This window comes from Euprymna scolopes, chromosome 43 (genome assembly GCF_053919585.1).
Source record: "Euprymna scolopes isolate OS-2025 chromosome 43, ASM5391958v1, whole genome shotgun sequence".
Classification (NCBI taxonomy): domain Eukaryota; kingdom Metazoa; phylum Mollusca; class Cephalopoda; order Sepiida; family Sepiolidae; genus Euprymna; species Euprymna scolopes.
In genome coordinates, this window is record NC_136524.1 from 60239401 (window position 1) to 60374400 (window position 135000).

Genomic DNA, 135000 nt, shown 5'->3' on the forward strand with positions numbered 1-135000 from the left:
ACGATACTATCCCATTGATTACTGTACACGCAATAACCCTTATCCCCAAGTGGCTTCCGGGCCTTGATAAGTGGTGACTACCATATAAATAATTAAAAAAAATTTTTTAAACTAGACCAGGCCTTCATGCGCTTTAGACTTAATCTGCAACATAGTGTTAGCTATTTATATTTTCTCTACAGCTCTCCCTTGACCCAGGACTGTACCCTAATAAAGCAAGTTTCTGACAGCATAGATGCAGCACTTTCCCTTGATACTAGCATGCAAATACATGTATTTGGTGACTTTAATGTCCACAACAGTAATTGGCTTGGTTTCTTTACTTACACAGACACAACTGATAGCATATCACATAGCTTCTCTATATCTCATTCCCTATCACAGACGGTTACATTTCCGACCTATCTCCCAGATCGACAAGATCAATAAGCCTCATTTCTATATCTCTTTCTGATCACAGTTCCCGATGATCGTGTAACGAATGCCCATAGACCACTCGGGAATGCTTATTATGCTGTGATAATGGTAGAAATCACCCTAAACTCTCGACCCAAAGCTGAAGAGCCATTGCTCAAAACTACAAGGTACTATAAGAAGGCTGACTGGAAAGCCATCAGGGGGTCTCATCAAAGATGCCCCATGGGTAAATATTTTTTTCTCTTCCTGCAGAACAATGTGCAAATGAGACCACTGAATGGTTCAAAGCAGCAATTGAAGCACATGTTTCCACACGAAAGTTCTATAGCAAACCCCACTCTCCCCAATGGTCTACTTCTACTTGCACAGCTGCCATTGCTCAAAGGCAGCATGCATACCCCATTTATCCAACATAAGTCCAGTACAAATAGACAAAAGTTTATAGAAGATAGAAGTAATTGTAAGAAAGAAATAGAGACAGTTAAGAGAGAATACATCGAAACTACTGCTGAATTGAAGTGCAGAACTTAGGAACCCATGATTTCTGGAAAATCTACAACAGTGTAGTAAATAATAAGCAATCAACAATTCCCCCACTAACCAACAATCATGAGGCTTGGCTTAACATTCACAGGTAACATGAGTTGGAACAAATACATTGAAGGCATTGCCATGACTGCTACGAGGAAGGTAGGCTCTCTCTACCATGCTAGAAAGTGACTTACGCCTGAAAGTATCCTGTACCTCTACAAGGTCACTATTCGCCCATATATGGAGTATTGCTGTCATATTTGGGCTGATGCATCTGCTACTAGTCTCTCACTCCTGGACAGGATTAAAAAGAGAGTCGGCAACCTAATAATTTTTTTTTTTTTTTTGCATAAGCATCACCACTTACCAAGGCCAAGAGGCCACTCGAGGATAAGGGTTAAAGAGTGTACAGTAGAAATTGGATAATATAGTAATCGTTAGTAATGGAAATTCGGTAAATTTGTTAACAAGTGGGACAGCTCATCAAGAACTTGTTTACGTTAGACTTGAAGACAACCATATTATAGTCAGCTGGAAAGCAGGAAAACGGAAGACAATTCCATAGGCGTGCAGTTCTAAGAAAGCTTTGTTCATGGAATCTACGTTTAGGTTTAGGCACAGATAAAGAGTGGGGGGAATTATTGATAGTGTTTTCAGCTAGACGAGTGTTTCTTGTGAAAGTTTGGCGAGGGGGGACCATAGACTGAAGCTCAGTGGAACACTTTCCATGAAAATAACGATACATCAGAGACAAACTCGCAACATCTCTTCTGTGAGATAGAGGTTGCAGGGAAGAGAAAAAGATATCTCCTACGAGACTATGAAGTCTATTTTGAACTCTATCAAGGCAGGACAAGGTTCCGAACTGTCAGCTGGGCTTCAACCATCGACGAATTATTGCATCCCTCTGCCTGTTTTATAAGTATTTTAATGAAGAATTACAAGTTCTTGTACCCCCTCGATGATAATACCCTCGACAAACCTGACAGGCAGCAAAATCCCACCCCTACACAGTAGAGATCCTCAGATGCCAGAAAGTTATCTACTCTAATAGTTTCTTTCCCAGAACTGCTAGGTTTTGAAATTCCCTTCTGGGTTCCTGCTTCCCCGAATGAACTGACATGCAGAATTTCAATTGTAATGTAAACAAACATATTGGTGCTCAACTCCCTACATAGTATCCTTGCAATTATGTTCCAGATAGTAGCCCACTATTACATAAAAGTGGCACTGTGCTTTGTTTGGGTGAAAATTTAAAAAAATAAAAATAAAAAAAAAATACTGATGGTGGTGAAAAGAATAATAATCCTGATTTCCTTTGATAATGCTTCCTTGAAAAGGGATTAATTTTCAGAGGACTCTCCCTCAATTTCGGCTTCAAAGATCAAGCGTTTTCCTAACGATATTGGTGCTACCTACAATAGCAGAGGTCTGAAGGCTGCACCATACATCAGGGATTTGTAGGTTTTTCAAATGTTCTCTCACACGACTTGATACTACACTTAGCATACCAATTACTTGCATACATACCATGCATATGTCTTACCTCCAAGGCCAATAACTCTATCACATTCTTGTTCCAGAGCACTGAAAAGTCTACAATTTGCCACCTCTTTGAGACCTTGTCAATAACTATCAAGTCCATACGATTATGTTCCAATTGCTTGGCAGTCACGACACTTTTGTCGCACCATATCGCCATGTTGTCATCCTCACTTGTTCTTACATCATCGGGTACCTCCTCGAACAACTTACCAGCACACTTCATCCCGAACTTCCTGCAGTACTCTCTATGAGCCTACCTGCTACGTCCTCCCGCAAAATGTGCAATTGATTCAGAAAACTTTCCACAAAGCCGGCATTATGCAGCAACATCCTTTCCTTAAACTCCTTTCTTGAACAGTCACGTTCCTAATGCCTGCTCTTGTGCTGCACAAACGAAGACTTCAGTGCTCTTAGCCAGATACCCAGCTCTAAGCCATCATCATGATCTTTCTTCCGCCACATCTGCTAGATCCTAGAAGTACTTTCTGTTCACTTTCTTCCCAGTCAATTCCTCTGCCCTTAGTCTGTCTATACGTTTCGCATACTCAGTCTTGGACTCATCCACTTCAGCTTCTTTGGTCCCAACTTTGAACATCAATTCCTCACTTCTAACCACACACTCCTTTAACAACGTATTCTCAGTTCTAACAGGCTTTCACACTCATCAATTCTTTTACTACCGTCTTTCCTCTTTTGATACAACTTATCAAGAATAATAAGAATTATAAGAATAATAATAATAATCTAAATTATTTACCGGTGGCCATTTTTATTAGTAAATAATTTAGATTAGGGCATTAAAGTTATTAAAACTGCTGCCAATACTGTGTCAAAGCTATTTGGAATAGAAAAACAAAAAAAAAAGAAGTAAAAAAAAAAATCCCTGAAGGCGGATATGTTTAACTGGATAAATAAAACAACTTTGAAAGGATTTCAGTAAAGAACAAACTGCCGGAAATGGCAAACTCAAGAATCAGAGTGTTTGTGAAATATTAATTTGTAAATTTGACATCAAAAAAAAGTTTCAAATGTGTAACTGAAGAATTGAAACAATACATCATGGCTAAAACTGCCAAAAGTTAAGCGTTACAATTGACAGAATTTGAGCATTATTCGCAGAACAGACTGTTTAAGAATAACCAGAAACTTCTTTTTAATCAACTAGAAGCAATTGAAAGAGGGAAGAACGTTATACCTGATGTTGATTAATCTTATGTATCCTGTAAAGGTATTTGGGAATAGGATCAGGATGATGCCGAATGGATCAAAGATATTGGAAAGGGAGGTGTTCTCTAGATTAGAGCGACAAATGAATATAAGTCACCTTTGAGATACTGAAGACTAAGGTTGAAAAGTTTTCGAATTGGAAAGCACCTGGATCTGACGGAGTTCAGAGATACTGGTTTAAAAACCTTACAGCTGTTCATGCACTTCTTGCAGCAATGCTAAATGACTGTTTGACGACAGGTAACTTCCCAGAGTGGCTGACAAAAAGCACTACAGGCATGAAAGATAAAACAAAATATGGTGAAATGACAAACTTTAGACCAATCATTTGCCTCAGTTATGTGGAAATTTTTCACTAGCATATTGTCCGAAAGTATCTATGGTCATGTGGGCCAAAACAATTTTCTGATTCAGGAACAGAAAACATGCTGAAAAAAATTACGAGGGATCAAGGATTAGCTTCTGATCAAACTTCAAGGATCAGCTTTTGATGGTCCTAAAACAAGGATATACTAATATTGTCATGGGTTGGGTTGATTATAAGAAGGGATTTGAAAATGTCCCATTCATGTACTCAAATGCTTGGAAATTTTCGGAATAGTGCATAACATCCGAATATCTATACAGAATAGGATTAAGAATTGGGAAACCAATTTAACTTCAGAAAATGTTGCATTTGGTAAAGTAAAAATTAGTTTTTCCTCCTTTGCTCTTTGCTTGATCCCATTGATATTTATGGAATGTGAAAGCAGGATATGAGCTTAGAAAAGGACTTCTTACAATCAACCATCTACTCTTCATGGATGACCTTAAAGTTTTTAGAAGGAATCACCAAATATGCTATTCCAATAATAAAAAGAGTCAAGCTCATCCACTCAGATGACCTTGAACTTTCAACAATAGATCTGATAAAGAATGTTGTCAGTGAGAGAGGCTAAAAATATTTGTGGATACTGAAAGCCAAAAAGATAAGGAATATGAAAATGATAAAACCGGTCACAGCCAAGTATAACAGAAGATTAAGGGTTATTTTTAAATTGCACCTCGAATGTCGGAGTGTCAAAGCACCAGCTATCATTTGTATATCACTGGTATACTTGACTGGAATGCAGATTAATTAAAATTTATTTAATTGTGCATCAAACGGATACCGGAATACTTTATTCACTGCACCTTATAACAACAAAGGTCCATATAAAATTTCAGCCAGATGGATAGAGAAAAATGAAGTGGGCAGACTAAGAAATATAATATAATCTTATGAAACCAGGATTTTAAAATATCAACACTTCTAAAAGAAAAATAAATAAAGAAAATAAATAAAGAAAAATAAATAAAGAAAAAAATAAGTACCTCCCCGACGTGACTACCCCCGACAAACCCGACAAGCTACTAAGTCTCATCCCTTTACAGTAGAGATCCCTAGGTGCAAGAAAGCCTTTTACTCCAATAGTTTCTTCCCCAAAACTGTGGGTCTTTGGAACTCCCTTCCAGCATTCTGCTTTCCCAACTGCAATGATATGCAGAAGTTCAAGTGTAATGTTAACAAACATCTTTCTACTCATCTCCCTTCATAATGACCCCGCTAATTAAGTCCCTAATAGTAGCCCCCTGCTTCAAAGTGGCACTGTGCCTTGTTTGGGGTGAAAATTGCATAAAACAAAAAATAAAAAAAGTAAATAAAAATAAATAAATAGTAACTTCTTGAACAATGTGCAGCAGTCCTAAACACTAATATTTCTTTCTTCTTGCAATAAGCAGACTGAGGTGATTGGTTCACCCGATGACCAATCAGACTCCTTTGGATGTCACAGAGGCTACGTAGTTAATGACAAAGCATGCTAAGTTCGAATTCAGTTTGCATCACAGAAAGATTTTCACTTAGGAATATTGGCAACCTTCACATGGTCCCTCCCGTGTGTACCCGGCTGCATGTTCAAATCAAGTTGGGGTCACCACTTGTTGCGGGACTAACGGGTGTCAATGTTAATCCCGCAAATTCCAAAAAAAAATAATGATAAAAATCAAGTGTAAAAATGGAGTTGAAACAATCAAACAAAGATGACTGAGACGAATGAATAAATTAAATACAAAACTTACTTTTTTTTAAAATTGTAAATAAATGAACAGAAAAGACAGGATTGTTTTCTTTGTAAAAGGTGACTGGGGTAATTGAATGTTTTGAAGGAGACAGGTAAAAGTTCTTGGTTAGAAATAACCAGTCTTTTTTTTTTTTTTTTAGGAAGAAATAACAGTATAAAAGACCATCGCTTACTTTAGCCACAAGATAGAAAAGGGTAAAAAAAAATCCATTAAGATAAAAAGTCCATCTCAATGTCGAGAACGAATGATGGTGCAGTGCACACGAGGTTAACGTCGGCGGTGACGGAGTCAAACGGCCTGCTTACGTCATGGAGTGTGTGCTGATGTTGACTGACTCATTTGGGCGCAAAAATGCCCTTTTTATACATTTCCAACCAGCTCCACGGAGGCCTTCAGAAAAAACATTTTTTTTAATTTGTTTTCTTTGTAATCTGATTGGATGAAAAGAATAACATGCTTATGACGTGAGATGCTTCTTACGAAGTCCACGTAAATGGGTGAAATTTCGCTTATAGCCCACCGAATTTGTGTGGTTGGAGAAAGGAAAATGTATGCACAGATGAAACGATGTTTATACATCCACGCGTGCACAACTGGGTTTTACAGTTGAGGCAGTGCGCTAATATTCTGTTTTGAGTAAATTCGTCGGGGCTACGATAAGTTCTTAATAGAAAGACATCGGGAAAATGAATGCCAACAAAAATCATCATGAGTGATGCTCAACAACAAACAAATCAATCTCCTAGGAGTATCAATTTCGACTGAAAGGAATATTTACACACAGCAGTCAAGGAGAGCTTCCTGTCACTAACAAAGAAAAATGTTGATCTTGTCTCTCTTGCCCCAGTCAACTTGAAAACCAAACAAGCCTATCTTTCACTGGAAAATATTCACTGCTCGGATACTTTTGGTGGCCGACCTTTCTAAGTTTATTATTACTTCTTTTACTGCAGCACTGTTTTAACATTTGGCAACCTACACCCAACGGTGTAGATCACTTAAATAAATACATATTGTTTATAAAAGGAATTTATTCCCCTCTATTACAACGATAACCTCCTATAGATCCCTGATTTACTCATTCGTTATTTAATACGTGTAAGAGTAAACACAAACTGGTTCTAGACTATTAGAAAAAAAAGGGTGAGGGAGTTTCCAGAATTTTATCAAGATATTTTTTGTATAATGTAGACACACTGGTTCTTGTTAGATCACCAAAGTTGAGTTACAATGTGCCTAGCTAGTATCAGTTGAGTGACCATTTGGGAATATCAGATGTATATGAGAGGACAACAACACATCTCCACAAAAGCTTTGTTTTCTTTTATCTTATTTATTTATGGTCAGTTTGCTGCATTCGATTATTAAATGGTTTACTGTTTCGTCTCTTTGTCCACAGAGTCTGTACTTCCATTTTTCTTGTGTTTTGTTGATATTTGCTTTGATGTGGTTGGTTTTAATCACGTTATCTTGTCAAAATTGGATTTCAGCTGACCTGTGAAATTTGAATTTTTATTATGATATCTTTTGGTCCTTCAACGGAAGGAAATTGTTTAAAATGAAATCATTTAAAATGAAATTGTTTAAAATGGAATTTGTAGCAGAAGCAAATGGAACTTTTTTCTTCCTCGAATCAATGCCTTTCCCCTGTGCTATTTGGCCACATATTGACCAATCAGGGGTACGGCGCATTGATCCTTCCTATCCCCTAAGGAAATCGGCCAGCATCCAGTTGGAAGAAGAACAACTCGTCCTTACTGAGATATATATATATATATATATATATATATATATATATATATATATATATATATATATATATGTGTGTGTGTGTGCATCTATATTGTGTATGTGATACTATAGGCATCCCCACCCCAAGTGTTGGGGAGTAAAAGAAAATGAAAACATAACAAAAGAAAATGAAGTAGGTTTATCAGTGTTTCTGATTTTTTGTGATGATTGCTTATTTGTATCATTTGGATTCTTCGGACTACTGTTTGACCGAAAAATATAATTGTAAATTACTTAGGACCTCTATTCAGTCAAGACTGACAGAACAAGAGCCATGCTACCCCGTGAAGTAAATAAAGGGCTCTGTTTAAATTCTGTCCAAATTCCTGCGTTCAACAAGATACACCGGAAGAAAGTCAGAGGTTACATCAATCAAAACGTTGTGAAAATCACACTAAAGCTGAGAACAGTAGTCCAATGAATCCAAATAATACTAATAGGTTTATCGAGTAACAAAAGAAATAGGAAATAGGGTTTATCAGTAGGCAATGGATGTTCACCGGAGTAGACAAAAGAAACTTTGCATGGGATTGTTGATTAGAATGCAGCAATGATTGTAACAATGGATAGAGATATATTTAGTATTATGACGGTGAGAAAAGTTTGCAGAAGCTAGTGTTTTGTCACATTTTTATGATAGTGCATCTGGTTGATGATGATTAGGGGCGTTTTGGCACCGGTTGACAACAGTCAAAGTTGGGTAGTCGGTTGGATATTTAACAGTTGTGACTTTGAGATAGAAGAAAGCAGATCGTGGTTTGGATCAGATTAAGAGAGTGTGAACAAACAGCTGAATTGATCAATTGACTGACAAACCCAGCCAGTAGATCAGTGTTCGTACAGATTTACAATGTCCATTTTCAAGGACTTTTCAAAGTTTTACAATGCCTTCTACAGACAAAATTGAAGTTTTTAAAGCATAATTTGATACATAAACAATGATACAATAAACCAAAAAACTTGATTGCCAACAGGAAAAATCATTTTCATTTATCTCTTTATTTCATGAAGTAGTTTTAAAGGTCACAGTTATTTACGCGAATATAACATGCAACTATTTACAGCTTAAACTCACAATTTCATAATCTAGTAATTATGAATCATTTTCGGTTCTTGTTTAGTTTGAAGAATTTCTTTGAGCTTAGGCTGTTCATTTTCTTTTTTTTTTTTTTTCAGAGGCATTTGACTTTGTCAAAAAATCCAAATTTCTAGAACTCTCTGCTTTCAGGAAAAGGACATTTGCTGATGAAATTAATGATATAATGCCATTTTCTTATTCAGTTTTTTTTTTTTTGTTTTTCTAGGCACATGTCCTACCTTTGTCTAACCACGGAGCATGAAACAATGAAGAGATTTGTTACTGGGATGACATGCCTCTCCAGCTGCCTTGACCTGGTCACAGACGATCCTCTGTGCCACTACAGTCTCCATATTCTGCACCATCTATGTTTAAGGAAAATCTTCACTCGATATTGGCCTGACCATGAAAGAAAGCTCGCCAGAACAGTCTTTACAACTTGAAGCAGCTTGCTGTAACAAAGATTAGCCATGCAAGTTGTGAAGAGTTTATGAAGACTGTAATTTTCGCACAAATATGCCATTTTTTTTTTCGCCACATGCAAACTTATAAGCGATTGCACCGTCAGAGAACATCAACCAATAAAAAAAAAAAAAAACATTTTCAATATGTTCATTTGACCGATACAATGCGTGGTCACTTACAGTTTTCAATATTAACAAAATTTCTTCTAAAATTGTGTCATTCTTTGAAGCAAAATCCAAAACAGAGTTTGGTTTGTAGTTTATATCTAAGTTTCAGTTTGTGGCAAGCCTGATATTTTACACTTTGATTTAGGGTTGTCAGTTGGTTAATGGTTTCGGAATATAATTGTAACATCGGCACCAAAATAGACTCGGTGCTGATTTCCAACATTTGTGTTTGTTCGTTTTGTATTTAGAGCCAACCATGCGCAATTTCAAGGCACTTTCACCCATTTTGCTCAAAACAAATATCATTTTATTTACACAACAATATGCCTGTCAGCAATCATATTTACATAACTCGATCGACTTATATTTGGCCGACCAAGCGCGATTAAATGTTATTTTCTCTATTAAGGATTGACCGACGCTAAATTCGTTTAACTTTTACATTTTGGATTTTCGGTATTGTGGATACAAGCCCTTAATATGAAACTACCCAATCGAGTAGTTTTAAAATAAAGGGGCTTAACTCTTGTATCAACAATATCGAAAAATCAAAATTTAATTAGTGCTTAAAAAAATAATTTAATAGTATTTATTTTGATTTTATTTTTAATATTTAGAAACAAATTTTTACTGGACAAAGAATATGATTTTCAAGGCCTTTTAAAGAAATTTTCAAGGCATTTATCATGTTTTCATGGATTTTTCGAGGAAATAATAGAAATAAGGCGTTTTCAAGGCCAAAGTCAAAATTCAAAGACTGTTCAGGTTTGTGCGAACCCTATAATAGATGTACTGGTTAGGGTTAGGGTTAGATGTACAGGTGAAACTTAGCATTTAGAGGGTCAGGAGTGTCGCACACACCCAGTGTGCAATGTCGTTGCACTGCAACGAATGTTCACAGAAAGTGTTAGAGTCCGTGTTTTCTTTTGTTTTTCCAATGTTATTTTATTTTTATACTTGTGAACCCTTGCACCCCCCTCGACAACCGCCAGTGTGAGAAACTACAATGATACGACCATAAGAAGATAAGATGATGGAGAACAAATCTACAACCTTGGGGGTCGGAAAGCTGTCAAGCAGGGAAAGTATGGTGTTACACATGTGCATATATGCTTGATTGTAGGTGTATGTACGCATATATAACTGTAAGGATTCATCACTATGCATGCTTTCTTTTGTGTATATGTAGATGTGCATGTATAAAACTATCCAAGTCACCACCCATCCTTATAACCATTGGTTCATCCAAATCAACCGGTTTTTACCTTCACTGTGAAGCTCTTTGGTTCTCATAGTAAGAACAACAGGAGAGAGGGGAGGGGATCAATGCAGATCACCCATGATGCAAGTCTGGATATCAAAATATCAACTCTCTAATTTTTAATAATAATTCCTTGTACCGGGTCCATTGGTCCAGCAAAGCCAAATCTTATCTCACCAGTCATTCATGAGAACTTTAGCCAACCAGTATTATCTATCTATACTCCTATAAATTCGTAATGGGGGTAATTTTATTTTACTTATTTATTTATTTTTTTATTATTATTTCTGTTGTAAGCTTTGGTTATATATATATATATATATATATATATATATATTTTCCTTTATTTTATACAATATTGTATAATTTATTATTATTATTATTATTATTATTATTATTATTAATTTTATTGCTATTGTTATCGTTATTATTATTATTATGGTTGTTATTATTATGCGGACAAGGGGCTTCATTCTTTACAATAATAGTATCGCAGTGAAGATTCACGTGACCTGTTGTGTGAAGGGGGGAGAAGATAACAGTTTAAGACTTATTTTATCTCTTTTAGATGTATTATTATTATTGTTATTATTATTATTTATATATATATATGTGTGTGTGTGTGTGTGTGTTTTATATTAGTTTGTATTAAATATTAAATATATATATATATATATATATATATATATATATATATATATATATACATATTTGTTTCTCCCTTTTTTCCGATGCTTTTTTTTTGTGTTCTTTTGTTTATAGTTGTTTTTTTACGTTTTTGTTTTATCTTTTATGTATCTGTATTCGTGTGTTAAGGAGGTGATTCGGGCTTAATCTTTTGAGTATTTATGTTATTTATTTGTTTTATTTTGTAGCTATAATACTCTGTCTTTGTTTACGTATATAGGCACTTATTTATATATATATATATTTTTTTTTGAAATATGCAGTACCGGGTAAATAATAGTGTAAGGGAGATAATTCTGTTTGGCTTTAATACTTGTATCTTTTCTTTCTTTTTTTTATTTATTTATTTTTTTTTTATCTCGCTAAAGTTTGGTAAATATATACATACTATATATACTTACCACACATACATAAACGCCCGTACATAAATACACATACGCACATAACTGTACGTATACCACATGCACATACCATGTGTATATTATATTCAGTGGATTATAGTGTAAGGGAGATAACTCTATCGGACTTATTTTTTTTTTTTTACTTTCTTTTTATTTAATTTTTTTCTATCTTGCTGTTGTTATGAGTATCGTATTATTTATTAATTCTATATACTTCGATTTATATGTATGTTTTTTTTTTCTTTTTTAGTGTTCATATATATATATATTTTTATTTATTCTATTTTTATTTATTTTTTTTTTGTTAGAATTGATGTATTATCGTTGCTCTGGTTCGCTTGTAATGGGGGGTTAAAGGATAAAGGGAGAGCTCAGTTCTAGTCTGTTATTCAGGGAAGGTTTGTGTTTCGAGATAAGGAGTGCTTCTGCAATTCTAAGGTTTCCAACATTTCTGACTGAGGCAAGGATATAAACGCGAATATTATGTTTTCTGCTGTTGCATGAGATTATATGTTTGTGGAATGATGAGATTCTAGTGTTTATATGTTCTTTAATGCGTTGGTGTAGTGGTCTGGTGGTACTCCCTATGTATGATTTGTTGCATTTAGTGCATTGCAGGTCATAGACCACATGCGTGCGTAAACATATGCCTGTATCTTTGATGGGATAGTTAGATAGGGAGCAAGCGTCGGGTGTATGTGGTGGGTGTTTCTGGGTTAGGTGCTGTCTTAAGGTGGTGCCGGTGTGGATAAGTTGTATGTCTAGCTTCTCGTGGTGTATGGCTCTGCGGATAGCGGAGGAGATTCTATCATTAAAGAAGGGGAGCTTGAAGAAACAGGTATTTGAGAGAGCTTGGCGTTGGCGTTTTTTCCTTTTTTTGAGTGAGGATAAGGTAGAATTGGGATAGCCGTTTATGGAGAGTGTGTGTAGGAAGTTGTTAGTGTGTAGAATTTTGTCGGGTATGTTAGTGCACTTGTTGCGTATGCATGAAATCTCTGCGTGTGCATAGTTCATATATATTTTATTTCATGTCAAAATAGATATTGTTTGAAACCAGAGAAATATATTTTGCAGCTAAAGTTGATGACAGGAAATTTAAAGCATAACATTGTCTGGCCTTGGTGAATTCAAAGTCGGATGTCAGAACTGACATCTGACCTTAACGAGTCGTGAGAATTAGTATGTCTGTAGAATTCAGATCCCAGATTCAGGATTGCACACACGCAAAAACCTGAAACTTTTCGATTTTGTGGCGAAATCTTATTGGCTGGGGAAATTTCCACCCCATCCACATACCTCACTATATATACGACTGTCGCACGAAAATTAGTCAGAACAGAGAGGAGTTTTTTGAGAGATTGCTTTTTGATTTTGGGGAGAACAGATCGTATAGAGACTGCCGTCCCCTGAGGACCCGACCCTCCCTCTACTTCTTCATCCACCCATCTGACGCTGCCTGTGAAGAGATTTGAGACTTTGAAAAACTTACTAAGAACTAAATGATATTTGTAAAAACATTTGTACATAAGTTTGTGAAAATTAACTCTGTAGACTAGAGTACACGAGTTCTTTTTTCTTTCTGCCGGCGGCTTCGATATTCGCTTTCAACATACAGGATTCAATGTAACAACTCTCAGAGAAGAACTACACAACACGAGCCGAGATTTCCAGATAAACAGGGGTCCTAACCAGGTTCATCAGTGAGGGGTTACCTCTCATTTGTAAGATATTGTATATATGTTCTTATTTAAAATGTTTGGCCAGTTTCATGATGGATGATGTTCCGCTGGCTCTGGTTTTGTGATGTCGATGTACTATTTTGATGTTTAGATTTTGATGTTTAGATTTTGATGTTTAGATTTTAATGTTTAGATTTTGATGTTTAGATTTTGATGCTTAGATTTTAATGTTTAGATTTTGATGTTTAGATTTTGATGTTTAGATTTTAATGTTTAGATTTTGATGTTTAGATTTTGATGCTTAGATTTTAATGTTTAGATTTTGATGTTTAGATTTTAATGTTTAGATTTTGATGTTTAGATTTTGATGTTTAGATTTTAATGTTTAGATTTTGATGTTTAGATTTTGATGCTTAGATTTTAATGTTTAGATTTTGATGTTTAGATTTTGATGTTTAGATTTTAATGTTTAGATTTTGATGTTTAGATTTTGATGCTTAGATTTTAATGTTTAGATTTTGATGTTTAGATTTTAATGTTTAGATTTTGATGTTTAGATTTTGATGTTTAGATTTTGATGTTTAGATTTTGATGTTTAGATTTTGATGCTTAGATTTTAATGTTTAGATTTTGATGTTTAGATTTTGATGTTTAGATTTTAATGTTTAGATTTTGATGTTTAGATTTTGATGTTTAGATTTTGATGTTTAGATTTTGATGTTTAGATTTTGATATTTAGATTTTGGGAGTTCATCAGCTATTGCCCAATGCTCATAATAGCGGCATGATGCTGATGGACACTTTCTGACAGACCTCCTCTGAGTAGATATTGGTTTATGTATGTTATTCTGTACAGTGTCAGCATTTTTTGCATTTTAATGTCTAGTCTGTTTAAGTGCTTTTGTGGCCAGTCGACAATGCCAAAACTGTATGTTATAGGTATGACTGGTTGGTTAATGGCAGTGATGTGTTGGGTTATGCATGTATATATATATATGTATATACATATATATATATATATATATATATATAGATATATATTATATATATATATATGTTTACTATAATCTATCTATACTCCTATAAATTCGTTTTTCTTTTGTGTGTATTGATATTCATATTAAAACCCCTCTTTTCTATTTATTTAAAAAGAAAATACAATTTTCTTATATATGGGTCGTGGAAATGCATTTACTAGCAAAAGATCTACGTAACCTGCATATTCATTTAAACATTCATTTTAATTAATTCCCTATTAGTTTTTTCGGTTTTCTTATGGTATGATCATCTAGAGTTAACTATTACGTGTAATTATATTCATGCAGATATTCTACATGATTTATACTTGCATAATATTTGCGTAAATCTTTACAGTAAACACAAAATTGTTTCCATATATATTTATGTATACGTATATATTTTTGCTTAATCTATTAGTCTATCTATCTATATATCTATAAAAGTGAATGCATCTGTGTGTCTGTCTGTGTACATTTCCCTATGCAATAACTCTGTCAATTTTAAGTCTACAGACTCGAAATTTGATATACAGGGTACTGAGATTTGGGAAAGTCTTTATGATCAGTTTTCGGATGGAAATTGGTCTGTTAAGTGGGTCAAAGTTCAACGATTTGACCTTTGAGAACTCTACCAAACTCCTCCAACAATTTTGGCTCTAAACTTGATTTGAGCCCAAAACAATAAATGTTAAGGAGTCATAATAGGCGTCAAAGTTAAAAAAAAAAATTGACCCCTGTGGTTTCTACCAAATTACTCAGAAAATTTCTGGTCGAAACATTTGAAATTTTACATAAAGGGTATTCAGAGATAGGGCAAGCTTTTTCATCAGTTTGGGTCGAAAATTTTTAGTTACCAATATATAATTGTATGTATGTATGTTTGCATGTCTGCCCAACACTTTCGACAGAGGCGACGGATTTTCTCAAGATCAGTATTGTTTTGAAGTTCGACCTTTCAGACGACAAATATCGAAAAATTAGCTAAAAACATTAATATCTTCCCATTAAACTGGGCACTTTTCTACAGGGGGGGGAGGTCGCTTTTTTCGCCGATATTTTTTAAAGTCATCTTCTCCTTTCGATTGTCTAGTCTAAATTTTAAAAAATGTCACTTCCGGTTTCACAGTGGTCATAACAGCATAGACGTCAGGTTTTTTTCCGTTCTTTTCCTCCTTTGCGGTATGGGTTCGAGCCTGCCTTCCTACTACCACTTTTTTTTTTTTGCTCCACATACAAACACCCGGGCAACGACGGGCTGAAATGCTAATATATCTATAAAAGTGAAAGTGTCTGTCTGTCTGTCTCTCTGTCTGTCTGTGTACATTTCCCTACACAATAACTCTGTCAACTTTCAGTCTACAGACTCGAAATTTGATATATAGGGTACTGAGATTTGAGAAAATCTTTGTAATCCGTTTTTGGCCAGAAATTTAGCTGTTAAGGGGTCAATGTTCAACGATTTGACCTTTGAGAACTTTACAAAACTCCTCCAACAATTTTGGGTCTGAACACTTGAAATTTTAGATATAGGTTCCTTGGACATGGATCTAACTTAATAACTTGATTTGAGCCCAAAACAATAAATGTTAAAGGGTCATAATAGGGGTCAAAGTTAAAAAAAAAAATTGACCTCTGCGGTCTCTACCAAATTACTCAGAAAATTTCTGGTCTAAACCTTTGAAATTTTACATAAAGGGTATTCAGAGATAGGGCAAGCTTTTTAATCGGTTTGGATCGAAAATTTGAGCTAACAATATATAAATGTATGTATGTATGTATGTATGTATGTATGTATGTATGTTTGCATGTCTGCTTGAAACTTTCTACAGAGGCGACGAATTTTCACAAGATCACTATCGTTTTGAAGCTCGATCTTTCAGATGACAAATACCGAAAAATTGGCTTAAAACATTAATTACTTCACTCTCAACTGCTGGGCGCTTTTCTACAGAGAGGGGTTGCTTTTTTCGCCGATATTTTCGAAAGGCATCCCCCCTTTTCGATTGTCTAGCCTTAATTTAAACCTATGTCATTTCCGGTTTGGCGGTGGTGGTAATAGCAAAGACGTCACGTTTTTTTTTATGTTCTTTTCCTCCTTCGTGGTACGGATTTAAGCCTGCCTTCTTACTACCACTTTGTTTTTTTTTGCTCAACACACACCTCCAAACACCCGAGCAATGCCGAGCACCCATGCTAGTAATAAATAAATGTGTGTGTGTATATATATATATATATATATATATATATATATATATATCTTTACTATAATAAATAAATACCTACAAACACTATTATTATAGTAAAGATATATATATATATATATATATATTTACTATAATAAATATATATATATATATATATATATATGTATATATATATATATATATATATATATATATATATATATATATATCTTTACTATAATAAATAAATACCTACAAACACTAGTATTTTATCCTTTTGAGAATCATCAGTGCAGGGTGTCATGATTAACACCAGTCGATAGATTCGAACCCAGCAACAAAGCCATCTTAAACTCCATTAGCAAGGACCAAATCCATTTGGTCACCGTTAACTATGCGAAATGCAGTTGCAATTTAAACATTTATTTTTTAATGTTCTTTAATGAGCAGTGATCTAATCATTATACGATGATTTGCACATGCGAGCTAAATTGACCGACTTTATTTCAACCGTAAAGTGCTCAACGATAAGAAACGAGTTTCTTAAAGAGCTGACTGCAAAACTTATCAAAATAAGAAATGCTTAACACTATTAAGAGGAGCAAACAAATATATTAAATGAAAGATGAGGAATAAAAAACTATATATAACCTTATTATTATATCATCATTACAATAAGATAATGTAAAAGAGGAAAATAAGGAAATGAAGAGAAGCATTTAGCTTCGAAATGCCAAGGCCTAAAAAGTTGTTTCTTTAAATTTTTTGCCCTTCATTTTTCTTATCGTTCTGAGGATATAATAAAGTTATATAACTTTTCTTCCTAATCTTTCATTTTTTTACATTTTTACATGGTGAAACATATATAATACCAGGTTAATATTCTGCAGAAGTGAAGCAACCAATGAATTATATATAATTATATACTATAATAATGTTTCATCCTTTCGGAAATCATCAGTGCAGGGTGTTACGATTAAGATTATTTATTTTTTTTTATAATGTTCTTTAACGTCTGTCAGATTGATCTAATCATTATATGTCGATCTGCACATAAGAGCTAAATTGACCGACTTTATTTCAACTGAAAAGTGCTCAACGTTAAGAAACGAGTTTCTTAAAGGTGCTGACATAATTATTTACTATAATTAATAAATGTGTGTGTGCTTCTCTCTGTGCACTTTCATTTTGGTCAAGATCAAAGTGTAGTATCTGTTCCGGCAGATGCTGCACTTAAGATAATTTGTACCAGTCAATGGAGGGGAAACCCTCTATACTGGGACAATTATTATTTTTGGTAACCAGAGTGCCCCCTTTTGCCTACTTTTAGGGGAGCTGGTTTTTACCTCACATTAAAAACGGCCTTGTGCCTAATTTGCTCAGTGGGGGAGCAAATAAATACCATCTGTTCTTCAGATGCTGCACTTCTATTTCTTGTTCTCTTTGGGTGGAGGAGAAATCCTTCACGACTGAGACAATTTTTATTTTTGTACCTTTTCTCCGCGTTAAAAAACGACCCTGGTGTCTAACTCTGTCCCGTGGGGAGGCATAGTAAATAGGTACACCATTTTCATATGTAATCTATTTCTTTTTTCTTTTTAAGTCAGCTTTTCTATTTGATTCTATTTGTTTTGTGTCTGTTATGTTATAACTAGGGCTACGACAGCAGTATATTCTTCTCATTGTTTTGACTCCGACACAGTTAGACACAGTCAATTAACCAAGAACCACATAAGTCTATACAAAAGCATATAAGATATCAACGGATACACACCCGAGAGTCAAAACAATGAAAAGAATATGCTGTTGTCCAAGCCCTAATGATAACCGAACTAGCCGTGATCTTTTTTATCTATATCAAGTGTTGAGATGCCTTACCGAACAATCAGAATTCAACCAAGCAAAAAGTATTGTATGGAATTACCCCAGGTTACCATATATGTATGTTTACGTATATGCACCTGTTTATGTGATGAACATACTTGCATGTCTATGTGGGCACATTTACGTATACAACTATCTTTTGCATGTGTATATATGCACTTCTATATGTACGTGTCTGTACATATATGTATTTTTTTTTTTTTTTTTTTACACTGTGGTCACCACTTATCAAGGCCCAGAAGCCACTCAGGGATAAGGGTTATTGCAAGTACAGTACGTTAGTGTGGAGATTTGATGAAGTGTTTACTCAAGGGAGGGGCGGTTCATTAGGAATTTGTTTATGTCAGACTTGAAGACATCCAAGTTGTAGTTAGGTGAGAAGCAGGCAGACGGAACAGAGTTCCACAGGCGTGCAGTTCTAAGAAAGAAGCTTTGTTCATGGAATCTACGTTTTGATTTAGACACAGATAAAGAGTGGGGGAAATTTTTCACAGTGGATTCAGCTAGACGGGCGTTTTTCGTGTGAAAGATTGGCAAGGGGGGACCAGACATTGGAGTTCAGACGAGCACCTGCCATGGAAATAGCGATAAAACAAGGATAGGCTCGCAACGTCTCTTCTGTGGGAGAGAGGTTGCAGGGTAGAGAAAAGGGCATCCCCCACTAAGCCACGAAGTCTATTTTGTACTCTGTCAAGGCAGGATAGGCTGTTTTTAGCAGCTCCTGCCCAGATATGGCAGCAGTATTTCCATCCTTGGACGTACTTGGCTTTTGTAGGTACATTTTGTTCATGGGTATATACTGAAGTTTTCAACACATTTGTGTGCATGCATGTGTGTGTGTGTGTGTGTGTGTGTGTGTGTGTGTGTGTGTGCGCATGTGTGTGATATGTCTCAGAAAACACAAGTTCACAAATTCTTTCTAGCTGATCATAAACTGAAGTCGCATGAGGTAGAGGGAGCTGAAGATATCAGAAGATAGCATGTTCACCATCTTGCGTGACCGTTTGTCGACGGGTTGCCCGTTTACTCATATTTGATCGTAAACTATAACGTGGCAATAACTCAGTGTTGTTTACAACTGCTTCGACACAACATAATGCAATCTGTGCACCAATATGTGACAACGAATGAAACCTTAGCCACTTCATTCAAGTCAAATTGGTAGTCAGCTAAATAGACAACAACACAGGAAAGCCATCCACATTAACAAAATGTGCAAAAAAAAATCGGTAAACCATTTTGGCTTCTATATTTTTAGATGAGCAGGGTATTTTTCTTAACTGATAACCTTGAGAAAGAAAGAATGATCAATACTAAATATTATATAGCATTGTTATGTTTTAAGTGAGAAATCTGTGACAAAATGGGCACAAATAAAGAAAAAAAAATAAAATAAAGCACTCACTAAGGCAATGCACTATATCAAAATTAGATTATAACACTGGCAGAACTACATGATTACTTCTGCACCCACCCTATTCTCCAGATCTGGTCCCCAGTGACTACTGGTTGTTTGCTGATTTCCAAAGAAATCTACAGAGAGAGTTGGCTGCAACAAAGAAGCAACATCGGAAAAGGCATATTTTGAGATGAAAGACACAATTCTACAAAAAAGGTTTATAATTTTTCAAGAAGCATTGGAATAAGTGTATTGACCAAGAATGGGACTCTGTTGATGAATAAATTTGAATTTTGCCTAAAAATTGTATTATTAGTTGGGTTTTGGATTCATTGAATGACGTGTTACACTTATATGCAAAAGGAGGTAAATCTTAATTTAAATATTAAAGAATTCTACTGAAATATATTATCAAATAGTTCTTACAAGTGAATTTATAACCTTTGGGCTGCATCCGTCGGATCCTGGTTCACAGGACCATATTTGTGATATACCACTGGCCGTGTTTTTTGTCGATCCTGGCTCACAGGACCATAGATGTAACGCAGTAGGGCTACACTCTTAACTGTCTAGTGGTGGACCCCTCATGGGTGACTAAACTCTCACTGGTCACTGAAAAATACCACTCTGCTGCTCAGGGTATGTGAAATGTGCATGACCCTAAGTCAGTGTGGCAATACTGTCTAATTCGGTTGTCGCTTTGACTTTTTGCTGGATCTGGTCTGTGTCTTCCATCGTCTGACATCAGGGCATATCTGAAATGAACTGCATCCTCATTTAGGTTGGCAATCGAGAAGTAAGGAAAAACTCTGGGTCATTTTCTTATAAACAAACAAAATAATTATTCATAGTCTTAAGATATGCAGGGTACACTTGTATAAAGTTGAGTTCTTTGGGTTCCTAATGGCTTCGTGATGCAGGTTGTACAACTTCAGTTTGTTTAGATAATTTCCCAGCTAGGAACAAGAGCTTTTCAACTTAGCTTTACTGGCGGTTTGTGCTCCCCACCCCACATGATGAGCACTCCTCGATGCTAGGCTGCATTCGTCACAATTCTGATTCACGGGACCATATTTATGATATAGCCATGGCTGTGCTCATCGATCCCAGGACCATAGACACAATCCAGCAGGGCCACACTTTTAACCATCTAGTGGTGGGCCCTTCAAGCGTGACCAGACTTTCACTGGTCACTGGAAAATATTGTTATGATACTTTGGCCATGCAAAATGTGCACAACCCTAAGTCTATGTGACAACTCTTATCTTCAGCTGGCCATTTATCGTCAGATGCTACGGTTGGGTTCATCCTTCCTAGATACGCTGATGAATGGCTTGTATGCAGCTGCAATTTGGCATTGGTGCTGTAATAAACCGTGTTTCATGTCAACAGTTCAAAAATAACTCTGAGACCATTTCTTATAAACAAAAATAATTATTTCAAAGATCTTCACAGTAAACTTTGTGCATGGAAAGCTAAGTTCTTTGGGTTCTCATCGACTTTCTGATGCAGGTTGTTACAACTAGGTTCGTTTAGACAATTTCTCAGCTAGGAACAAGAGCTTTTCTGGGGGTATCTGGCGGTTAGGGCCAGGGCCCACACCAGTGCGTTTTCTCCAATGCCAGTCAGCCAAAAATCTCCTATTTCTAAAAACACAATCGTTTTTCTTAAATCAGCTTCTTCCTCCTCTGTCATTTGAAGATTACTCTTTCCTTTCTCCCATTATTTCATATTCTTTCTTTTCTTGTGAATCTCTTCTTTCTCTTTTGTAACCATATCTCTCTTTTTCTTTCTCTTCAACTCAAATTACTTTTCCCTCAAAGAAAAACTGTATTATTTTCCAAGGTTCAATTCCCATCACTTACTTGGTGGTCTAGCACTTAAATATAACAGCTGGACCAAATGACAACATTTCCCAGATACCAAAGCAGACTTTTTGAATCTAAGTTATTGTACTTGTCTCCCTCAATTAGTTATTTAAACCAACTAGAAAAACAATCGCTCTCCCCAGCTCCCTTGTTCCAAAGAATCTGATTATCAGATTTATATTTTCCTTTTATTGAAACAGATATTATTTTTCTAATGGACAGAATTTCATGGTCATCTGTCTTTCCTTGACCAAGTGTCAGCATAACCTTCCTAACCATACCTCATCCATCTAAACGGGGTTCCTGGCAGCGCCTGGGATCCCGTTACAAATTTACTAACAAACTTGAAACATGATAGAGGGTTTGGACCTGTGAAACGAATTTGATTTGATCTTTAACCAGTAAAAATAGTTACTAAAGAGTAAAAATTAGAACTTGGCAAGCCCAAGTCGACTTAAAGTACTCTTCCACACATACACAAATATACATTTATAGGTTAAACAATATTTTTTTTTTTTTCAGTTTTTTTATGCATATGGATTTAGGCTAGATAGTGACAAATAAGGCTAGTTTTGGTTTCGATTCTAGTTGATGGCACCTAAGTCACATTTTTCTATCTTTTACTTTTAAATCACTACTTCTAAAATGCACTTGCGATGTTAGGCTTTATAACATGTTAACTTCTTTAATTGGATTTTTTGATTGTTGATACTTATCAGAGGCACTCCGATAATAAAAAAAAAGCCCCAGCCATTTTGAAATCCATGAACTTGCACACAAAGGTGTGTTTTATATATAAGTGCACATACACAATATACATATATGTACACGTAAAAGATACAAAAACGGTAAATAGATAAATTTAAAAATAGAAAAAGAGTAGAGGTTTTCTGATAAAATTGTATCTGCTCTATTCCTTGTTTTCATGTAGTACAGCCCAGTGTGGTGTTAGAAAGGTGTACTTTTCACGCTACAAAGAAGTTTAGTAGTTTATAAATTCAAGTGTCCATGTGAAACTGACTATATTGGTCGTACTCTTCAACACTTGGAAGTTGGAATGGCATAGCAAATCCCTGCATGTTTTCGCAAGTTATAGTCTGACAATATCATGTGTACCAAGCAAAAGTGAATAATCCTGCTGGCAAATTCTTTTGAGGCATTTATCATTGTTAAGAGAAATTCTTAGGTACTGAGCTGTAAAACACCAGAACGTTACAGAGACAAAGTTAGGATAAAGATTAAAAAAGGAATTGATGAAATATTGTTTTGTTTTTTTCAATAAAGATCTTTGAGGTACTTTGGTAATAAAAAGAAAATGGAATCTGATATGGAAAAGAGGGCATTGTTAATTTCATTTTTTCCAAGCTATTTCGAAATAGGAATAATGTATGTCATAAGAGTACTGACATTCATCAGGATTGTGGGAAACATTTTTCACTGGGAATGATCGTATTAGGACCATCTATTGTGGCTTATCTTAGGCATCTGTTTTTTTTTTTTTTATCATAAACAGAAAAAGAAACTGACAGATATCGGAAAAAAGATAATAACAGGTTGTTATTAGACAGTGATTGTAGGCAAAACAATATGACCGATGGACCAGCACTGCTAATACAGAAACTGACTTTCTGAAATGTGTCAAGTGGTAAAATTGCTTATCAAAATTTAAAAAATACCACACGTAGCTCTGGAGAGACGGGAAGGTTAATGATTGATTAACTGCGGTGGTTAAAATTTTGATAACCATTATACAAAGAAAAATTGTGAAATCTATAATTTCAAATAGAGCTACAGACTTATACTAAGTAATTATTAATAAGTCCCTTTAACCCCCCCCCCAACGGAGAGTAGATAATGCATTGCAGATGCGTCATCGATAGCTCGTTACTCTCGCTTCTCCTTATCTGTCCCTCAGTCCTCATTTTTCAAATAAGTGGTTTTTCTGACAAAGGGAGGAGAAAAAGTTGTACTCTAGGTTGGCAGTAATTTGTGTGAACAGTCATCAGAGAAGTTGGAAATTCTGTTTCTATTTCTATACTTGTGGCCATGTCACTAGTAAGGGTGCTGGAGGTAAACGTTTTAACTGGGCTGACATTACCCGCTTGATAGTTAGGGACCCAAATCTTGGATTAACCACTAAGGAGGCTGTCCTATTAGCAGGTGCAAAGTACTGGGGCTGCTATATTGCCATTTAGTGAATGGATTCTGGATCATACAGTAGCTCCTGGTGGGGCCTCTCGATGCCATATTAGTGGGTAATTGTTATGGCTTTACCTTATGTGCTACAAAAAAAAAAAAAAAAAAAAAAAATTCTTTCCTTTCTCTCTCTTACTTTCCCTCTCTGGCCTGCTCTAAGCAAGTCTGTCAACCTATTCCACAAACCCCAATCATGAAAAGTTTCCAGAAAAAATACTTGATTAAACTCAGACATCCAACGTAGACCCCCACTACCTTGTCTCCTTCTCCAACATCAGGGGTCTATGTTCCAATCTTCCAGAGGTTCAAACTCTGTTACAGGAGACTAAACTAGACCTATTATTCCTAAGCGAAACTGGCAGTGGGCCAACTATTTCCCTAGATGAGTTCGTAATTAAAGGATACTCTAACTTAACAAATCCGAACCCCGAGATTGCCATAGGCATGGAGAATGTGCCTACATTAAAGATGGCTTTCCATGTGGTAGGGATATCTCCAGAGAAGATCGTAATTTACCTTGTATGTGCTTCCAGGTTGCACTTGTTCACACGACTGTTTATATTTGCACTCTATCACCCCCATAAAAGTGGAGTTACTATCTTTAATAGCATATCTGAGAAGATTGACAATGTCCTGTCTGCGTATCCTTCAACAAACATTCATGTCTGTGGAGACTTCAATGTTCACAACGTGGAATGGTTGACCCACTCAAACAAGACCGATGACAAGGGGAGGTTCTATCATGATTTCTCCATTGCTTATAACCTCACTCAGATTGTTCACAAACCCACCCATGTGCCCGACTGACGGCCAGTACGCAAGTCTCCTAGACCTTTTCCTCACAACTTGCCCTGAGCTATGTTTGTTCTGTTTTCACCGAGATCTTCCGGCCACTCAGTTGTATCAGTTAAGATAAAAACAAAATGTAATAGGTCCTCAGACGTACCTCTCAATTTACAGTATACCGATACTCTATGGCTAACTGGGATAGTTTCCGTACGTTTATATCTGATCTACCTTTGCGTTCCATGTTTAAAAAGGATGTGTTCTCTATATTATCAGACCTGACTGAATGGTTAATTGTAGGTATAGACTGATTCATACCCTCAAAAAAATTCCAGCAAAAACCTAACAGCCAGCCATGGTTCTCTCCAGAATGTGCTGCTGCCATAACACACAGAAATCACTTTACATAGCTACCAACGTAATGGATGTACTGAGACTAAAGCCGTTTTCAGGACTGGCAGCAACCACTGTAAAAGAGTAATAAAAAATGCAAGAGAGTTATATGCTCAATCCGTTAAATCCGAAGTAGCTGAGCAGCGGCTTGGTTCCCACCTGTTTTGACAATAGCAAACAGGATCCTGAACAGAAACGTGTGTTCTATCCCAAACATCATCAATGCACCTGAGGTCATCTCGTCAGCATCAGACAAAGCCAAACTGTTTGCCAAGAACTTTGCAGCTAATTCTACCCTATGCGACCAAGGCCATCAACACCCATATTTCCTCCTTTAACAGACAACACGCTACGCAACATACAAATATCTGTGCATGATGTCACCAAGCTAATCAAGAACCTTCATTCCAGTAAAGCAACTGACAGCATTCCAATTATAGTGTTGAAAAAGCTGCAACCTGAACTTGCTCCAATACTCACAAAACTGTTTAAGCATTGTTTTAAGGAGAATTGCTTCCCAACACCCTGGAAAACCTCATTAGTATGTTCTGTATTTAAGAATTCAGGTGATAAGTCATCTCCCTTTAAGTACAGACCAATAAGTCTCCTGTGCATTATGAGTAAGTTGCTGGAATCCATCTATATATATATATATAAAAGCAAAAATGTATGTATGTATGTACGCACGCTTTTCCTCGATGTCCACAAAAGGCTTCCTTCAGAGAAGCGCTCGCTCGCTTCACAACTTCTTAAAACTTTTTATATCATCTATAAATTGTAATATCTCACACTTAACCACGGAGCTCGCCTGTCTATTTAATTTTATTGCCTTTCAAACGTTAATTATTCCACATTTCCCCGCATCGGCATGCGTTACATTGGGTTTTCAGTATAAACAAAAAGCGAAACTCGACTCTAATCACTGGCCGAAAGCCAGTGGTCTCTAGAGAGCTAAGTAACGTTTGGTCAATGTCGACTTCGTCATATCAGATGGTAGCTTTCATTTCGAGACGAGACGCTCTCCCTAATAAACAGGGAGCGGGTTTTTAAAAACAAACAAACCGATTTATTCACCTCATTAAAAACTGTCCCGCACAAAATGCTAACTGCTGAATACCTATCGCCGTCACGTCAATCAAAAACGCGCACCTGTTTTTTTTTTTTTTCACACTTTACTATTTTCCAACTGCGCGTCAAGGCTTCGGTTTTTTTTTCACGGGCACCTGTTTTTTTTTTCACATTTCGGGTTTTTTTTCACACACACCTACAAACACCCGGGCAACGCCAGGTCCCCTCGCTAGTCTATATATATATATATAAAAGCGAAAATGTATGTATGTTTGTGTGTCTGCTAAAAACTTTCGACAGACATGATGAAAATTCACAAACTCGGTATCATATCGAAGCCCCATCCTTTGCTCGAAAAATATTGAAAAAAAAATGGCCAAAAACATTCATTTTTTCACCCTGAAATCGACAATTTTCGACGGGGTGGGGTAGGGGTCAACAAAAACGGTCTTCTTGTGACGACAAGCGGTTCTTCGCATGCGCCAGATGATCTCATGACCTTATTTACTTTAAATAGTCGAAAAACTGAACAAATTTCATTTTGTCGCGTTAGGTCAGTTGATTAGTGCGTTGATTCATTATCTAAATGTTTCGGGTTCGAACAGTGGTGTGAGATGTCTTTTTTTTTTTTTTTTTTATTTTGATATTTTAAATTTAAATATTGAACCAGTGTTACGTAAGCCATTTTTCACGTAACGTTCGTTTTTTTTTTTACTTCGCTAATTCACCACCGACCACACACCCAAAAACACCCAGGTACCCACCGTTTTAAATTTTAATATCGAAACAGGCTTATTTAAGCCATTTTTCACGTGTTCGTTTTTCATCATTCATTTGCCTTACGTTAGTTTTTTTTTGTTTGTTTTGAGACCTCATTAATCGTGTAGTTGGAAAGTAATAAGAGTATGCAACGTGTATAAAATCAGTTGCCAGTTAATAACGACATAGACACAAGAAAGTATAAATTCACGCGGTGAAGAATGGGGTCATAAGAGGAATCACAGAATAGGGGGAAAAATTAGAACTACTTCCTTTAAAGGTAATGGCGGTAGTGATGATGTCACTCCTTGTATGTAATGTACAATTTTTTTTATGAGGCATAAATGTCTGTCATAAAGTTGTAACATTACAGAATGTAGAGGCTAATAGTCTCGACCTAAATTTGTATGTGGCATCTGTTGCAAACCTACAGTATTTTGATGCAGAGGGGGAAAAACTGCACCGCTTTTATTATAAATAAAGATTATGAATTAAATTCTATTGGGGCGATGGGGGGGGGGGGATTAGCCCCTGGTTCTCAATATATAAGATGAAGCTTTGGAGCCTCCACCTAAATCCATCAAGTGATTGCCTCTTGACTTAGGGTGAGACCGCTAAAATTTGAAAATCATTCAGACTTTACAAAAGATTGCTGTCCAGACATAAATATTAAGAGCCGAATGATCAGAATTATGCAATCTTTAAATGAATAACTATTTTTCTTTGTACGAACTATGCATAGACAGACATATTCTTTTTATATTTTAGCTTGAAATGACCTTTGCTCCTCAGCAACAGAGTCTGGTGACTAGTGCCAGTTGGTCTGATCTTTTTATTTGACATGGGGAGAGTGGTAGTTTATCAGACCAGGACCTTCGCCAGGAAACTGCTAAGTACCCAAACCATGACCGAGAACGGCTGAATTTGTTGAGGTCACTCACTAGACATTGTCGGAAGAGCTCCATTTTAACAGCCTTAAGTAGAAAACATAGAAACAGCTAAGAAAAATGAGTAAGGCTTTATCATCATAGGAAGTATTATTCTGATGGACTTTATCATGTGCCATTATAGCATCATGAAAAATCTAAGATGGCAACTGGGAAATCCAAAATGGTCACCATGACACGCTTCAAAGAAATTAGCAAAATATGGCTTGTTGCATATCAAATGAAAGGAAATTTCGTACAGATTACAATTGTTTTCATGTACGTTATACTAATTAGGATAATTAAAATTTATTTTAACGGCTTCAAGTTATTGTGACAATTAACAGGTGAGTTAATTTTCTATAAGTTTTTTTATTTTTAAGTCATTGTTGAGACTTCAAGAGACATCGCAGCCATTTTTTCTTGTTCACATGTAATGCTCAACACTACTTGTTTTTTTAACAGAATAAACATTTACAACACCCAAAATTTATCGAGGTAGGTAGAAGAGTAACTTGCTTTGGTAACATTTGTTTTTTGGCCACTTTTTCATACCTCTGGATTGTAAGACAAACCCAATAAAAATTATTCTTTTACTTAACTGGATAAGTTGTTAAGTAAAATAATTTTTATTGGGTTAAGTTGTTTGTGTGTTAACTCATTCTTTTTCAAAGAATTTTTTTTATTTTTTTTTTTTTTAAATATTCTTTTTCTTTCTATAATTAAAACTTATATTTTCTAAATAATAAAAATAAAATGAATACTTCATGTTCGGACAAAGTTCTGATTCTCTATCCCCTGATCTTGAGCACTTGGTACAATAGCGAAAGAAGTGGCATGTTACTTTTTAATGCATCTAAAACCAAGCCTCTATCTTTACATCAACACTGATTCCCATCTGGCATCAATTGAAATGAATAGCTTTGATCTTGGGGAGGCTCCATGCTTTGACAAGCTTCTGGACTTGACCTTTACTTCTGATCTGAAATGAAAAACGTACATCAAATCTGATAGATATCTTACCACTGATTCAATTCTCTACATAAAAACTAGGTACGTCCAAGGATGGAGTACTGTTTCCACATCTGGGTAGGAACTGCTAGAAGCAGCTTATCCTGGCATGACAGAGTTCAAAATAGACTTCGTAGCTTAGTGGGGAATGCGTTTTGATCTTCCCTGCAACCTCTTTCCCCGCAGAAGAGATGTTGCGAGTTTGTCTCTGGTTTATCATTATTTTCATGACAGGTGCTCGTCTGAGCTTCAATCTATGGTCCTTCGCCAAACTTTCACAAAAAACACTCATCTATTTGAAACCACTGTCAATTTCCCAACTATCTGTGCCTAAACCAAAACGTAAATTCCGTAAACAAAGCTTCTTTGGAACTCTTCCGTTTGTTTTCCATCTGACTACAATTTGGTAGTCTTCAAGTCCAACGTAAACAAATTCTTGATTGAACCGTCCTCTTAAGTAATCAAATTTACCACTATTAACGATTACATTATCCCAACTACTGTACACTTAGTAACCCTTATCCTTGAGTGGCCTCTGGGTCTTGATAAGTGGGGACCCCTATGTAAAAAAAAAAAAAAAAAAAAGAAAAAAAAAGTTAGTTGAACGTTTTTAGATTTTTTTTTTTTTTTGGTGCGCATCTCACGTTTATATACAGTTGTCACTATTGATTTGTACATTAGAAAGTTTTTATCTAATTCTTTTCAAATTTTAGGATAAAAGAAATTAATATATTCACTATTAATAGCATTTGAACAGTTTCTATCTTTACTTATATTTGTACTACAAAGCGTCAACTTCAAGATATTCTAACTTTTGATTGGAAAGACATACATATGTTCATATTCCGTAGCAAAGAATTCTTTCCTCTAATTATATAAAAAAGAAAAACAAAGTAGAAGCGTTATCGACAGATACAACTTCTCCGAGTACTTATGCAAACACACCCCAACAGCTTATTTGGAAAAGTGATCTACCACAAGCGGGCATGTTATGCTGGCATGTTTCATCGTTAATAGTCGGATTTAAATGTTATATTTCATATTAGATACAAATCAATATTAAAATACCATTTTTAAATAAATTTATTGTAGATCTAGTTATAAGTTTTATTTTGAGAGGTAGGAGAAATGTATTTACCGATTTAAAAAACTATGAGTGTCAAATTAAGTAGCAGTGTGTGCCTTGTCCAGCGCTGAACGTTATGTCCAATATTGCTAATATAAACACAATCAATTAATTTACTCTGCTGAAGTATCAGACTAGCATTATTATAAATTATATACATGTAAATATAGGCCTGTATGGTTTTAGAGTTAGAAACTTTCCCTTCAATGATGTCCAATGAGTGACGTCATTAAATTTAGCCATTCTGGGTCTCAGTTGGTCTCTTGGTGTTCAGTGGTCACTTTAACAAAGTGACCAAATGATGAAAGGTCCTGCCCAGCAAATTAATGCCTCTTTCGTAAAAAGATTGAAAAGGCAAATCATCCAGTACTTGTTGCCTAAATTTATATCACTAGGGAGCAATGGTCATTTAAGCAAAAAGATATAACAAAATGAAAACATCAGAAGGCGTTCTCGGTATAAGAGAACAACTTCAGGCGTATCCTAGTCACGGAACACCTGTTCCTGGTGTGACCCCACCATTTAAAAATTCAGTTATTCTGGTAACCCAGAATAACTAGCATTATTTGTTTATCAAAAGCTAATTTATATCTCACAAATCCTGGAAAAATAACTTTATCATCACATCAATATTTCAATTTTATGGGGAAAAATAAAAACTGAAGTAGTAATAGGAGGTTTTACAATCCATCTTGGTTTTAATAACTTCTACAAGACTTTAACCTGTTTCCTTCCTTTTCCAATGTCTGAATTTCAATGTTTCAACACCTTTTAATCTGTCAACAGAAGTTGTTAAATGTGTATTGTAATTTTTATTCTTATATGTAGTTTCTTGTGCTCCACCACAGAGTTTTAAGCCTTTGGAAAATGTGTCTTTAACGAGATCTATCTACAAATGGAAGAGAGAAAATGACCTGCTCACAATTGCCATTACGTACATGCTAGATTTTAATTTTTTTGGATTCTTGACTTTAACAATATCCAAATTTCACGTCTTATGTCAAAATAATGCTCTAGCTTTCTCATAAATATACGAGAACGGCTTTTGTTTTTACTCGTCATAATTTTACCTGCGACCAACAATTTCAAATGTTATACTAAATTTTTTTTTTTTTTTTTTTTTTTGCTAATCCTGATTTTTAAAAAGAAATTCCACTTTTGTGTTGCAATATTTTGTTTAAAAAAAAAAAAAAAAAAAAAAAAAACTTCCTAGGTTTAGTTTAGTGTATTTTCTGATGTTTCCAATTTTTGGGGCATAAATAAAATTGCAAATGAGCATTGAAAATTAAATTACTTTGCATTAGCTGACTGAACTGTACAAAAAAAATCCCATAGATCTGTAAAAATGATTTTCTATATGAAACTTTTTATCAGTTTGCGATTTTTGGAATAGAGTTAATGTAAATTAATTTGAACAGAGTTAATTCTACAGAAGCTCCAAATTTGTTTTTTGTAAACAATATATATATATATATATATATATATGAAAATTCAAAGTGTACAGAATAAGGGGTGTTAGATTAGCAATGTTGAAACGCATCAAAATATATTTCAACCCTTGAACCATATGCTAATATGATAAAGAAAAAGAAAAAAAGAACGAAGACAACTATAATGTTCATCAAATATAAGTTTTAATAAAAATTTCAAAAATGGGTCTCGGTGACCTAATAAAAACATGACTACCAAAACATGCATATATTTAATGATTTTGCATATCACAACTTTTTAAAAGCCTTTCTCACAAAATATACAAAGTTGTATATGTATAAAAAAATAAAATTACATTAAAATCCATAATACAATATTTTATAACTTATGTAAATTAGACATCACATTTACTAGTGTTAATTTCTGAGAATACAACATGCAAATGAGCGTATTTCAATGAATTCTATTAAAATGTACATGAATTTAGGAAATTTTTGAAGTGTCGGTGCTTGTTGGTGATGTTTTAAACTAACCAATTTCAGGTGAAAACATACCGACATGTGATGACAAAATTAGTATTAATTCAGAAAATCTATAAAATGATCAAGTAGAAGATGCATCAACAAAAATAATCACTCACAATTATGTTGACATTTAGTGTTTAAAAATGGCTAATTCTTAAGTTTGTGATACTGAATTGGTTGCAAAACTCTTTCACATTAAAATATAAGTAACACAAATTTATTTTACTTTTTACAGGTTTTGTAAATTATACTGATTTTGATATGATACATATGTAATGTTTTCACCTGAAATGTGTTGGTTTAAAACATTACATTCTACACAAGTACCTTAGTATTTTTAAATATTTACTTTGTCATTTAATGAAAAGAAAATAGATTTTCCAAGTGTTCCTAATATAATCTTAAATTGTTATTTGAAAAAGGTTGTAAATAAATACTAAGGGTAAATAAACAAAAAAGTAAATAAATGAAATCTGAGTTACGGTAAAAACTAACTGTTTAATTTTCTTACTAAAAACAAATTCTATGACATGACTAAATCCACCATAATGAATTTGGTAAAGTCAGCCATTTTAATATTTTGTTTGTAGAATAAATAAACTAACATTACTTTGACCGCTCAAAATCTTGCAGGAATTTGTAAGTATTTAAATGGTGCCTGGAAAAATAGGCAATTATGGAATAAATAGATTGAAAATAAATTTTAGAAGAGTTCTTGAGGATATAGTTTTTAAAGAGTTCAGTCATCCCAACCTCCATAATATATAATCTTTAAATAGTAACTTTTTTTCTTTTTTTTTTTTAAATTATTGTAAGAAAAATTTTCAGGTATTTCATTAAAAAAAAAAAAAAAAAAAAAGTTTTTAAAAGGTAATTAAATAAGATTTAATACATCATAATGCGGCTGTTTCTTCATAAGTAAACAAAATGAAGTGATTGATATGATTTGAGAGAGAAAAAAAAAAAAATTTAAGCAACATGTCCACCAGCCATTCAAACACTGAATTCATATTTTCAAGCATATTTTTTTTTTTAAATTTCATGACAAGAAATAAAATTTAATACCAATCAATTTCATCCAAAACTAGCTGAATCTGTTGTCCAAGATTCTTTTAACTTTGTTAACTACACTGTTTGAAAGTTAATTGAATTATTATATGGTTTAGTCAAAATTATTAATTGAATTGAACTGTTTATAAGACTATATAATTTCCTTAAGATAATATTTTAATCTCAACTTATTAAATTATTAAATCTTTGATAGTTTAAGTACTTTTAAATTCCTAACAATTATAAAGTATAATTTATTTCTTCTTTTTAACTATATTTACAAAAGATATGCATTATGATAGAATTTTAATGTATCGTTCTTTTTGAATCAAGGAGTTCAAAGAGGGCAAACATAATGCGCCAAATAATTGTATATAGATAGTAAAAATGTTTAAATTAAACTTCAACTTAGTACAATACATGTAATTTCAAGAAAAACATGCCCTTCCTGTTATAAATCATGCAATACGTGCCATTTTAACAAAATGGAGTTCCACGGGGTGCCACCATTTTTTTTACCCAAGATAAGTATTAAACCCCCACCCCACCCCACTCACTCCATTATTATGTTATTAATGTTAACTCTAAATATCGTTATACTTTTAATTGTATATAATTGCTTATGAAGGAACTGATCTAATCATTTGCTTTATAAAATTGGAAAAAAGTGTAGGAAAGTTGCCACAGCTTTTTTAAATGTTTTCATTTAATGAAAATATTGTTGGTTCGTTGGATTTTAGTGTAGCAAGGTATGATATGAAAACAAACGATTCTTAGTCATGTAAACTACATTTTGTATTAATGTTATCAATTGCTACATCAAAAAAATTAGCAGACTTAATAAAAAGTATCATTGGTTTGAGCATACTAAATTAGGAGATGAAGAAATGAACGAATCTCTTAGTGAAAGAGTTGTCACCATGACAAATTGTAAAAAAAATGCTTTTAAGTCTATAGAATGGTTGTGAAGTCAATTTTCAGTCAATACTGTATTCCATAATAGCTAAATTTTCCTAAATTCATTTCAATTATTAAATAGGTCATTTAAACCGGTTTTAAAATTTTATGCATTAAAATATTGAAAGATTTTGAAGCTTTATATAATTTCATAAAGACATCTAAAAATGAGTCAAATTTATAACAATTTCATTCAATAATTTCATGACCAAACAATATTCTAATTTTGATTAAAAAAAAAAACCACAAGGAAAAAACTTTGCTAATGCGAGAGATACAAGTTTGGGATCAAATTGATTTATTCTTAATTATACATTTGTCATGAAATAAATCTAATTTACTTTTGGAAAATTTAATTCAGGTTTTGACTAAAGTAGTTTTAGTTAAAAAAATAAAATCTAATTCGCTTTTTTAAAAAATTCTAGAACGAACACTTAGAAAAATTTATTTTATTTGCTTGAAAACAAAATAAATATTTACTTGTGTATGTTTGTAATGTTTAACGATTATTTAAAACTATAGGAGAGAGAGTGTAAACCAAAATCTCCTGCTCAACGTTCCTAAAATCTATTTTCAATCATATTTACTGAATTTTCAAAGCACCAATGTACAGCTCTATCTAATATCAAAATTTCCAATTTAAAATGCCTTAAATTGATAAATTTTGGTTAAACAGCAAATCTATTAAAAAGTTTTTTTCTGAACATTTCTTAGAGTTTAGTTACATTAATGAATAAGAGTCAATAAAACAAACATCAAAATTCAAAAACAAAATGTTTAAATACCTTTATTCCACTTTCATACCAATAGACGTAAAACAGAAAATCAATTTTTGAATTCAATGAATTCTCCAAAAATAGTATAAGGATATTGGTGTTCACCAATGTTAAATTCTTTTGGTTAGTATCAGCTTCATATCAGGAAGAGGAAGGAAAGAAAACGAATTAAAAAAATAAAATTATCACCAATATTTGTTTACAAAAGTAATGAGGACCCATAATTCCAATTAAAAGAAAAGTGAATTAAAAATTCAAGATATGAGAGAGAGGGATTATCAATAAATAAAAATCAAAGTTTTCATGCTTAAAAGCTTTAGATAAAAAAAAAAAAACAATAAAAAAATAATTACATTGAGCAACTTTGTTCAAAATAAAACTTAAACTATAAAATATTTAAAAACAAAACAACTAAGTTATAAAAATTTGCAACTATGACCAAAGATCTCTGTAAATAGAAAAAATATTTGATCATATTTAAATGGACATACATCTTCGGCGGCCTGAAGGTTTTCTTTTGCATTAAATGGCCAGTAAAGGACAATTCAATATATTCAAAGAATTATATTAAAGTACATAACATAAAATATGGAAACATTTCAGTTTCTTTTATACATTTTTGTATATAAGTCTGCAAAACATGGAGAAAAAAGAAAATTAAAAACATGGCAATCTTCAAATATAATAATGCTGGCAAAACAAGTAGGCACAAGCAAGCTGTTGCGAGAGGGGGGGCACACAGCAGTGCAAACTGGTATTCTTCTGATAAAAACCTTTGGTAAAAATTTAACACTGTGAAAAGCCTTTGTATAATCACTTACAATATGATGAACTGGTATATCATTGCAATATTTCAATACAAAAAGTGAACAAAAACTAGAGAATGGCAGAATATAAAAGCATATGCCACCATATGTCTTCCACACCAAAACTGGTCAACAGAACAAAGCGACCTCAAGTCTGGCAAAAAGGTGAAAAAATAGGAACTATAAAAACTGAAAAAAAAAAAAAAAAAAAAAAATTTTTTTTTTTTTTTTGCATTTTTGCATGTATACATATGTTCTTTTTAAAATTTATTTTTTAATAAATAATTTTTATGTAATATATCTCTCTCTATATATATATATATCTATATAAATGATATATGGATCAAATCTGTTCAAACCAGCAAAATATATTACAGAATTATAAATGCCAGGCCTAAGATGGTGGTGTTGCTGTTCATAATTTTTTTTTTTCTTGCCAGGAATCAAAATATTTTATGGATTATTAGAAAAAATAACATTGCAAAATATTAAATATATAGTTGTATATGAAAAGTGTGGTCAAATAGTAAAGTATTTCAAAAATAATAAACAGATACAAAAAACAAAAACACATATGAGCTTAAAAATGTATAACATTACATAAGGCATGAAACAAAATTGGGCAAATGACTTTACTTGAGGCACATTCATATGTAAAACAAATCTATTTACTTTTGGGAGAAAAATCAAATGTCAGTACAGGATAACATTTACAGATCTGTGTGGTGAAAGATATTTTTGATGAAATGAAATACATTGAAAGAAAAAAAAAAAAAACTATCATAGCAACTATATATATATATATATATATATATATATATATATATAAGTCTCAAAATATTCAAGGAGATTAAAAAAATAATTTGTTAAAATTTGAAATTTCCTGTTAAAGCTTTAAATATATTTTTGTATGTATTTTTTTAATATTTGCATTTTAGAGATTGAAAATATTTTATGCACACAAGTCATTTTGAGCCCAAATTTGTTAAAAGCAAACTTTTATGCAACGAAACACATTGATAAGACCATTGTTCACAGTAAGTCTTCATCACTGTCCAGGACAACATAGTATGGACTGGGAAATCATGTTCTATATCTTTGATAAAAATCAAAAATAAAATGGAGATAGGTTAATAAAAAATGAATACAGGTAGTAACAGAATAAAAAATATAAAATGTATTAAAAAAAAAAAAGGGGGGGGGGAACAATGTAGAATAAACTTTAAAAAGTCTTTGGGAGAATTTTTAACCAAAGATTCAAGATTGAAAATAAAATTTAAAAATTATTCAAAAGAAAAAAAAATCCTTTTGATTGGTGTAAAAATGAATAAAAAAATAAAATGCTGAGGAATCTCTACAAATTTCACACAATAAAAAAAGCAGCAATTAAAAATAGAATTCAAAAAAGACAAAACCTACAACTCGTGTTACAAATATTTAAATACCCTTCTCAAATATTCTCACATAAAGTATTTAAATTACAGTAGTTACATTTTTGTAGTGTGTTCTTTTTGACAAACCCACATACATTCAAATACAGACAATACAGATATTTAAGCACCAACTGGATAAAAAAAATCCCTGGGGAAGTGAAGGGGAGCTGAATTATTATTTTTACAGCCACCAGAGATTTGAAGATATTTTTCTCCACAAAAGATACAATATGAAAGTGGCTTAAAAACAAAACAACCTTGTTATACTGTTTCCACCCCCTATGGTGCATCTTTGGAAACGGATATATTTTTTTATTGCCCAAATATAAAATAAAAATCCACTGAATTCCACTAATTTTCCTCAACGCCAAGGATTCACCTCTGAGGATAAAACTTTTCCAATGTACTTTTGATAAGATTTAAATATAATCATACGGTTCTATACAAGTAAACCAGTTTCTTGCCAAGAGGAAATAATTCTTAGAACCATAAATGACATAAAAACGATTTACAAATTAAAGGGAAATATCAACAGATGTTGCATCGGTACATTGAGTTTTCTTTTGTAAAAATAAAATGTGCATGTGACACAAGAATTTAATTAAAAGATAACCAATATCAATAATAGAGGTATTATTTAGCCCCATCCCTGTTTTGAGATTTTGGACCTGAATACTTGAGTGTGATGGAATTAATTCAGAAGGAGGCAGTTTCTGAACATTACATAGAATTAATGAAATTAAAAAAATATATCATTAAACCACATAAATGCAAAATCTTAACTCACGGCATTAAGATGTCTAAAATATGAAGAAGGAATTTGTTTACTGCCCTCTAATACTTCAATAAAAATTACACCATTTCTTGAGGAAAAACATGTTCTCGGATTGATTTAACATGCCACTATTTCTCAAAGATTTTTTGTTTTATTTATACAGCATGTTTTTTTTTTGTTTTTTTTTTTTATATATTAAAGCAGATTAATAGAAACTATAATTCCTTTTTTATCTAAGGACAATCCCATTTAATACCGTTTTTTTTTTTTTGTCAAGCGTTTTTTTTGTTTTTTTTCACCAAAAAGGTTGGGACTATGCCAAAACACAATTATCTTTTACTTTATGTAGAAACACTGGGCAATAAACATTTTAAAGAGGAAAAGTAATGGTGAGAAGAAAAAAAATATGTATAAACTAAAAATCCTCGTTGTTTCCTTATACAACTGAAACCAGATTGTCCTGAAGAACTGGGATATTTTTTTTTTGTAATTTTTTTTTTTTTTGTAATTTTTTTAATATATATTTTTAATAGTATTTTGTTATACAGTATGCTCAAAAGGGAGCATCTCCCAACTCATTAAACTGGATACAAAAAATTTGCAGATAAAATATACATCCTGTATGACAAAAAAAATAGCAAATAAAAATAAACTAAATGTAGATTTTGTGCCAGATTTGTGCTTTTTTGTTTCAACATGCTGGCCTTGTAAATATGTGAATGGTATAATCAATATGAAAAAAATAACAGAACAAGTATTCAATAAATTTGAGAAATTAAAAAGTTAAAATTTATCAAAGAAAAAATATTGGTGTGGGATTATCCTACCCCACTTTATTACAGTAAAAAATAAATGGGAATAAAATAAGTTTTCAACAAGATTGTTTTTTGGGGGTTGAGGAGGAGGAGGAGGAGAGATTTTGATTATTGATTTGGTGGGAAATGATGAACATGACAATATATAAATTTTAAGTGAGCAAACCTTGCTTCTATGCTATAACCCCCCCCTACACACACACGATTTTACTAATTTCACAAATCTACCAATGAAATTATTTAGCCTTTTTAAATACGATTTGCCTAGATAAGATTGCAAAAAATAATTTGAGAAAATAGAGGTACATTTAGTTACATATTTCTCAACTACTTTAAAATCAACTTGTAATAAAAATTACATTTCGAGTTTCTCCCCTCAGATTATCAAGGGTCCAAGTTAATGGAATAGATTAAAAATGGTATAGGAAAAGTGGCAGAACTTGCACAATAAGAGCTTATGCAGCATCCTAAAAATCAAAAATATATTTAAGAAAAAAATCTAATTTAGTGAAATTTGAAGGATCAAATTAGAATTTATTTTAAGGCAGTGTTTGAGTAATGAGTAAAAAAATTTTTTAAATAAACATCTGCCGTAGAGCATATTTTGGTAAGAAAATAGATAAAAGCAATGGAATAAATCTAAAATTTACCAAAACTGGTTTTATTTTATATTGAAGAATATATAGTGGAAACTATCTTAACATTCTGAAATATTTAGTTATTTTAAGTCACGTTTTCCCAATTTTTTTCATTTGTGTCGTAACTTAAAACCACATTTAAAATTATTTTTTTTAATTCTTGTGCAAGCTGAAGATGAAACAGTTAATCACATGGTCGCAGATAATGGGAGTTAACATTAAAATAAAATTTATTTCAATGCAAATTTAAATGGCTACAATAAAGAAAAATGATCCCTTAAGGCACAGCAAAATTTTGTCATGTAAATTTGAGGTGACTAGAATTAAGCAATTTGTGAGATTTTATTTATATATATATATATATTAGTTTTGTTTTTTACTTGGGCATAATACAAGAGGTATATATTTTTAATTAAATTTTTTTTTATAGAAAACCTCCTCTGATTTAAAAATAAAGTGTAAAAAGGGAAAACTTTGGTCTTGCAATGGAACAAGAGTTTAGGCATATAATACCATATTTCCAATGTAAGTAAAAGTTTGGATTAAAAAAAAAAAAAAACAGGAAATAACAAAAACTACCTGAAGTAAAAAAAAAAAAAAAAAAAAAAGTCTTTTTGGGAAATTAGATACTTCTCAGTCAGACCATTTACCAAATAAAATATATATTTTGGAAATACTAAGTTTTCTTTATTAAATTTTTTTTTAATAAGCATGAGATGTTTAATGATTGTGACATGCTAAAATCTGAATATCACTAAAACTTTGACACGATGCAAGTAGATAGTTGAGAAATTAAACGATCTGACTAGAATAGTTATTCACAACAGGTAGTCCTTAAAAAAGAAAAAAAAAAATGGAATTTTCCTACCAATCAGTTCAGTTTAAAAATATCCCTTTCACAAACCGGTAATAAAATTGGTTTTATTCTTGAATTCAAATAATTCTAAAAAAATTCTAGACTCAAAAATTAGCATAAGGATACAAATTGTTTCCAATAGCCCTACAGGAGGAAATTTAAGATTTGCAAAAATGTCATAATTCAACTAGAAACTAAGAATAGTCATACTAGAAATTAATTTTTTTTTTAAAAAAAGAAGTCCGACATGCAATTCCAGGATTTTTGAAAGGGAGAGATAGAAAATAAAAAATACATCCAATTAGTCCTCAGCTTCTAAGCTCAGACAATAGTTCTATTAGCACAACCGTACATTTATATATGGAAGAACAGAATCTACAAATGAAACTGCATTTTAATTACAGGTAGGACAGGTCTTTATAACTAATATACGATTTTAGATATATGTATAAACACTTTAAAAAAAAAAAAAGTATCTAATGTCAAGATCTATATTTCTAGGGAGCCATTGTTTAAGCCTGAAAAGGAAATACTAATGGGAAACAAAATTTGGTCCCATCATAAAAGTTTACAAAGTTATTAAACAGAAATCTTGACACCTACGGGTTATAAAATTTGGAATTAATATATTATCCAATTATAAAATTAAAAACGAATGACACCATGCATACTTTTTGTATTCCATTAGCTTTATAAAGGGTAATATATCACTCTAAATACAATTCCAGTGATAGGGGAATGGTAGGGAGGGGGGTGGGGCAAATACTTAAATATATATTTTACTCCTATCCCTGGGTATATTAAAATAAATCTAGGAGATATACAAATATTCTGGAAGTAATTTACCTAGGGACGGAGATTATCTTCAATGGCAACAACAAAGTAGTTTGACATTACATTCTGGCAGAATAAATCTACTTGTCAAAGGAATTTTGCACTTCCTGTAGGGTATTAAACAATTGATAAACTTCCTGTAGGGTATTAAACAATTGATAAACTTCCTGTAGGGTATTAAACAATTGATAAACTTCCTGTAGGGTATTAAACAATTGATAAACTTCCTGTAGGGTATTAAACAATTGATAAACTTCCTGTAGGGTATTAAACAATTGATAAACTTCCTGTAGGGTATTAAACAATTGATAAACTTCCTGTAGGGTATTAAACAATTGATAAACTTCCTGTAGGGTATTAAACAATTGATAAACTTCCTGTAGGGTATTAAACAATTGATAAACTTCCTGTAGGGTATTAAACAATTGATAAACTTCCTGTAGGGTATTAAACAATTGATAAACTTCCTGTAGGGTATTAAACAATTGATAAACTTCCTGTAGGGTATTAAACAATTGATAAACTTCCTGTAGGGTATTAAACAATTGATAAACTCGTGTTTGAAGTCTGATGAACAATGAACATTTTCTATGATTTAAATTTTCCTAAATTGCTTTAAATAAAAAACTGATGGCAGCAGAGTAGATATTTGTAAAAAGCTGATATATTAAGACGAGGCAAAAATCTAAAGGAACAAACAGTGAGAAATGGTCACTAATGGCCATTTTTTTTTTTTTTTTTTTTTTTTTTTTTTAAATTTATTTGATTTTAATATCCAACAGAATATAATAAGCATGCAAATACCATAGGATTTAAAAAAAAAGGTTGTGGGGAATTGTCAAATGGAAATATATCAAAGTTAGGAATTGCACTTACTAAATTCCTAATTCAAAATTAATACAAGCTTGTTTAGACAATGACAGCAAAAAATTTTTTTATAAAGAAAATGATAGACAAAAATCTGAAAGTCTTGAGAAAAGAACTTTCTCTTACTAGTCTGTATAATCAACATCTGAAAATATTAAAAAATAACTATGTATATGTAAAGCTTTATTTAGACCATTTTATAAATATAAATAAACTACAAGTTTAAATAAACGAAGGAAATATGCCCTACCCCAAAACAGATTTATATAAATTATGTACAACTATAGCAAAACATGAAAGATTTTTTTCTCTTGCACTTGAAGAGTAAAACCTGTCCTCCTGTTATTTCTATTGTTATGCATGCAGACTCTTGTCAAGCAATACACACACGTAATATCTCTTAACTTCCAAAACTTAAATATGATGGAGGGAAGCAGTTAAGCAGTCCATATTAACTCTGGTAAAAGATTGTGCCTTGCAGCACTTGTGTCAGCAGTAAATTGGTAAGGATTGGAGAATGAATCTTACAAAAACAAAAAAACTCTTTAACAAATGTAAGCACTTAGTGATGCTTAGGACAAAACTATACCAGAATTAATTTGGCAGTAAATAAATACAAAAAATACACATAGTTCTAAGTAATATAGAGAGTGTTTAAAACCAAGACATGGTGATTATTCTTAGCAAGCGTAACAATATAACCTTCCGATGTTATCTTCAAGCCACAACAACGGCTGACTTTCACGTAGGGACATTCAAATTCTCCAATTAAGGATCCATCTGACTGGAAAACAGCCACATGAAATCGATTTCCATGGCTGTCTCCAACAAGCACATCACCTGCATCACTAATATCAATTCCATTTGGGTAATTTGTGATACTTTCGCACCCAATGCGTCGTATAAATTGTCCATCTTCATTAAAAACAACAACACAATGACCCTGGTGAAAAAAAAAACAAAAACAAACAATCAAATAACTACAAATAAGCACAATACTTATTTCAAGTTACTTTAATTTTACAATCACATATCAGTTGTAAGGTTAGTGATTGATTTTGTTAGTGTGATATTGATTATGAATAAGGACATTTCTAATTTAATTACTTTGATTTTAAGATTAGTTCTGTTTTGCAACATTGTTTTATTTCCCAGATTTAGAATTTGTATTCAAATTCTGAGATTGACTTGATTTTCAAAAATTGCCAGATGTTTTTTTTAAATTGCAATTGAAAATTAAATGGATTTCTTTTACATTTAAAAAGATAAATACTTATCAAAATTTGTAGCAAAATGTTAATTTTTATTTATATGAATAAGCGAGATTTTGTTGTTTTGCAAAGCTATAAATAAAAGGCTTCAAATTTATATTTCATGTAGAGAAATTTCCTAAGCAATAGGAAGCTGATAAAGCCATCTAGTAAAATAAAGATAAAATAGTTATAAAAATGAATTTATAGGAATATTTTTAATTACTGTTATAAGATTGTTTCCTCAAATTTTATTAAAAGTTGAAATAAACATTTAAAGGTAAAATAATCTAATTTAGAAGTTTGCATTTCATAAAAAAATAAATAAATAAATATTTACAAAATTTATGCCCTTAATTTAGATAAATTTCTGATGAAAAATCTTACCTTAAAATCACAGACAAAATACTCTTTGCCACTTATAGCAATGTCAGATGGTTCTCTCATATAATCACTGCAGTCAAACCATTTAATAAGATCGCCCGTTTCTGCTATGCAGAATAAGGTTGGAGAAACACTGTCAACAGCAACAATGTGACCTGCAATATATAAGGAATAAAAATTTAGACAGCTAACCATAAAATTGTAATTCAAATGTAATCATAGTTTACTTATGTACAAATGCATAGGACAGGAAATGTAACAATGGACAATTAGTCATTAAATTACTAAACTATAACTTATGATTTGTAAATCTTTCTATTCATTTAAACTTCCTTCCCAATTTTAAATTTGAATTATCACTACCGCATAATTATCTTTCTGCCTAGGTCACAATAACCTCACCTGACCTATATTTACCTGTTCTTTAAATAGATTGATTAAGTTTGTTTTGTCTGCCTCTTCCCACCCCCTTTTTCTCTCCTCTTCTGTTCAATTTTTTTTCTCCTCGGCTTCTTATTCTTCTTTTATTATTTTTCATTTCTTTTTCATTCCCCTCCTCTCAACGTCAATCTTTATTGCTATTCTTCCAGTTTTCATTTCCTTGCCTGAAATTGTTTTGCTATGACTTACCTCCATTTTTTTTTTCTTTTATATTTTAAAAACTATAATTTTTTATTTCTCCGTAATCCGATGTATTTTTTGGAAGCAGGAACGTACCCTGGACATTTGTAATTCTGTATCCTGTTTTTATGGATTCTCAATGGACTTTATTGGGTTTAAAAAGTGTCCTTCCTGGATTTTACCTTTTTATTCAATGGATTTCCACCATATGCGTTTATACTTTAACTTTTTTTCCTTGTTTCTGCTTTTGTAATTATTATGAACTTTTAAAAAACAGTTTTATGCAAATATAATTCAATTCATCTTTGTAGTTTTTTTTTTTAATGCACAAATCTGCAAAATTTATTTTATATTTTGCAAACCTTTCCTTTGATAATTGCATTTTTTGAAAGTCTGCAGAATAAGGTCTTTGTATTTTATCTGGACTCCTTGTAGGATCATTAAAAATTATGTATACCTTCTTTACATTTTTTTTGTTGAGAATTTGAATTAGTTTTCAATAAAATTTTTCTATTATATAAGAGATGGAAACGAATGAAACTAATTTATATTATCCAGCATTGCTTTGGGAATTTTTATTCCACTTAAAGAGTTTTTTAATGGGATTGACAGTTAAAATTTAATTACAGTATTGTTTGTTCATCAAATTAGCAATTGAATCAAATTGTTATAAAACTAGAATTGTTAATGTTAACGTCTATAAAAATCATTGCATGTAGAATAATAGTGCTAAAACGCTCAATGTTTTAAGACAATTTCTTAATTGTAAAGTTTTTTATAACTTCCTATTCAACAGTTTACGAGCTTTCAAGGGGTGAAAAAGGAAATCATTTTTTTTTGTGTGTGTGTGTGCAACTATCACAAAACTGTATTTTGGTGGGTTTAATTTTGTAAGTTTTTGTACGATGATTTTTAAGATGCATTTTTTTATTTTATGCTATCAGATTTTTGCTTTCTATAACTATTTGAAGTAAAACATTAAGTGATGTTGACAAATTGATAAGTTGCACATTAAAAAAAAAAAAAAAAATAGTTCAAAACTCTTAAAAGTGGAAGAACCTATTTTTAGCAAATAAATGTTACAATATAACGATTTGAAGGAGACTAAAGAATCGTTTTATGGTTATTTAAAATCGTAAAACTAAGTAGCTACAAATTTATTTCCATCTAAGACTAATCTACAATTGTCTGCAATATCAATCTAGTTCTGGGTTCTGCTCAGTGACCCAAGTGGTCAAATCTTATAGCATGTGAGAAAGAAAGCAACTAATACATGATCAATACATTTGGAGTTGAAAGTCATGCTAAAATATTGTGAGGTTTTTACTTAGCTACAAATCTTTTGACATTCAGAAGAGACGAGAATTTTTTTTTTTTTTTTTTTTACCTTGTTGAGTAATGGCTAACCCAGCAACTATATCGATGTATCGTATGGCAATTTTCTTTATAAAGTGTCCATTTTTTGTAAAAATCTGCATTCTGGAACGTTCATTTCCTCGGTCACAAACAACATATTTTCCAGTATTTCTCATTACAGCAACTTTTCGTGGATACCATAATTGACCCTCTTCTCTTCCTGGAGGAAAAAAAAAAAAAAATTTTTTTTTAAATTACAAAACATACAAAATCAAAATTAACTTCATAAAAATAAAGACAAAACCAGTTTAACATCCACCAAATGCATACTACTATACGTGAATGTCAAAATTCCTTTAAGTATGGTGTTTAAGAATATTTATCCAAGACAATTCTATTCAAAACTTAAAAAAATTACCAGGAATACCAAATTGGTATTTGAAGTCTCCATTCTTTTCAAAAACCTGAATACGGTGATTGTTAGTATCTGCCACAATGATATCTTCTTCTAATCCAAGACAAAATCCATGAGGAGAGTTGAATTGTCCTTTTCCAGGGCCCAACTGACCAAACTTACACCTAAAAGAATAAATGGGTGTACATGAGCAAAATTAGACGGATCCTATGGCAAGTAGATATGTAATAAATGGAGAGATAATTGGTATCATCAAAGCACTACAGGATTTCTTCATATATAATACGTTCTCATGCAGAGTAAAAAATCTTGATGTAAGCACATCCTGCCATATGTATTCAGGGAACTTTACAAATGTACAGAGAACATAAAAGTGATTAGAGTGAAATTCAAGGAGCAGGCATACACACAAATCTCCAGACTATGAGCAGTTTGGTATTATTAATTCGAAAAGAAAAAAAAAAATTTGAGTTCAGAACTATAGAGATGAATTATTTTTTTTCTTTGCTAACACAAGGAATATGAATTTAGATAAAGTAATTTACAGCTATTATTAGCAGATTTATTAAAGATAAAAAGGGATAAAAAATAAAAAATTGACCATAGCTTACCTGATCTGCATAGGACTCATCTTATTACACCTGCGTACAGGATATGGTGGAGGAGCATTTGGTGAAAAAGAGCTATTTGAAACACTTGATGTATTTGAGAGATTACCTGAAAATGTTAAGATATAATTATTAATTTCTTATCAAGAGATTCAAAATAGAAACAAGTATAGTATAAGAATATACATACCTCCTGCTACTAAATCAAGTTCAGAATCTAAAAAAATAAAATAAAACAAATGAATTTTGGTGCATTTTTAGAATAATGAAAATAGAAAATCTAGAAATTCCATTAAAAACAATGTTATCTACTTAATTGTCACAATAACATTACTGCATTACAAACATTTTCACGATTCATTGATCCATCATTATGGCTTGTAACTTAAACAATTTTGGAATCTTTAAATAAAACCTTAAATTTTTCTTTGAAAGCAATTTTTATTAATTTATCATTTTCCATAATTTTTGGATACGTTACTAATTTTAACATGACAATTAGATAACATTGTTTTAGTTGAAATTCAATGTTCTGATTTTTGTTTTTATTTTGAACGAGCGCATTGTCAATTTACAAAATTTCTAGTTAATTTATGCTGATTTTAGTTTGATTTTTACTACGATGTATTTATTAATAAGCAAGACTGATAACGTGTTTAAAAAAATAATCTTTGAATAAAAAGTAATTAGGTGGATTTTAAAAGAGAAATATATTTCAAAAGATTGAAATGTAAATGTTTTCATTCTTACCTGATGTGGTTATGGAATTGACATGGCTGAGAGTATTTATAACATTAAGGCCTCCAAGACCACTCAGATTTCCAAGGTTGGTCATCACATTATTGTGTGGTATTTGTCCAAAGAGTCCTACCAACGTGTCAAAATTTGTTGATTGAACGGGTGAGGTTGCAGCAGTTGGACTAAGGAGACTAGCCAAGTGAGTGTCAGTTTGAGACACGGGGGTTTCAGTCCTGCTATTTTGTGTAACATGTCCGTTAATGCCACTCATACCTAGCGCAGGAACCATGTGCTCATTTAAAGTCAACGAAGCTAGATTAAAAGATAAAATTAATTTTAGTCTAGGTTAAATTCAAGTTACATAATGAAATTAAAAACTTAAATTTCAGTCTAAAATCAAAGTTGTATAAATAACATACCTAGATTAAAATATAAAATAAAATTTTAATCTAGGTTAAATGAAAATGCTAAAAATACTGAAATTGTTAATAAAACCTCCAAAATATAGAGATAACTTACCATGACCATTGAAAGTAGCATTTCCAAGCTTTGCCAGATTTGTTAAATTAAAAAGAGGAGCACTTGGTGCACTATTTGTACTGGCTGCATCGACAGAAATTCCGCTGTCAGACATAGCAGGACTGTGTGAACTGCGTGACAAACTATTTTCTGGAATATTATTGGCTCCAGTGATAGCAATACCAATCGGAGAGGAATCAGAAATGCGCAAGGGATTAACAAGAGAGCCACAACCGGTTATTGGTACAGGATTTACAGTGTGAAGACCAGTGGTAGATACTTGTGGTAAATCAGGACTGAGAACACCAGATGGTAAACTAAATGCCTCATTCTCAAAAGAAGAATGGAGTGAAGACATACAAGGATCAACCTGGAGTAAAGAAAAATTTTAAATGAATATTAGCAACACTTTATGCACAAATTAAAACATTAAATATTCATAGGAAAAGACCAAGTTTATTAATGTTAATTGATGGCTAAATCGATCTTAGAAGAATGGGTTTTAATGAGAAAAGATTATTTTTGGAGTTGAGGTTATGCAGGGATTTTAACAGACATGGTTAAACTGAATGATTTCAGACAGGTGTGCCCCACCCTTTATATAGACTTCATGTTAATTTCTGGACACTTTCATCTTTCAGCTAGATTTGTTAGGATTGCAATACTAATTATACTATTATATTGTGTATATATTAGTATATTGATACATGTAAAAAAGAAAAAGAAAAAAGTCACATTGCTAATTGCATCATGTCAAACTCAAATGCTAAATTCTATAATCAAAATTAATATCCATACAAAAGTAAGGAGTACTAATTAAATAAAAATCCAACTAGCTTCTTAAAAAAAATTTTTTTCTTCACATTACTAACAATTAAGAGCCAACTTTTTATACAATAGTAAATGTTCTGAGATTTAATTTTTTTTTTACATAAACAAGTCACCATTTATGAAAGCCAATTTATTTGACTAAATAAATTGGCTTTCATAAATGGTGACTCATTAATGCTGTGTCAAACATTTTACTATCTTTTTCTCATCTTTTAAATTTCTAAAAACAATCATGTTAAACTTAATTCCAATAATATACATAATCTTTTCAGTCAATTCAAAGAAATCTTTCTGCACTTTTACTTTCGTTTGAATTGTATATTTTTTCTTACAATAAACTAGATTTCTATATTTAACAGACACTCAACACGGCTTTTCCTAGTCAATCCTAAAAAGAAATTTTTTTACCCAAATCTAACACGTGAAATTGAACTTCCAGTACATTTTTCATTAGATATCTCCTGAAAACAGTAGTGACCATCAATGAGTTCATGAAAGATTGTTATAACTCTTCAATTTCTTTTTTTTTTTTTTTAGGGGACGACAAAATAATCAGAAATTTTAATATCTTTTAATGATAAAAAAGTACATATTTGTTTTTACACTCACCAGCAGCCTTAGATATAAATAAATATGCAAATTAGGAATAAGTTAAAATAATATACACTTGTAATTTGCACTGTTAGATGTGCAAGTTGTGCCGATGATAAAACATCTGGTGTCGCTGGGATGATAAAAAACATATGCTGATCTAAGTAAAAAGGCCAAGAAACCATTTGTTAAACATTTGGAAAAAACCCAAATGGAGAGAAGAAAAAAAAGAAAAGAAAAAAAGTCTTGTATTATCTTTCAATGAGAGTGAATAGTATAGAGTTATGTTGTCATAAGACCATCCTCCCAGGAATTATCTACTCTTGGAGGGGGGGGGGGATCTACCCAGATATTACATTCTTTTGAAGGTGTAATGTGTTCTGTTGCCATACAGCCATTCTACTTTTCTCATTTATATTTGAGGTTGAGAGTCTAGTATCTGTTGGTGCTCTGATACCATACTACCAGGCATTACCTTATCCTTCTATAAGGAGATCTCACCAGGCATTATCTCCCCCTTCAGGGCTAGTATGTATTTTAGTCATTTCTTGTGTGGGTATCAATATAGTATCTGTTCGTTCCTCATGATACCATTTTCCCAAGATTATCACCCATTTTGTTGGTGGGGTGGGGGGAAGAAGAGGGAGGGAAAAAAGAATGTAGTATCTGTTGTGCTATCATAACACCCTCACAGGCATTAGCTCTTTTTTTTTTTTGGGGGGGGGGGGGGGGTAGTATAGATTTGTTTACCATGAACAAGTACATTATCATTTTCAGCTCCAAATGACTTAGGCCTTAATAGAACATCATGGGAAAAAGATAAAATATCAGGACCTAAAAATGATCTAAAAACAACACGGTCTCTGAAAAAACATCGGTTGTGATAAGAACTGGCTTAATAAAAAAAGTATCAGAAATACTTAGAAGCAATCCCTGGAAGACCAAGCTGTAATCAAATACAGATAGCAACCACAAAGGGAACATCTATTCTTAAAAAGAGCTTTTAAATACAAATCAAAATGTTAGCCCCATGATCTCTTAAAACTAACTGAAGTCTATATAATAATAAAAAAAAGCTAGAAAACTTTTGTCACTGAAAAGAGCATATATTTGTCAATTAACGATTCCACAACTTTATATGAAGACAAAAATGATGTAAAATTGTTTTGCTCAGGGAAAGGGGGTGTCCTGGTACGAGTATTGTAATAACATGTAAATGAAAGCCTTTTCCATCTATCCTAATTATATCAAAATGGTTATTTGATTCTAATGATGAAAGACTTTAAATTATATATACTAGACTACCTGTGACCTGTTGGGTCAGTATGTTATATTAGCTATGGAATTAATGTATAAGCCTAACACTTGTGATGTAAAAGTTTTTTGTGACAAAAACATTTCTATGAAAGTATATTAAAATGAAAAAAAAGCATATAGATTTCTAGGAGTCGTTCTGTTTATTATAATTTTTTTTTTTTTTTTTTTTTCAAAAATAAACAAACTTACAGCCATTGAATTATAAGTGGTTTGCGATACTTGTAGGTAAATGTGCACTGAGCAGATACCATAATTAAAGTTAAATTCAAATTTTGATATATCAATTTAAATGCGAAAAACAAAAAACAATTGGGACGCTGAAAATGTACACAGTAAAACAATGTTTTATTGTTGTGTTGATTATTTGTAACGCAAATTAAAAAACATTTTCGGGTTATTTATTTATGTTGGTAGTGTTTTTTTAAGGGGTATTAAAAAAAATGAATAAATTTTTTTTTTTAATGAAGGCGGTGGGTAAATCACCGTTGTAAAATGCTCTTATGGGTTAAAGTAGATTTATTTTAAGAAAATTGAACCAAAATAACTTAAACGTAATACGGAAATGAACTATAAAAAAAAAAAAATTTTTTTTAATGCAGAAAGTATTAACAATTGTTTATCTGGATAATTAAAAAAAAAAATCGGGACAGTGAAAACAATACGTTTTGTCATGTTGATTGTTTATGTATGCATGTGCAACCGGAAGTGGTAAACCGGATGTTGGGTTACAACACCTGTTACAAAGTCATTTGAGTTTTATAATTATACTAGTGAGGGGTACCCGGCGTTACCCGGGTGTTTTTCAGGGTATGAGAAAAAAAACCCCGAAAATGTGAAAAAAAAAAAAAAAAAAAAAAAAAAAAAAAAAAACGAAGCCTTCACGACGCGCAGTTGGGAAATAGTAAAGTATTAAAATAAAAACAGGTGCGCGTTTTGATTGACGTGACGGCGATAGGTATTCAGCAGTAAGCATTTTGTGCGGGACAGTTTTGAATGAGGTGAATAAATCGGTTTGTTTTTAAAAACCCACTCCCTGTTTATTAGGAGCGAAATGAAAGCTACAGTCTGATATGATGAAGTCGACATTGAACAAACGTTACTTAGCTCTCTTGAGACAACTGGCTTTCGGCGTGTGATTAGAGTCGTTTCGCTTTTTTTTTATACCGAAAACCTATGTAACGCGAGCCGATGCGGGAAATGTTGAATAATTAACGTTTGAAAGTCAATAAAATTAAATAGACAGGCAAGCTCCGTGGGTAACTCTGAGATATTACAATTTATAGATGATATAAAAAGTTTTAAGTTGTGAACCGAGCAAGCGCTTCTCTGAAAGAAGCCTTTTGTGGACATCGAGGAAAAGCATACATACATTTTCGCTTTTATATATATATATATATATATATATATATATATATATATATATATATATATATATATATATATATATATATATATAGTAATTTCTAAACTGCCTCAATTTGCATATTTATAAATTTCTAATAAATTAATATTCTGTAATATACATTTCTAAATGATGTATTACCAACTTTTCTATATGCACAATAGTTTTACCAATATTAAAATTACAAATTTCATAATTTCATATACAATTTTAGAATTTCATTTTCAGGAGAGATAATTCACATAAAACTTTCAGTATTAGTAAAACAGCAATGTTGAGATGTGAAGATAGTACAATTTAATCTTAGGTTAAATGTTTTTGGAAGTATAAAAAAAAAAAAAAAAAAGATAGGGGGTAGAGGTTGGGATCAGTATTTACTGAAGACCTTCCTCTTAATCTTTTTTTTTTTTTTTTTTTTTTTTTTTTTTTACATCTTGTGTTTTTAAGTGTATCCCAGATTTATATATATATATATTTTTTTTTTTTTTTTTTTTTTAATTATGCACAGTATATTTTTTATTAGTCATGATACATTCCTCCCAAGCATTAAGGGGCGGGGGGACAATATAGCATACATTTGTCCCTTGTGCCAATATTACCCTTCACTCATAATTGTGGCAGGAGATGGGTACTATTTTTTTTGTTTTCATATCTTCTCATAGTACATCACTTTGATGTGTGGGAGTAGATAGGGAGGTCATATCCACTTGGCATAGCAAATAAAATATATACTTCCAGCCACATTTTTGCTAATACACACACACACACAAAATACAATAATTAGAATTTAATTTTTGAAGAAAATATGCAAATTAAGAATCTTAATTCTAAACTACTCTTTGTTTCTCGTACACCAAAAGAATCTTGCTTCAGTAAACTAATTATTTATTATAAGACATTAAAATCTGAAATTGACCAAAAAATGCAAGGAAATTTACCATTTTGAATGGACAAGCTCCATTATAACATTTAAATAATCTAAAGAGAGCTGAGATTAAAAACAGACTTATCAATAAATAGTAATATCTGCTAATTAATGCAAAACAAAGCTTTCATTTTAAATACAAAATTTCACCCAGTTTTTATTATATTAATATGTACTTGTACTTGAAACGACATTCACCCTGGAGGAGTTGAGTCGGCTTCATGAAGATGCACATCTCGTACCGCTGCGGCCCAAGCCCGGCGATCGGAGGCAAGATCCCGAGTGAGCAATAGCCAGTCACGTCTCCAACGAGACAGGCCATAGATGAGCGGGCCCGAAATAAGCTCAGCGGTCGGCTTTGATAGTCCCGAGCCACGTTCTTAGCCGGCCACCGACACGTTTTTTCCAGCCGGGTAGAGAACGTGGGGAGATAGCCTCGTGGATAAAGACCCCTGCATCACAGCGAGAGGCATGGCCGAACCATCGAAGGCGTCGGGCCCGCAGTAGGTCAGTAATATTAATATGTGTGGGTTTTTCTAGTTTTAACTAGGCTTTAATTTGATACCAAGATAGTCATAACTTTATAGAAGCGTTGTCTTATGACAGCAAAAATATTCTTTATAGTAGGACCAAAACTGAGACTTCATGAATATCTTTATATTTTCAATAAAAATATTTTGTAATAAAAACAAGAAAATCCTATGAAGATTAAGGCACTTTTACAGATTTTAGAAGTTTACTACCATTTTTCATTTTAAATAAAAATTGCATGGAGAGAAATTAATGCAAAATTTACATCATTTTAACTTAATCTTGCTTTAAAATTCAAGAAAAGTTGAGAAACCTGGTAGAGACAAGTACTTCACCTAATACATTAAATAGTATTGATAAGTCTTGGAACATTGTATCTTTAGCTCCTGCTAAAAGTGAAAGTAATTAGCTATTTCAAAAGGTAACCACACTTTTAAACAGAATGAGGTTTTGTGCAAAATATTCCGCGAGTATTTCTAGAAGTGATTAGAACAAAAATACTGTCATCGATGGGACAGATATACCAATTTTCTAAATATTCAGTGATGTAAGTAGCCAATGGGGAGAAGGGGGTGGGGGGGTGGAAAGAGAAAGAAACAAGGATCTTTTAGAAATAGAAAAGTTTTATATGCTTACTTTGATATCATCTTTCTTCAATATGGTTGTTCCAAAAGTTCTTTTAATAGCATCTGCAAAGACGACATCGTCTGTTTTAAATTCTATAGTAGTATTCACTTCTGGCTTAAGAGTGCCATTAAGAGAAATCAGCTGATTGGTGATCAACTTCTTTAACATTAATATTTGGATACTATTTCCATTTTTAAGAATTCTTTCCGTAAATTTGCAGCCATCTTCTATCTTTTCAATAGTTTTCTCCACATTATGGCACATTTCAATGATAGAAAGTTGCTGTGCGTTATGTATTTCTTCGAGCTCTTTCAGTAATTCATCCTGAGGATAAAAAGAAAAATTCTTCTGAATTTTCATTTAAAATTAATTTTCATTTCTGACATGTCTTAGTGAGGATCCCAAAATAAATACTTGATAAAACAATGGTAGTTTTTACAAAATGATTAGTTGATGTAGAAATTAATAGCATATTTAGTAATATGTAGGACACCCATAAAGTCTGTACAATTTTTAATTTATTACAAAGAAAATTGATGAGCAGATTGGAGGGGGGGGGGGTAGTAGTGTTTTCTGAGGTTTTTTTTTTTGTATTTCAGATATTTTATTAATGGAAGGAAAACTCTTTAACCCCTATAAAATGGTTACCCCTTAAGGAAAACTTCAAAAATAGTTTTTTATAATTGTAAAGAGACAATATGGACACCATGTATTACAAATATTTCCATGCTTTCAAATGACGCAAAGTAAATACTGGAAGAAAATTGAGGACTTTATAAGAATAGATTTCTTTTAAATAAGTGTGTGTGCGCATAAGAGAGTGACAAAGATGAAAACTTAAATGCCGGCGAGACAATCTAAAAAGGTGTGTGTGTGTGTGGAGGGTGGGGGGATGCTTCTCAATTGTATATGTTTATAGTTGGGACTGATTTGCACATGTGATTAATCTGGAGGTGTTGAAACCAAATGTCTTATATGAAAGGAGGTATTAAATGCAGGCATGGTTTTTTCAGAGTAAAAAAAAAATAAAAAAAAAAAATGGTGCTGTAAATTTGAAGTTACATTAACTTTTTTTGACCATATCTTCCTACAGTTAGACAGAAAGTGAGAGAAAAAGTAAAGGAAACCTAGTTTGGAAATTTTACATATAAAAGATTCATTAGAACCCAGACGTATAAAAGAAAATCCCTAAAGAAAACCAATGCTTTAGTTCCCAATTTGGGATGCTAGCACACTCTTGGGAGTGCTAAGCCATATTCCAGGAGGAATAAAAAAAGCTTAGATTAAAAAAATAAGATATTGTCTATATGTTACTTTTAAGTAATGTACTAACGTCTTGCTTTCATTTGAGTTAAGTATTACTATTAAATGACCATTAAATACCTGGCTGAATAGATTTAATCTAATCACAGCTTTAACAGCAACTTTAAAGCATCCTAAAGTCTAGGACCTAAGTTTTAGATTGTTAGAGGGAGATTTCTCGAAAGGAGCAGACCAAAAGATAGGTTGGGTACTGGAAAATATCATTCCCTTATATGATGCGAACAAGAAATAGAAGGGAAGGTGAGTCAGGAAATAAGATTTATAACTAAGGGAGGAGGTGGAGGGTCTCCAACTTAATTTGGAATATTTACAGCGCCATTTAATAGTTGATTAAATGGTTCAAGTCAACATAAAATAAAAATATAAGAAAAGCAGCTTTAAACAATTTAACAGTGGAGATGGGTGTTTAAAAGAGTCTCTAGTTGATCAGCCCAAGAGCACAAAAAAAAAAAAAAAAAACACTTGAGATTTTTATGCTTATTCACCTTTCTGTTTTCCAACATTGCTTTATAACTTTGGAATGTCTCTTGAATCAACCCTTTGGCATTATCTCTCTGCAACTGAGCCTCCGATAAGGCATTTGCCAGGCTACTTGATGCTTCTTCACAAAAAACAATCTTATTTTTACTTTCAGACACAAGGTTTGTCAACTCTTCATTTAGTTTTGTATCAATATCCGCAATCTTTTCACATGTGTGTTCCGGTTGTTTGTGGTCGGTTGAAATACATTCATTGCAAATGGGAATCTGAAAAAAAAAAAAAAAAAAAAAAAAAAAAACACGGGAGGTATAACAGGTTTGAGGAGAAAATGATAGGAAAAATACAGAGAAAAAAAAAAGTACAAAAACAAACTTGTTTTACCACAACTAATACTTAAAATTTGACGATATCTTCTGAGATAAATTGTTATTCAATTATAGTAGTTTAAAAGAATAAAAGATCACAGTAAATGGAATTAAAACTGGATTTATGAAAACATCCCTCGTGATGGTTCCAAAACTATAATTTAAATCAAACCAATTCACACAAGAAATTCATTTTCTCCATTGTTTCTACAGTTTAGGAGCAATTTGGATATAGTTTTGTATTCTTATGTAAAACTGCATACATTTCAATGCTATAATACTTTAATGCTTTTTTGCTTAAGTCAGAGATGGATAGCATGTGATATATACTTTGCAAAAATCAAGAAATATAAACTGGGTCAGTCCAGCCAATTTCAGTGAGGGCTTGGAATTGATGTTCTCCAAATCTCCTGAAACTTTCAGATTCTTTTAGTACCATTGAAAGGAGTAAATCCTGAAAATTTCAGCTCAAGTCCTTTTTCCATTCAAATTTTATGGCCTTTTGAAAATTTTCATATTGCTGAAATTTTTTCGACACTGAGGATTTTCTCAATTTTGGAAGCCAATTTTCAGAAATTATTATATTTAAAAAGGTCTGGATGAACTGCTTTCAATTATGTCCATAGAATACTATAAGAATCAGTTTCATTCATGGTTTCTAACCAAATTGGAAAAAATTTACGGAGCTAACAAAAATGACAAAATTTGAAAAAATCACCCCAAAAAGTCAAATTTTGAATTTTTTGGAATTTTTAAAGAGTAAGTTCTTGCTAACAATCAACCCAAAATCCTTTTAATGCTTTAAACCTCATAGTATGCTTTGAATACTTCCTCAAAAAATAAAATTTAGGTTTTGAAAACAAATAAATTTGAAATTATGGGGTACTAAATATGGCAAAAAGTCCGCAAAACTTAAATTTTACGGACTTTTTTCCATTTTAGAATGGTAATAACTCAGTAACGGTTGCTCAGAACCATATAAAACTATATATTTTCTTGAAGAACACCTAGAGCTCTATTCAAAAATGTAAAATAAACCAGTTCATAAACATCCTACTAAAATCTATGGGACATCAAAAATCACAAAATTTTAAAACTTTTAACTTTCGACAAAGTTCAGAGGCCTGGAACTAGTGGCCAAGAAAAAAAATGGATTCGATTTTTTGATTTTTTCAAAGAATAGACTTTCAGGTTTTAGAAAACTATCATGAGGATGGCAAACAGGGCTTTTACTCTTTAAAATGGTGCTTTCTATCATGGCACTTTTCAATATCCAAATCTCGCCTTTTCTACCATCTGCTTATAGTTTCGCAATAAAAAAACAAGTTTTAATCAAAATTTTCAACACATTTTAAAGAAATGCTATATATAGTGTAGATAGAATATCTTTCATGTGACAGAGAGATATTAATATAATAAACTTTGATAAAAATAAGAGTCCTAATCAAAATAACTTTCAGCCTTTCCCATAGTTATTTTATCGAAACAGTAAAACCTTCCTGTGCTTCCAGTAGATGGTGTATCAACTTCTCAGTACACATCTTCAATTGGAACTCAACAAACGTCATCACGCTGTGGCCAATAAAACTTTTCAGAAGGTCCTTTAGGATGGAGGAATTTTACATTAACATCATCATGTTCATTTGATACATCATTCGCAACACAGAAGTACCAATCTTTATCGTACTGACATACATAAAATCTACCTGGTTTGATGTCTTCAATTCTCAATTTACAATTCAATTCTCCCTTCAATTCTCCCTGATCAATTACACTTATCTGCTTCGAATGATCTGCAAAGGATGTCTTCTTCATAGTTAGACTCATGGTTGTGTTGTCAGGAATAAATTGGTGATGACTACGTGTACCTGTGAATGTACTTGATGTTGCAAATCGAGATTCAAGAAATTGAGTGTTACTAGCAACCTCCTCAGTGCCATTTATTGGCAATTTCATGAGTTGTTTCAACTGAAATTTCGTTCTCCTCTGTCATCATTTCAATATCAGCAGGAACATCAGTATCAGGAGTTATGATATCTTTTGCTTTCTGGCAACATTTTCTACAAACACGGTGCCCAGGGAGAACATCACGACTGGAAAACATATTACTGTGGAATTCAGGTAGTGTTACTTCATGTAAATTAGTTTTCACCAACTTTGTATGCATTTTGAAAGGATCAACACATCTATACATATTTGCATTTGAAAAATTGTCAATAAATTGCAATTTGTGCTTTTTGCATACGTCAACAACATCAGAAAAAGACTCGATTCTTGATCTTATCCGTAGCAACTCAGCTTAATTGGCAAGTCATCAATGTCAATTTTACTGAAGACTTTATCTTTTGCAGATCCACATTTCAAATTGAGGATTGAACCAATTGAACAAATATCCATTTTCCTACAAATATAAACCATTCACATTTGACAACTATACACAATTCATTTGCAAAAAGAAGGAAAAATAGAAGAAAAAGCTCCATGCATCAGCATTCATTCACTCACTCCATTGATTCAATTATTACATTGGGTATATTTTCAACACTTTAGTAATAGAAATAGATCATGACTTAAAAAATGTTATTCAAATGTGCCTTTTTAGTAGACAAGCTCTAACTATATTGGCATTGGTAGGCTAGATTTGGACATTTAAAGGTGCCATGATAGAAAGCACCATTTTAAAGAGTAAAAGCCCTGTTTGCCATCCTCATGATAATTTTCTAAAACCTGAAAGTCTATTCTTTGAAAAAAATAAAATCGAATCCATTTTTTTCTTGGCCACAAATTCCAAGCCTTTGAACTTCGTCGAAAGTTAAAAGTTTTAGAATTTTGTGATTTTTGATGTCCCATAGATTTTAGTAGGATGTTTATGAACTGGTTTATTTTACATTTTTGAATAGAGCTCAAGGTGTTCTTCAAGAAAATATATAGTTTTATATGGTTCTGAGCAACCGTTACTGAGTTATTACCATTCTAAAATGGAAAAAAGTCCGTAAAATTTAAGTTTTGTGGACTTTTTGCCATATTTAGTACCCCATAATTTCAAATTTATTTGTTTTCAAAACCTAAATTTTATTTTTTGAGGAAGTATTCAAAGCATACTATGAGGTTTAAAGCATTAAAAGGATTTTGGGTTGATTGTTAGCAAGAACTTACTCTTTAAAAATTCCAAAAAATTCAAAATTTGACTTTTTGGGGTGATTTTTTCAAATTTTGTCATTTTTGTTAGCTCCGTAAATTTTTTTCAATTTGGTTAGAAACCATGAATTAAACTGATTCTTATAGTATTCTATGGACATAATTGAAAGCAGTTCATCCAGACCTTTTTAAATATAATAATTTCTGAAAATTGGCTTCCAAAATTGAGAAAATTCTCAGTGTCGAAAAAATTTCAGCAATATGAAAATTTTCAAAAGGCCATAAAATTTGAATGGAAAAAGGACTTGAGCTGAAATTTTCAGGATTTACTCCTTTCAATGGTACTAAAAGAATCTGAAAGTTTCAGGAGATTTGGAGAACATCAATTCCAAGCCCTCACTGAGATTGGCTGGACTGACCCAACTGAGAACATTGTATTTTCTTATGCATTACAATTGTTTCATAACCATTTGGATAGTTTTAAATATTATTTAAGCTTCCAAAATAGCTATTCTTCAGACGACAACTGTAAAATACCTAACGAATGTTCATTGGAGGGCAATTGCTTAATTTCTGAAATTGTATACAAATGTGAAGTTAAGGTGGATAATAGTAAAAACATACCTAGAGGGAACTGAATGTTTAAGGACAAATACAGAAACCATGTTGCATCATTTAAAATTGGAGCAGAGAATGAACCAAATCGGAATGAGGATAATGATACAAATAAGGATAGAACAAAAAATTAAAAACAGGAACACAACTGCATTAGGTGATTGGGTTAAGGAACTGCATAATAAAGAATTTAAATGAAAATTTAGATGAATTAGAGGAAATTTTAAAAAATTAGATGTTATACAAAGCTGTTTTCATAGAAATAAATTCCAGTCATCACGTCTACAAACTGATTAAAATAAATTAAGAAAAAAATGTACAGAATATATTGAGGATGAAATGTACATGTGAAAAGAATTAAATTTAATACTAAGATTTTAAAATGATGCAATAAATAATCAGATCATCAACTTAACATAGAAACTAAAATAATTATAATTTAAATACGAGAAATAGAAGTGATTTTAATTTTAATAATCGTTATGAGTAATAAAATGCCAGAGTAATTTAAATAACACAAGAAGGAAAAAAATATAACAAAGTAACTTCAAGATATGGAGACAAACAGATTAGAATGAATTAAAATAGATTTAATCAAAATATAAAGTTTAAAGGCAGTCATCACTTATCAAGGCCCGGAAGACACTCAGGGATAAGGCTTATTGTAAGTACAGTACGTTAGTGTGGAGATTTAATAAAGTGTCTACTTAAGGGGGCGGTTCATCAGGAATTTGTTTATGTTGGACTTGAAGACATCCAGGTTGTAGTCAGGTGGGAAGCAGGCAGAGGGAACAAAGTTCTACAGGCGTAAAGTTCTAAGAAGCTTTGTTCATGGAATCTACTCTTTGATTTAGGCATAGATAAAGAATGGGGAAAGTTTTTGACAGTGGATTCAGCTTGACAAGTTTTTCTTGTAAAAGATTGGCGAGGGGGGACCAGAGATTGGAGTTCAGACGAGCACCTGCCATGAAAATAACGATAAAAAGATAGGCTTGCAATGTCTCTCCTGTGGGAGAGGTTGCAGGGAAGAGAAAAGGGCATCCCCCACTAAGCCATGAAGTCTATTTTGTACTCTCTCAAGGCAGGATAGGCTGTTTTTAGCAGCTCCTGCCCAGATATGACAGCAGTATTCCATCCTTGGCTTTTATATAAATAGAGAATTGCATCAGTAGTGAGATATCTTCTGGAGCGGTAGAAGGATCCCACCATCTTTCCAGTGACCTATCAGAGAGAAATGATTTAATGATTGAGAAAACATTTCCAGTTATACAATAGCTGGAGATCTTGTGAAGTAGGGCTTTATGCCATACCTTGTTGAAGGCCTTTGATATGTCAAGAGCAATTGTCCTAGAAAGGAAGCCTTTGTCAAGGGATTCACTAATCCTATGCAATATAACCGTTAGCACATCTGCAGTAGATCTTGCAGAGAGGAAACCATATTGCATATCACTAAGGTTATTTCCGCTGAGGTGGTTGACTATTTCACTATTTAATATGGATTCCAGCAACTTGCTCATGACACACAGGAGACTTATTGGTCTGTACTGAGAGGGAGATGACTTATTACCTGAGTTAAATACAGGGCATAATGATGAGGTTTTCCAGGGTGTTGGAAAGCACTTCTCCTTAAGGCAACGCTTAAACAGTTTCGTAAGTATGGGAGCAAGTTCTGGTTGAAGCTTTTTTAACACTATAATTGGGATGCCGTCAGGGCCAGTTGCTTTACTGGAATCAAGATTCTTGATTAGCTTGGTGACCTTATGCACAGAAATTTGTATGTTACCTAGCCTGTTCTGTGTTATAGGAGGAAATATAGGGAGTTGATGGCCTTCGTCGCATAGGGTAGAATTAGCTGCAAAGTTCTTTGCAAATAGTTTGGCCTTGTCTGAAGCTGACGAGATGACCTCTGGTCCATTGATAATGGTTGGGATAGAACGCACACTTCTGTTCAGGATCTTATTTGTTATTTGCCAAAATTGGTGGAAACCAAGCCACTGATCAGCTACTTTGGACTTAACAGACTGGGCATATAGCTCTCTTGTATTTTTTATTACTCTTTTACAGTGGTTGCTGGTGTTCCTGAAAGCAGCTTTAGTCTCAGTGCATCTATTACATTGGTAACTGTGGAAAAAGTGATTTCTGTGCACGATGGCAACATTTAAAAGTTGAAAAGTAAATGCAAAAACTGAACTGAGATTGTTATAAAAATAATGTTAGAACTATAAGTTTAAAATTAAACAAAGGTGATTTATAAAGTCAAAATATTAAAACATGGAGGCATAGAATTTTGATAAATTGAGAAAAATTGCTAAAATAGAGTTATCTCCCTTAGAACAAAGATATTACAAATGATAATGGAGAGGAAGATAAAAATTAAAATAAAATACTTAGTAATAATTGAAGATAAATTTAAATTGATATAACCAGTATGGGATGAAGATAAATTTATATATTAAATGATAGTGTGTGTTATTTTCTGTGTCACACTTACATCCGGGTCATTTGTTATGACTCATTTCTTATAATAAATAATTTTACCAAGAATTATTCATGTTTTGATTATAGCTGATGGCATCTCTTATTTTTAGAAATAATTTTATCAAGAATTCTTTATAAGTTTTTATTTGGGTTTGGATTCATGCTAATTCACCCAAGTCATATGGATATATTTTTTTATTTTTGAAATCATAACTTTATATAATAATAAAAAAAAAAAAATATCGATAGAACTTAACTATAACATATACAAAATCTGCAAGAATTAAAATATTTAAGTGTACTTTATGATCAGGCTTTGCTGGCCGTTCGTGCTAGCTAAGAGAAATACTTTTGCAGTTTTAAAACAGCTACCATAATATTACTTGGACTTCTGGCCAAGATCAAAGTGTAGTATCTGTTCTTCAGATGCTGCACTTCCATTTCTTGTTCTTTCGGTGGAGGAGCAGTCCTTCACGACCGAGACAATTTTTATTTTTGTACCCTTTGTCCACGTTAAAAAACGACCCGGTGTCTGTCCCGTGGGGAGGCATTGTAAATAGGTACAATAATATCAGAGCATCTCCATTTAGACTGAACATCCTCAGAGTGCCAACATCAATATATTACGTATGAACGAGTCCTCTGTAGAATTTTCACAAATCCCACTAGTTTTAGTTAATATTACTTAAATTAACAATTTAGGAAGAAATAGTGGAGCATCTAAATTTAAAAGGTATAAATTAGTATTTGGGAAATAAATTATTGGGGAAAACAAGCAATTATTAAAATAAAAACATACAAAAGATTAAATTAATATTTAAATAGGTAATTGGTTGAAATATTAAAAGTAGAAATATGAAAATAGGGTGACTACTAAATTCAAAGGCTATCGAAAAAAATAGTGGTGTAGAGGTAGGTTCAACTGATGGATCTCAAAGAGATTAGGAGTATTCGTATATGTATAAACTAGTGTATTTTGCCGTCTGAAGAGTAACTATTTTGCAGTTTTACTAAATATGTAAAAGTAAAAATTATGTACGATCAATGTACAACTAACTGCCACTACTGCTGATTAAAGCAACTTCAACATAGGGTTCATTAGTGTAAAATATGGTAAATAATCTTGTAATAAACAATAAAACGAATTTACTCAGGTTGGAGTAAATAAGTAAAATTGAGTAAATTTGGCAAATATCTTAAGTCCATACTTAAAAAGATATTTAAAAAAAAAAAAAAACTCCGGATTTTTATTAAATATTCCTTCTCACACAGGCCTAAGTTTAACGCAAAAAGTTATTGAAATAAATAAAACGACTTTAGTCACAGTTGTGTTTTTTTTGTTTTTTTTTTTTTTTTTGCAAATTCTTAGATTGGGACTTTTTCAACCCAGTGTACCCCTTTTTTTTATTTTTTAATCTTTGTAAGAAAAAGTAAAAAAAAGTTTATTTCAGCAGTTTTTTTTTTTTTTTTTTTTTTTTTTTTGCAAATTAAATTTTACAAGTGACCCTTTTCTTTAAAATTTGAATTTTGTAACACAATAACAATGTAACACTAGAAAATCTTTGTAAAAAGTAGAAGAAATCATTATCCATTCTTATCGACTATTGCTTGTTTTTTTTGTTTTGTTTTTGTAAATTAAACTTGAAACTGTTGAAGTTGCGTTGACTAATTAAACCCTTAACAACTGAGAATCATTTTTACCAATACAATGTGCCAAATAATTGTCTGTCTTTTAGGATTTAATTAGATGTACATAAAATCTTTTTTTTTTTTTTTTTTTAGTCATACATAATATTAAGGCACAACTAATCTTTAAAAAAAAATAAATAAAAGTAAACTTGTTTATATTTATACAAACATTTTTAACAAAAAGGAAATGAAAAAGTGGCACACAGAATTTGAAAATTGCTTCAGTTTTTAAGGAATCTATAATGGAAATACTTATCTATTTTATTTTTTGTAAATATTTTTTATATGAATCTAAAAATATATTTACAAAAAATTAACCTTTCACCTGAAAGGTGTGACTAAATTCATTTTAATACCAGATTTTTACAGTGACTTTTTACAGTGAATTGCACTGATAAATCCAGTAATTCGTTTGTGTCAAAGTTACTTTAATAGAAAAACAGCAGAAGCAAATAATCTTAAATTATTTAGTTGTACAATTTTAGTAAACCCCCTTATGTCCGACCAAACTCTGGAACAACTAAATTGTCAGCTTCTGCTGATTCAAGCAACTTTATACGTTGTTTCTATATGACAAACAGCAGGAGTAGTCAGTAATACATTGATTGGGCATAATTTTTGGAATATTTTTAAATGATTCTATATTTAAAATTGTCCAAATGGATGAAACAATTGTAACGCATTAGAAAATACACAATATGTTCTGACTTTATATTTTGTGGTTTTGATTTTTACAAAAAAATATATGCATGCTCGATTATGAATATACGAAAATTTGGGGAGGGGGGGGGGCACAGAATTTAATAATGGCTAAATACAAACCAATCAACACGATTTAATAAAAAATGAAAATAAAGGTTAGCTAACCAGGTTTCGTTCCTTGCTCAACAGAGCTAAATCAAGGAAAATATGATAAGTCATGAATATGGCGGGGGGAGGAAAAAAAAAAAAAGCAAAAAATATTCATGACTTTTTTTAATCATATTTTCCTCAATTTAGCTGTTAAGCAAAGAACAAAAAACCTGGTTAGTTAACCTTTATTTTCATCTTTTTTAAATCATTATGTTGATTGGTCTGTATTTAGCCATTTATACATACATACATACACACACACACACATATATATATATATATATATATTATATATATAAAAAGCTTAAATAATTGAGTCAATTAATTTTGACTGATCTTATATATGAACATTACTGGACACACACACACACACACACACAATTACTAACACTTTGGACATTGTCGATATACTTATCTGCACAACTGAGGATGTTATAGGCAAGAAAAAGAAAAAACGACATAATCCAATAAATTAGGTAAATTAGAAAACTTAAACTGAATAAATCTTCCATCTGAAGTTTCTATATTTCTCATCTCCATAGGATTTAGACAAAGGAGGACTCTTAACAGCCATCGAGTTGATATACACACCAGAAATGTGCATGCAAATTAGATGACAATAAAAACTAGCAAAACCTGTGTAAATTTCACAGACTGAGAATTATATTTAATCCACAAATGTTTTGAAAGGTGACATTTTCCTGGATAATGCAAAAAATGGACTGGCCAAATGGAAGAATTTCAAGTATTTAAAGGAAGGGAAAGAGCAAATTGCAAATTGAAATGAATTTTGAAATAAATCCTTCACCATTTCCATAAAACATGTTTTTTCTTATTTCCATATTGATATATTGCACCAATTTTTCTTCAATGATTTATTGGTTTCATATGAATATTAGTGCAAACGTTGGTAAAGAATATTTTTTCTTCATTTATAAGAGGTAAGACTAATTTTTAGTCATCCAACAAGGCTTTATGCAATCTAGAGATAAAACTATTTTTTATGGCTTTCATTTATAAAATTTTCTGAGCAGTTTTATATCTTTACTTATATATGTAAAAAGCACTGTGTGCCTGTGAGTTTGTTCCCTATAGACTCACAAAACGGATAAGCCATTTATTTTTTTAGCATTGCTTCTTTCACAAATTGCACTCCTAACAATTATCAACCATTTTTTCTGAGAAAATCATATATATATATATATATATATATATATATATATATATATATATATATATATATATATAGTGTGTGTGTGTGAGTGAGTGAGTGTGTTAGTGTTATATTTTAAATCCATCCAAGTAGATATTAAAAAAAAATTTTTTATTACATGTTCACCCCAAACAAGGCACATTGCCACTTTGATGTAGGGGGGCTACTATTAAGGACACAGGCTACAAGGGGACTAGGTGGAGAGTTGGGCAGCAAGATGTCGGTTCACGTTACACTTGAACTTCTGCATGTCAGTACAGTTGGGGAAGCAGGAATCTGACAGGGAGTTCCAGAGTCTAGCGGTTCTGGGGAAGAAACTACTGGAGTAGAAGGCTCTCTTACATCTAGGGATCTCTGTAAAGGGGTGGGATTGTACAGCTTGTCGGGTTTGTCGGGGGTATTTACATAGTCGGAACATACACCGTTAAAGTACTTGTGGAACAGGCAGAGGGATGCTACATTGCGTCGATGAAACAGAGGCTGAAGCTTGGATGATAGTTCAGGACCTATTAGGTTGGTGATTCTTTTGAACCTTGTCTAGGAGTGAGAGACTAGTAGCAGATGCACCGGCTCAAATATAACAATACTCCATACATGGGCGAATCGTGACCTTATAGAGGTACAGAATACTTTCAGGGGTCAGTAGATTTCTAGCATGGTAGAGAGAACCTACCTTCTTCGCAGCGGTCCTGGCAATGTTCTCAATGTAATTGTTCCAACTCATGTTTCCTGTGAACGTTAGGCCGAGGAGTTTAAAAGATGTGTTTTCAGATAAAGAGTCTTTGGCCATTGCTTTTGGTGGTAGAGAAGGTTTCTTGTAGTTATTGAAGGAAACAAGTTTAGTCTTGACAGCATTGAATGTGACCATCCATTTTTGTCCCCATTACACTACAGATTGGAGGTCATCCTCTAGTGTTTCTGCCATTTCTTTACATATGTGTCCATTTGTTTTCCTGTCGTGTCAGTTATAGAGCATATGCCCATCTCTCAGACAATTTTGTCAGGGAGGTCATTTATGAATATTAGTAATAATAGAGGTCCAAGGATAGACCCCTGAGGTACTCCCGCATTTATATCATTATTTAGATGTACGGCCATCGAGGACAACCTGAATTTTTCTCTTATCTAAGAAGGTTTTAATTATGTTAAGTATTCTTTCAGTGATACCGTATGATCTGATTTTCCTGAGAAGACCTTCGTGCAATACCTTGTTAAAAGCCTTAGATATATATAGAGATACCACTCTACCCTCCCCTGCTTTGTCAAGTGAATGGTATATACGCTCAGATTAGTTAGAATGTCTGCTGTGGAACGGGCTTGCCTAAATCCATATTGTTGGTCGGTCAGAAGTTTAGCATCTGTAAGGTGATGGACTAGAGCTTGGTTAATTATGGTCTCAAATATTTTGGCAAAAAGTGGGAGTAGGCTAATGGGGCAGTAATTTGCTGGGTCAGTTCTTTTGCCAGAATTCTTGAAAACTGGTACCACAGAAGCAGTTTTCCAGCAGGCAGGAAAGCAAGATTCATTAAGGCATTTGTTGTAAAGTTTGGAGAGGATTGGAGCTACTTCGGCGGAGCACTTTTTTAGTAGTACAGCCAGGATGAGATCAGGTCCACATGCTTTTGCAGTGTCAAGATTTTTTTATAATGGCATGCTCCAGAGAAGGTGATTTTCAGATCGTCAAGTGTGGCGTCTGTCCGCAAAGGAAAGTCTGGGAGAGGGTGGTTAGCAGGGTCTAGTGTGGAGTTTGAGGCAAACTGACTGGCAAGCATGTTAGCCTTCTTGGTTGCTGAGCAAACACCTTCATGATTGTTGGATAGTGGGGGAATTGTTGATTGCTCATTATTTACTACACTGTTGTAGATTTTCCAGAAGTCACGAGTTCCTAATTTCTGAGCTTCGATGCGTTTTTGGGTGGTTTCAGTAAATTCTTTTAGCTGTTGCTATTTCTTTCTTACAGTTACTTCTGTCTGAACTGGATTTATGTCGGTTAAATATGTGGTACGCGTGCTGCCTTTGCGTGATGGCAGCTGCACATGTGGAAGTAAACCATTAGGGAGAGTGGGGCTTGCTATAAAATTTCCGCGTGGGGACATGTGCTTCAATTGCTGTTTTGAACCATTCAGTGGTCTCATATAGATAAGCTGAACTTATACATTCAATTTTTGAGAACAATTTTGTCATTTTGAAATTTTTCACTTGAATTATTTAAAACAGTATTGCAAATCAGAAAATTTGCCTCTAATTAGTGAAATATGTTAGTTTATTTGAGAGTTTATGAAAGGAAAGCTTTGTGTTACAAAGGCATGATTTCAAAAAATTTGCTCAACAAAAATCAGTAGAGAGAAATTACCTGACATAGAAGACAAAAATACTTGATATTTTCACTTGGATGATTCTGGCAAAATATCGGTTTTAGAAATTTTGGTCCATCCCCATTTTGCATATCTTCAAATGAGACAACCTGAAAATACAATTACAAATGAAGAATGTAAATTCTTGCGTTAAAATACTGAATTAACAAAATTTGAAGCAACAATTATTGGTAAAGATTAACTTTAAGGGTATCCTAAAATGTGTCACTTGGCACTTTTTTAAAATTTATAGTATTTACCCTTACCCCTTTTTAAGAGGGGGGGGGGTACTATATTCATATATAATATATTGTTTTTACTATAATGCAAAGGTAACATTTCTATCACTACCCTTATCCATTTTACCTTCTCACCCACCCCCATTTCTACTGTCGAGCCCATTCCTTTCCACTAGGCATACAGATAACTCTTTTATATAATAGATCCCTCATAGAATGAATACTCATTTTCTTTCCAAATTAGTGTATATGAACATTGAAAAGCAGACATCCACTGACTTGAAAAAAAATTCAGCTTAGTTGACCCTCAGAATTAATTTTTTTTCCTAATTTTAGAGGGTCTTTGTTTTGTAGCTTTTGACTTTCTGCTGGGCATACAAACATACAGATAGCTGCCCTTTATATCATAGATGATAATTTAGATTAATATTTTAGAAGTTTATTAAACCACTTATATTTAAAAAAACTGATTTGCTCAATTATATTTGTCATCTACATTTTACAAAAAAAAAACAAAAAAAAAAAACGTTATTTCACGTACTCCACCTTCCCTTACATTATTCCCCCCTAGACAGGGTATAGATTGTGCCCTCACAAGTACAGGTAAATCTGCCTATGCTGTTAATCATGATCAACAAGATAAAATCAAAGAAAAAGGAGTAGAGGTAAACATTTAAATTAGTTTAGAATTAGAAATGGTCTTCAGATAATGTTAAAGAAAATAAAGGGAAAACTCCCATCTTACATGAAATATTGGACTAAAGAGATGTCCTGAAGAAAAACGATTTTCAAGTATAGATTTTTCTTGAAATATTTCATTGTTAACAAGCAAATTCAAATCAACCAGACTATCTAAATATTACTAGAATCATCCATTCACTGGGACTTTAACCTGATAGACTGACTGAAGGTTGTGTAGAGTCAGCCCCCTAATCCAGTATTTACACATATCTGTCCAATATCAATCAAACTTGTTTTTAAATATTAACGTATGCAGAAAAAATGCACTCTTGAACTTGAAACTATTGAATGCGATTTAAATCCTGATCATGCGAGGATTCACAGGACACATTTCATTATCGAGCTTTAAAAAAAAAATTTTTTTAAAAATCTTTAAATATATTTATAAGTTTTCTTTTTAGTGCTTTATCATTTTCATCTTTTGTGTCAATTTTAGTTGACTAAGTCTTTTTCTTCAGCTTTTTTCTTTCAATTTGAAGCATTCGATTATGGCTTTCATGTTTGCATACAAAACAGTTTTTATAACTGGATCAGGGTGGATGTGATCTGTGGTAATGCAACGTAACGGTTATATTTGATTGATGGCAGAATAAGTTTTTAAATCCAGTCGATTAAACTTATTACCAATCATTCATGACATTGAAGCGCCATTAGATTCGTAGTCTAGTGCATGTAGGATACATTTTGGCATAGCTTCCTCCTAGTCAAAATGCTTCTTTTAATCAGTGACTTGTGGATGTCACATATTTGGAAGGGTCGGACCGATCTGAACCCTGGATATTTCTTTCAAGTATCCATCCATTTCAAAGTTGCAACTGATTGTTGGAAAATACTTGACCAGCTTAAATTTAGATCTGCAAAGTTATCTTTAATTTCCGGGTCAATTGCTGTTTTTTTTCTACAAATACTTGATTGCCCTAATATAAGCACTCTTCTTCAGGAAATCCTGTCATAAGATGCTCAGATTTAATGTTTTCTCCAGAATTACAAAAAGATCTTTTATGAAAAGGATGTAGATTTAGGTATGTTACATCAACTTTATTCAGCAGAAATTTTTAGGTTTTTCCGCTTTAAAAAGCATGCAAAAGTGAATAGGTCAGTGTGCATCATTGGTTCTTTTAGTTCAAACTAAAGGATAATTTGAAAATGGATAGACTGGATGTATACATGTTTATCATGAACTGTAGTTTTCTCCATGATTCTTAATTTACAACCCTTTCCTGCTGGTATGATATTCTTGTATGAAGCAGATATGTTGGATTTTCCTCACTGATTCCTTTGATAGTTATTGCAACAGATGTATGCGTCTACAACTAAAGCAGCCTTGAATTCAAACAGTATCCATGCAGCATAAATCAAGGAAAGAGGACTTATCACAAACAATATAGATGCACAGCCAGCAATGAGCCACTTTCTCTAATAAGACTTTACACAGCTCCTCGTGATAGATTTTGATATATTTGAAAAATTATTTTACAAAATTATGGGTATGACGTGCATACTTCACTATATGATGTAGACAATATATAAAAATTTTTTTTACTTTCTGTGAATTTTATTTGTAAAAATGATTAAAAACCTAAAATTTAAAGTAGAATGCTATTTTTTAAATATAGAACCCCAACTTCATCATTGAAGCTAAAAAAGAAAAAGTTGAATGATTTTATTTTTTACAATAAAGAAAAATATGAAACATTTTCATAAAAGAAATTTACAGAAAAAAAAGAAAACTTTAGTGAGAGTGAATAACATATTACAAACTTGAAATAACTATTCTCTGAAGTTCTATGGAACAATTTAACATTTATACCAAAGAAATTTTTTTTTTTTCATAAATATACACAATACATGCATACACACATATATATAGTGGATGAAACGACGAATATTCAGTGTAGCTTAATCGCCATATATATTTTATAAATTACTAGTATTAGTTTTGAAGACATTTTTATTCCAATGAAAGCAATTTCAAAAGACTAGGCACAATGACAGCTTTAAAAAACTCAAACTAGTGCAGATAGTACGCAAAAATTTGAGTTAACATGTTTTCGGGGGACTAGTCAAAATGTTATCAGGTTCACAAATTCAAAGCTAAGTAAAACTTTGAATGTACAAATAAAAACAGAAACTACATTTTTATGGTTCTTAACTACAAATATAAAATACTTTTGTAAACCACTACTCATTTACTACTTTTTAATGACAAAAATTCTTTAATGATAAAGTTTACCTCCTTTATTTTTGAAAAGAAAAACCTAATACTGTTTATTTTTTTTAAAATAGATCTATATGAACTATAGATGATTTTAAAAGATCTTAAAAGTATTTCATTTATTAGATTGACAAGTAGGTTCTTGCAGAATTTTAAATTTTGATTTCAAATGATGTATTTTCAAATAAGTTTTCATTATAATACCTTTACTTTATATATTTCAAAATTATTTCAATTATTTTAAAACAAATACATTGAATACAAGACAGGAAAAAAAAGCAAATTTGCACAATTTTCTTATTTCAATTCAAGCTAGGCCAAAAAGCTGCTGAAACAACTTATGATTTCAACGAAGCATTTGGCCCAGGAACCACTATTGAACGCACAGCACAATGGTGGTTTAAGAATTGAACGCACAGCACAATGGTGGTTTAAGAATTGAACGCACAGCACAATGGTGGTTTAAGAAATCTCTTGGTGGCGATAAGAATCTTGAAGATTCTGAGAATAGTGGTTGGCCATTGGATGTTGACAACGATCAATTAAGAGCTTTAGTCAAAGCCAATCCACACACAACTATTTGAGAACTTTCTCCTGAAAGTATGTTTTCAACAATTTCCAATCACTTGAGATTGTAAAGACAAAAACACTTGATAAATGGGTGCCTCACAAATTGAACAACCAAAAGAAACACCATTATGAAGTGTCATCTCTTATGCAACAAGAAGGGTCCCTTTCTTGACCAGGTTGTGACTTGCAATGCAAAGCGAGTTCTTTATGACAACTAAGAACAGTTAGATACCGACGAAACTCCACATTAAATTCTCCATGACAACACCTGACCTCACATTGCTAAACTGACCCTGGAGAAGTTGAAAGAATTGGGCTATGAAACTCATCTGCCATCTACCTTCCAGAACTCAATTTTTTAGCATCGACAGCTTTTTGCAGGCGAAATGCTTCAAAGAAAACTGAAGCAAAAACACCTTCAACAACTTCATCAGCACCAGAACGCAAAATTTTACATTGGCATAAATACACTTGTTTTGCGTTGGCAAAAGTGTTGATTCTGATGGTGCTTATTTTGATCGACAAATTTTTTTTTTTTTTTGAGCCGAGATATGTTCATTTGAGTTTGAAAGTTAAAAACCACAAGAACTTTCTTGTCAAATATATTGGAGGCCTAAATGTACAGGTTTAGATTTGAATTCTGACTAATTTTAAAAAGAATACAGGTCCCTAGTACTTGCTGGAGGAGTTGGTAAGGTGTTCTGGTTTTCTTAAGCGTCTACAGCATTGTGAAAAATAAGACCCATACAGGATTTGAACACAGGTGGAGAGTTAAAAAAAAAAAAATGAGAATGTTTGAGAAATTTATAATGAATTTGACAGGTCAGGGATAGAGTTTTCTGTAAATTTTGATACTGACAACTTTAAAATCATACCGCATTATTGGTTCCAACCAAAATGCTAAGGAGTATTTTTTTTTTTTTAGAAAGGAAGTTAGAAAAAATATAAAAAGTATACATATATAGGTTAATCATTTACTTGAAAACGTACTGTTTATATATACCAATAGTAATGGGTAAAAAAACCTAGTTTTTTTCATAATGAAAAGATCTATATACACTTCGTAAATTTAGAAAACGTGTCCAAAACTGATGTTTTTATCAATTTTTTTAAAATAAAACACCTGAAGAATACATGACTACATATGCAGCAATAACAATTTTGTGGACTTGTTAGTTGTGATACGGAACATTATAATGAATACCTTTTGAAAAGTAATAAATGACTAATTGAGACAACTTGATATTTGAAACTGATATCACACACACACAATATTTGATGCATGAATTTTGAAATGTGCTAACTTCAAACCGTTTGCATAATTCAAATTACAACAGAAGACAATTGAATAGAAAAGTTTACAAAACCTACCTTATGATTTTCGAAACATCTCATATATCGATGCGCAGAAACACAGTGAGGACAAAGAAAATTGGCGCAGTCAGAACATCTGGCAATGGCCTTTTTCTTTGCTTTACAACTCGTACATACGATTAGACTATCATCGACAGAGTTCACTTCAAGCAAATCTGACATAACATGATCAGTTGGCAAGTCAGCTATTCCTTTTAGAGGAACTCTGGTCTCTTGACTGCAAACACTGCATTCAATCCTGTTAGGAATTGCACCAGTTCTTTGGCAAATATTGTCTAAAGTATCTTGGAGACATTCCTGACAGAAGATATGCAAACAATTTAACACTTTTGGCTGTTTTAACTGTTTTTCGCAGCATTTACATAGATTTTCTTCATTGGGTACCGGGGAGGAAGAAATAGGTGATGAAACTGGAGAATTTGATTCATTAGCCATGATTATTCAGCTAATTGGCACAACCTGTCAAAGAGAAAATTTTTAAATGCATAAAATATTTTTTTAAAATCAAATAGCACTGTCTAGAATATGAGACAAATTTTTAAACTATATGCCATTTGTACATTTAGATCAAATAGTATGTTTCTCCTATTAAAGATTTTTAAACATGATACAGAGGTAAGAGACAAAAGATAACGAAATACCAAGGTATTATGTACGACATGAAAAGAAACTGGAATCTTGGGAAGATCTCCATTTCAGTTATAGGAACTGAACTCATGAAAAGGCATTTTAAAAAACTATCTGGCAAATATACCTGGTGAACCAAGTGATAGAGATACAAACAATTGCACTTAAAGGGACGGTCAGAATCTTAAAAACATATCTTGATTGGAATATGAGAGCAGGTGAATGTCTGCCATCTGGCAGGATGCTCCATCCCCAGCTAGAACAGAAGTCTTTCTTGCTTGTAAAGGTATACACTGTATATGAAGGGAGGAAGGGCAAATAACAAAAAGTGTAATCCTTTATCACAAGAGTTTTATACAGATTTGTGTTTAGTATATCTCTTGCAGAGGTCTAATACAAACAAGTGCGTAGACATGCTTGTTTGAAAACAGCAGTCACTTGAAATTTATAAAATATGGAAACATTTAGGCATTTCGAAATATTTATGCAAATACTGACCCAAAATGTGGTCTAGTTTACAATGAAATTGTGAAAAACATACATATACATCTAATCGTTAAACTGGAAAGCATGGAATGTTAGGATGTTATTCACATATGGACATGAGGCACTATAGTAACAATCCATTCTAAGGGAGTCTTTAGAAGGTATAAATAAAAATTAATACTACTACCATCATAACCGACAATATGCCTGTGGAATAGTTCACTTTGAAATCTTGTGAGTTGAAGAAAATGCACCTCTATGAGGCTGAAAGTTACATCCAAAGAATAGACTAAATAAGCCAACTTTTGTCACCAATACAAATTTCATTTCGTTGATTTTGAGGAAATTTAAGTTTGGATTTGAGGAACAGAAAATTAAAGTGTTATAAAACTAGTGGGCAGGGTGCCTGGCTTTGCCTAGTCATACAATATGACTAAATATATTTTAATTTGTCCAGATCTCATCATTAAAGTTATGATTTCAAATAAAACAGTATTGGGTTCCATCAACTAGAATCAAAACCTAAAGCAAAACTATAGCATTCAAAGCTGGTGAGGTTACCACTGTACCACCGTGACACGCATATGAACGGATTAAAAATAAACTAAGATGAATGTACAAAATGTAAAGATTTTTTCAATTTTGACCCCTTGTTAGCCCCTAAAAACTATTTTAACCAGCTAAAGACCCATAAAAGAACGGTTCATAAAAAATCCAATCATTTGAGGCCTCTAGTGCTGTTCTGCGATTTAATTTCAGAAGAGAGAGACTTCTAAAATATGGAGACAGATAAACAGTGAGTTTTATAAATTATACTAAAAAATTAAAAAAAAAATTGTGAACATAACCTTATTAGAAACATTATTTTCTGCAATATTTAGAATATATTTTTAGTTCCAGTGGCAAACATTAAAAAATTGGAGGGGGGGGGGTTGTAAAAGACTAGACAATTTTAAATTAAGTCATATGGAGGGGCTTTCTAAAAGCATATTTGAAAGATTGACAAAAAGACTAACAAAAGAATAGAGTAGTGTACTAGGGTTAGGCACATTATGAAAGCAGGCAAGAAAAACTCAAGTATTTGGATTAAATAAGTTCAGTTCAAATTTGCTAATAGCATTCTTAAATATGGAAGAAAAAAGGCACCTGAAGGTCAAATTACGTTGACCTTAGTCCCAATGATCCAAATAAGATTTCATTTTCTTATATTTTATTTACTTCAATAAATATTTGATTAATTTAATAAGTTAGGATTGTAGACATTACATCTGACAAACTTTATGCTTGCATGTTCGGGTTCTTTCTGAAAATACTTAGGTTATGAATATACTGTTAAAATATTATCATTCTCATATTGATTTAAATGGATGTGGAACTAAAAATAAATATTTCTGTATGTTGGCTAGGATACCATGGGATGAAGTGGGCTGTGAATGATTATCCCTAGTTTCCTACAATTTGATACTTATATTATGAATTGGCCCAGGCACTGTGTTTATGATATAGTCATTGTAATTATCATTCTGCTGTATACTGATTAAGAGAGTGTGAATACCAAGGTATGTACTTTTTCTCTAATAAAACTTTGTTGATTTCTATTTAGACTACTTAACAATTCTAGTCTGATATTCTTGAAGCGAGAAGATCATATTGCAAAGTCCTTTTTAAATTTTTTTATGGGAAGCAAGATTTTTCTTAGCATTAAGTGACTGATATGAAATGGGCCGCCCGCTATTTTTACACATTGAATGTAGCAAGAGTGATATACAACTTCAATATTGAATAATGATTTCCAACCAAAAACTACAGCAGAGTTCTGGTTTGAGAATATTCTGGTTGTGACTGTCTAAACATTGTATTAGTTTGTATTTGAATTCTTCAAACTAGTGTTCTTAAGTGTCATTTTTACAACATTTCAGTCGATGTAACCGTCAACTTTCTACAGGTGTGAACCTTACAAAATACAATTGAAAACTACTTAGGACATCTATCCAGTCATGGTTGACGGAAGGAAAGCATATTACCCCCATGAAGTAAATAAAGGGTTCCATTTGAAATCCTGTCCAAATTTCCGAGTTTGATAAGATAGACCTGAAGAAGATCAGAAGTTACATCGACTGAAACGTGAAAATGACACTCAAGATGAGAACAGTAGTCTGAAAAATCCAAATATGAATAACAAATTCTCATCTAAAAAAAAAATTCAGAATCATTGTATCAGTTCATTTTATATCAGTTTTACATTTGTGACCTTATGAGTTTGTTGATATGCAGCATTAGGAGGGTCAGAAACTGAAAAATATTGAATAATTCGACCCCGTCTTTCCAAGCTTATAACTACTCGAAAAATGTAATTCAAACCCTAATTTTTTTTTTTCAATTAAAAGGAGCAAGGTTTCATTAAAAAAAAAAAAAAAAAAGTTTTAAACTTCGGACTTTACAGGTAAATTTCTTAAAAAAACATTTTTTTGTTTTAAATTTGAATATATTATTGATCTTTTATCTTCAATTTGTGATATATAAAACTTTGGTGAGTAAATTAATTTACTTTTTAATACACATTTCAAAATTGGGGGGGGGGGTGAATTAAAAAAAAAAAAAAAAAAAAAAAAAAAAAAAAAACGTTTGTCTAAAATATTATATTTGGTTTATTGGAAAAGCATAAAATTTCACATTGACCCTGAAAATATAATAGAAAAATACTGAACTCATTACTGTTTTTAAAAAAAAAAAAAAATATTTCTATTACTTTTTATACAACTTTAATAGTTTATTTCTGAAGTATAATCCATAAAGAAAATAAACCCACTTTTGAAAGAAATTACAAGTTTTTTATATTTTATTTGCAGTTTCGTGTTAGGGGTGTCAAAAATTCCTACAAAAATTCTGATACACCTAATGTAGTATCTGTTACAAATGTGTCTTGTGTTACCAAGTGACATTGATCTTTAACAGGAATTTTTACTAGAAAATACAAATGCATGCAAGAATAAAATAACTATGTAATAAACATTTACTGATAAAAATGATGGCGATTTTTAAACTCTTAATATAGGTGGCCTTATTCACCCTATGACCCCCCCCCCTGCACCACAAAAAACAAAAAAAAAAACTTGATACATTTTAGAATTATAGGGAACAATATTTTATCTGACTGAATGTTGAATACAAAGTTGTTACCCTGAACATACTTCCCTCTCATGCAATTCTAGAGTAGTTATAAGATGGTAAAGAAGAAACATTACACTATTCTTTAAAAATAATTTTATATCATAATGCTAGGTACAAATACTTCACCAATACTAGTTCAGCTCCCCCCCCCCTTTTTTTTCTCTCTCATGAATATTTTCCCTATTTAGTTTTATTTTTCTCTTCCGGTATTTTCTAGTGGCTGACTACAATTTCACAATACAAATATACTTCAGTCTCCGTTCTGGACAGACCAAAAATACATTTGCATGTTTTCCTATTAATTTCTTTTATCAGCTATCACCATAATTATGCTGAGCTTCCTGAGCAAATACAACACAGAGTTTGAGCACCTGATATGGTCAGACATTATCCTTACATTAACATAATGACAGAAATTTTACAGAATAATTAATATCACATTTGGTTCTAAACTAACATAAATACATTCACATGTGCTACACCAACACGATTTTTCCCAAGAAATTAATATTTCCAGTGTAACAAATTACCCGTTCATGATTAATTTGAAACTGTTACAAATTTTATTTTACTTCAATAATTAAAAGGTGATATTTTACTCAGATATGACGATATGGATGGAAAAAAAAAAAAAAAAAAAAAAAAAAAAAGCTGATTAATTTAGAACAGATTTGAAAGCTCGACATTCTAAGATTTGTTCTAAAGGTTGCTGTTTTCTTTAATCTGTAGTAGTGCAAGTGAACTGAAGGTGTTCAATATGTTTATATAAGAGCAATATTTCCCGTTTCTACTTATTTGTATCATGATGTCAGTTAAAATTCAACAGAAGAGAATTGTATCACTAACCCTAAGTCAAATTACACCAAAAAGTGCAGAATTCATTTTCCACAAAAATTTAAAGTCAATTTGCATTCAAACTTGGGGTTATTTTACATTAAATTTATATGCAAAACTGATTCCCAAATTTTAATTTGAAAAATATTTTTTAAGCAATAACGTGTGAACATTAGATGTCCAAATTTTTGTGTTAAAATCACCAACACTACGCACTCTCAGCCACATCATTTTGAACGGAAGCCACTAGTCACTTTAATTGAATTAAAGCCGCATTTTTATTTTGCTATAGTTTGTTAATTTTATTACTTAGAGACCTCCATACAATTTTTGAAAATGGGCGCTAAAATCTAGTTGCCTGTAAAATGTTTTTGACTTGTGATGAGGGGTATGAGACGAATGGATTCGCCAATCATTTTTATAACCAATGGCTGTGCTCAACAACCAATCAAAACGTCACAAAATTATAAAAATCATCGAATTTTGGATTCAATCAGTTCGCCATTTGCTACGACACGGACCACATTTAATTCTTCGCCGCCATCTTGGTTACTGATCTGAACTATGCCGCCATCTTTGTTCAACATATCTCAGAACTTAAGAGGTTACCTACGCAACGGACCGCATTTGATTCTTGGTCGCCATCTTGGTTACTGATCTGAACTAGGCCGCCATCTGTGTTCAACACAATATCTCAAAACTTAACAGGTTATGCACCAAGCCACCGTCTTTTCTTTGACGGATTGGAATCTAAATTCGAATTGTGGCAGGTAAAATTTCTGGGATATCTAAGGATTCGAAAACTACAAAGTCATACAATCTACAACAGAGAATCCAAACCCCGAATTTCTCGGACAAAAAAAAAAAAAAAAAAAAAAGCGACTGTTTTTGAAGAACTGATTCAATGTTTAGACGATAGAAGTCTGTCTCTGATTATAAGAGACGCACTGGATGATGGGAGGAAAGCATTGAACATATTACAACATTATTTATCAAAAGGGCAATAAACATCTTTAAACAATTAAAATACTTTCAAATTGTAATTGAATTTGCTTGTTTATAATTGGCAATAGTCATTTTTTATATTATATGAAATTTTTTTTTAAATTTTCAAATCTTACTCAAAAATCTGTTTAAAACATCACGGAATATTAGAATTGTATTCTATTTAAATCTTAAAAATGACTTATTCTTTTAGAACTGTTCTTTGTTGTAATTTAACAAAAACGTTGATTTATTTTTTTAACATAAGATTTTATGTCCATTTTTCATTTACAACTTCAAGTAAAATAGGTTTTTATATAAAAATAATTATTCTTTAATAACTGATTAACTCCTCGGCTTTATAGATTGGTGCAATTTTTATTAACCTAAATTCATTTTTTAAATGGGGGGGGGGGTAGAACACTTCCCCTCACTGATTTAACAAAAACTGCTTTTAAAATAAGTTAATTTAAAAGTGAATACGTATATCGAAAATTTCATGAAAATTTGACCATTAGTTGATTTTTGCTAGATTTTTTTAAACACTGGTATGTTCACGGCTTCAAAATGATCACTACATAAGGACGTAGTTTTAAGGCGTCGATAATGTCAGCACGATTTTGGTCTCGTTTTCATTGTTTTCGTATTAAAATATTACTAGTTTATTTATAGCTTCTTTTAAATTGTATAACAGTTAAATTAAATTAGTTATAGCATGTATATATAGAGGGGGATTTTCATGTCTCGCGTTGGAGGCACCAATCGACTAAAAATAAAAAAATCAGTGGGTGGATGGGGAATTGGCCCAGGCCGTCAATCTACGGGGAAAAAAAAAAAAAAAAAAAAATGATTAAAAATAGCAAGGTAGTAGGAAGGACCTAGATATGAAACATATGGTCAATAAAATTACATGTGACAATGAATAAACTATTGCAAATATCTTGCAATTCAACTACAAAATCTACAACGTATTTGTTGTAAACAAATGATCGATTTCGCATTTGCAACAACTACTTAGTGTTTAAAATGATTTTCTAGCTGCAACAGCAACACTTCGTAGTAGCTTGGTTTATGGATATATACACGTTAACAAAACTGACCATTTCTCGTGTTTCTATCCTCTACGTTACAATTTTTTTTTTTTTTAATATTAATCACTTAGTGAAAATAAAAGTACATTTTAGCATAAAGTACAAAAAAATGCAAATCCTATCTAAAAATACTTAAATTTAACTGAAATGAATGCGGATTTCATCGAATAAACAAATCAGCAATTTAAATATTGATAATAGAAAAAAAATTTTTTTTAATATTTTCGAAATTTATAATATGGAGCCTTTAAATGTCGAATAAAATTTTTTGCAAATTCTCATCTGAAAGAACATTTTAGAAACTATATTCCATAACTGCATTGATATTAAAGCGATTAAAGCAATGTGATTCAATGTAATTTAGATAACCAAATGATCTTTTTTTAGTTAACCATTAGAAAGTATCAGTAATAAAATAGTGACGCGGTCCAAAGTTAACTTGGGTGTAAAAAATTTTGGATACAAGTTGGAATTTAAAGGTTACAAAAATCACGGAAAGGCCAAGAAGATTAAATCATAGTAGCAACGTTTTTAATCTTTGAATGAGAGTTAGCGACGTGTTTTTTTTTTTTAAGCCTTTCAGTTAATTCAAAGCCAAATTACGATAAAATTTGCGATTATAGAAATAAAGTTTCTCATCGAACAAAAATCTCAAACTAAACCGAAACAATTTAAAAAATGTTAACGTAATTTTTTACCAGCACAAGTGTTTGTTTTCTGATTGAATGAATAGAAAAGAAAATAGATTAACATCGATATGCTTTTTTTTCTTTTTTCTTTTTTTTTTTAATTGTCTTTAATGACAATATTTTCGTTTTAGGGGATTTGTTAATCGCGAGCTAATTTTTCTTTTCGTGTGATATGTTTAAATCATTATATTAGAGGTATTTTTAAATTCATATAAATCGGAATAACGGATAGACATTTGTTTAAAGAAAATCTTATTACTTGATTACGTCCAAATTGTAATCTGCTATTTTTTGTAAGTTTAGGCCTCGCGTACTTAAAGAAAATATTCATAAAAACGCCATCAGTATGGAAAAAACGGCTAAGAAAATAAACCAAGATAAAACATTCTTTGTGTCACGATTGATTTTTTTTTTTTTCAATACATGAATTTGGGAACTGTCCTTTGATAAAAGTTTAAAGAAAAAAAAATGAAACGATATTTTAGCATTTTTAATTTACGTTTTATTTTTCGCCGATTATTGGGCATACCTAGTTTATAGGAAAACTTAGGTCTAAGTCGAGCATATAGTTTATATAAATTTATCTAATTTCAGTATCAATTCTAAAATTACTGTTTGTTTTTTTAATCAACTTTTTCATGGTGTTAATCGTCTGAAAAGAGGATTGTGGGGACGGGATAATTTTGTTGAGGGCGTTTACGCAATAAATTTTTTTTTTTTTTTTTTTCATGAATCAGATTTTGTTTTGCTTTTCGACTGCTAAAATTCGTTACCGGATTTTATTTTATAAGTAGGTACGAGATCCGATCTGTATATAGCACAAAAACAAAAGCAAATACATTTGAGACGTCAAATAGATCGTATAAACATTTAAATGTTCTCATTAAACATCGTAATAGCTGAAAATTAAGTTTCACGGCCGGGTACACATTTTAAAACCACTGAGTTTATAATATACAGCAACGAGTGCAAAATGTATAACAGCTAATATTTAAATTTAGAATTATGATTTCAATGTAAATTAATTTTATATAAACGTCAATGTTTGTTGCGTTATAGAAATGTTAAGATTCTGAGGGTTAAATTTCTCACAATTTACAAACAGTAACACCATTGAAATTTTTCTTCGTTAATATCTAGGATCACTAGGGACATTTATCGATTAGGGTCATAAAATAGATTAAAATGAAGAAATGGAATTCACTTTAAAAAGTGAAAAGAGTTTCTTAGTTTCATAAAACAAAGAATACTTCAGTAAAAAGGGATTAGAGTTAGGGCTTTCCGACCAGACAAAACAGACTTAATTTATAACGTAAAAATAAAATTACAAATGTTTAAGGATTCAGGGCTCGGAGCAAGAGTGCACATATTCCCATGCAACGTCAAATCTTGCCCAAGAGTTAAACACTACAAGTTTACTGGAAGCTTTTTGAGGCTTAGAAAGTGTTGTTACCTAGTAATATAATTTGAAGCACATGGAGGAACAGGTGCTAATGTGACCGCAAGAATTAGGAATGGATATTTACTTCCTTCCCACCGCAGGAACATGTAATACAAGGCCAGGAACGTGGGGAAAGTCAAGCCAACATCCCTAAAGCTCTCTGGCCGTTCAAAAATTGCCTGGACAGACCCGTCGGCATTCCCAGGTAGGGGCGCACCAGGAAATGAACCTGAATCTTACTCTCCCGGAAAGACGGGAGGCAGCGGCCTGGAAGGTGGAATAAGTTCGGGGAATTTATGTCCTTCGCAAGAAAGAGATGACGTGTTGCACGGAATTGCTGAAAAACGCTCAGACTATAATTTTACTCAGTCAACACTTGCAAAACCAGACAAAACTAATCGATACAATTTGGCAAATATTTTTCGATAATGTAATAAGCTAAAATGTTTAAAATCTTATTAAAAAAAATATATGTACGTGTTTATTAATTACTTTAAGAATTCCACCTGATCAGCAAACAAGAGTTGATCAGGTGGAATTCTTAAAGTAATATTACATACGTGTACAATTTTTTAAATAGAATTTTTAAATATTCGTTATAGTTTATTCATTTTTTTAAATGTAAAATCTAAAATAAACGAAATGGATTTAACGAACGTGAAAAGCACGTATTATCCGGTAATTTTTCTTAATACAGAGATAATTTTTTGAAGTTAACATAGCGTCAGGTGTTGAGTACAAAATACGATTCTTCATTGAATGAAGTTCACTCAGTTCTAAACAGCGCCGAGTAAAAAGAAAAGTGCAGTTTGGCTTCGTGTGTGTGTGTGTGTGTGTGTGTATATCATACACACGATTCTTAAGCTAAGCTTCTTCATTGAGAAAAGTTTTTAAAATGAAAGTGAATAGTATGCAGAATTAAGAAATATCCTACCTAAAATTATAACTGGGTAGGACGTGATCGGAAGTACCAGTAATTGGCATTGATTTCCTAAGCAATCAATATTTTTAATTAATATCTTATGATTTTGAACTATTCAGAACTTACTCACTTTCGAGTACTTATTCAGTTTACGAACCAATCTCCGGCAACTTCACGCCTTCAGGCTACGTAAGCAACCGAAAAATGCCGAAGATATTAGCTAATCAGAGGACAAGTTTCAATGAAACAGTGAAATTCAGTAAAACAAGAAAATAACCAAAATGATTTTAACACGTTATCTCAATATGAAACCCCCATGTTAAGAATGGATTTCTATTTAGAAAGAAATTCTTAACATGAGGAAGGCTGAAACGCCACGTTTTCAATTAATCGTCTGTTCGGCATCTTTCCGTTGCTTACGTTAGCTAACGAAAGATCGGTGCGAAGTTGCCGGAGATTTGGCCCACAAACTGGATAATATCTACTTTCAGTCAGTAACTCGATTCCCTGCAGGCCGAAAGCAAAACGTGTCAGTCAGGATTGTCGAGTATATGCAAATATTTTCTGGATTGAGTTCAAAATATTTTTCATGTGTAGACGTGTATATTACTACATGTACATAGATACGCATAAGTAAATCATTTAATAAACGCAGGCAATACAACTATTCAGATATGCATATTACTAATATACTTATAATGCAGTATTTTTTGGTTTCGCGAGACAAAAATTAATAATCAATCCGGGAATTTTTTATATTAGGTCCACCTCCACAATTTTCTTTAAAATGACGACCGTTTTCGACTATGGCGAATAAAAAAAATCATTTAAATTTTGCAGAGAGAAGAAGTTTTCGATATATATTAAGACCTGTACTATATACTAATCCACTGGACGTCATTTGCGACTGACACTATCCTCCCCCATTCTTATATATATATATATATATATATATATATATTAGTATTTGCGCGTGGACATGCTGACAACGACTATCAGTTAAATTTGGGGCAAATACCCCCCTCCCCACAAAATGGGGTGTTTATACCGAAAAGCCGTTCTTAACATGAAATTACTCAACTCGTAATTGTTTTGTTTTACACACATGCGCATTAATTTCTCGGTTGTGAAAAAAAGTGGATTTGTTTCCGTTGGGTGGAAGTGTCTTTATCACACCCGCGCACAAACATGGTGACCAGTGAATTACAGAGTATAATACAGGTCTTTATATCCCGACAACTACTTGTCTGCAAAATTTCAATGTGATTTTCTTATTCAGCATAGTCGAAAACCTTCAAAAGGGTGCCATTTTAACTAAAATTGGAGGTGGAATTAATGTAGAAAAAAAAAAAAGTATTTTTTAATACAAAAACCGAGAGTTGTAATAAATTCGAAACCCTTTTACGATTTAAATATTTGCTGATTTTGTAATTTCAGTTTATTTTTATTTTCCAAACAGAAAAAGTTTCAGTTTCGTAATCAATCACTGAAAGAGAAATCTTAAATGGAGACAATTTTATTTTGTTCTAATTCAGAATGCCCCTTGTAGTAGGAGGGGGGGGACATTAAAAACCTACCTTGTGTCTTGACCCTCCCATCACTATGATTAATTTGTATCACCGTAGAGAAATAGTTAATTATGATTGGTGGCAGACCTAAAAGGTGCGCCTGTGCATCTATGGTACTACGTTATTTAAAAAAATTAAACAGTGCAAAGAATTAAAATTTAGAATATTTTTTTTAAATTCAACAGGTCAAAGAATTTAGAATTAAAAAAAAAAGTTAAAATAGAACATTTTTTTTTCTTAAACAGCTTTTTATCCAACGGTTTACACTTTTACAATAATTAAACAGTTATCACCCCTATGCGTAATTTCTATTACTGATAGGTTTTTAAATTTTTTCACTGGATTATTACTGATTGGACACTAACCAGATTATGAAAAAAAAAATCATTTTGACATTTAAAAGGGGTGCTCACTTTTTAGTCACAACATTTTGGTAAATTGGTTACCCATTTTTTTTTTCTAAATACGGAAGTGTCTTCAGGAGATATGAAATAGTCCCATGTTGATGAAGCAATGTATCGGGAGGCGTACGATATGAAAATTGACAACGGGATGAAAAATTATGAAACATTACTCCAGCATGTTAGTGAAATTTATAATACTTAAAAAATTAAAAAGGGGTTTGTATTAGTACACAGATTCGAAAAAGTTGTCAAAAAACAAATATATAATAAATAAATGTTATCAAAAGCAAGATAAGTTACTTTTCTACCTAACTGGATATGTTTTAGTGTTTTTATTTAACGTAACACGTTTATTCAGCTCGAAAAACCGATGTATTGAAAAATTTTAAATGGCGCCCGACTCGGTAAGTTTGGGAAAATGACTTAAAAATAACAAACTAGACAAAATACTGTTAGAAACTTGCTCAATGTGTTGCCATGACATAGACTGACATATATTCAGTGGACTTTTAACAGTATTTTATATATTTTTTATTAAATCCTTTCCCCTAACTTATCGTGTCAAAGAGTCGGGCGCCATTTTAAATTTTCTAATACATTGGTAAACAGTAAACATTGTTTTTCGGGCTGAATAAACATGCTACATTAAATAAAAAACACTAAAAACATCAAGTTAGGTAGAAAACTAACTTATATTGCCTTTGATAACTTGGCAATTTTTTCAAATCAGTGTACAGTAATACAACCCCCCCAAAACTAAGTTTAAAAAAAAAAAAAAAAAAAAAAAAACCCTCAGAACTTTATTTTCATCAAAAACAAAGTCATGTTCATTCTATCTTTCTGAATTTCAAATGCGGTAGGATCATGTCATTTTTACTTTCTATGGTTTTAATATACCCGCATTTTTATTAGTTACAAAATGGGTAACTGAACGTTGTAACTAAAATATGAACCCCCCTTCCCCTTTCAAATGTCCGAATAAATTTTTTTCATAATCAATCATCCAGTGAAAAAAAAAAAAAAAAAAAAAAAAACTATCAGTATACAAGTTACGGGGGGAGGGGAGGATGGTTGTACAACTCCGCCTTAGATTTTTTTAAAAATTAAACAGATCAAAGAATTAGGGTTTTTTTTTTGGTTTTTTTAAGCAGTTCCACGAGGTTAAATGTTGAAAGGGTTCATTTTTGCATCTACATCGGTCACAGAGTAAGACCCATCTGGCATCAATTAAAATGAATGGCTCTCGTCTTGGGGAGGCCGCCTCAAGTTTTGACAGGCTTCTGGGCTTGACCTTTACTTCTGATCTTAAATGGAATATGTACATCAAATCTGTTGCCAAGGCCGCTGGAAAAATGCTCGGATCCATGTATCGATCCAGTAGATCGATCACTGCTGATGCAATACTCTATATAAGAGCCAGATACGTCCAAGGATGGAATACTGTTGCCACATATGGGCAGGAGCTGCTAGAAAAGACTTGTCCTGCCTTGATAGGGTTCAAAATAGACTTCGTGGCCTGGTGGGAGATGTCCTTTTCTCTTCGCTGCAACCCTCTATCTCACACAGATGTTGTGAGTTTGCTTTATCGTTATTTTCATTGTGTTCGACTGAGCTTCAATCTATGGTCAATTGCCAAACTTTCACAAGAAACACTCGTCTAGCTGAAAACACTATCAATAATTCCCCCCATTCTTTATCTGTGCCTAAACCTAAACAGATTCCATGATTAAAGCTTCTTTCTTAGAACTGCACGCCTGTGGAATTGTCTTCCGTTTTCCTGCTTTCCAGCCGTCTATAATATGGTTGTCTTCAAGTCCAACGTGAATAGGTTTCTGATGAGCCGTTCCATTTAAGTTAACAAATTTACCGAACTTTCATTACTATCAATTACTATATCGTCCTTTTGACTACTGTACACTCTTTAACCCTTATCCTTGAGTGGCCTATCAGCCTTGATGTGGTGACGTCTATGTAAAAAAAAAAAAAAAAAAAAAAAAAGGAAAAAAAGTAGCCCACCTTTTCCCCCCGAACTCAGAACGAGGCCGAATCTTGGGATCCCATCCGTTCACATTAACGGCTTTTTTTTGCTATGGATATAAAACAATAAGATTTTTTGTAAAACAAATAGATTTTTATTAACGAACTACGAAGACGAGAAAAATAAAAATTCATTTTAACGTCTTCTGTTGACATAAGATAATGTTGCTTACAGGCCTCCGTACTTTAAAAAAAAAAAGTGTAAAAAGTGATCATCCTCTCTTTTTAAATAATCAAATTCAAACATTTTTTTAGGTCGATTTCGAATTTGCAATTTTTATCCCAAGAATCATATTCTATTATATGAATATTTATTATTGGAAACCTGTTATAAAAAATCTTTGTTCAAACTTCATATCGCATGATATTTGAATCTAATACTTTGAACTGTTTCTAATTCTAATTCTTAAATGTTGTCTAGTAGTAAATGCTCGAAAATTCTTTTGTGTCTCCTGGCCGCTAAAATTGAATTTAAAAAATACTTTGTCAATTTTCGTGATTTTTGGAATATACCATCTTACTTTCATGATAAAGGGTTTATGTTACTATATACAGATTTGAAAAAGTGGTCAAAAAACAAAAATAAATGTTAAAGGCAAGATAAGTTACTCTACCTATTTGGGAAAGTCTTTAGTGGTTTTACTCACTTTAAAACGTTAGGGACTGCCAAAAGTCACCACAGAATTACCCCCTACAAAACGATGCCACTTTATTATAAATTAATATTATCAATATAACTTTTGGACAATTTAAAAGAAGGGCAAAATAAACTAGTAATTCTTTAATAATTTTTCCATCGTACGAAAATGAAATTGCGAGACGAAAATCATGTTTAACATAATTGTCGCTTTAAAATAACGTTCCCATGTAGTCCGAACGTGAAAACATATCCGTGTTTAATAAATCTAGCAAAAATCAACTAATGGTCAGATTTTCGTGAAATTTGATACTTATACATTTTTGAATGAAATTACGATAAATATGAAAATTACTCCACCCTCGAAAATTCCTTTAAAATTATCACTTAGTTTTCGGGGTCGCTGAAAACAAAAATAACGTTTAAAGTTACGGCAAACGAGTAGTTTCCAAGATATAAAGAAATGTTAGTTCTTGGAAAGTGGGGATCACTTTTCTATAATATAACGTAAAATGATCACCCACTTTGTGGCCACGATTATTTGGGGAGGGGACTTTCTTTCCACCCTCGGAAAATCCTTTAAAATTGCCACTAACGTTTAAAATTCCAAGGAACAAGTAGTTTCCAAGATATAAAGAAATGCACTCATTTTATGGTCACGTCTGCCGGTTTGTTTATCGTTCGTTTTTTGGAGGGGGGGATATTCAATTATAGAACGTGTATAGTTTTTTTATAGGTGCTTATGCAGTTTAACCGTTTTAACGTAAGTAACGTGCCGATATTAACCGAGCAGAAGAACTTTAATATTTAACAAAAATTGTTTACATTTGGTGGGAGGGGGCCGCCAAAACCCCCCCCCCGCCCCTCCCACCAAATGTAAACAGGTAATTTCAAAGGATTTTCCGAGGAGGGAAAAAAAGCCCCCCACAAAAAAAAATCATGGCAACAAAGTGAGTCATCACTTTACGTTAAGTAACTATAAAAAAGTAATCCCCCCCCCACTTTTTTAGAACTATCATTTCATATCTTGGAAACTACTCGTTTGCCGTAATTTTAAACGTTATTTTCGTTTTCAGCGACCCCGAAAACCTATAAGAGTGGTAATTTTAAAGGAATTTGAGGGTGGAGTAATTCTTCATATTTACCGAAATTACATATAAAACGCATTTTCCGTAAAATATACAAGGGAAAATATTTTTTTTTTCGTGTGTGTCCCCACCCCCTACTTATTTTTTCGTAATTTGAACAAAATATATTTAAATCTATCGAAATTTCTATTTATTATGAAACATAAGAGTTCAAATAAGTAAAACATCTTTTTTAAATCTAAATACACATATTGAACAAAAAATTACTTTGAAGTTGCAAAAAAAAAAAAAAAAATTGCATAAATTTAATGTTTTTTTTAATAGCGTTTTTTCAAATATATACTATATATAATCAGTTGAGTTGACAAGAAAAAGAAACTTAAAAATTAATGAATTTTTAAAAGATTAAAACTCCATTATTTCAAAATGTTTCGTTAGATTTTTAATTGTTTAAAAAATTTTTTAATATTAAGTTTTAATATAAACATGACTTGCCAGCTATTTTATCGCCAGATTAAAACCAATTTAAAAATATTGCACAATTATGCATTTTGTAGCCCCCCCCCCCATATTTTGTATGTCTCTTTAACCGAACAAAATACGGAAACCAGTAGGTAACCAAATGAAAATCCAGTAAAACCATATTTGATATTTAACATACAAATATGTATAATGTTAATCGTTAAACTGTAAATCTTAAAACCTAACAAAATTATAACAATTATTAACTGCAGTTTGAAGATAAGGTTTTTAAAAAAAATCATCAAGTCGCTTATGCTTTTCCATAGTTCGTACAGTTATCTGACGTCACGGAAACATGCGGTCCATTTTTCACAATCGTTTGGGAGTCCCTATAAAACGTAATCGGTTCCAAAATCAGTGTTTATCGGTATATTTGAAAAAGAAAAATGGCATGCTCGCTGTTGAACACGGTAAGATTGGGAAAATTAGTTCAAGCAAACAAATTATGCAAAATACTGTTAAAAAAAAACACAGAATATATGTCCGCCTATGTCACGGTAACATATTGACTTGCTAACAGTACTTTGTATAACTTGCTTAAACTCGTTTTCCCAAACTTACCGTGTTCAACAACGAGCATGCCGCCATTAGCATTTTTCAAATATTCGAGCCAAATAAACAAGTTACATTAAAAAAAAAAAATAACACTAAAAAATTATGCAGTTAAGTAGAAAAGTAACTTATCTTGCCTTTGATAACATTTGTTATATTTGTTTTTGACAACTTTTTCGAATCTTTGTAAACCCGAAAAGTACCTTATTTTGCCTTTGATAACATTTTTGACAACTTTTTCGAATCTCTATATTGTAAACCAAATCTTAAGATTTTAAAATGCAGGTACAGTTAGTTATCTTTTAATTCGAATGTTTTAAGTTTTATTTAAAAAAAAAAGGGGGGGGTACTCATGCAGTGCACTTATTGATCCGTGCTGACATAACGTTATTTAAGCCATTCTTAACATGGGGAGAGGAGGGTGTTTTGAACCTATTCTGTACTTTTAACCTTACAATTGAACAAAAAAAACTTTAATCAAACTTGGAAATACGATTTAAAAAATAGCGCGGATCAGTAAGTGCATTAGCACCGAAAAGAAAATTAATGGTCCGCTCTTGTCGGTTGTCTGCCCTTGTCAAGCCTCGATTTCATTCTGCTATGGCCGCTAATTTCTCCCCCCTATAGAAAAAAAAACTAAAATTTGATTTTCTGGAATAAAAAATATATTTGATCAAATTAGGTGATTAAAATAATATATGGTGAAAGTGCATTGGAGGACCACCCGAAGACGGTCAATGGCACTGGTTGTCCAACATGCAAAGGGCCACCTTGGTAGCCACGGTTTATTCCGAAAGCCGTTCTTAACATCGGAGGTTGGGGGTGTTTACTTCGAAAGGCATTTTCTTATTCTCAATTTCCTTGTAATCAATTTGTAAAGTCTTCGGATGGTCTCCCAGTGCATTTTCAAATATATATTGCATCTTATGCATGTTCCGTGACACAAACTTTCTGTATTTTCTTTACTTTTAATTGCCGCATAAGTGCAATCCTGGACTTACATCGTTTTTAACCCTTTTATTTGCTTTGATAGCTTTGCTGAATAATCATACAAACATTTACCTCAAAACTAATACGGTTCGATCAAACGTAAGCAACTGTATGTAGTTTCATATATAATTTAAAATTTAAAAATTACAAGTAGAAACAAAATGGAAGGTACCTCAAAATTTATAATTCAGAAATTAAATATTTAAATTGGTATAATACCATTGTTTTTGTTTTTATAGAAAAAAACAATGTCAAGACTAGTTCGATATATCCTATTTATCGATACCTTTGGTTAACCGCCCTAAAATGAGAATCATTTACGTTACATTTATAAACGAAACTGATTACCCACCCTAAAAACAAAAATTTATTTCCAAGTTTTTGATGTGTTTACACGTAGTCGCTTAAAAATAGAGGCGGGTGTGATTAAACAGAATGTTAATCTACGAATTTACAAAACATAAAAACATTTCAAGGCTTGGTTCTTTTGTATAATAGTGGCCCTTCCAAGAAAAAATTGTTTTATTGGGTGTCGATAAGATTTTAGGATATTTAGCAGTAATGTTTTAGAATTTCCCCCCCCCCTTAATATTCTTTTGTTTATTAAATTGTTAGGTGAAAATACTTTTCACCTAACAATTTAATAAACTGAAAAGTTACAAAACGCCTTCTCTATGTTGAGAAAAAAAATTCTAAATAAGGTTGTTTCAGCACGGTTAGTACTCTTTTTTTTGCATTGAGACTTATTCTAAGCAAAAATAATTTTTTAAATAGATCATTTGGCGGTTTAAATTGACTGAAATATATTTTGCATTTTCCCCAATCGTTGTGGCAACTATCTATATATATCATGAAAATATGTCCGACATGCTGTTTACGTTGTAGACTTTAAAAATAAAATATTGGCCAAGATTAAATTTTATGAAGCCAAAGTCGAGTTCATGTGTACTATTTTTAAAGCAAAGAAATGCTTTTTTAAGAATAGAACCAAAAATTAAGATGTTTTTAATGTGTGCGTGTTAAAAAAAAAAAAAAAAAAGTACTTCAACGACTGTGAGCGTCCTTACATTCTTTTAAAAAGAGACGTCATTTTACCAGATTTGTAGTTCTAAAATTACATAGCCGTCTAAGATTACAAAAATATTCGAAAAGATTAAATTACATTTTATTTTCTCCTTTTAAGAAAAGGAGTTTTTTTTTTTTTGCTAGCTTTCATATTAAAAGAAATGGGGGGGGGGAGAACGCTGAAGTAACATACAAAATTAAACCTTTAATATGCAAAACACAGATGATTAAATATTCATAAATAATGTTCATGTCACATCTAAGATTGCAACGTAATTTTGAAACTAAATCGCATAATCGTTTAGAATGGAGTATTTTTGGGACGCTCAAAACGTACACGAACTTTAAATATTAAAAAAAAAAAAAAAGTTGTATCTTTTTTTTTTTTTTTTTTATTATATTAAAAAAAAAATATATTTTAAAAAGGCTTCATATGCATTTTATTAAATGCAACTATAAATAATGCAGGTAAATTATAAAGATTTAACACAATTTAACTTAAAATATTACATACCTGAAGTGGAATGCATAAACGACGTGTCGAATTTGTGTGCGCAAATTATATTGATGATAAATATATTTAAGAAAAAGATTTTTTCTCGCACCTGCGTATGGATATATAGATATATATATATAGGTATATGTATAAATAAACTATATCAATGTGTCTGATAAGTCTTTGTATGAGATGTAATCAAGAAATAGAAGGGTACAATAATTATATATATTTTTCTTTTTATAAAACAGTTTTGTTTTTTTTGTTTTGTTTTTTTTACTAATTCGTTCCTTCACAGTAGCGTCAGTGGCTGTAAATCTATGATATGGCGACCGCTACTGTTTGTAGTTCCTGGGCAAAAATGGCCGTCAGGGCGACAATGAAGATGCACACTTTAACCTTTTTTGCATCGACGCTGGAACGGAAATTTGGGGAAATGATAGTTTTGTGGTCAAGGAAAGAGACAGAAGTGACGTCGAAACAATTTGGATGACGAGACATAAAAGAGGTTCTTCCCGCCATCTTAACGTTACTTGAAGGCCACAAGTTGGAAATACGCATGCGCCGAGTAGATAAACGCGCGAATTTTAATTTATTGATTTTTTTAAAAAATTCCGTTTATTTATTTATTTATTTTCCAAAATATTACCTCAGAAAGCTATAGTTCTTATCCAGAATTCAACCGAATTAAAAAAAAAATACAGAAAACTCTTTATGATGTACGTATCCGTCAATCAATGAAAATGTCATATTCCAAAAATCATATAAACTGATTGGTATTATTATACAAACACCGTGACAGCGTTAGGGTTAGGGTTAGGGTTAATTCGCTGTCACGGTGTTTGTATAATAATACCAACTGATTAAGTAGTTTTATTTTTATAAAGAAAATCATGCTTTAAACAACTTTTAGTGATTAATGTGAAATCAGTAGCCTTACAAAGCTGATCTCGCAATTTTTAATTATTGAGGACTTATCTGCCCTTGTTTTCTTTTTGTTTTTGTCCCCCCCCCCCAGATTTTTGCTTACTCATAAGATTTGATTTTCTTAGTTTAAAAAAAAATACTTTTTCGATTTACGTGATTTTTTTTTTTTTTTTTTTTTTTTTTTATATGGCATCTTCATCCGTGGCAGATTGATACTTAAATTGTAAAAACAACATCGACAAAAACATTAAATCAAAAGCAAACGCTGTTATAATTTTTTCATGATGCCTGTAAAAAAGAAAAAGAAAAGAAAAAAAAAAGGTCACTTTGATAGGTCTGGAAAATTGGGCCATTATTAAATAAATATTGATTGAAAATAGATTTTGTGAGCCTTCTTGAAGGAGTTTTTATAAAAAAAATAAAAATAAAAAATAAAAGGAGACTACCACCCTCAAATTACATTTTAAAAAAATATTAATATAAATAATTGGAAAATGTAATGTAAGAAAACGAGCGACTAAAACGTTACAATAATATTTTTAAGACTTTATAAAGTAAATTAAAATGTTATTTTATGACAAGAAAGGAAATTTAAAAATTAATTTTATCCAAAATTAATTGTATCTATCAGCGTTGTCCAAGTCTGCAATTTCATTTTTTGCTTTATCTTGTTTTTGTTTATTAACTACGTTGTCTGAATGCAAATTTAATTATTACATTATCGTTTGATCATTAAATTATTAATCGAACCGAATTGTTATAGAGGCATTTAGTTCTCTCTCACTGCAAGGACTGTGACACTGACACAAACGTTAGATTTGAGAAGTCAGCGCCCCTGAGGAGGGAGTGCTCTGACCTGTAAAAAGTGCCCGGACAGCACCAGAGCACCATCGGCACTCCCCGGTAAATGGGCCTGAGGCGATTAGCAATAACCTAACCTCTTCTTAAAGAGAAGGAAAAGCCTGAGAGGGTGGACCTCCTAGAACTGCACAGAACCAACATTATATTGCAATCAACAGGGACCAGATCATCATCACAGGAATGGTCTAATCTCTGTTGATTTGGGGGCCCGAGGATAAAATCCCTAAAACAATACCTGCTTTACTTCTGTTTATAAAATTATTGGATCCAATTCGATAGTTTAAATACTTCCAAATTCCTATCAAATTCGAATAGTCACAAACTATTGTTTTTTTGTTTTTGTTTTTTTCAATTAACGAAATAAGAAATGCATTATGATAGATTTAATCTTGTAATAGAATTTTAATTTATTACCTTGTGTGGTGGGGGTTTAGTGATGAGTTCGAAAGGCAAACATAATTAAAAAAAAATTTTTTTTACTCACCTTCATCCCAAACAAGGCACATTGCCACTTGGACGTAAGGGGCTACTAATTGGGACCATGCATAAGAAAGATTAAGATATTGGTTTACGTTGAATTTAAACTTCTGCATATCAGTACAGTTTGGGAAGCAGGCAGCAGGAAGAGAATTCCAAAGTCTAGCTGTTTTAGGGAATAAACTATTTTAGAAGAAAACTTTCTGACATTTAGGGACCTCAACAGTGAAGGGGTGTGATTTTGTTGCCAAGCGGGTTCGTCGGGGATATGTATGTTGAGGGAGCACAAGTGCAATGAGTTCATTAAAGCACATTCCATTAAAATACTTGTAAAACTGGCGCAACATTGCGGTGATGGGACAGGGGTTGGAGCCTAGTTGACAAAGTGGGACCTATTAGATTGCAGGCCCTTTTTAGAAACCTATCCAAGAAGGAGAGACTAAGGGATAAGGGTTATTGCATGTACAGTACGTTGTACGTTAGTGTAGAGATTTCATAAAGTGTCTACTTAAGGGGGAGGCCCATCAGGAACTTGTTTACGTTGGACTTGAAGACATCCAAGTTGTAGTCAGGTGGGAAACAGGCAGACGGAACAGAGTCCCACTGGCGTGCTGTTCTAAGAAAGGCGCTGTGTTCATGGAATCTACGTGTTGATTTAAGCACAGATAGAGAGTGGGGAAAATGTTTAACAGTGGCTTCAGCTAGACAGGTGTTTTTCGTAAAAGATTGGCGAGTGGGGACCAGAGATTGGAGCTCAGACGAGCACTTGCCATGGAAATAACGGTAAAACAAAGACAGGCTCGCAACGTCTCTAAGCCATGATCTATTTTGTACTCTGTCAAAGCAGGATAGGCTATTTTTAGCAGCTCCTGCCCAGATATGGCAGCAGTATTCCATCCTTGGAGATACTTGGCTTTTATATAGATAGAGAATTGCATCAGTAGTGAGATATCTTCTGGAGCAGTAGAAGGATCCCACCATCTTTCCAGCGACCTTCGCAACAGACTTGATGTATGTGTTCCATTTCATATCAGGAGTAAAGGTCAAGACCAGAAGCTTGTCAAAACATTGAGCTTCACCTAGGCGAGAGCCATCCATTACAATTGATGCCAGATGGGGATCAGAGCATTGATGGTGTAAAGATAGGAGTTTGGTTTTAGATGCATTAAAGGTAACCAGCCACGTTTTCCCCCACTGAACTACACGCTCGAGATCAGAGGAGAGAGAATCAGAGAGAACTTTGTCATTTACAGCCTTTCTATGTGTTGCCGTAGATGGTCGTGTCATCAGCATAGATGTCAACGAATGATTTAAGTATGTGTTTTGGGAGATCATTGATGTAGATCAGGAAGAGAGTTGGGCCCAGGATAAACCCCCTGAGGGACTCCAGCATTAATACTGCAGGCCTCTGATTTTTGTCCATCGACCACTACTCTTATGAGCCTATTAGAGAGAAATGATTTAATGATTGAGAAAACATTTCCAGTTATACCGTAGCTGGAAATCTTGTGAAGTAGGCCTTTATGCCATACCTTGTCGAAGGCCTTTGATATGTCAAGAGCAATTGCCCTAGAAAGGTAGCCTTTGTAAAGAGATTCGCTAATCCTATGAGATATAACTGTTGGATGGTTCTATTGTCTAAGAAGGATCTAATTATATTTTGTATTCATCCAGTTATACCATATGATTTGATTTCTATTAGCAGCCCTTCATGCCAGACTTTGTCAAAGGCCTTAGATATATCAAGAGTTTCACCCGCCTTATTCAGTGCATGGTATATGCGTTAAAAGATGACTGTTAAAATATCTGCAGTAGAACTATATTTCCTAAATCCGTACTGTTTGTCAGAAAGAAGATTAGCTTTTGCAAAGTGATGGACCAGTGCTTGATTGATTAGCGTCTCAAAGATTTTGGTGAAGAGAGGGAGGAGACTTATAGCGCGATAACTGAGAGGGTCGGTCCTTTTGCCAGAATTCTTGTACACTGGTAATACTGAGGCCATCTTTCAGCTATTAGGGAAAGAGGATTCAGCAAGGCATTTGTTGTAGAGTTTGGAAAGTATGGGGGTTAGTTCAGTTGAGCATTTCTTAATTAGTATAGAGGGGATGAGATCAAACCCACACGCCTTGAAAGTGTCTAAGTTTTTTATGGGCATATGAAGAGATGATTTTCAAATTATCAATTGTGGTTTCTATCTGCATAGGGAAATTTGGGAGGGCATTGTTTGTTGGCTCTAGGGTGGAGTTGGAGGTTAGGGTTAGGGTTAGGGTTAGTGAGCGAGCACTTCCACCTTTTTGGTTGCCGTACATGCAACCTTCTGATTGTTGGATAGTGAGAGAATTACTGATTGTCCTTTATTCACTACACTATTATAAATTTTCCAGAAATCACAAGTTCCTATCTTCTGCGATTCAATGCGTTCCCTGGTTATGTCAGTATGACTTCTTTTGGCTGTGGTTATTACTCTCTTACAATGATTTCTAGCATGTATAAATTTTTGCCTATTTGCATTTGACTTATGATGTACGAACCGGCGGAGCATCTACTGTCGTTGTGTAATGACAGCTGCATAATCTGTAGTGAACCATGGGGGTGAGTGAGGTTTGCTATAATACTTCCGTGTGGGGACATGTGCTTCAATGCCTGCTTTGCACCATTCAGTTGTCTCATTTGCACACTGTTCAGCAGAAAGAGAGAAGATATCGGTCCATGGGCATCTCTGATATGTTCTCTGATGGCTTCCCAGTTAGCCTTTTTGTAGTACGTTGTCGTTTTGAGCAGTGGCTCCTCACTTTGGGGTTGGAATTTGAGTGTGATGTCTATTGATACCACTAGATGGTCTGTGTTTTCGAGTGGACTGTCTGTATTGGTTACACAATCCTCAGGTACTGTAGTAAGAAATAGGTCTACGAGTGAAAAATTGTGCACCTGTGATAAAAATAGTTTTATGTCATTATTTTTTTTGATATTATTAAATTAGAAAGTATTTCATCTTGGTATAAGACATAATCTGAAGAAATACACTTTTGACAGATGTAACTATGCTACAAGAAGCACGATTTTCACAAAATGGAGTCTTACACGATGCCACCATATTATCTTTTTGTATGGCTCATAGCAAAAAAATATTAAAACGTATTTTCCCTATCATTGCATAATACTAAATTGATTTAAATTCTAAAGCATTGCTCATGTCATAATCTGAAACTGTTTAACACTTCAAACTCGTTATTTGCCTTTTTGTATATATTATTGGCTCACATGGAACTTTCACACAAGCCATCAAAGATCTCATTGGAAATCTGTGGTGTTCTCTAGAAACTGAGTGACAACAAGTCTCCCTAGACGTCGAGCTCTCTCCATCTCCTTCAATAGCATTTGCAAGTAAATTTGCGTCATTGCAACAGCCTCTAACCATTAATTTCAGGCTGGCAGTGACCATTGGTCTATACTGGAATTTGAGTGGCACTAAGCCTCCCCAAGGTCCCAGTTCTTTTCGTGCTTGTCCAGCAGAGGTCTGGTCAACGTTCTCTCCTCAGTCTTTCCATCCTCCTTCTCGGCTCTTTGGTATCATTTTTTTTTTGGGGGGGGGGGAACGGTGATGATACAATGGGAGGAGATGATGGGGGTATAGAACTTGTAGATATGCAGCTTCAGTATTCTCCATTCCCTGTAACGCTTCTTCATTATATTGTATACTTGTATTATTCTCCGCATTCAAGGGTTTTCCTTAATATTTCAACTGTTTTCATTATCGTTAGTCATTGTATTTTTGCAGCCATTCCTCTGATTCCAATTTCTGCCATTCTTTTTTCAAAGTTTTTCGGAATTGTTCCCAGTGTCCCTACTATTATCGGTATTATTTTGATTTTCTTCATCATCCAAATCCTTTTTAACTCTCTGGCAAGCTCTGTGTATTTGCTCAGTTTATCCCAAAGGAAGAAAATGTTAGTTTGAGAAGAAAGTTCTTGCGGAATTTTTAATTTTGATTTCAAATGATGTATTTTAAAGAGTGTTTTTTGCTCTATCTAATCGTTTAAATTATAATCGTTTGAAAACAATTATGTCTTCTTTTCAGAATGTTGAATACAAGATGGTTTTACACACAATTTTCTTATTTCAATTCAAGCTAGGCCGAAAAGCTGCTGAAACAGTTGTGATATCTACAAAGTGTTTGGTCCAAGAACCACTACTGAACATACAGTGGTGGTTAAAGAAATTTCATGGCGGTGACAAGAGTCTTGAAGATGATGAGCATAATGGTCGGTCATCGCATGTTGCCAACGATCAATTAAGAGTCTTAGTTGAAGCCAATTCATGCACAATTGTTTGAGAACGTGCTTCTGAATTAGACTTAATGTATGCAACGATTTCCAACCACTTGAGAGAAATTGGAAAGATAAATAAAAAACTTGATACATGGGTGCCTCACGAATTGAACAACAACCAAAAGAAACGCTGTTATGAAGTATCATTTTCCCTTCTTTTATGCAACAAGAACGACCTGTTTCTTGGCCTGCAGAAGTTGAACAAATTGGGTTATGAAACTCTGCCTCATCCACCATACTCTCTGTAACTTAAGTCTCTCAAGTTTGAGACTAGCGCTAAATTTGTAATACCGGATGACGACCAGGTTCCACTTTTTCCAATCCGTCTTTATTTTCCAGTGGTCTTTACCACAGTTAGGTCCTAATTTCGTTGGGCACTGCCAGTGTTTCTGAAACAGAAAATACCTGCTGCCAACCTTACTATAGTCTGTTGAGAAGCAAGTTGCCCTGTTCATCTTGAATGTTCTGATTCCCTCCTTGATTTTCCGAACAATGTTTTTTTTTTGACTCTTTGAAAAGCTCATTTAGGGTAGCATCCCAATAGAATTTGTGGTCCTTCATGTAAAACAATTCTCGAAAGGAGGGGGGGGCATGATATCGGGCTGTGAAAATGCATACGATACCTGGTTAACCAGTCCAAACCACAATCTGATGTTGGTGATGTTCGTCGGCATGGGGAAGTTGAGAATAGCTTCAGTCATATTTTAATTAGCTTTACGCCATCAACAGTTATTAAAAAGCCAGCAAATTAAACTTTACCATTGAATTGCTTTGAAACTTATTGGAATTGCCTTCAATTCCATTTTTGTGGCAATGGGTGATATAGTTCACTGTATGTTGAAACTCTTTATCTGTGCCTAAATCAAAATGTAGATTCCATGAACAAAGTTTCTTTCTTAGAACTGCACGCTTATGGAACTCTTTTCCATTTGCGCGTTTCCAACCTAACTACAACTTGGATGTCTTCAAGTGCAACATAAACAAATTCTTGATGAACCGCCCCCTTAAGTAAGACACTTTATCAAATCTCCAGTACTAACGATTACTACGACACTATCCCATTGATTACTGTACATACAATAACCCTTATCGCTGAGTGGCTTCTAGGCTTTGATAAGTGGTGACCTCCATGTAAAAAAAAAAAAATTATCAGAATTGAAGGCAATTACATTTTTGTTGCAATGGGTGATATAGTTCACTGCATGTCAGAAAGCAGATTTCATAGTTTTATCCCAGGGAAAGGTATCATCAATGCAATGAGTTCGAATCAGCGAGTGTACCTATCCCCAGAAGCGTGTAAACCTTGGGGTGCTCTAAGGTACCGATATCGACCCCACTGAATGAATGTGCTTGAAGTGTAACCATGCTCGATCATAGGTCCGTCCTGTTTTTTAGTGTAGAGCTGGTTCAACACATTTTCCCTGCTAGTGCAAAGCTTATTGTTTTATTTCTGTAAATTTATCAACTAATGAACATAATGTTTGTTATTGCATTGTCCTGATGCCATTTCACATTTCAGGAAGAAAAATAAATTCTGTAAAAATAAATCCTGTTCGTAGCACCATGTAACGTGGACTTAAAAGTCTCTTGAGTCTGCACTAAATTTATAACACCAGATGACGACCTGAAGTGTTGAAATTAAAGTTTTTAACTGCCAAATACCGTTTCTTGCATAAAAAAAATCCATCGTTCTTTTCTTCCTCTGATATGTTAGTTAACTGTACAAAAAAAAAAATCTGTCGTTCTTTTTCCCACTGACATGCGAAGTATGTACAAAATGACTCAAGATGAGCAAAAAAAAAAAATGCAGGCTTTTTATATGCTCAAATTTTACTTATGTAAATTAAACAAATTAAAATGCAGTCAAATTTGTGCATATGTCGCCTTTTCATGTCTTTTTTTTATTTATTTTTTTTTTTTTATTCAATTTTCACCCCAAACAAGGCACAGTGCCACTTTGAAGTAGGGGGCTACTATTAGGGAATTAATTTGCGGGGTCATTATGAAGGGAGAAGAGTAGAAAGATGTTTGTTAACATTACACTTGAACTTCTGCATATCATTGCAGTTGGGAAAGCAGAATCCCGGAAGGGAGTTCCAAAGACCCGCAGTTCTGGGGAAGAAACTATTGGAGTAAAAGGCTTTCTTGCACCTAGGGATCTCTACTGTAAAGGGATGAGACTTAGTAGCTTGTCGGGTTTGCCGGGGGTAGTTACGTCGGGGAGGTACAAGTGTTTGCAGTTCGTCAGAGCATTCACCATTAAAGTATTTGTAGAACAGGCAGAGGGATGCAACATCTCGTCGATGGGACAGAGGTTGAAGCCTAGATGACAGTTCAGGACCTATCAGGTTTGCGACTCTTTTTTGAACCCTGTCCAGGAGCGAGAGACAAGCAGCAGATGCACCAGCCCAGATGTGACAACAGTACTCCATACATGGGCGAATTGTTGCCTTATAGAGGTATAGGATACTGGCAGGCGTAAGTAGTTTTCTAGCACGGTAGAGGGAGCCAACCTTCCTTGCAGCAGCCTTGGCAATGCTCTCAATGTATCTATTCCAGTTCATATTCCCTGTAAACGTTAGGCCGAGGAGTTTAAAAGAAGTACTTTCAGGCAATGTGTTCTTGGCCATTGCTATTGGTGGTAGAGAAGGTTTCTTGTAGTTATTGAAGGAAACAAGCTTAGTCTTAGCAGCATTGAATGAGACCAACCATTTTTGTCCCCATTCCACTACGGATTGGAGGTCATCCTCTAGTGTTTCTGCCATTTTCTTGGATATGTGTTCATTTGTTTTCCCCTCATATCTGTTATAGAGAGTGGTGTCATCGGCAAATATACCCATCTCCGAAACAATATTATCAGGGAGGTCGTTTATGAATATCAGGAACAATAGAGGTCCAAGGATAGACCCCTGAGGCACTCCCGCATTTATGTCATGTTGTTTGGATGTACGTCCGTCGAGGACAACTTTGATTTTTCTATTACTTAAGAAGGATTTAATTACGTTATGAATTCTTCCAGTGATTCCATATGATCTAATTTTCCTTAGAAGACCATCGTGCCATACCCTGTCAAAAGCCTTAGATATATCAAGGGCCACTGCTCTACCCTCCCCTGTTTTATCCAATGAACGGTATATACGTTCAGAAACTACAGTTAAGATATCTGCTGTTGAGCGGGCTTGCCTGAATCCATATTGTTTGTCAGTCAGGAGTTTAGCAGCTGTTAGGTGCTGGACTAGGACTTGATTAACTAAGGACTCAAATATTTTGGCGAAAAGCGGGAGGAGGCTAATGGGGCGATAATTAAGTGGGTCAGTTCTTTCACCAGAATTCTTGAAGACTGGTACCACAGAGGCGGTTTTCCAGCAGTCGGGAAAACAAGATTCGTTAAGGCATTTATTGTAAAGTTTGGACAGAACTGGAGCAACCTCGGCAGAGCATTTTTTTAATAGCACAGCCGGGATGAGATCTGGTCCACATGCTTTAGAGGTGTCTAGGTTTTTTATAATAGCATGTACCTGAGAAGGGGTGATTTTCAAATCGTCAAGTGTGGCGTCTGTTCGCAGAGGAAAATCAGGGAGTGAGTGGTGTACCGAGTTCAGTGTGGAGTTAGAGGCAAACCGACTGGCAAGCAGATTAGCCTTGTCAGTTGCCGTGCAAGCAACCTCATGGTTGTTTGTTAGTGGGGGAATAATTGACTGTCCATTATTAACTACGCTGTTGTAGATTTTCCAAAAATCCCGGGTTCCTAATTTCTGTGCTTCGATGCGCTTTCTGGTGGTTTCAGAGTAATCTGACTTAGCTGTGTCTATCACTCTCTTACAATTATTTCTAGCTTCTATAAACTTCTGTTTATTTGAGCTGGACTTATGTCGGTTGAATCTGCGGAACGCATGCTGCCTTTGACAAATGGCAGCTGCACAAGCAGAAGTAAACCATTGGGGGGAGTGGGGCTTGCTATAGTATTTCCGTGCGGGAACATGTGCTTCAATAGCAGTTTTGAACCATTCAGTTGTCTCATTTGCACACTGTTCCGCTGGAAGAGTAAAGATATTTTGCCATGGGGCATCTCTGATGAGCTCCCTGATGGCTTCCCAATCAGCCTTTTTGTAATACCTCGTTGTTTTGAGTAGTGGGTCTTCAGTTTTAGGGCGAGAATTTAGGCTGATTTCTACCATTATCACAGCGTGATCAGCATTCCCGAGTGGGCTATGGGCATTTGTTGTACAGTCATTGGGAACCGTTGTCAGGAAGAGATCTAGAAGTGAGGCATGTTGATCGTGCTGGTCTGGGAAACGTGTCGGAAATGTAACCAATTGAGATAGGGAATGAGATATAGAGAAGCTATATGTGGCGCTACCAGCTACGTCTGTGTGATTTGAGAATCCTAGCCAGTTACTGTGGTGGACATTGAAGTCACCAAATACATGTATTTGTGCGCTAGTATCGAGGGAGAGTGCTATATCTATGCTGTCTGAGACTTTGTTTATTAGGGTACAGTCTTGGTTTGAGGGAGAGCGGTAGAGAAAATACAAGTAGCTAATATTGTGTTGCATATTTAGTCTGAAGCACATAAAGGTTTGATCGATTGGGTCGAGTTTTGAGCATTGCACACACCATCCTTAGCCGCTTGGTTCCATGACTATTGTCACACTCCTCCCTGATTTCATGATCACACAGGCTGCATCCCTGTGGTGGTTGTCTTTGTCGGGTGCTTCTTTGTAATTGTGGCACCTTTTCAGAATTGAGGGCTTCATCAGGGATGCGCGCATCTTCTACTCTTGTCTCTTAACCATCTTCTGAGTCTGTTTTGTCATCGGGTATCAGACTTTCCAAACTGCTCTCTGAGAATGTTGTGCTGTTGGAATCTTCTTCTGACGAGGGCACACGGTATCGGGGACGAAGGCCCTTCATATGTTGGGGCATTCCATCCACCAAGACGGACTGTGGACTGATTATCTCGGTTACTCGACCCTCGCCAAATCTTGTGGTATAACTCTCTGGTGCCTTCACCAACGCATAATCTCCAATTTGGTATGGACTACTACTGGTGGCATAACATCGATTCCTTTCACCTGGATCTCTTGCTGGTATATGGCATTGTCTGGTGAGGTCAAAGATGACTCGTTGCCTTTTGGGGTCACATTGTACCAGTAGACCGCCTCTGGTATGGAGCAGTAAATCCTAGCCACGATTCATTTCACAGTGTGATGGCATTGCTCTGCTATGCCGTTCCTGGCCAAGGCATATGCACAGCAAAATCTCAAGTTCATGCCCCATTAATCTGAAAACATCCTGAATTCTTTGCTGCTGCGGAAAGCTGTGTCATCTGTCAGAAGTTCATGAGGTGGGCCACGTTCAAAAAAGATCACTTCCAGTTGGTGAATTATAGTTGCCAAGTCCTGCCATGCTAATTCCTCCACACAGAAAACTATGATGGCCCACAATCCATGATAATTAGGAAATGGTAAGCACCATAGTGTGTAATGTCCATTCCCAACCATTGTCAATCACTGTCCACCTCCAGCTTTCAGTAGCTTTCAATGTTATGCCACCAGTAGCAGGCCCAGTGAACTGAGCCTGCTACTGGTGGCATAACATTGATTCCTTTGGATCTATAGATTGGCATTCCATGCATGTTTTTATTGCTAATCTGACTGCTGCTTTTGTTGTCACAGTTCAAACTCTCCAGACGAAATAAGCGGTGCATCGCACTCCTGGATGTCCATCTGGGCTGCATCCAGTTCAGCGACATGCAAAGCACTATTCAGTAGCTCAGGTCCCGCATCCTGTGGGGAATATCCCTTCATATCAGACAATTGCTATTCATTAAGACACTTCCAGAGCTCTCCCCTCTTGGGGGAGCGGATTTCTCCCACCACGGCAGAAAGAACTGGCTTACAGCCAAACTTAAGTGTGTGATTTCATTTCTCCTGCGTGAACTCATTCACTTCCGCTTTCTGCATGTCAACTTTTTAATCGTTAAATTAAAACGCTTTTCACTTCCTGTCCCATTGTGGCCGAGCGGTAAGATGTCATGTATTTTTTTTTTACTTTCTTTTCCATCTTCACGTCAAGGCCTCAGGTTCGAGCCTACCTGCCTACTACAACTTTTTTTTTTCTCAACACGCATCTACAAACACCTGGGTAACGCCAGGCACTCATGCTAGTTCTTCTATATGGGAGAGCTAATTTGGTGATGAGTTCACCAGCAAGATATTTGATTCAAACAAATCAGACTTTACATCAGATGGGATGAATGTACATACATCCAGGTCCTTCCTCACAAGAATATGATTGGCTGGTGTAAGCTATAAATACAGACGAGTATAGCAGCCTGGGAGATACGTCGAAAGATATGTTGAAAGCCTAATATTTAAGGATATTACCAGCTACAACCAAGAACACCCAGTTATTAAAGCGAATAACTAAATAATATTATATATTATTTAATTGGAATTCATTATTGAGATGAGTATTATTTATTAATTTATTTATTGCGGACTATTATCCTCATCTTTATTAGTTTTTGTTTCATGACGTTTCAGCCAACTATTCCTCTGGCCTTCGTCAGGTAGTAACCGTGACGGGATAGGAACTCTGAATCTCCTAACTGCATTCTCAGCAATTACTGCCATCCATAGTTGTAGGTGGTGAGACGACAACAAGTTCCTATCCCGTCGCGGTTACCATCTGATGAAGGCCAAAGGAATAATTGGCCAAAGCGTTGTGAAACAACATCTAAGAAAGATGAGAATAATAGTCTGCAATAAATTAAATTAGATATCATTACTCGATTACTGTAGCCAGGACCATTAATTTATTACAAATAAATATATCCTTTTTGCAGGCCACAACATTTCGGTGTGACTAAGACAAGAGATGAGCCCAAAGATTTGGACTAAAGACGTAGATTCAATTCTTTTTCCTCTAATACATGCTGGCCAAACAAACCTGTCTTACATTCTTGTGTTCCTGTGTTGGTGAAACTGTTAAATAAAATAAATCTGCTATGAAATAGAAGAGTAAATAAACATCTCTAAATAGAACTCTGGTGTATCCCCCCTTTCTTTTAGTGAAATTGCTCGAGACAAGGCATGAAGCCACTGGATGTAAGAAGCTAATAAGAACAAAAGATAATTGTCACAAAGACAGGAGATGCCTACTGACCTTAGTTTTGAAAAGACTAAAGCTGTAGGTGGTGGGAAAAAAGTGAGAGTTCTGCAACTTTAGAAAGGAGCTATTGTAATGGGAAGCTTAATTGCAATCAGATATCAAAACGAGTTGATGGAGACCACTAGACCAATAAGTCAAAAGAGCTGGAACAAAGGAAGCAGGGAATAGATCAGACAATTCTGAAGAACACATGCTATAATAGTATTAAAAACAAAAAAAGACTGAGACTAACAAAATCATGTCTGTGAGAGAAAGGTTGCAGAGAAGAAGAAAAAGCATAGCCAATCAAATTATAGATACATTTCTGCAGTTTATCTTCATCTGCAGCAAGGTTAGTAACTTTTACTAACTTGATGAAAGGAGCCTATCTTCTTTGGGACAGGCTTGGCAGCATCTTTTCTGTATTCATTCCACTTCATGTTGGCTAAGAATTTAAATGTTGGAAGGATGCTATTGGCCATAACAATTAGTAGTTGGAAATATTTCTTATAGTTATTAAAGGAAAGGAGTTTTGTCTTAGTAGCATTAAATGCAACTATTGATTATTCACCCCACTCTATTACAGACTGGAGGTCATTTTCCTTTCCAAGTGCTTAGCCATTATCTTGCTTGTGTGAGAATTCAATTTGCTCTCCTGCCACAAATAGTTTATGGTGTCATCAGCAAATACACCCATCTCAGATGTGATTGCATTAGGGAGGTCGTTTATAAAGTTCGGGAATAATACAGGTCCAAGTATCGATTCCTGGAGCAGAGCCACATTGATGTGGCGCTGTTTGGATGTAAAAAATGTTGTTCATAAAAAATATTCGCGCAGTAATACCATATGAGTTCATTTTCCTGAGATCTTAATCTAGATCGCAGATCTTGTCAAAGGCCCTGGCAATATTTAGCACTACCACACTAATTTCACCTAATTTATCCAGTGTATGGTATATACGTTAGGAGATGGCCATTAAGATATCCATGGTAGAACAGGATGGAATGAATTCATAATCTTGGTCATAGAGAGATTTAGCATTACCAAGGTGATGAACTATTGTTCTTCTTCAAGTATCAGGTCTGTTATTGCAGACAATGATGATCATGGTTCTCCAGTCCCCTCTGCATTCAATCTTAGTTTTACTTCTGTTTGTATAAGTTTGGCAGGTAGAACTATAGATTGGAAGTCAGTCGAGCAATTGCTACGATAATAAGGATAAAGCAGAAACGAAATCGCAACGTTTCTTCTGTGGGAAAGAGGTTTCAGGTAAGACAAAAGGGCATCACCTACTAGGTTTTGAAGCCGATTTCGAACTCTATCAAGACTGGATAGAGCGCGCCGAGCAGCTCTTGCCCAGATGTGGCAACAATATTCCATTTTAGGTCGTACTTAGCTCTTATACAGATAAAGGATTGCATCGGCAATGAGATACCTACTGAAGTGGTGGCATGTTCCAGCGATCTTAACCTCCATACAATAAGTAAATTCTGCCCAGTCTCAATCACCGTCTCCAATCCTCACGATGTTGTCTAACCGTCCACCTGACAAACTAGCCTTTATCCCGGAGTCATTAGCCCTTATCCCGAAGTTGTCGTTGGGTCTCGATAAGCAATGACTTGTTACTACACAGATTATTGTTATGTATTAACATATTAAAACTAATTTGTATATCAATATCAAAACACAAAGACTATTTTATTCTTTGCACTTTAGTTATAGTCAAAATGTATTACATATTTATAAATAAAATAAATTTTTAACAATTGGGGATATCTTAAGTAGGATGGCCACTAAGGTAAATGTGGTATTATGGTGATTGCAATGATTGTAGCTAAGATTACAATTGACAGAAGACCAATGATCCTCCATTTTATTCTTTGCACTTTAGTTATAGTCAAAATGTATTACATATTTATAAATAAAATAAATTTTTAACAATTGGGGATATCTTAAGTAGGATGGCCATTAAGGTAAATGTGGTATTGTGGTGATTGCAATGATTGTAGCTAAGATTACAATTGACAGAAGACCAACGATCCTTCATTTTTCTCACTTTTGATAACCTTGTGCAAAGTGTAGTATCTGTTTTTTTTTCAGGTGTGAGGTATGTTATTGCAGACATCGATGATTGTGGCTCTCCAGTCTCCTCTGCATTCGGTCTTTCTGATGAGATCTATAGTTGTGTTTCCAGTGACCCTCTTATATAAAAAACTGCTCTTATGTCTACCTCTGCCTTCCTGAGAAGCAAAGTAAGTAAGAACTTCACGCCAACTCAGGTAACGTCGAGTAGATACAGCTCTGATATCATTGTTATTGTATTTTAGATGTTGGAAACATGGTAAAACTTTGTATACAACAAAAACTGACACTATCAACTGCAACAATCTGTATTATATTTGAGCATTTTTATTTCTCTTTACATGTTTGTATGCGTTTTGTCCCATACGGGCCCAAAACTACTCGATTTCACCAAATACTAGTTTAGAATATATAAATACTACTACTGCATCTACTTCTACTAATATTACTCATGCTAAAAGCAATCAGCATGTATTTTCCCTCTTTGCAATTATATTTAGTTTAGTTCTTCATATTTCTTGTTTAGTTGTTCTTTTTTTCCAAGCCATCTGCCCACATTAAATAGGCAAAAAACTTTAACTGCCTGGTGTGGACGGTATTCAGTAGTGATCTGCTGTACTCTGCCTTACGCATGACTTCTTTGTTTGCCTTCTTTTCTGTCCATGAGATTCATAGAATTCTCCTTAAAACCATAGAGGAAGACCTCCAATTTATAATGGAATGGGAACATATATGGATGGTAACATTCAATGCTGCCAAAGACTAAGCTTCTTTCCTTTAATAATTACAAGAAACCTTTTTCAACCACTAATAGCCATGGTTAATGATACACCGTCTGAAAATACGTTGTTCAAACTACTCAGTTAAGCTTTCCCAGGGAACATGAATCAGAACAAATACATTGAGGGTATCACCAAGGCTGCTTGGATAGGGTTCAAAAGAGAGTTGCCAACCTAATAGCTTCTGCACTGTCAGCTTGGCTGAAACCTTTGTCCCAGTGATGAAATTTTGCATCCCTTTGCCTATTTTACAAGTATTTTAATGGTGGGTGTTTTGACGAACTACAGGTCCTTGTAATCACTTGACATAAATATCCTGATAAACCCAACAGGCAGCTAAATCCCACCCCTACACTGTAGAAATCCCTAGATGCTAGAAAGCCTTCTACTATAATAGTTTCTTCTCTCAAACTGCTAGACTTTGGAATTTTCTTCCAGGTTCTGCTTCCCTGACTGTATTTTTTTATTTATTTATTTTTTTAATTACATTTTCACTCCAAACAAGGCACATTGCCACTTTGATGTAGGAGATTACTATCAGGGATAGAAGCTACAGGGGTACTATGTGGGGAGTTGGCCAGCAAGATGTCAGTTCACGTTACACTTGAACTTCTACATGTCAGTACAGTTGGGGAAGCAGAAACCCGGAAGGGAATTCCAAAATCTAGCGTTTCTGGGGAAGAAACTACTGGAGTAGCCGGCTCTCTTACATCTAGGGATCTCCACTACTTCCAAACAACGTACAACCACCTTCATTACTGTTATATTGTGAAATAGAAGATCTTCATTGAGCTTATAGCTATATGTAAACAAAACACAAATTGCATCAGCAGGAATGGAGACACCCAAACAATAGGAGCAGCCACTGATACGATTCATAAATACAATGGTGCCGACTTGTGTTTAACTACGATATTCGCATTAAGTTGTCAGAAACTATACTTTTTGTACCCATCCTTCCACTATGATACACAGTTCATTATAGCCAAGAATTATCAGTCAAAATTGCCCAAGAAAATATCTACGCTAAGAGAGAGAAGCCCAAGAAATTTTGACAGATGGGATACGAATATATGTGATAAAAATATTTATAAAATGGCCACAAGTGACAAACTTAGTCTAAATTCATTCACAAACACTCGAGGTTTAAATAGAAATAAAACAAATGCAGAATCAGAGAAACAAACATTTCCCTACGCCCTCCCCCCGGCATTTGGGTACCCGGAAAATTCGTCCATGGGAAATTCGTCCATGAAAAATCCGTCTGTGGAAAGTTCGTCCATTTTTTTGCTAGGTAGGAAAACTGATCCATTATTATTAAGTTAACATTTATTCTGTAGTTGCTTAATTTTCATACCTTGCGAAAATTAGTTCTACGGTATCTAATTTTCCTAAATTCAATTAAATTAAAATTAAAATATGAAAACTGATTTTTAATATTTTTTATTCATTTGAGATTTTATCTGTCTTCCTTTTGTTTTAAGTAGATGGTGGGGGTTGCCCGGGGTGATTTTTTCCGATCCCATAGCTAGCAATTGTAAAGTTTACAAGGAGTTATAAAGCTAACTGTATCATTATGATACATGTGACAGCAAAAGTTTTCTATTGTTCACACCTGAACTACGTCCACACGTGCAATATATAAGGACGCACAGTATCAGCAGTTGATGTGACAACTCGTATGGATTACTCTTTCTCTCTCTAACAGCAGCAGGAGCAGCTAACTCGAATGTCTTCACCCTTTCCTTCTCATAGTGACAGAGGCTATTCACCCACCAGCTGCAACAACAAACTTTAATAACAAGAACTTTGATATTTTCTCCTTCTCGAAAATCCTAACAACAAGAGACATTTAAAATTATTCACACTTTTAATAACTTTAATAACAACGACTTTAATATTTGCTTCATCTCGGAACATCCTATCAACAAAAGATCTTTCTACTTATTTTCACTTCTAACAAACTATAATAACAAGGACTTTGTTATTTTCTTTTTCTCAGAAACTTCTTATCAACAAGAAACATTTTCAACCATTTCGTTTCTTTCAATAAATGTTTAACTTAATACTCTGTCTTTCTTACTTGCTACCATACATTAATTTTTTTATTGTGACCGTTGAAGTACAATACCTTGTGACGACGATATAACTACTGGTAGTAAGTGTCTGTATTTTTTAGATGATGTGTTGTCATTTATTGAGATTGTCAGGCTGACTTCCTCATCTTGGTTATTATAGTCACAACGTTTCGGCCGTTTTGCCCTCCGTTTTGCACTCAGACGACACCTGGTATGAGTGAAGCCCCGCTTGGAGGAGAACATGATCAAGAACTGCATATACTCCATCCCATGCAGTTGCAGAAAGGTTTATAAGGGTGAAACATACCACCCCCTCAGAGTAAGTGTGGAAGAACACCGAAAAGCGGTAACTAAAGGGGAGACGGAAAAATCGGGTATAGCCAACCATGTCTGGGTGGAGAGGGGAGACCATCACCCCCTATGGGATGAAGTAAAAATAATAAACAGAGAGACCCACTGGAAAGTGAAAAAACTTAAAGAAACAGCTCACATGCTCGGACATAACAACCTACTGAGCAAACCAATCGTAGAGCTGAATGCAATTTGGACACCTCTAATAGAGAGAGAAAACCTTGAATAACAACATAGGTTTAACATTAACAAAAACCTAGTGACATATGGCTGAGTGGTCCTAGACGTTGTATCAAAGTTTACAGTTACCCAAAGGTGCTGAGTTCAATCCTGAATGAAGGCAGTGAAAAGTAACATTCAAAACAGAGAATCAGCAACTATGTCCCAGAGCCTAGCTGGAGTCTGAACACAGTACTCCCGTAATAATAATAAAGGGTTGGGTTCGAGACTCCTAACAAACGGTTCCCCAGTTCGATACAAAACACCTGATGAAGGCCGGAGGGCAAAACGGTCGAAACGTTGTGACTATAACAACCAAGATGAGGAAGTCAGTCTGACAATCTCAATAAATAACTACTAGTGTCGGTAGTTTACAACATACATCAGAAGTAACATTATAACATTACTGTCCAACATTGGCAACATTAACCATATGTACGTCTTTAAGATTTTGATTCTTGTTAACCATTACTAGATTGCTTAATGATTCAGAGATTTTAACAAAGAGTAAGAGAAGACTTATGCGGTAATAATGTTATAGATCACGTTTTTTTCGAGTTTTTGAAAGCTGGTACCACAGAAAGAATTTTCCAGATATCAGGGAAACAAGAATCTGCAAGACATTTGTTATAGCTTAGATAAAAAAAAAAGATGAAAACGGTCCTTCCTTAGTTAGTCAATATCTTACACTTTGAAAAAACACCAAAAAAAATTTTTTAAGGCCAAACTGCTTCAAAAAATTATTTATTTATTTATTTTTTTCTTACAGGGCCAGGAGGCCACTCTAGGATAAGGGTTATTGCGTGTACATTAATCAATGGGATAATATCGTAGTAATTGTTAGTAATGGAGATTTGATAAATTGGATTACTTAAGGGGTGGTTTATCAGGAATTTGTTTATGTTGAACTTGAAGACATCCAAGTTATAGTTAGCTGGGAAACAGGCAAGTGAAAGAGAGTTTCAGTTCTAAGAAAGAAACTTTGTTCATGGAATCTGTTTTGATTTAAGCACAGATAAAGAGTGGGGAAAAGTATTGACAGTGGTTTCAGCTAGACGGGTGTTTTTTGTGAAAGATTGGCGAGGGGGGACCAGAGATTGGAGCTAAGACGAGCACTTGCCATGGAAATAACGATAAAACAAAGACAGGCTCACAACGTCTTTTCTGTGGAAGAGAGGTTGCAGGGAAGAGAAAAGGGCATCCCTCACTAAGCTACGAAGTCTATTTTGTACTCTGTCAAGGCAGGATAAGCTGTTTTTAGCAGCTCCTGCCCAGATGTGACAGCAGTGCTCCATCCTTGGCTTTTATATAGATAGAGAATTACTTTTTTGGTTCATTTTTACTAATTAAAATTGTTTCTGCATTTTTTAATAATATTGATTTTGCTTTTTGTGATGTCAGAGAGAATTGAAGCAAACTCTATTACCTCCTCGAGAAGATGGATTGTAATCGAGGGGTGATAATTTTCAACATCAAATTGAATAAATGAACAATTTTGCTTGTTTTCAAATACTGGAAAACAACTTATGACCTCAACAGTGCTTATCCATGCTAATGCTTCGGACGGATGGTCTGTCAAGACAACAAGTTCTCGTCAGACGAGTTAATAAAGTTTGTCTTGCATTGAATAAGTTTGGTTCTTGCATTAAAGATTAGGAAACTATTTATTATTTAATTATTGGAATTATATTTGAGATGAGTAATTTGTATATTAATGTCATCTTTATAGTTGTTGTTTCACGACTTTTCGGCCAACTAGTCCTCTGACCTTTGTCAGGTTGTTAACAGCGACAGGATAGGAATGCCGAATCTTTAACTGTATCTTCAGTAATTACTGCCTTCCATAGTTGTTGTCATCTCATCACGTTTTGGAAAATTAATCCTCTGGGTAGGAGTGAAACTGCTATCTTCAGATAATGCTCACCTGGACCTGTAGAGATTTAATGTCTCTATCCAATGCACCACTGGCCCTGAATAATTGGCTGAAACATCGTGAAACAACAACTTGCAAAATTTGGCTTTAAAATGAAAAATCTAGCAACCATGGACATTGACCTCCCTTTAATGTTGCATCATTTGCGAGTATCTATATAACATTTTGCTTGCTCCTTTCTTAGTAAGTCCGTACATTAGGCCAAATACAATATGCAGAATTTGCACTGGCCTGTTTTTAATGTTTTTTTTTACACTGAGTGCAAATCTATATTTTTTGTTGGTAATGTGGAATAGTTTCTGATTTGAAGTTTTGTTTAATCAAAAAATTCCAGGTCCTGATGGAAATTAGTCTCTAGAAGAAGAAAAAAAAAAATGGTGTAGGATTACAAATATTTAAAATAATTACTTGCTTAATTCCATAAACTTTTTCTGGTGAAAGTGTTCAGTAAAATCTGACTCCGACTCTGACTTCGTACAAAAAGAGATTCCAGTTCCTAAAGATCTTCCTTCTCTTTGACAGGCAATGAGGACGTTTTTCACTGTTCTAGATGGATTTCAAACTTCTTTAAAAATTACACCCCACATCAAAATTATCAATTTTCACTAATGAACAAGCAGATACCTTCAGCTACCTGAAGAAAGAAATCGCAATATTGTCTCTGGTAGCCATATACTCTTCTCTCTCTTTTGACGTTAAAACTGATGCTTCAAAACATGTTCCTGCCTCTCTAATCCAAAATTCCTGGGCGTATCTTTCTTTTCAAGAAGTTTAACATCTGCTAAGCAAAACCAATCTTCAGCTGAAAAAGTATTATAAAGTCAATCCAAAAATGTCGACAATGCTTGAGAAGCACTTCAAGCTGATCACAGCTCAAAAATCTGTCTCTTTTATGTTCAGCTCTAAAAGCAAGAGCAAAAAAAAAAAATGAGAAAATCGCAAAATGAAAGATAGAAATTGTTTCAGATGTGTTTTTTTTTTTTTTTTTTACACAATGATCACCACTTATCAAGGCCCGGAAGCCACTCAGGTATAAGGGTTATTGCAAGTACATTACGTTAGTGTAGAGATTTAATGAAGTGTTTAATTAAGGGGGCGGTTCATTAGGAATTTGTTAACGTTGGACTTGAAGACATCCAAGTTATAGTCCGGTGGGAAGCAGGCAGACGGAACAGAGTTCCACAGGCGTGCAGTTCTAAGAAAGAAGCTTTGTTCATGGAATCTACGTTTTGATTTAGGCACAGATATAGAGTGGGGGAAATTTTTCACAGTGGATTCAGTTAGACGGGTGTTTTTCGTGAAAGATTGGCGAGGGGGGACCAGAGATTGGAGTTCAGACGAGCACCTGCCATGGAAATAACGATAAAACAAGGATAGGCTTGCAACGTCTCTTCTGTGGGAGAGAGGTTGCAGGGTAGAGAAAAGGGCATCCTCCACTAAGCCACGAAGTCTATTTTGTACTCTGTCAAGGCAGGATAGGCTGTTTTTAGCAGCTCCTGCCCATATATGGCAACAGTATTCCATCCTTGGACGTACTTGGCTTTTATATAGATAGAGAATTGCATCAGTAGTGAGATATCTTCTGGAGCGGTAGAAGGATCTCACCATCTTTCCAGCGACCTTGGCAACAGACTTGATGTACGTGTTCCATTTCAGATCAGGAGTAAAGGTCAAACTCAGAAGCTTGTCAAAACACAGGGCTTCACCCAGACGAGAGCCATCCATCACAATTGATGCCAGATGGGGATCAGAGCGTTGATTATGTAAGGATAGGAGTTTGGTTTTGGATGCATTAAAGGTAATCAGCCACGTCTTCCCCCACTGAACCACGCGCTCGAGATCAGAGGAGAGAGAATCAGAGAGAACTTTGTCATTTACAGCCTTTGATGTGTTGCCGTAGATGGTCGTGTCATCAGCAAAGATGTCAACGAATGATTTAAGTATGTGTTTAGGGAGGTCATTGATGTAGATCAGGAAGAGAGTTGGGCCCAGGATTGATCCCTGAGGGACTCCAGTAACTGTTTAATCAGCATTGCCTTTATGCTTATGGATGCTATTGAGAGTTACTTCACTCAAAACTGGGAGTCTGGCCATGAATGCATAGCTGATAAAAATCAGTGTTTCACCCCCCCCCCATACACACACACACAATGGTCAGAAGTGGTGGAGAAGAGAAAAAATATGCTAAAAGATAAGAGGAAATAAGTTTATCAGGTGGATAAAAGTATAGGAAATAGGGATAAGAAGTTGTTCACTAAGGTAGACAAAAGGAATCTGAGGTGGGATTGTTGGTCAAGGTGTGGCGATGATTGAGATAAAGAAGGTCAATATGATTAGAGTTAGTTTTACAGTGACATTTAGGAGTGGCAATGAGTTTCGCAATAGTTTACAACAGTTAGGTACAGTTGGGTACAGTCTTGAGTTTGTGACAGTTGACAACAGTTGTGATTTGGATAGTTGAAGGCTTGTCAGGGCTTGACCCAAATCAAAAGACCTTTTTTCCTACAGTGGTATCTCTCTCTCTCTCTCTCTCTCTCTCTTACACACACACACACACACACACACACACACACTCACACAAAGTTTAACTGATATCCACAGAATATATTTTCTTTTCATTTTTTTTATATTTGTGAGCCATTGCATGTCCCTCGGCAGCTGCCAATATGAAAAACGATGATGTGACCAGAAGACGAAGGAGAAGACCATGGAAACAATATTGGGGTTGGCGTTTGTTGTCAAGTAAGTTAGTACGCACATATATGACAGTCTGATCCGAATAGAATGATCAGCTTCTTTAGCGATGCAAAGAAAACACCCAGAGTCCTGCCTGCCAATAGTTTTCAGATGTTAAAATGTTTGTATGCTGTAGGAGGGTGCATGGCTCTGTACAGTGCAGCCTTAATCAGCTCAACGTCATCCTGACTTAGATACTAGTTAACATCCAGAATTTATAACAAAAAAATTTTAAACAAACAAATGTTGAAAGAAGGGAGCATATAGTCTTTTCACCAAACACATATTTGTGCGGATACATGTGTTACCACTGGTGAGCGATCAAGAGACACAACTCAATCAATAAAGTTTTTTTTCTATATACAGTCTGATCGTCATTTGTTCCATACTCACTCCCGTGGCCATTACTCTTTAACCGTGTCACTACATATACAAACCTCTAGGACTCGCACATTGTCTGGTACCGTCGCAAAGGAACAAGCCCCCCCCCAAAAAAAAAAGAAAGAAAGAGAACTCTGAGTCGGCATTTTTTTTTTAAAGTGCAAATGAAAAGCATTTATTTGTGGTTCTTCAAACAATAATACATTACATTATCTCTCAAAAGTGTTTTCGCACACCAATGTGTTTTATTACAATCATCCATATAACATGGGCTTTTTAAAAGGCTCTCTCCCAACCACCTGATGCCGGCAATAGTCAGTGCTCTCTCACTTTCCTTCTCCTGCTGAACCACATGTTTTTCTTTTTTTTCCTGCCTTGACTCAATCCAGTCCACTCCAGATGCGGATCCATCAAACTCAGGGATGAGTTTCCGGTCGAACTTTACATCTGCCATTATGTCACACAGCAACAGCACAGACAAAATGCTGAAAATAATTCTGTAGTAGTGAAAACTGGACACACGCACATAAAAAAAGTTGACAGATCAAAATTGACAGATTAATTTTCAAAAAATATGTTGTTTTAAGCAAAAACAATATTTCGTACTTAATTGTGATGCCAAAAATGGTAACATGTCCAAAAATTATGATAATTCGTTGAGTAAAAAGTTATTTATAGTTAAAAGTAATTTTACGGAAAATTGGGTAAAATTGCATTTTCCTTAAATATCATAAGTAGGCAGTAGGAGGTTATACACAGGGGACATAACTTTGATAAAAGTATTTTAGATTACAGTAGAACCCCGGGATACGATGATCCTTGGATACGTTTGTTTCAGGTCACGATGTGGAATACAATGTTTTTCCGGTCCTTGGTTACAGTATTTGTTCTGCCTTATGGTGTTATTTATAATGTTATTTGATTATATACATCTGTATCTTATACTGTTCTGTATTTTGTTACTAATTTTTAATGCCATATCCCGGGGTTCTATTGTACTTGAGTCATAGCGGCAATATTTGTTGTCTATAGCGATAGACTTTCTTTTTTTTTTTAACTAAAAACACAATAGCAGTTGTTTTAATCGATAAATTTTTGTAATTTTTGGATATATTACTGTTTTCGACATGACAATTAAGTATGTAATATTGCTTTTGCTTAAAATGATATATTTAAAAAAATCGATTTATCGAATATAACACCAAAAAAACCCCACAAAAATCAGAAGTCCGACTCTTGAATTGTGTTAACACTTCTCCAAAACAAGCAGTTTGGACACAGAAATTGTGGTGCTTGTGTAGATTGGTGACTTTTTAATCCAGCACGTTTCAGATGAAAACATTATTATGCACTTACATGCCCTGTCAAAATTAGTATGAATTCCAAAAAAATTAAGAAAAATGGTCCAGAAAAATAATAATTACATGTAAAAATAGAATTTACCGAATTATCGAGTTTTAATATGGAAGAGTAATGCAACCAATTCAGTATGATTCGAAAAATTCCATTTTTACTTGTAATTATTTTTCTACTGAATCATTTTTTTTCTGTAATTTTTTACATTTATACTAACACTAGCGGGGGGTACCCGGCATTGCCCGGGTGTTTGGAGGTGTTTGTAGTTTTGGGTAAATCAAAACCCCAGGAGGGGGGGGGTAAAATAAAAAAAAAAGTTTTGGTAGGTAAGTATGAGGATCGAACCCGAACCCGAACCCGAACCCTTGAGGCAAAGTTGGAGATTAAAGTGTGAAAACAAAAAAGGGCAACATTAACCACTGGGCCACCGCAAAATACTAACGGACACACGTTTGAATTTATTTAACTATTTAGAATTGGCAGGTGCACATTTTAATGACTTAATGAGGTCAACTTTGACTGCGGGGTGTTATTTCATTTACTGCGGGAACACTTTTTTTATTTTTATTTTCCCAAGATGTTGGGGGCGGAACCAGCTCCCCATAAAAAGGGGATTGTTCAAATTGGATAGCAGTTGTCTGATATAAGGAAAATATTTCTACATTGATCAAAGCTGATTGCTTTCGGACATTTCGGAAAAATACCGCCAGAATTAGTGTCACTTTTATTATATGAAAAAGCCTAATCCACATGTGGCGAACGAAAAATGTTGAATATTTATCTTTTTGAATTCGAGCAAATTAAATTGACAGGCGACTTCCGTTGTTAACTTGTAGATATAATGATTTATATGTGATATAAAAAGTTTTAAGAAGTTGTGAGCCGACCGCCAGCTTCTCGGAAAAAAGCCTTTCTTGGACATACACAAAAAGCGAACATACATACACACATTTCACTTTATATATAAACTAGTGAGGGGTATCCTGCATTGCCCGGGTGTTTGGAGGTGTGGGGGGGGGAGTTAAAAAAAAAAGTAAGTATGAGGATCGAACCCGAACCGTTGAGGCAAAGTTGTGAAAAAAAAAAGTGCGACGTTAACCATTGCCTCACCACGACATGCTTACGGAAACACGTTTGAATTTATTTACTTACTTGGATTTAGCAGGTGCTCGTTTTAATGAGTTAATGAGGTCAAGTTTGACTGCGGGATTTTATTTACTGCTGAACGCTTTTTTTTTTTTTTTTCCCCCAAGATGTTATAGGAAAAAGACTAACCCACATGCGGCGAGCGACAAATCTTGAATATTTATCTTCCCGAAATCGAGCAAATTAAATAGACAGGCGAGGTTCGTTGTTAACTGTGAGATATTACGATTTATATGTGATATAAAAAGTTTTAAAAAGTTGTGAAGCGAGTGATCGCTTCTCTGAAAGAAGTCTTTTGTAGACATACAGAAAAAGCGAACACACATACATGCATACATTTTAGCTTTTATATTTATAGATGACGCGTAAATACATAATGTTTTCATCTGAAATGTGTTGGTTTAAAAGATCAGGTGTTTTTTTTATTAATGTATGTTTTTTTTGTTTTTGATTTTTGCAGAAAAAGTTTTTTAAATAAATATAAGAAACTCATAATAACACAAAATAGAGTTGTCCTTTTTTAACAAAATAAACATTTTTTTCATCTATATTATAAAAACAGAAATGTATGTATGTATGTATGTATGTGTGTTCGCTTTTTGTGTATGTCTACAAAAGGCTTTTTTCGCCGTGATTCTCGGTTGGTTAGCTCCTTCTTAAAACCTTTTATATGCTGTCTAAATAATAATATCTACGACTAAGGAACTCTGGTCGCAGCTATCTTTAATTTACCCGACTTTTACAAGCTATTTTCGAGATATTTTTTGATCGCCGCGTAGCGGGGGGAAAACAAACTGGCTTCTAGCGCAAAACTAGGTTAAACATCACGCGACTTAACGTTCTCGCACCTGTTAATTTCGGTTTATAAACGTCAACTTAACACACTTATCAATTCATATATTCCCGTGGTCGAGATGGTTAGGTCGCAGGGTTTTTTTTCCATTTCCTTTCCACCTTCGCATCAAAGGTTCGGGGTCCAAGCCTACCTTTCTACTAAGACTTTTTTTTCTTTTACACCTCCAAAACTCGGGCCAATGTTTTTTTTTTTTTAAACAGGGTTGTTTTGATCTACCCCCCCCTTCTTTCAACACACCTCCAAACACCCGGGCAACGCTAGTCTAATATATAAAAGGCAAAACGTGTGTGTGTGTGTGTGTGTGTGTGTGTCTCACAAAAACTTTCGACAGACGCGTCGGAACATGATTAAATGAGTATCGTTTTAAAGCTCTGTTTCTTGGACGACAAATATTGAAAAATTGGGCAAATGCATTAATTCTTTCATCTTCAACTAGGCAATTTTCTACAAGGAGGGGTCGTTTTTTTCATCGACATTTTCACAAGTCATCGTCTCCTTTCGATTGACTACCTTTAATTCCAACGTTCGCAACTTCTGGTTTCACAAAGAACGCATCAGCTAAAACATTATTTTTTTTTTCACTTTCTTTTCCTCTTTCGTGTTACGGGTTCAAGACTGCCTGCCTACAACCACTTTTCTCCCCCCGGGCTGCCTACTGTTGTTTTGATTTCCCTCTCCACACCTCCGCTACTACCACATTTGTTTTTATTTTTTAACACCTCTCTCCACCCAGGCTGCCTACAGTTGTTTTGAGTACCTACCCCCACCCCACCCACCAACGGGGTTCCTTACTACACCACCTTTCCATACCCTGGCAACGCCATGTACCCCCACTAGTTTTTAATAAAATATGAACATAATAAAGTTTTTGCAACACATTTTTGGAAGTAAAATTAAAAACTCTATTTTTTGTTCTTATAAGTTTCTTATATTTATTTAAAAAAAAAAAAAAAACTTTCTTAATAAGAAACACGCATTGATAAAATAATATAAAATTAAAATAACACGCATTTATTTTTAATTCGGTCCTGAAATTGCATTTGTCTGCCCTGCTATGCACTCTCTCCATGGCCCAATTGAAAACCAAAAAGTGATTCCGTCACAAGGGCTAAAAAAGAAAAAATCATTTTGTCATTATTTTTTGCTGTTTTTCTTAGTTTAGAGTACAAAAAAGAAAAGAAAGAGAAAACTACACTCCTCACTTAAACTATAAACTGTGCGATTTTTTTAAAGGTGGTTTAATAAAATGAATACGGATTTAGAAGATTATAAAATTTGTAAATTTTGCGTATTTTCCCGATTCAAACGAGTTCCGTTTTTGAAACGGTGTTAGTTATTTGGAAGACCCTTCCGAATTATGTTCCTTTACTTAAATCTGAACATGAACATCCTGTTAATATTACATGTCATCATGTACTGTTTATTTATTTGCTCCCCACTGAGCAAATTAGACACAATTAGACGTTTTTTAATCTGGGGAGGGAAAACCAGCTCCCCCAAGGGGGCACTCTGGCAGGGTCTAAAATTAGTAATTGTCTTATATGAGGAGTTTCCCCCACATTGACCAAACTAATTGACTTAAAAAGAAATTGTCCGATATGAAGGGTTGCCCCCACATTGACTAGAACTGATTACTTCCTTTTCCGCTCCTGGCCCGAAGGCCAAGAACAGCTTCTGCGCCTAGGGCATGTACTGAAGTTATTACTATAACCTATTTGAACAAATGCATATGTTCTTTTAATTGCGTTTATTTTATTTTATTGATTATATGTGAAAAATCCACATTTTTTAAAAACTGTTACACTCATTCATTTTTTTTTTTTTTTTTTTAGACATATTTTCAATTCCACACCCATTAATTTAATTTATTTGCTTCTCATGTAGCTGCGGTCTCCCTAATTCTGCTTTCGATTTTTGATGTTTACATACCTCGATTCCGAGACAGTGGATATTTTTTTTGTTGTTGTTGTACGAAAACGGTCATTTACAATTATTTTGTTTGTTTTTAAGTTTTTAATCTATTTTAAACTAATATAAATTATTTATTTTACTTTATTATACTTGAAATAGCTTACTTTCAATATTAAATGTTTCTGCAAATAAATGTATAAAATATATAAATTAAAAATTAGTTCACAGATATTTATCCATTATATTTACAAAAAAAAAAAAAAAATTTTCATTATTAATTATTTCTGTAAAAATCAGTTTGCGGCTGACCTAAATTTTCGGTGGTCTTATAATTAATTAACACCGGTTACTATCGAGGCCTTTAAAAAGCAGCACTCGTAAATAAGTGATTTCGTCAATAATCTAATAAAAAAGTGTATTCGCTGAAAAACAACGCAAAACATTTTTTTTTTTTTTTCAAAATAAATTACATCGGTAAACACGTCCCGGGAAAACTCGTCTCCGGAAAACCCGTACCAGGAAAACTCGTATCCGAAAAAATCCCGCCTTTTTTGCTAGGTAGGAAAACTGGTCCCTTATTGAATAAATATCGATTGAAAACACATTTTATTACCGTTCTTGAAGGAGATATTGTTTTTAAAAGAGATGCACCCCCATAATATTTAAAAAAAATTATTTTTAACTCTTCATTAAAAAAAATAAACTTGATCACGGAGTCAAGATACGAAAAACGAAACCAAATATTTCTTTAAAAAATACTCTAGTTTTAACACTTTTTGTGTCATTACGAAACAAAAATAAAAAAAAGAAAACACGTATTATCAAAGAAAGCAATTATTTTATTTAGAAGAATTAATTCTGTTTAAATAATTCTTGTGTTATTACAAAACAACAAAAAAGAAAACACGGTCTTATGTAATTTTGGTACCGCGCTGAAATAACGTTATTATTTCGAAAGCCATTCTTAACATCGGGAGGGTATCGTTTAAAAGTCATTTCGGGGACACTTGTGCAGTACTTAAAAATATACAAATTTATTTTTTGGGGGGAAGTTGGTGGAGGCTCGTTTTAAAACTATATCTACCTCAGTATTTTCTTTAATTTTCGGACATTTTTTGTTATAAATTATTTACTAAATAATGTCGAGTGCGACATTACTTGTTATTTCTTTTTAATTAAATAAACTCTTTAAAATAAGTTTAAACACCAAAAACTTACAAAGCTAAATAGAAAACAAAAACTTAGAAAAAAATGAAAAAATATTTTAAAAAATATTATGGGATGTGCATTATTACCTAAAAATATACAAATTTATTTTCTTGGGGAGGGGGGCTCGTTTTAAAACTATATCTACCTCAATATTTTCTTTAATTTTCTATTTTTGAGCAATTATCCTCCTAAAACGTGATCCTCTTATGTCGGACATTTTTTGTTCATAAATAACACTCGCCATTACTTTTTTTTTTTTTTTTTTAACTAAATAAACTCTTTAAAATAAGTTGAAAGATCAAAAGCATTCAAAGCTAGGTAGAAAACGTAGAAAAATTAATTTAATTTTTTTAAAACAACAGTAAACAAGTAAAAATATTTTTTTTAAATATTATGGGGGGTGTATTCTCTTTTAAAGACAATATCTTCTTCAAGAACGGTCATAAAATGTGTTTCAATCAATATTTATTCAATAAGGGACCAGTTTTCCTACCTAGCAAAAGACAACGAGTTTTCCGGGGTCGAGTTTTCCGGGTACAAGTTTTCTGGAGACGGGTGTTGAAATGGTGATTGCTAGGAAATGTTCCTACTGGGGATTTATTCCAGCTGGCAAAGCAGTTGCTACAAGTGTAAAGAGGACTGGGATCTCAGGGAAGCTAATTGACATTCAAATTCCAGTGATGTTCAATGGTCATTGCCAGCGAGAAATTAATGGCAAATGGCTGTTGTGATGATGCAAGTTCATTTGCAAAGGTGAAAGAGTACTGGAAATCTTGCTAGACTTGTTGTCACCCAGATTCCAGGGAATATCATTGGCTGTTATTCATGAGTAATCTCTGTTGATGATCTGTACGAGACCTTCTAGTGAGTACAAATAATAATAAAAGCTTACCCTCATCCGACTGGAAACCACCCTGAATTGAGTGGTAATGGTCCGATAAGCTCCCTTCCCCTTCATATTCTATCTTCAAGTCTTAAAGGCTGAAGTTACCTACTACCTTAAAAAACAAATCACATAATATGTTTGATTGATGAATTCAGCTGTGCATGTAGAGAAAGAAATGTTGACATAAAAAGTTTTAAACACTTTCAAAAGATTAAAACTTTGCAGGTAGATAGAAAATTAAATTTTATCATGCTTAGTAAGTTATGTGCAGTATATTTTCTCATCCTCATTTTTGCATTGTTTTTATTTCTGCTGCTGCTGCTATTATTATTATTAGTGTTAGTATTATTATTATTAGTAGTAGTAGTTTTCATACAGGCTATTAGCAAAGATTTCTCTGAGAACAACCTGTAGTGTTCCCTGGAGCTTGAGTAACAATGTCTCCCCACATTTCCAATGCTCTTCACCTCTTTCGATAACCTTTGCAAATAAATTTATTTTATCACAATAGCTGTTTCGTTGATTTCTCATTGAAATTAGTCTTCACTGGAATTTGAGTGGCAATAAGCCTTCCCAAGGTTCCAGTCCACTTTTCACTCAGTCAGTGGAGGTCTGGTTAGTGCTGTCTCTCCTTGATTTTTTCATCTACTTGGTGTGGTGCCAATTGATGGCAATACTTTATTTATTTATTTTTTTTGAGGAGGATGGAACTTACAATTATACAGTTTCAGTTTTCTTGATTCATGTAGGGAAAATTGTGACTTACCATTAAAGCATCCATGCATTTGTGCATCATGTGGAGTCGAGCTGTCACTGGGAGGGAAAACACTGTTGTTGTGTGTTACTGACTTGCCTTTTTTTTTATTACTTCTTTTTTCCTTCCTTCTTCTTTTGTGTTACAAGCTATTTCAGTGTTATGGATAAATTCAACCAAAAGTTGATTCCTGAATTCGACAGCTCCCCCACTGGTATGATCATAAGTTTCCTGGTCTTCTGATCGACATGCCTCAGTTCTTCTTTGATCCAATCTATAAACTGTCCAGAGTATCTTACTAATGACTATATTTTTACATTTAATTAGGTTTCTACTATATAGTTTTGTTTCTAGAGGTTTTCTTGTTCTTCTAAGGCATTTCTTTTCAATTTTCTCTTTCATTTCAATTGCTTTGATGCTGTCTGCTTCCAGAATTCCCAAATATTTGTGGCTATTTTGTTCACCTAGTGCTCTAATTTCTGCTTGGTTGGGTAGTTCCATACCTTCCGTTACCTCAAGTGTTCCCTTCTTATAACTAGCAGCACATACTTTTCCATGCTGAATTCCAAATGGATATCCTGGCTGAAGATTCTGGTTGTGTTTATTAGCCTCTCTAGTCTCTTTTTTTTTTCTTGCAAAAAGTTTCAGGTCTCCCATGTACATTAGGTTTTCCATTCTTTCATCTATATTAGTGAACTTATATTTGACTTGACATTTTCTTTTGTTAAGAGGCATCATAGCTATGATGAATAGTAGTGGTGATAGGTAATCCTCTTCATCGTCATTGGTACTTGTGCATTACAACTGTATATCAAAAAATGCATTTTAAGTACAAAGACATCAATAACTAAAAAAAAAAAAAAAAGTGATGCATTATAATTTATGTACCTGCGTGCCATGATGGAATTAATAAAAATTGCCAAAATTACAAAAAAAGTTTAAAAAATGATCAAATAGAAAAATATTTACAAGAAAAAATAAAATTTATCAAATAATGCAGTTTTATTGGTTTCTTTTATTACAGACAATTCTATATGAGAAGCTGATTTATCTCCCTTGTTTCCATCTAACTTTTGCAATTTCAAATTAGAAAATGGCTGATAAACAATATACAATAATCATTTTTACTAATTTTAGGAATACTTGAAGTACATTTTTTTATATTCAATCATAATGCATCAGCTTCTTCTTCTTCTTCTTCTTCTTCTTCTTCTTCTTCTTATTATTATTATTATTATTATTATTATCATGATGATGATGATGATGATGATGATGATGATGATGATGATGAAGAAGAAGAAGAATATTTCATTTAGGGCATCTTAAAAGTGATATATTAAGTTTTCCTAAGAAACCATCCCCTAGCATCCTACCTACATACATCATGCATTCTTAACAAGAGCCAAAAAAAAATTTATGCAACAAATAAATTTTATTAAAAGAAAGATATGTTACTTTTCAAGGATAAATTCTTTTTTTTCTCCTCTTTTGGTATTTTCACATTTGAAAGCGTTTTTGTCGTTCAAAAGAAACTGCATGTTTACTCTGTTTAGTTAGAAAAACACTCACGGTTGACATTTTTTACTCGTTTCTTGAAATTTTGAATATCTTTGGTTTTATAAGATCATTGCTGATTGGTTGCAGCAATCAACTTTCTTTCAGACTTGTCCTACCAGAGACCATCTCTTAAGTGAGCTGACCATATGACTGAATTTATAAAGAGTTAAAACCATGGCAATTCTCTCTCCTTATTCCTGGATCTCAAGCTGAGGACTAATCCCCAACTGCTTTCTTGGGACACAGTAGGACTCACCTGCGGGGAGGGGGGGGGGGTCGACTAAAACCGGAGAGACATCTAACATGGCTACCGCTAGACTCAGAGTTAGATATGATGAACTCTTTTCTCACCCTACACGATGGTCTCTAATCGTTTATCTCTGTTCATACATATGGATGCACATTTCTACTTCAATACATATCCATCAACTCTTTCTCTTTCAACAGGACTGTCTAACCATTCATCCACATCCATACACACAAACTCTTTCCACGACTAACTTTTTTTACAAGCATACTTACTAACGATAATCAATAAAGTATTATTATTATATTAGAACAAGACACTTGTCTTTTTATTCTACTCGTTCCATCAGCCTAAGTTTTTTTTTTTTTACTCACTTTCACTTTGACGTAAGAAGGTACTAATTGGGACCATGCCTAACAAAGTAATTGGCAATTTTATTTTGGGTGTCGCTCATGTAGTAATATCATAGAACTACTTTCATATGCGCAAGAGTTGTGGCCCCTGGCGTATGAATATATACGAGGTTCTCACTTCCCACTCGGACATGGGCTAGTCAACATGTGTATATCTTTTCCTTATGTATATATGTAGTAATAAATCATTTGTTCATATAAACGTCTCTGCTATAATTCAAGCATCAACACACCCACACACCAATTCAACAGCTCACACTAAGGATTGGAACTTCAACCTCCAGAAGAGTGTAACATACAATTAAATTTTACCAAGTACTCTGGATATGGTAGGAGTGGTACAGTGAAAGCAGTTGATGGAAGGGACATAGAATGTAAAGGAACCAGGCAAGTGGAGATAAAAGTATGTGGAGTACGAGTGAAAGTGGGGGCGATCTTGATGAATCACATCATTGACGGGATTGACGTCATCATTGGAAAGAACATAATCAAGTGGGAAGTGTAACTATAAAGAAAGCTGAGGTAAAGTTTAATAATGTACTGACCTCGTGAAAATCCATCACCTCTGTCGAAAGATTTTGCGAGACATAAAAACATACATACATACATTCATACATACATTTAAACAGACAGGTGAGATTCATATTATAGACTAGCGGGGGGTACCCAGCGTGGTCCGGGTGTTTGTAGGTGTGTGTGTTGGGGGCGGTGATCAAAACAAACGTTGGTCGGTTGTTTGGAGGTGTAAAAGAAAAAAAAAGTTTTAGTAGGAAAGTAGGCTTGAACCCCGAACATTTGATGAGGTAGAAACGAAATGGAAAAAAAACCTGGGACCTAGCCATCTCAGCCATGAGAGAAGAGGAATGAAAAGCATCTTAATTTAATGTTTATAAAATGAAATTGACAGGTGCAAGAAACTTAAGTCCCGTGATGTTTGACCTCGAAACATGACACGGCTGCAAGCCAGTTTTCACTTGTTTTATACTGAAAAGCGAAAAAAAACATGCGGCGATCGAAATATCTGGATAAAAATAGCGCGTGAAAGTCGGGCAAATTAAATACACATCTGATCCCCCCCTTCTTAAGTCATAGATATTATCATTTAGACGTGATATAAAAAGTTTAAAGAAGGAGAAAGCCAACAGAGAAGACCGACGAAAAAAGCCTTTTGCAGACATACACAAAAAGCGAACATACATACACACACACATATTCGCTTTTATATATATAGATGACCACCATCTTAAAATGTTAGTTTCAGAAAATGCTAAAACCAGCAAATCTTTTAGCTCCGCTATTTATATGATTTGCTAACAAGTTTCTTTCCTCTGAAGAGAAAAATCTTACATTCTTTGAAACTCCACGGGATAAGGATATTTCAACACCCCTTTTTTTTATTGGGGGTATTCTGTCAAAAAATTGATTTGTACATGTAAATTTCTGATTTTTAGTTTTTATTTGTACTTATGATTTTTTCTTCTGAAAAACAAAAACTACTTGATCAATTTATATATTTTAAAAAAATATTTGTTTTTCTTACTGACCCAATGTAATTTACCTCCTAAAAAAAAATCAAATCTACTTTTTTATTTTTTTTTTTTTGGCTAACACGTTTCAACGGCCTTTAAAGATAATATAAAAGAAGGAATTTTTTTTAAAATTATTAAAATTCCACATTTTATTGTGAGTGATCACTTTCCTATATAAATTTAATGTAAATAAGACCCCACTTCTGGGTAACATAGAAAGACATGTAATGGTTAGGATTTTTTTAAAGTTTGGTGGGGGGATGGTAGCAGAAAGGGGAAATAGGGTGGGGGGTGGGCTCAAGTTCCAAAGTTTTAAAAATATGTAGAAAACGTGTGTGTGTCGAGGGGGGGAGCATTTCATTTTCTTTAAAGATTTTCTTTTGAAAAGGTCTCATAATTAAATATTACTTAATCAGTTAATTATATCCTCATATTTTTAAGGCTATTAACACACACACAGACACACACACACATATATATATATATATAACAGACGCCCCATTTCTTAAACTTGGCCATTTATTTGTTCTTCTGATCAGTTTTCTTAATTTAATTCTAGGACTTTCACGTGCATATCTAAGCTGACCTAATTATTAACGCTAACTTTTGCGCTTTTTGTCTGGGTCAGTTTGACCTTGCTTTCCAAATTTAAACTGTCACCGCTTTTCGGGGTTCTTTTTTTTTTTTTAAGCCTTAATTTTTTTGATTCATCCAGCCTTGACAGACATGTTTTAAATATTATCTTTAGTGCTTTTCTTTTAATGATTTGGAATTCATTCCATTTGCGCTTTTTTCCAAGGAACTCTGCCTTTTGGATTATTTTGGACCATTTGGAATTACCCATTGGATTGAAATTTTAAATTCGACCGTTTTGGATTTTACCATTTTTGGATTTTTACCCTTCACCGGACTATCCATTCATGTGAAATCTTTTTATTATTTTTCTTTTGCCTCCTGTTCCCCTTACCTCACCCTTTTTTTTTTTTAACCAAGTAAGATCTTTGATTTACTTTTAGTTTCATTAAATATTTTTATATGCAAAATCCGATCCTGCATTTTGCTAATTCCTGCCCTCTGATGAGAAGGAGAGTATTTCTTCGAAACTCCGCGGATTAAGGACTATCCACTTATCTTGTGCTTCCTTTTTTAAAATTAAATATGTTTTTAACTCTTTTTCAAGATGTCTTTTAACATGTTTTATTAATCATTTGTTCATATTATAAGCTCTATTTCCTTTTCGGTTTTATTGAGCTTTTTACATCTGGCTGAGTTTATTTTACTTGTAAATATTAAATGTTTAATATTTATAATATATTTTAAGTTTACCATTTCGATTACCTTGGTAAACTTATTGTAACTTTTATTTTTATTTTTTATATATATATATATATATATATATATATATATATATATATATATATATATATATATACAATATTTATTACGACATTATATGTACATATTTCAAGGTCGTACCAGTGGTTTCATTGTGCTGAATCAACCATAAGAGATTGGAAAGAGTCAGTCTTATAGTTGATTCAGCGCAATGAAACCATTGGTACGAGCTTGAAATATGTATATGTAGTGTCGCTATAAATATTGTATCCTCAGCTCTCACATCCACGATCGAGCACTTTATTGGAGTTTTTTCATCGCCTCCTGACACGCTATATATATATATATATATATATATACCAAGTTAAAGGTGTCCAAGAGGGAAGACTCATAAATTAAAACAAGATTATTAAGAGTGCTCAATAAAAAAGAGCAAAGTATAATATTTTCTATTTATATAGACAAATATTACATAGTCGCTACACTGAACATGCTAATGTTTTGGACGATTGGTTGGCAAAAACTAAAAGTCCTCGTCAGGCAACGTAATATGGCTTATGTTTCACTGAAGACGACTGGTTCTCAAATAGAAGAAGAAAAAATTAAATGTTAAATTTAAAATTAAGAAAGGGAGGGGTGATAGTTAAGTGACATTTTAGACTCCAAATATAGGAAATGATGGGGGAAAAAGAGCGTCAAGACTTAACAGGATAAACGAAGAATAAAAAGGAAAAGAAAAGAAAGATAAAAAGAGAGAGACAAAGAAAAGAAGAAGAAAAAATGAGAAAGAAAAAAGAAAAAGAAAGGAACCAAGAAATAGTAGAAGGGGAAAAAGGGGTTAGCCTGATTACAATGTCATAAGAAATGGGGAGAGGGGCGAACACATTTGAAAATATTTATAAATAAGTTAGGGAAAGTGTAAAAAAACTTGAGTTTTGTGCACTGTAGAGGAAACATTAAGAAAGAAAGGGGGAGGGTGTGGATAAAAACATATTAGCACATGGAGTTATCAGACAGTCAGACACATATACACTAATAAGCGTATCAGTAACTAAGTCGAACATGCATACTTGCAAAAGCAAACATGTGCATATGTATATATATATATACATATACACATGCACTAACATACATATACATACATACATACATATATATATATATATGTATGTATATATATATATATATATATATATATATATATATATATATATATATATATATAATGGACTCTCCCGTCGTGTTCGACGCATGAGGGCCAAAAATTCGCTCTGTTTCACTCTGCCTTCAATGCTTGTGCAGCATGTGTGACACGAGGCCGGCTCTGCTCCCACAACCCAAGCCGCACGACTCACAGGATACAGGCTGGGAAGGTGCTGTTCCTACTCTTGCTCTACGAAGATTTGTTTGATTCGATAGCCGTGTGTCAATGTATGTTATAATGCTCGCAAAACATTTTTCCCTCCACAAATTTCTATCCGCAGCATCTTCTTCAAAGGTTTTTGGGTTCAGGCCTGCGTGCTTAAGATTGTCTTTCAGCTTATCCCTGTACCTCAGAAATGGACGACCCACATTTCGATTACCCTCTTTCAGTTGACTGTATGCTAGTTGCTTAGGAAGACGGTTTTCATCCATGTGAACAAGGTGACCAGCCCACCAAAGCTGAGACTTCATCAGGAAGGCCTCAATACTTAAAATGTCGCACCTAGCAAACAATCCTGCATTAGGGGCCTTGTCTTTCCATGTTAATCCACATATACTGCAAAGGCAATGCTTATGGAATGCATCCAGTTGCTCAATCTGCCTACGGTATGGGGTCCAGGCTTCCGATCTATACAGGAGTATCAAAACAATCACTGCACGATAAACTGAGATTTTGGTCTTTAGAGTCAAACCTCATTCATTCCATACTCTTGACTGCAGTTTGCCGAAGACATCAGTCACCTTTGAAATCCTGCTCAATATCTCATCATCAAGTGATGCTGACGAATTCACCTTACTTCCGAGATATGCAAAGGATTTAACATACTTTAGAGGCTGTCTATTCACTAAGATTTTCTGAGGCGGTTCTACATATTCTGGTCTCAGAATATTCACACCACCTTGCTGCAACGGGGGTGGGCTTTGGTTGGTAGATAACTTCTGTCTTTTTAATACTAATCGTCAAACCAAATGCTTTTGCGGCATTGGAAAACTTGTCAACTAATTCTTGTGCTTCTTCAAATGAAGTGGCCACAAGTGCAGCATCGTCTGCAAAAAGAAAATCATGAACCATTTTGCTTCTTGTTAGTGTTTTAGCTTTGAATCTTTGATGATTAAAAAGACCCCCGGTAGTTCTAAACTCAAAATGGACACCTTGAGTGTAATCTTTAAAAGCATGCTCGAGCATGATTGAAAAGAAGATGGCAAAGAGCACAGGTGCCATAACAAAGTTTTTACCGTGAATGACTCAGAGAACTTTCCTTCTGCTCTTACACGTGCCTCCATATTCTCGTGAAAGGATATTATTACATTTAACATTTTTTCAGGGATTCCAACATTATTCAAAACCTTCACAAGTGCGATTCTGTTGACAGAGTCAAACGCCCTGGTTAGGTCAATAAAAACGGCAAACAGATCCTGATTTTTCTCACGTGCCTTCTCTGCAACTTGGCGTAAACAGTAGATCATGTCGATGGTTCCCCTTCCAGATCTAAAACCACACTGCATCTCAGGATAAATTTTGTCTACTAGATGAATGATTATCCTGTTCAAAATGACCCTGGCTAGTACTTTTCCAGCCACAGAGAGCGGTGATAGTTATCACAATCAATGCGCTTCCCTTTATTCTTGAAGAGATGGATTATTGACGAGTTCCTGAAATCCTGAGGTACAGAATCGCTTTCCCAGATTCTGATGAATAACTCCAAAATATATATATATATATATATATACATGTAAAAATGAGACTGTATCTAAATTTAATAAAAACATGAAGAGACCTTATGTAGGGTATATATTTTTAATCATGAGTTGTATTTACACGGTGTAATTTAAAACTAAAACTAAAACTAAAATTTCCAGTAATAAAAATTAAATGTCCCAAAAATAAATAAAATAATAAAAAAATACTCTATAAATATAAAGCGAAAATGTGTGTATGTATGTTCACTTTTTGTGTATGTCCAAGAAAGGCTTTTTTCCAAGAAGCAGTCGGACGGCTCCCAACTTCTTAAAACTTTTTATATCACATATAAATCATTATATCTACAAGTTAACAATGGAGGTCGCCTGTCTATTTAATTTGCTCGAATTCGAAAAGATAAATATTCAATATTTTTCGCTCGCCGCATGTGGATTAGGCTTTTTCCTATAATAAAAGCGACACTAATTCTGGCGGTATTTTTCCGGTCGCGATCCCGGAACTGTCTGAAAGCAATCAGATTTAAAACGTGCATCTGCTAATTCTAAATAGTTAAATAAATTCAAATGTGTGTCCGTTAGTATTTCGTGGTGGCCCAGTGGTTAACGTTGCACTTTTTTTTTTCTCACTTTAATTTCCAACTTTGCCTCAAGGGTTCGGGTTCGATCCTCATACTTACCTATCAAAACTTTTTTTTATTTTAAACTCCCCTTCCCGCGGAGTTTTGATTTACCCAAAACCACACACACCTCTAAACACCCGGGCAACGCCGGTTACCCCCCCCCCGTTAGTCTATATATAGAAAAAGCAAATGCGGCGCTCGCAGTTTTGTATGTCTCGAAAAGGCTTTTTTCGCCACCATTCTTGGGGGGGGGGGTTACTATCGCTTAGAAGTGTTTATACACCCCCTAGATAATAATATCGAAGATTTGTGAACGCGCGTTGCGTCTAGATTTATTTACAGCGACTTTTACAAAATTCTTGCTATTTCAGCCCGTCTTGTGTTCGTTCAGCTTTTTTGTATAAAACCGAAACTAATTCAAAGCTAAGAACTGGTCCCGGCAATCGCACCGGGGGAACGTCCAGTAGCAACCAGCTTTGATCAATGTGAGGGCAAACTCCTTATATCAGACAATTGCTATTCAATCTGGATAATCCCCTTTTTATGGGGAGCTGGTTCCCCACCTCCCAACATCTAGGGAAACAATCAGCCAAAGTTGGGTAAACAAACCCAAAAGCTGCCCCGCAGTAAAAGTTAACTCCGTTACTTCTATCTGACCTCATTAATGAGGTCAAATAGAAGTAGCATGTGTCAATTCTGTTTTTAATACTTAAATAAATTCAAACGTGTTTCAGTTGCTCTTTGTTGGCCGAGCGGGTAACGTGTCAGGTCTTTTGCACACTTTCACCGATTTTGAGTAATTTTAAATTTAACATTTATTTTTAATTTCAATTTTAATTTTTATACATTTTTTCTTCTTCTATTTGAGAACC

At 33.6% G+C, this 135000-nt stretch overlaps 1 protein-coding gene across 2 annotated transcripts; it reads right to left on the minus strand.

The window, feature by feature from the left end:
• Positions 1-41589: 41589 nt before the first annotated feature.
• LOC145268356 (protein meiotic P26-like) lies at positions 41590-93639 on the minus strand. 2 transcript variants are annotated; one of them, XM_080123880.1, is made up of 13 exons: positions 93116-93639; positions 73491-73952; positions 68354-68464; positions 55656-55916; positions 53857-54171; positions 47624-47993; positions 47117-47416; positions 46557-46583; positions 46370-46475; positions 45762-45922; positions 45375-45563; positions 43370-43521; positions 41590-42675 (listed from the first exon to the last, which is right to left on the minus strand). In XM_080123880.1, exons 2-13 carry the CDS (start codon positions 73926-73928, stop codon positions 42367-42369), a joined length of 2739 nt encoding a protein of 912 aa, XP_079980006.1. In that variant the 5' UTR covers positions 73929-73952; positions 93116-93639; the 3' UTR covers positions 41590-42366. The 2 variants fall into 2 exon arrangements, with proteins under 2 accessions (XP_079980006.1, XP_079980007.1); XM_080123881.1 differs by lacking the exon at positions 93116-93639 and adding an exon at positions 82829-82911.
• Positions 93640-135000: the final 41361 nt, after the last annotated feature.

Bases quoted from the DNA above. Each gene is read 5' to 3' on its own strand.
- LOC145268356 (XM_080123880.1), bottom strand. From the start codon at position 73,928: ATGGCTAATGAATCAAATTCTCCAGTTTCATCACCTATTTCTTCCTCC. The intron at 47,994-53,856 runs GTAAGCATATAA...TCTTTACTCCAG, and splicing joins TGAAGAAAGATGATATCAAA to GTTGATCCTTGTATGTCTTC. The intron at 45,564-45,761 runs GTAATTTTTTTA...TTTTTCCTCCAG, and splicing joins ATACCAATTTGGTATTCCTG to GAAGAGAAGAGGGTCAATTA.